At 42.9% G+C, this 144,179-nt stretch overlaps 2 protein-coding genes across 2 annotated transcripts; one reads left to right on the forward strand and one right to left on the reverse strand.

The window, feature by feature from the left end:
* The first annotated feature begins 1,235 nt into the window (after positions 1-1,235).
* XRN2 (5'-3' exoribonuclease 2) lies at positions 1,236-91,541 on the forward strand. Its single transcript, XM_065402100.1, has 30 exons — positions 1,236-1,385; positions 15,367-15,494; positions 15,578-15,689; positions 20,241-20,352; positions 21,857-21,915; positions 21,995-22,084; positions 23,269-23,341; positions 23,458-23,508; positions 23,884-24,041; positions 24,484-24,558; positions 24,653-24,786; positions 24,915-24,972; positions 25,068-25,175; positions 31,050-31,094; positions 32,512-32,649; positions 36,812-36,930; positions 39,627-39,762; positions 52,549-52,656; positions 52,738-52,827; positions 53,323-53,395; positions 56,873-56,956; positions 59,231-59,328; positions 59,418-59,497; positions 61,513-61,569; positions 66,016-66,084; positions 66,170-66,304; positions 67,819-67,952; positions 78,276-78,345; positions 84,924-85,068; positions 90,955-91,541. Exons 1-30 carry the CDS (start codon positions 1,311-1,313, stop codon positions 91,015-91,017), a joined length of 2,877 nt encoding a protein of 958 aa, XP_065258172.1. The 5' UTR covers positions 1,236-1,310; the 3' UTR covers positions 91,018-91,541.
* Positions 91,542-98,638: 7,097 nt separating this feature from the next.
* Positions 98,639-100,356, reverse strand: NKX2-4 (NK2 homeobox 4). Its single transcript, XM_065401908.1, has 3 exons — positions 99,972-100,356; positions 98,858-99,306; positions 98,639-98,779 (listed from the first exon to the last, which is right to left on the reverse strand). Exons 1-3 carry the CDS (start codon positions 100,354-100,356, stop codon positions 98,639-98,641), a joined length of 975 nt encoding a protein of 324 aa, XP_065257980.1.
* Between the last annotated feature and the right edge of the window lie 43,823 nt (positions 100,357-144,179).

Genomic DNA, 144,179 nt, shown 5'->3' on the forward strand with positions numbered 1-144,179 from the left:
GACACCTAGGAGCAGGTGTCAGGCTGCAACGGAAAAGCTAAAAGCAAAGAGCCCAGGTTAGTTGGTGGCTGGCTGGGGTCAGGAGTTGAAGAAGAGTGCTGTCTAGCAGCACCTTCCTGAGGGAAGGTAGGCAGGCCTGGGAAGACCATCTTGGTTGGTTGCCAATGCATGCCTTAGGTTGGCATGAGTCCAAGAGGGGTGGGAGTGTTTGTTTTCTTGGTCTGCTCTAGAGTGAGGAAGGGTGAAGGGGGTTTGCTTTTGTGTTTATTTGGGCTTTTAAGTACCCTGGAAGGGGTGGCACTTTTAGCAGACTTAGGGCCTGGTCTGCACCTCAAACTTAGGCTGACCAAGGGGTGTGTGTGTGTGAAATTCATGCCACAGATGGGTGTAGTCAAGCAGCCCTCAGCCCTGGTGTCGATCCTGCTAGCATCCTTCTGCCACCGCAAAGGTGTAATGTCACAAATTGCAACAGCCACAAGAGGTCACTGGAGGGGGCCTTATTTTGTACTGCCCGGTCAGGACTTGCTGCCTGGCCCCTGGGGGCAGCAGGGGTAACTTGTATGCCTTCTGCCCCTCGCTGTGGCTCTGTCTGGCAGGGCCTTAACCCAGTGGCCTACCCCCCACATCCTGATTCTGCCCCTGCCTCCCGTGCGATCAGCTCCCCCCTGCCCAACGCCAACCACGAGTCCCCCTTTGCAGGGAGCAGCTGTCTCACGCCCACCTGAGGGCAGCGGCTTCAGCAGATGCCACTGAGCATGCTCACTCCGTGCGAGCATGCGCAGTAGCAGCACAGCAGCCCGTTCTGTCAGGCCGTTGGGGCCAGGCTAAAGGGGGCGGACAGAGGCTGGCCCCGCGCGGGCGAGCCCCCAACGGCCCACGTCGGCTGGCGCCCCTGGGCTGCCTGCAGCCTCAGGCCCGCGTGTGGCCGCGGGAGCCGTGCGTGGGCGGGGGGGCGCTGTAGGGGCTATTGAGGGTGCCCGGGACTGAGGCGGGCGAGCCCGCCCCTCCGCTTCCCGACTCTGCTACCAACAGTGAAGCTCCGCCCTCAGCAGGGAACGGGGCTGGCCCCGCCCCTAGCCCCTCTGAGGGGAGGTCGAGAGCCCGCACTGCGCATGCCCGAATATGGCAGCCCGGAGCCGCTGTAGTCACGTGACTTACCCCCGTTCGCTGCCGCCGCCCCCTCCTCTGTCCCCCAGCACTTTTTTCCCCATCATGCCTCGCGCTGCCCCTTGCCCCGGAAGTCCAGTTGCCGCCGCCGTCTGGATTCCAATTCCAACTACGCGGCCGCTGCTGTATCCCCACGCGGGGCCATGGGAGTCCCGGCCTTCTTCCGTTGGCTCAGCCGCAAGTACCCCTCCATCATCGTCAACAGCGTGGAGGAGAAGGTGAGGCCGGCGCCGTCCCGGGGCTCCTCCCCTTCCCCCCCAGCAGCCCCCCGCACCTCCCTCCCGGGGCTCGGCCTCCATCCCCCTAGCAACCCTCCTGCCCGTCCTGGGGGTCGGCTCCCAGCAGCCACCATCTCCCCTCCAGGCCCTGGGCTCGGCCCCAGCGACCACCTGCTCCCTCCTCCCGGGCTCGTCCTCCTGCATTCTGGGGCCCGGCCCGCCATGAACCACAGACCCCCCCCACCCCCCGCGCCCCAGCTGCCGCTTGTTCCACTTGGACTCCGGTAGCTGCACCCGGGGCTGACTCTGTAGCTATTCCAACCCCTTGGTTGAGCTGGGAGCTCTGGCCCAGGCTGAGTGTGGGGATACAGCCACAAAATCTTTCAGCGTGGAGATCTGGCGGTCCCTTGACTGTATTGCACGGTGTGTGTGTGTGTGTGTGTGTTGTGGATGTGGCTCTCCCCCCCCCCCCCCATTATGTTAGGCACTGTACAAGTATGCAACAAACACACCATCTCTCCCCACTTGTGAACAAACCCAAAGGGCTGAAAAGCTCATTAGTACACTGCAGATGTGTGACCTTACCTGCTGTGTTAAAGTGCACAGTCAATTGTCTTTTGATACATTTTGGTGGATTGATTTATATCTAGTAAATGCTGACGTGTCTTATTTAGTGCTAACTAATCCTGTGGCACTGTGCAAGTAATAAATAATAGGGAAGAAGCTGAATAGTGGTGCCATGATAGTATCCAGCATCTGCCTGTTAGTTCTTTGAATGGAAGCTTGAAGTTTTCTTATTATGTGGCTGCTGCTGTTTCCAAATGTTCTGAAAACTGGACCTTTTATGTAACATTTCTTATTGTATTTTCTGCAAAACTGAAGAGAACTGAACTTTTTTGCTCCTAAGCTACGGTTAGTATCAAGTAATGGTTTTTGTGTTTCCCTCTCCCATACCCTCCTGGGATTGTAAGTCCTTGCTTGCTGTCTTTTCTACTTTCCCCTTCTGTTCATTTTGTGTGGCACAGAAGCTAGTACTTCTTATATTTGTTATAAGCGCTTTTAGTTCTATTTATGCCATCTTCTATTGGCACTATCATTAATGACAATTCAACTTTAGCTACCAGAAAATCATTATTGCTTAATGACTGACTGGATGAATTGCCGAAAGTGAATCTGAAGGTCTTTAGCACGTCTAGTCATTAATTGCCGTGAAATGTCTGACCTAGAGGTCACTGTTGCTGCTATTAAACTTTGGCAAAATGTGACAAATGTAAAGGAAAAAATACTGTTGAAAAGTTGAATGGCCTGATGCTATGGAGATAGTGTTCTGTTTAGAGTGCTGATTTCTTCTGGGCTGTTAGGCCTGTACAGGAAGTAACCAACAGAAAATATTCTATAAGATTTATAATTGTTAGCAAACTGCAGAGATGTGGAGAGATCACAAGGGTTTTTTTTAGCATGTACAAAACCAGTAACTAAGAACGCTTCTCAGCTGCAGAGTTTTAGGTTTTAAAGCAACAAACTTAAATGTAGTTTTACAATACTGATACAAAAATGTCAGTGTTTGGTCATAACCAATTACAAGTAAACTTGTGTAGGCTATGATATAAAAGTAACTATTGTACTTTTATATTTTTGGGGGAAGAAATGATTGGACACATTTTGTTCACTTAATCTTTTCTCCTATATAGACCTCAAACCACTTAATCGTGCTTATATGTTTTCTCTGAATTTCCTTCAATTTCTTCATAATTTTTTTGGTATTGAGAGGTATAACTGTGCTTTGACCTCTTGGAAGATTGTCAAATGTTTCAGGATCTTTTACCTATCCATTATATTCTTCTGATATTTAAGTGGATGATTCAATAGCTTGATAATATTGTCTAACAGTTTTGGGGTTTTTTCTGTCAACGGTGGGGTGGAGGAGGATTAACTTTTCCTTACAGCAGTTGCTTGAGTTGAGCTTAAGTAATAATTTCTAGATCGGGGTGGGCAAACTATGGCCCGGGGACCGCAGATGACCCTTCAGACATTTTAATCTGCCTCTTGAGCTCCAGCCGGGGAGTGGGGTCGGAGGCTTGCTCCACGCATGCCGGGGCTCCGCGCAGCTCCTGGAAGCGGCAGCATGCCCCCGCTACGCGCAGGGGCAGCCAGGGGGCTCTGCACACTGCCCCCGCCGCTCCCATTGGCCAGCAACTGCAGCCAATGGGAGCTGCAGGGGCAGTGCCTGCAGACGGAGCAGCGCGCAGAGCCACCTGGCCGTGCCGCTGCATAGGAGCCAGAGGGGGAGGGCATGCTGCTGCTTCCGGGAGCTGCTTGAGGTAAGCGCTGCCTGGAGCCTGCACCCCTGACCTCCTCCTGTGCCCCTGCCCCATCCCTGATCCTCCTCCCGCCCGCCTTCCGAACCCCTTGGTCCCAGCCCGGAGCACCCTCCTGCATCCCCAACCTCTCATCCCCAGATCCCACCCCCCCCAGCTGACGCCCTCACTCCCTCCTGCACCCCACCCCCCAATTTTGTGAGCATTTATGGTCCGCCGTACAATTTCCATACCCAGATGTGGCCCTCGGGCCAAAAGGTTTGCCCATCCCTGTTCTAGATGAAGGTCTAGAAACTGCAGCTTTTCTTGCTTCACCGTGAAAAATCAAGCAATTCTTTCATCTTCCTTTTTTCTTGGGTTGGAATAGGAGTCAGACACTTCTTTGTGCTCTCCATATATGATAAACGAAAAAGGGCAAGAACACAGATTGAAGATTGGTAGTTTTCAAAATTGTTTCACTTCTCTTTTCAAATGAGCTTCACAAAGATAACAATGACAATAAAATGCACGTTGAAGACATTTGTAAGTACTTTACTAGTTAAATAGCACTTACAGAAGAGGGAATTTTATTAAACTAAGGCAATTCAAAAGCAAAAACCTTGACTTAATGTTAAGGTTGCTCTCATAAATAAACTAAACCATAAAAAATTAGGAATTTAAGGATTAAAAAGGAGTAAAAGGCTGCAAAGTCAAGCACTCAAATTAGGAAATGCCAAAGTGAATGTTTCCTGTGCAACCTTAATTTGCCCCCCTTGTGCGTATGCGTCATGGTAGTCTTACATGAGCTCTCTTTTAAACCAAACAGGACTCCAAGGTCATTGAGTGGAGTAGGATGAATGTGCTGTGGGAGTGAATCCGTGTAGTTAAGAAGTCTGTTTTCTGTAGGTCCCTGTCTTTTTTTTTTTATTGTGGAATTTGAAGGTTTGTGATGAATGAAGCAGGGGATTGTAGGAATAAGGGGGATGGCCTTGTGGTTAGGGCAGTTGAATGCTGCCCTAGAGACTGGGGTTCTATCCCTGCCTCTATCACAGAGTTCCTGTGTGGTGCTGGGTAAGTCACTTACCCCCAGACTTTTCACAGGTAGTCACTTCTGCATCTAATGAAAGGCTGTATCATAATGCATACACACAAGGGAGTTAAATTAAGATTGCATGGGCAATGTTCATTCTGCTATTTCCTAGTGTGAAAGTTCCTGATTTTGCTATCTTTTTAATCCTTAATTTTTATTTTGTTTTTAGCTTACTGATGAGAGCAGCCTTTGTTTGTGTATAAATCATTGAAAAGCTATTTTCATTTGATCAGACATCTGTGTAAGGGTAAAATAAAAATACATAAAATCTTTCTTACTAAGGCCTGGTCTACACTACCCGCCTGAATCGGCGGGTAGAAATCGACCTCTCGGGGATCGATTTATCGCGTCCCGTCAGGACGCGACAATCGATCCCCAAATCGACGCTCTTACTCCACCAGCGAAGGTGGGAGTAAGAGCCGTCGACGGGAAGCCGCGGAGGTCGATTTTGCCGCCGTCCTCACAGCGGGGTAAGTCGGCTGCGATACGTCGAATTCAGCTACGCTATTCGCGTAGCTGAATTTGCGTATCTTAAATCGACCCCCCCCTGTAGTGTAGATGTAGCCTAAGATTGTGATCACTTTCCCATCTTTTGTAACTAAAATCTTCACATCCTGGACAGCTCTTTGAAGAGTTTAAAGTATAATTGTGAGAGTGACTAATGTTCGGGACCACACTAAGTTTTTTTTTTTTTAAGTAATTCTATTATGAGATTACATAGAATCCTGGGACTAGAAGGGACCTCAAGAGGTCATCTAGTCCAGTCCTTTGCACTCACGTCAGGAGTGATTATTATCTAGACCATCCCTGACAGGTGTTTGTCTAACCTGCTCTTAAAAAAAATCTCCAGTGATGGAGATTCCACAAACTCCTTAGGCAATTTATTCCAGTGCTTAACCATCATGACAGTTAGGAAAAACTTCCTAATGTCCAACCTAAACCTCCCTTGCTGCCAGGGTGGATAAAAATCAATGATTTAAAAAAAATTTTTTTTTAATTTAAATCAGATTTTTTTGGTAAAATGCTTTTTGAGGAAAAAACCTATCTAAAGATACATTATAGCTGAAAGATATCTCATCATGGAATAGGGATTATAAATTCTAATTCTATAGTATGAGACATTGTATTCATGTAATGTTTAAGAAAAAAATTGTAAATGAGTTCCAATAGTTCATGGATTAGGGACCCAATCTTATGGGGTTCCACACACTTCTGTATAGATTATGTAGGTTAATCTTTCTATCTACCCAGTGGGGCTCAGTCTAGAAGATACCATCAGAGATGCTTAGTTTTGCAGTTCTCAAACTGTGGATTTGTATCTCCAGAGGTAACATGCTTGTTAACAGCAAAAATGTTTTAAAATAAATAATTGGAGGTGAGAAATAACAGACCTCAACTCTATTGTCCCTCTGCAAATTTGTGTACACAGAGTCAATCCCTTACCTCTCTCTAAAAGTGCAAAGTTTCAAAAAGTTCAATGAATAGAAGATTGTTGGGGGCGGAATAGATCTGGACAAGGAGAAGAAGTCTGGAGATAAATGCGAGAAGCGAGGGACATATGCTTGTTTTGTTAAAATATTGTATGCTTGCTGTTGAAGAAAAAAAAAAGAATACTTAATGTTGTCGTTTTAGTTAAATAAAACAATTTAAATGTCTGGTGATGTTCTCCTCCTAATACAGCATGGCAAGAAAAGCCTCCAAATATTAATGATTAACCTGTTGAATTGGAGATAGTTCACTTCCCAATGACTTCATAAATATCTGCTTCAATTACCTGTGGTAAATGAAATAACCAAACAATCATTAATTTTCTGATATAGCTGTAAAACTAATCGGAAAAGTTTTTTCTAAATAAATCACTGTTTAAAAATGTATAGTGTGTTTACCTTCTAAAAATGAAACCTACATCTATCTCTGAGTTGTGAAGAATATGTATTAAGGTTATAACAACCAACAAGAATGCACTTTTATGTAGAAATCCATGATTAAATCGAGTCTTCCTGACTTGCGATTTAAATCAAATCCACCCTTCTTGCTGTAATTTAAGCCCATTGCTTCTTGGCCTATCCTCGGAGGGTAAGGATAACAGTTTTTCTCCCTCCTTCTTGTAACAACCTTTTATGTACTTGAAAACTGTTATCATTTTGTCTTCTCTTCTCCAGTTTGTCCACATTTCCTGGACACAGTACTCCAGTTGAAGTCTAATTAGCGTGTAGTAGAGCAGAAGAATTACTACTTGTGTCTTGCTTACAACATTCCTGCTAATACATCCCAGAATGTTCGCTTTTTTTTTTTCTTTCTGTTTTCTTCCCAACAGTGTTACACTGACTCTCTCATTTAGCTTGTGAACACTATCACCCCCAGATCCCTTTCCACAGTACTCCTTCCTAGACAGCCATTTCCCATTTTGTATGTGTGCAACTGATTTTCTTCCTAAGTGGAGTATTTTGCATTTGTTCTTATTGAATTTCATCCGATTTACTTAGACCATTTCTCCAGATTATCCAGATCATTTTGAATTTTAAACATCGTGTGGAAACAGTTTATGGCAAATTTAATTTGTCAGATCCTGATGGTCTTGCATTGAATAGTGACTTACTCCATGAGTAAATCCCATTTATATGGGACACTACATGGAATAAAGTATATTTGTGATTGTTGGTATCTAAATCCGGCCATAAATTTAAAAGTTTGAGTTGGATCTTGTGGAAGCTTGTCTCTTTTTGAAATATTAACAAGTCGATCCTTGCACTTTTACTTTACAAAGAGAGAGAAGTAAACTGGTTAATCTTAAATCAAGCAGGAAGAATAAGAGAAAGAGATTGAAGATACTACAAAATCCTGGGGAGAATATTAATCAAATTCACATACCCTAATAAAGCAACAGCTAGAGTGTCATATCTAGAGATCTATTTTCAATTGTTTGAACAATTTAGTTATGTCACAAGAGACATCATTCCCAGATACTTCAATCCATTACAAGACTATTTTTCATTGAAAATTTGATGGCGGGGTATTGGTTATATGAGCATATAAGGGTGAAGTTAAACCAAGCTGCTTTACAAAATCTTTAAAAAGAGCCTGAATATAAGCAAAATATAATCTTGAAGGTGAAGCAAAATATCACCAGAGGGCAATTTTATCATATAGTTCCATATCATATAGTTGTAAGCCTTTTATACCTGAATCAGTTAGCTATAGTGAGATGTTTGATTGAAAGAACAAACAGAAGTGAAGAGAAGACGGCTGTCTTGTCCCATTATATAAGTGAATCTCTCAGTTGACTAGAAAACTTCATAATATTAAATCTTTGTTCAAAGTTGGCGTAGAAAATAACTGGCTAACAGACCCTGTCAATGCATCTGATAAAATTTTTTGCTTAATTCTCCATATTACATAATGTTCTTATTTTATGATTAGTCAAATAGTCCGAGATGTACCTAAAGAAAATTAGCTTTAAAAAAGGCTGAAATTATCCTGATTATAAATCTTTCCATCTGATTTCTTTAATCTTGAGTATTTTTTTAAACATTGATTCTTGCTTCAAGAGAAAATACTTGCAGGATTCCTTGTTTTCATGAATATGGACTATCTGTAAGAGATGTGAAGCAAGACGTTATTTTTTGGCTTTTAAAACTGGAGTACAAGTTCTTCTGGACTTGGTGCATGATCTGTGATATTTTCTGCTTTCAGTTCTCTATTTGAATCTGGTAATACAAGGAATGTAAAGTCTTACCAAAAACATCCAGATCTGGGAAACTGATGATTTCATTTTAAGGATGCAGTCAGTGATGATAGTGCATAACAGTAACTCAGAAGAGATTTGATAAAGGTTCTTTCAGACTACTGAATGATGCCACATGAGTTCGAGAATCTATAGGATGACATCACTAACGACTGCCCTCATTTAGTCCCATGTTCATAATCTGAGCATAATAAAGTGAAGTTTGAACTATATTTGTAATTATTAGGGCTGTCGATTAATCGCAGCTAACTCATGCTAGTAACACAAAAAAATTAATCGTGACCGCACTTTTAAACAATAGAATACCAATTGAAATTTATTAACTATTTTTGGATGTTTTCTACATTTTCAAATATATTGATTTAAATTAAAACACAGAATACAAAGTGTACAGTGCTCACTTTATATTTATTTTTGATTACAAATATTTGTGCTGTAAAAAACAAAAGAAATAGTATTTTTCAATGTACCTCAAAGTACTGTAATGCAATCTTTGTCATGAAAATTGAACTTACAAATGTAGAATTATGTACAAAAAATAACTGCATTCAAAAATAAAACAATGTAAAATTTTAGAGCCTACAAGTCCACTCAGTCCTAGTTCTTGTTCAGCAAGTCACTCAGATAAAAAAGTTTATTTATATTTGCAGGAGATAATGCTGTCTGCTTCTTGTTTACAATGTCAACTGAAAGTGAGAACAGACATTCGCATGGCACTTTTGTAGCAGGCATTGCAAGGTATTTACATGCCAGATATGCAGGGCCGGCTCTAGGTTTTTTGCCGCCCCAAGCAAAAAAAATTTTGCCCTCCCCCCACCCCATTTTAACTTTTACACACGTTTGTGATGTTTTCTTTTTTTTTTTTTTGACTGTTTAAAATTTTTTAAAAAATGAAAACAGAGAATTTGTAGTTAGTGAAATAAAACAATTTCCTACTACTGTACTCATTTAATTTGAACGAAATCACAGTTACAAACAATTTGGGTTCAACTATACACTGTAATGAAAAATGTTAGTGTCTTCCGGTGCGCCCAGTTTCTCATAAATTAAAAGAATTTATATGAACTTAATTTTTCTGATTTTTATACTTGCATAGTCTTCTAATAGTTCTGTGAAATCTAAATTTTTTGCAATGGTACTTTCAATTGACAAACGATTTTGAGACATGGTGGACCTCAAATAATTTTTTAGTAATTTCAGTTTTGAGAAACTTCGCTCACCAGAAGCCACTGATACTGTTAATGTCGACTTTTTAAAAATACTTATTTGAAGTACGAGAGAGTTTTTCTAATTCTTTTTGCTGTTTCTCTCTTTGTTGCCGGTAGGCAGCACCGGAAAGTTGTTTTTGTTTTTGTCCCGGCATTTTAGCCCTATAACAACCACTGGCACCGATGCGACACAGAAATTGGCGCAAATGACACCGATAGGGCAGCACAATACACACAAATAATTGTGATTCCTGATTTAATTAATCAGTAACCGTTAACGTTTACACATTTACGCATGTTCACATTATGAGTGACCGTGTCACGATGTGACACGATATTTTTCACGTCATGCTCCTATCGCACTACTGGAGATTATTTTGATCTTCATGTATTTTTTTCCCCCCGTACATTGGTGGATTTTTCTGGGGGGAAAAAAGGATGGCCGGAATGCCGCCCCCGGAAATGTGCCGCCTCAGGCACGTGCTTGCTTTGCTGGTGCCTAGAGCCAGTCCTGCAGATATGCTAAACATTCGTATGCCCCTTCATGCTTTGGCTACCTTTCCAGAGGACATGCATCCATGCTGATGACTCTCGTTAAAAAAAATAATGCGTTCATTAAATTTGTGACTGAACTCTTTGGGGGAGAATAGTATGTCTCCTGCACTGTTTTACCCACATTCTGCCATGTATTTCATATTCTAGCAGTCTCGGATGATGACCCAGCACATGTTGTTCGTTTTAAGAACACTTTGACTGCAGATTTGACAAAACGCAAAGAAGGTACCAATGTGACATTTCTAAAGATAGCTACAGCATTTGACCCAAGGTTTAAGAATCTGAACTGCCTTCCAGAATCTGAGAGGGACGAGGTGTGGAACATGCTTTCAGAAATCCTAAAAGAGCAACACTCCGATGCGGAAACTGCAGAACCCGAAAAATCAACCTTCTGGTGGTGATATCTGACTCATGATGATGAAAGTGAACATGCATCAGTCTGCACTCCTTTGGATCGTTATTGAGCAGAACACATCATCAGCATGGATGCATGTCCTCTGGAATGGTGGTTGAAGATGAAGGGACATATGAATCTTTAGCCCTTCAGGCACATAAATATCTTGAAATGCCAGCTGAATGTCTGTTCTCACTTTCAGGTGACATTGTAAACAAGAAGCAGACAGCATTATCTCCTGCAAATATAAACAAACTTTTTTATCTGAGTGACTGGCTGAACAAGAAGTAGGACTGAGTGGACTTGTAGGCTCTAAAGTTTTACATTGTTTTGTTTTTGAGTGCAGTTATGTAACAAAAAGTATCTACATTTGTAAGTTGCACTTTCAAGATAAAGAGGTTGCATTATGGCACTTGTATGAGGTGAATTGAAAAAGCTATTTCTTTTGTTTTTTACAGCACAAATATTTGTAATAAAAAATAAATCTAAAGTGAGCACTGTACACTTTGTATTCTGTGTTGTAATTGAAATCAATATATTTGAAAATGTAGAAAATATCAAAAATATTTAAATAAATGGTATTCTGTTATTGTTTAACAGTGCCATTAATCGCAATTAATTTTTTTAATTGCTTGACAGCCCTAGTGATTGTATCAGGCCGTTTAAGAATATTCTCAACTTCTGCCTTGAGATGTAGTATATATTATATCTTAGAACTGAAAAGACTTTAAATCCCTTTCTCACTGCAACTTATTTTTGCTGAAAGTGTTTTTCTCAGCAGGTAAATGAAGGTGATGCCCTAAACTTGCTTCAAGGATAAAATATTAGGGTTTAATGCTCCATTATTACAGTCAAACTATAATTTCACTTGCTTAAGATGATGCTATGGGAATCTTAATATATACACACCAGTTGAGTGACCAGCACCATTATTGAGTTAACAGAAACATTCAGGAGCGTGAACTGAAAAGTTTCCAGTACTGAAACTTGTCCTGTTGAGTTAAACACTGTTTCTCAAGAAGGAAGTTAAGCAAAATCTTTAGCCTGCTATTCAATATCAGTTACTACACAAACTTCATTTTGAAGCGTTCCCGGTTGCTATGTCTGTAACGTATCTGACGTTCAGCTACAAAAAGCTAGGAAATGAAGTTATCACCTGACAAAACATACACTCCACTCTCCCACCCGCATGCAAACACCGTACTATTAACATAGCTATTATACACCAGGTTATTGCTTCCCCCTACAGCCTTCTTTCTTGTACGCACTCCTTCTCTACACTTCCCTCTCCCAGCAGTAGTAGCTAAAGATATTTGAAGTGGCTAAATGTGTTGTGTGGGGGTATTTTGGTAATGGAAGTTCTAGAAGGTAGGTATTCCTAGGGAAAGTGTCTCATTGATGGGCTTTGGATCAAGCCTCAAGACACAATTGTGCAGTGATCACTTAAAATGTGATTAACAACAGCTTTTGCAGAGTGGAAATAGCTTGCATCATTTACCAGGACTGGGAGAAATGGTCCATGTCAGCTGCCCAAGAGGGAATGAGTTCTTTGCATGAGGAGCATAGAGGCTGATTCCAACTTGGACTGTGATTGAATGCCTCTTTTGTATAAGAGCTGCTCGGATATGTGTATGGGTTTGTTTGTTTTTTAAAGTAGGATGACATTGCATTGTCCTTATCAAGGCTGAGGAGGCAGATCTCAATAGAAAAGGTGATTGGGTGTTGTAATATTTGTAGGCTGAGCATACAGATGGTCGTGGGGCTGTGCGCTCTTGGTGTATCGACTGTCTTTTTCTGGGTGGCATGCACTTAATATATGTCAGGCGCTACCACAATCTAAAAAACTAATGACAAATTGTAATTGATTATGGAACTGTAATTTGGCCCCCTTGTGCCTGTGCATTGAGTCTCTAATTACATGCTCCCATACATTTTTTTTCCAACAGAATCTCTGTCTCATTCAGTGCACAGGATGGATGGTGCTGAGGGAATAAAGCAGCTTTTCAATATATTTGTCCTTATCATTCAGTGTGTGGCCCCATGCCTGCCTTACTGCATTATTTAGTTCCCGCTACACTGAATACAGAATTATTAATTTCCTCAAGGGATTTTCTGTGGTGCTTGCTGCCATAATACCGGAGTCTCTCAAAGAAAAATCAGTTTGTCTTTGGAACACCTTTGTGAGGTGCAGGGATGGTTGCATGGGAAGATTAAGGTCAGAACTTGCAAAAGTCTCCACTAATTTTGGGCGCTTCAGAGATCAGGCCCTCAGGAGTATCCTCCTGCTAAGTTTCAAGACCCTATAGTATACTACGGAGGTGCCAGAGCTCTTCAAAAATGATTTGTAAAATTTTAATAATGGAGAGCATTAGGTGTCCTTAATAAAAGGACTGCTACTGCTCCCCTTATAAATAGTAAAGAGGCAGGACCAAAGCATGTGTGATTGTGAGACAGCGGAATGACCATCTCCAGAAGTTTGAAAATTCAGGGGTTTGCAGCCTGTAATCTGTTTGGCGTTCAGTACAATCTGTTCACCTGTTTGTTTTGGGTCTGTTCATTAGGTAAGGGCATTTTAAAGCGTGCCAGACTGGAAAGAAGAATTTGGGGAATGAAAGTTGGAAACTATTGTTTTGGCTAAGGGAAAGTAGAGTAATCGATTTTGTATGGTTATTGGTCACAAAAATATAGACATCAATCTGCTTTGGAGACACCTTCCTCAAACTGGAAGGTGATGGGTGGTGTCTGAGCATCCCAAAACATCTGGTAGCCAATGGGCAGAATGAGATGTCTTCCCTCCCTCCCCACAAAAGGGAAAGCTGACTACCGGGGGGGAAGAGGGTTGGCAGGATCACATCTGTCTGTGTACAGGGAGCAGGAGGAAGCTAGTCTTTCAAGGCCAGGCTTAAACTCGTCTCACACCTTGAACTATAAATAAAAGTAATGAAGACGGTTAACTCCAAAGCAATCTGCAAAGAGTTACAAAGGGATCTCACAAACATGGGTGGCTGGGCAACAAAATGGTAGATGAAAATCAGTGTTGATAAATGCAAAGTAATGCATATTGGAAAATATAATCCCAACTATACATACAAAATGATGGGGTCTAAATTAACTGTTACCACTCAAGAAAGAGAGCTTGGAGTCATCATGGATAGTTCTCTGAAAACATCCACGCGATGTGCAGCAGCAGTCAAAAAAAGCTAACAATGTTAGGAACCGTTAGGAAACAGATAAGACAGAAAATATGCTTCTGTATAAATGCATGGTACACCCACATCTTGAATACTGCGTGCAGATGTGGTCACCCCATCTTAAAAAAAAAAATCTAGTAGAATTGGAAAAGGTACAGAGAAGGGCAACAAAAATAGTTAGCGGTATGGAACAGCTTCCATATGAGGAGAAATTAAAAAGACGGACTTTTCAGCTTGGACAAGACATGACTAAGTGGGGGATACAATAGAGGTCTATAAAATCTTGACTGGTGTGGAAAAAGTAAATAAAGTGTTATTTATTCCTTCACATAACACCAGACCTACGGGTCATCCAATGAAATTAATAGGCAGCAGGTTAAAACAAACAAAAGGAAGCACTTTATACAATGCACAGTCAACGTGTGGAACTCTTTGCCAGGGGATCTTGTGAAGGCCAAGACTATAACAGGGTTTAAAAAAAGAATTAGATAATTTCATGGAGGATAGATCCATCAATGGCTATTAGCCAGGATGGGCAGGGATGCAACACCTGCTCTGAATGTCCCTAGCCTCTGTTTGCCAGAAGCTGGAAGTGGATGACGGGATGGATCATTTGATGATTTGCCTGTTCTGTTCACTCCCTCTGAAGCACCTGGCATTGGCCATGGTCGGAGGACAGGATACTGTGCTAGATGGACCTTTGGTCTGACCCAGTATGGCTGTTCTTAACTAATGTTTCCCAAAGTTAGAGGGAAAGCAGGTGCTTCTTTCCTGTCCCTTCACAGTTACCAGATGCTTAGCATAATGGGCATGAGTGCTTCTGCTGTGCCCCCAAATCTAATATAATAAAGATTGGTCATCTGTTCACCATGATTTTGACTCTTCTAAGAAGAGAGGGACAACCGAAAAGTAGTGGTGTCTTTTTGTTTGATCTGTGCTGTAAAGCTAAATATTTAATATTGGAGAAATAAATAGTGGCCCTCGTTTATCTAAACATGCCAGTCCAGCTCTTTTATAAAGTTTAAAGACTAAAGTAGGACTGATATTGTAAAACCTCCTACTGATTATAACTATAGACAGGCTCCTTGGTCAATCAAATTTACAGAAGCCATGTAAGGTCCTGCTGGCTCTACAACATTCTTTTTTGCAACATTATTCTTGCTTTTGTGGACAGGGGGAAAATATAAACATGTTAAAGAACAATGTTTTAACCCTGGCTAAAACTTGGTTATGTTACCTAATTGTAGTGGGAGTGTTTTGTTTTATTGTCTGCGTGGACATATAATGTTTGCCCAGAACCATTTTTAAAGAGAGCCTGTTTTGTAGTGTAGACATGGTCTATGTGTAATCATGTTGTGGGCTGACATGCAACTGTTCTTTGCTCCTTCGCCCTTTTTTTTTTTTAATCTCATTTGGGTCTGACGTATTTAAAGCCTCTCTGATAACAAAATTGTTGGAAATATGGCAGATACTGAAAGGCTTGTTATTACTGTGTTCACAGCCTAAAGAATGCAATGGCATCAAAATTCCAGTTGATACCAGCAAGCCTAATCCCAATGAGGTGGAGTTTGATAACCTGTATTTGGATATGAATGGTATTATCCATCCATGTACACATCCTGAGGACAAGTAAGTGACTCTTTTGTCACTTCATAAATAGCTTGTATTATCTATTATCTGAAACATTAACAGGATGTCTTGTTAAATTATAGACCAGCTCCCAAAAATGAAGATGAAATGATGGTTGCCATTTTTGAGTACATTGACAGACTTTTCAACATTGTCAGGCCAAGACGACTTCTCTACATGGCAATAGATGGAGTAGTAAGTACTGAAATGTTTGTCGTCTTTCCATGTAATGCCTAATTGCAATGCTAAGGTTGATGCTGTCTGCTTTCATGAACTTCATTAGGCAATAGTTTAGCTTTTCATTTAATGTGTATTGTTTCAGTTATAGCACCCGGTATTTGGCTAAAACTTCACCTTGACGTATGTCGAAGAAATGTTAGCAAAGAAAGCTTTCTTGTCTAGTGTATTATATCGGGGTGGAGGGTTGTGTGGGATAGCTTCTGCTTTGCTTCATCAGCGCACAAGTCCATTGTAAATAAGGGCCGGTCTAATGGTCCGTTCTGGCCTTAAATCCTATGAATCTATGAAATCAGTGGTAGTTTGTGCCGCAAGCAGGCTGTGAAAGATCAGAAAAGCCTACAAATGGACACTCAAAATTTAGCAACTAATTTAATTGTATTGTGAAAGATTTCAAGAACTCAGCTACATTTGTTGCTTGACTTCTTGCCTTGGCTGACTTGTATACAGTGCCCTGGGAAACGAGTTAATACAGGTGTTTTGGTTGAAGGAACAACCCAACAAAAAAGCATTATTCTAAGTATTCCATTTTTGATTATGTAACCCTGCCAGTTACACTAAAATTTGTTTCACGGACTCCGGATCTATTTTTCTCAGGATTCTGCCTGTGTGTATCTATTTGAAAGATTTCCTCCCTCTCCCCTCCCTCCCAAATTGTAGATCTTTAATATCATTTGTGGTGGTCTTATAAACGTTTGTATATGCACTCAGTTTGTTTTTAAGGATACAGCAACATAATTAACTTAAATAAAATGTTCTCTGCTAGAGATTTTAGGATCCTGTGGCCCCGTGTTACAGTTTATAGTATTATGCAGCAAAAAATGTCATTAGTAAACCTATTACTTGTGTGTTAAATTGTGTTAAAAGAAAGTTCATACAAAATTTCTCAGTTATACAGCACTTGTAAGTTTCATGTATGTTGCCAGGGAAATTTTAAATGCTTACACATGGTGCGTGGCTGGGACTTGGATGCTACTAGCACCCACTGCTGAGTTTTCTCACTGAGACAGGCACCTGGCAGCATTATAAAAGGCCTTTCTACCTTCAGTCATGTCTCTTAAGTTGCATCCTACCGCACTAGCAGATGCTATGTATCAAATCAACTTTGGTGATGATGTAGTGGCTAACTTCTTTGATCAATGCATTATTGAGCAGTAATTGGGGATGGATAAGGAAAATAAAGGGATGCATTGCAGCAGACTGCTGTACCTGTCTGCGCAGGACTCCTGTGATCAGTGTGAGCAGCAGCTTTCCTCATTACTATGAGTAATCGTCAGACGCTTCAGCCGACACACAAGCAGTTCTGGGTAACTCTAGTGTAGATTCAGATCTGGGCAGGCACTCATTCTGTCTTCTCCTTCCCATCCCCTGAAGCCACAGGGAGATGGCAAAGATCTAATGAGGAATATCCAACAGTAGAGGGTAAGACACGAGAGGAAAAGGAATTCCCAGCCTTCCTTTGTGACAACAGTCTTGGCTTGGAATCAAGGATCTTCTCAGACTGCTCACTTGATCCCTCCGCATATTCCCTCAAGGAAGTCCCTAAGAAGCATTATCTTGGGAGTACCTCCTCATCTTGATCAAGTTCACTGCTAACTAATGCTTTACCCTAGAACGGGGTCGGCAACGTTTGGCACGCGGCTCGCCAGGGTAAGCACCCTGGCGGGCCGGGCCAGTTTATTTACCTGCTGACGTGGCAGGTTCGGCCGATCGCGGCCCCCACTGGCCTCGGTTCGCCGTCCCGGGCCAATGGGGGCGGCGAGAAGCGGCGTGGGCGAGGGATGTGCTGGCCGCAGCTTCCCGCCGCCCCCATTGACCCGGGACGGCGAACCGCGGCCAGTGGGGGCCACGATCGGCCGAACCTGCCGCGTCAGCAGGTAAATAAACTGGCCCGGCCCGCCAGGGTGCTTACCCTGGCGAGCCGCGTGCCAAACGTTGCCGACCCCTACTCTAGAACATACTAACGTTTCCATTTGTTGGTATGTTTTTCCTCTGATTTCCAAGGATCTTTGTTGAACCTCTCATGTTCCTATGGCAAAGCACAATTTTTGCCTTGCCTGGGTTGGGACTAACAGAATCATGTGTTGCCGTGCTTTGTAGAAATCCCAAAACAACAGCGGTAAAGACAGCCCATCGACCTGGTAGAGCAGAAAATATTGAATGGGGAGCTTTGCCCATTTTTTGGGGTGGGGGGGCGTAGGGAGCACTTAGCATTATCTAGTTGTTAGTAGGTATTCTTGAAAGAACCAGGTGTGGGCAGTATTCAAAAAAGCATTTTGCTGAACTGCAAGGACTAGGATTAGTTAGAACACTAGTGTTCTTTGCCAGCCAAGTGAATGGTTTAAGGGAACAGCTGGGTTCGCCATCTCTGCATTGTGTTCTGACTTATTTTGTTGAGGACACAATGGTAGGTTTCAAAGTGGACTCTTCCATGTTTACCCTATTTCTGAAGAGCTTATGTTGGGGTGCTTCACAGAGAATGTGGAGACTAAGTCCTGATAAAACTAGAAATATAGGCATGAATACATGAATAAGCTACAGCTGAAGAGGAAACTGATGGGTAGGCACCCAGCCAAGCAGCTGGAAGTTTAGTGGAATCTGAGGCAAGGATGGAGGAAATGGGTGTCTGCTTCTTGAGTCAAGGGAATCCGTTGCTTTGGGATCATCTCTAGGTCTGAAATTGTAACTATAACAAGAGAGAACCTTATACTGGGAGTTCAGAGCCTGAACTTCAGGAATTTCCCTTATGCTTGCGCACATTTTCCATGTCTCCACAAGGCATCAGATCAAGAACTCAAACCAATCTTGAAGGAGAAGGGAGGAAATCTATTGTAAAGTTAACATGCAAAAACTTATTTTTGCTAGTCATAGAACAATCAGTACATAATTATCCAATCCTTGATTGTGTTTAGTCCACAAAGACCTTGAAAAATGAAACATCTAGATTGTAGCACTGTAATTCTTCAGTGGATATTATGCAAAATCATCTTTAGAAATTTGAGCTATGCACCTCCAATACTACTTTTCTTGGGAATGAGAAAGTAATGGCAGTAAAAACTTAATAGCAATATAAGCCCGTAGCATCCGGCCTACTGCTCCTGTCTGTAACAGGGGAGAGACTTTCTTTCTGATAGCTCTTATGAGAAGAATCCCTGGAAAGGGCTGAGGAAGTTGAAAGATACAAAATACGGCTTCAGAACAGGAGAGAGTGTTTTTTTGGGTGGATCTGCTACTTTCTGCTAATACAGCCTCCCAGTCCAAAAGGAGAAAAGGAAGGGCAGTTCCCAAAAGAATGGGAGTGGGACTCTGGATGTCAAGAGAAAATTGGGAGCAGAGTTCCCTAATTAAATACTGTTTAGGAGCTGGTGACTACTTAAGAGTTATGGGAGGCTGTTGGCTTTACTGGTTCCCCGGATGCTTCATGACCTGAGATGGATGTTTTTAAGGTTTCTAGGTGTGATACCTGAACAAGGCTATTGATACAGATGGGTGACTAAAAGGATGGCTGAAGTCTGAGTGGTCAGAAGCCTAAGGGCTTGTCTACACCGCTTTCGCATTGTTTTGAGGTGGAGCAATTGCGCTGATGGGATGGCAAAGTGCTTTCCCGTTGAAATAGTGTGTCTTCACCGGACATGCTACATCAATGCATGGTAGTGAAGACAAGCCCTTAGTCTCCTTTAATGTTCTAAGACTGGAGATACTAGGACTTTATTTTCAAAGTCTATAACTTTATCCTAGACCACATGAGACAGCCAGGAAATCCCGAGTCACTACTACTAGTTTGGGGTCACTGCAACACTGTGACACTTCAGAAGCTTCTTGGAGAGCATATTTAGTTTTCACCTGACTTTTATCAGCCAGTGATGGTGAAGGCCAAGTATCAACATTCTTTCCCCCTTCCCTTTTGAAAATTGCAGACAACTTGCCCAGAAGTTGGCTCAGCAAAAGGACACACCGTGATACTAGTGTTGGCTTCCTGTGGTCTTACAGCTATGTGAACTAATTTGGGGGAGGAGGGAACATGTAAAAGAAGGGAAGAGCCAGCTGGAAGATGGAAAACTTTTTACGTGATTGCTTCCACCGTGATGTATTGTCTAAATAACCCCATAAGGCTGTGTTGGGCGTTACCACGGGCTGGTCTACACTGGGGGGGGGGATCGATCCAAGATACGCAACTTCAGCTACGCATATAGCGTAGCTGAAGTCGAAGTATCTTGGATCGAATTACCTGGGGTCCACACAGTGCGGGATCGACGGCCGCGGCTCCCCCGTTGACTGCGCTACCGCTGCTTGCTCTGGTGGAGTTCCGGAGTCGACGGTGAGTGCGTTCGGGGATCGATATATCGCGTCTTAACGAGACGCGATATATCGATCCCGGATAAATCGATTGCTACCTGCCGATACGGCGGGTAGTGAAGACATACCCTTAGTCACAGAAAACAACTGAGCAGATAAGGGGGAAAAAAATCAAATACAATGTTGAGTAAAATACTATAACACATGTTTTAGGCTCCCCGTGCAAAAATGAATCAGCAGAGATCCAGGAGATTCAGAGCGTCAAAGGAAGGAGTGGAAGGTGCAGAAGAGAAGCAAAGAATAAGACAAGAAATTTTGGCAAAAGGTACAGATGTTTGCATCATATCTGATGCTACTCAGTAACGGATGGCTTTAAGAGTGAGAAATTGTTTTGAAATAGACATAGTTTTTAACTATAGCAGAGGCTAGATACTACAGAAAAACATAGGGCTCGGTGACTGTTTTTTCATTTATGTAGTGCCACAGGCATGCATAATATAGTAACTTATGAAAATATATCCTTACTCCAATGAACTTACAATCTACAGCAGGGCTTTGGAGCTGTGCTCCAGCTCCGCTCCAGCTCCAGGCAAAAACCTGCAGCTCTGGCTCCGCTCCAAAGCCCTGATCTAAAGTAAATTGCGCAAAAGAAAAATGTCCCTTCTTTCTCCCATGCACCTCTGGATTCGTTTTAATTTTTTAAAAGTTAGGTTAGGAGAGATGGGGTGGTTGTTGTAATGGAGAGCTAATCGAAAGTGTCCTGGAGGAAGAGTGAAGATGCTTGTTGCATTAAATGAGAGGCAGTGGTATAAGGCACAGTGGTGCAAGTAGGGAAAGGAGACATGGGGAGCAATACTGTTAAATGCAGAGCAGCTGGGCATGAGTAATGAGCTGTAGTGAAGTGTATTGTTTTGATGCTGAAAGTCACTTGAACTTGGTGTGGAAGTAGGGTGCCCCTGAAGGAGCTTAAGGATTGATGTGACATGATCTGAGTGAAAGTCAAAGGCTATTTATTTTAGCTGAAACATGCTGGCTGAATTGGAGAAGTGAGTTGGCAAGGTTGGGTGGCTACGGGCAGTCCATGTGAGACACTATGATGTGAACAGGTGTCCTCGCATTGGACTTGGAGAAGGAGGGGAAGACTTTAGAAATGTTAGAGGGAGAAGTGACTGGATTTGGTGAGAGCTTATATGTGAAGATAAAAGAATGGGAGGAGTCAAAAATGACCTCAAGGTTGTGAAGTTGAGTGACCAGATGGATAATTAGTGTTGCCAACAATGAAATGGGATAATGGAGAAGTTATAGGAGGAAAGTTCTTGGAAGCCAAGAACAGCTTTAGTTAGAGGAAGTCGCTTCCTAGCACATTCTGTCCAGTGTCTTGTAGCAGGGAGAGGAAGTTATCTTTGCAGCTACCTGCATGAACTATTTCATGTTTGCAGTGATGGTGTAGCAGTGTTGGTCCCAGGATAGTAGAGAGAGAGATGAGTGAGGTGATTTCTTTTATTAGACCACCTTTTGTTGTCAAAGAGACAAGCTTATGAGCTTACACATTTTTTTTTCTTCTCACCCACCTTGTTTGAACTACTTCATGACTATCATTAAGTCTTGTTCCTTGTTAATTCTCTGCTTATTTTGATTGAAGATAACGCAGTGGTAACAGCAGCTTGCTCTTGGGTTGGTGGGAACAAAAAATAGCTTTTATTAGAAGGGCTCGTGTTTTTTGTTCACTGTTTCAGATAAGCGATTCGTTTCTAGATAATCCTACAAAAGTGGCGTTAATTTCTTATGATTTATTTTTGATGTGTTTTTTGTTAAACCTTTTTCTCTAGGTGGCTTTCTTCCTCCAGAAGAAGTGAAAGAGAGATTTGACAGCAATTGTATTACACCAGTAAGTAGTCTTGTACTTTAACCAGCTACTGCTAACACCTAAATGATGGGTTAATTTATTTTCTTCTATCACCTTTTAGGGAACCGAGTTTATGGACAATCTTGCTAAATGCCTTCGCTATTACATTGCTGATCGTTTAAACAATGACCCAGGTTGGAAAAATTTGACAGTAAGTTTCACACTTTCCTACTTCAAAAAAATTAGGGTGGGTGTATTAGTCTGAACTATAGTATGATTGAACAGTGTAAATTTAAACAGTAGATTAGCCTTGTCTTCTGGCACTATGGTGTTATTGGAGATGGGGGTAACTTGCACATCAAGGATTTTCACCTAAGAGATACATTTCATCCTAATAACACCATCCAGTAGAGCCATTTGTTATGATTTTATATAAAAATGGGGTTTAAGGAGCACAATAATAGGATTTGATATTGGAAGCCAAGGTACATTGTCTCTAAAGACTGTATGAGTTAAGACTCTACCCGTACGTTTCCCCCCACATTCTTTACAGAATGTTTGGGGTTTTTTTTTCTTTCCTTTTTCTGTATTGGATTTTTAACTTGTGTTCTGCCTCTTGTAGGTCTCAGGCCTGAGTTCTTTCTCATTTATTGCAAGTGATTGGAGGATAACACAATACTAGGCAACCAAAATGATTCCTATCAATTTTATTATCTTGTCTTTCTGGCTTTCCTGTTTTTCCCATCAAGTCTTCCTGCTGACTGATAACATTGCATTTACCCTCTGTTGGGAGGGCAGAATATCAGCCTCTTCAGAGACTGATGACCATTTCATTTACCCTAGATGGGCTGTTAAAATGTGTTCTAATTTGGGGGGCATTTCCCTCCATAAGCAACTGAGTTTGTGAACTTCACTGTCGGTCTGTCTGGGTACTTGTATGGTCCCCATCACAGTGGTATCTGAGTGTCTGGGATTCCAGAGTTCTAAAGGAGGTCTGTGGGGGTCTCATGCATGTTTACATTGCTGGTTGTCCAGTGCAAGTTTTAGCTGACTTTTAAACTTGCTTAGAAAACATTGGATACGTTAGCTAACTGTCAGTCCTAATAACTTTATGTACTCTCTGATCAAGTTAATGTATTATTTTAATAGAATTGGTAGAAAATCTGTTTGAATAAAGTAATTTATACAAGTGTAAATAACAAGTGACTCTTAAATTGGGTGCAATGAGTGTATAATTCATATTGAAGTAAAGGCAATTTAGATGAAATTACTAAACATTTCAAGTGTTTGGCATTCATGTGGTCAAGACACTAAGATCTTAAACATTTACTCACTTCTTAATGTCAACAGCACAGTTAAAAAAAAAAAGTTTACATAGCTCTAAACGTTTTACAGGTTATTTTATCTGATGCTAGTGCTCCTGGTGAAGGGGAACACAAAATCATGGATTACATTAGAAGACAGAGAGGTAAGTTAACTAAAATGTGCATACTTCTACTGTATACTTGTAAGATGTGTTCAGAAGAATCAATGAAATCACCTATAATAGCTTGATTTGAACACACTTATTTTTCTTTTGTTTAGCTCAACCAAACCATGACCCAAACACTCATCATTGTTTGTGTGGGGCTGATGGTAAGTCCTCCTTCTTTGCTAGCAATACGTTTGTTGGTTAAGCTTTTTAACACTGGCAGTTTCCAGATGGTGAATAAGTTAAATGCTTAGGGTGATGGATGCATTCGAAGTATCCCATGGTTTGGTTAATGTATTTTTGGAAGCTCTATTTTACTTTTGGGGGCAAGATCCAGTATTATCCATAGCTGAAGAACTAATTTATACCTGTAGTATCAAACGACACTGATTTTTACAGTACAGTATTTCAAATTGTACTGAATGCACCCACGTGCCTTGCTCGCAGTTGTTTAAAATGGAATACACTTGGTTCTTTAACTCATATACAAGCCTTAATGTCTACTTTTCATTACTTTTCTTTCTTGCTCTGCTTGATAGCTGATCTGATCATGCTTGGACTAGCTACACATGAACCAAACTTCACTATAATCAGAGAAGAGTTTAAACCAAATAAACCCAAACCTTGTGGTCTTTGTAATCAGTTTGGCCATGAGGTTAAGGATTGTCAAGGTTTGCCAAGAGAGAAACAAGGAGAGGTAAGAGTTTTAACAGTTTGCAGTAGTTCTTTGATTGTTAGCTCAATTGTAGTAAAGTTTAGTGTCCACAGATGGTGGGTTTTGTTTTTTCGGGGGGTGGGGTGGGGGAGAGGAAGGGGTTTGCTGAAGTACAATAGCAGTAATATCAATGGAATGCCTGACTTTATTCTCTTTTTTACTTTAAAAAAAAAAAAGTTTGCACCACAATAAAGTGTCAGTACAGTGCTAATTTGAAACCTACTCTCTCTTTCGTTACTAGTTAAAGTTGATAGGCAATTTGTCAAAGTAAAACCAGAAGAAAAAAATAGTATAAAGACTTCAGGAATTTGACTTGTATCTCTATACTTAATTCCTTTTTGATTAAACCTTTAATATTAAGCCAAAAAGTTTTAAGGTGGGCCAGCGTGTGATTCATACTTTTCCATATTCTTTTGTATTGCAGCATGATCAGTTTGCAGATTGTCCTCCTGGCTCTGAACAAGAGTTTATCTTTATCCGATTAAGTGTGCTGCGAGAGGTATGCAAAATTGTTTTGTAAAGCTGCTTTATGTAAAGTCTATTTGTAGTAGCATCTGACAAGCTTCCCAATGTCTGGGTTTTTGTTGTTGCAGTATTTGGAAAAAGAACTAACTATGGCCAGTTTACCTTTTACTTTTGATATTGAGAGAAGCGTAGATGACTGGGTCTTCATGTGTTTCTTCGTGGGGAATGACTTTCTTCCTCATTTGCCATCTTTGGAGATCAGGTATGTAAAGCAACTGTATATACAAGAATAGATTTATTTACATTTGTTTGTATAGATATATCTAGCATAGCCGTAAACAAGAGTGGCGTATAGACTAGAATTGAACTATTTTTATTCTTTATTCACAGGGAGGGAGCAATTGATCGTCTGGTTGGCATATATAAAAATGTGGTGCACAAAACTGGGGTACATTTCAACTTTTTGTGTAGCTATTAAAAAAAAAATCTGGATTTTTCAGCAGAACCCCCTCCGCCACATGTATTAACTTGCTTATTTTGCAGGGGTACCTCACAGAGAGTGGTTATGTCAACCTACAGAGAGTACAGATGATCATGTTGGCTGTTGGAGAAGTTGAAGATAGCATTTTTAAAAAGAGGAAAGATGATGAGGTAAAGTATTTATGATTGTGGAGTTCAGCTTAGATGGCTTTTATGCAGTGTTTAGTAGAATTTAGAAACAGTTTTCCTTGAAACGTTGCTGTCAAGCTGTCTGGAGAGGCTCGCGAGCATGAGTGCCAACCTCGGGGCAGAGTGTCGCCAAACTGTTTGTTTGTTGTAGAACTAGATTTCACTAGCCAAGTAACAAGTGTGAACTCCTAAAGCACTGTAATATGGAGTCACAGACCAACCCCCTCGGGTACTCCGATCTGTCTTACCAGCCAGGTAAGCTTACCTTTGTGATAGATGGTCCCTTACACCAAGCGTCACGGCTATACTCGGGTTACTCCAAGTCCCAAAGGAGCAGTCAATTACCCCGGGTCAGCTGTACCTCAGATCTCAAACCAAAGACGATGCTTGTAGTCAATCCTATAATACTAACTAAAGATTTATTTACTAAGAAATGAGTTATTGACAAGATTAAAGCAGATCAACGTACAAAAAATGAGTCTTGGGTTCCAAAAGGTAATAGCTGCTATAATATGCTAGCTCTATATGTCCTTTAGGGCTGACCCAAGCCAAGTAGCTTGGGGATCCCTTGCTTATGCTTAGAAATTTTTGCCCTGTCTGAATTCCAAGCAACACAGTGATAACAATTCCTTCTTGACTAGGATTTTTATGCCCTTCCCCCCACGTTCAAATAGTGGTGGGACGAGAGCTTGGGCATGTACCCTCTTCGTGGGTGTTGGGGAAGCGGTCAGCCAAGTATCTTGTCCGCTGATGTTCCACAATGGCTTGTCTGGTGTCTATAAGACACATTTTGTGGGGGAGGTGATGACCCCTCCCTTGGTAAATTTAATATTTCACACTTGGTAATGCTTCTCTCCTGACTGGGGTTTTATGCATAAACTGTCAGTCCTTCATCAGTTAAGACTGAGCCGATCACAACACGTCTTCCAATCTTCTCTTGCTCTGGTCATCCTTCGCCATGTTTGTCCATTTCTCCTTGTTAAGAAATCATCCCACCTCTTTGGAGGCTGACCGCATGGCCGTTTCAGTTCTCACGGATACCACTCATATATAGCTGCAGTCCATCTGTTGTCACTGAGTCGGGCCACGTGTCTCGCCCACCGCATTTTGCTGAGCCTGCTTTCGACAACATCATCTTGGATTCCATACTGCTGCCTAATTATTTCATTGGGGATGTGATCGCGGAGCGAAATGCCCAAAAATGTTCGTTCCATTGCCCTCTGTGTGACAGACAGTTGATGTTCTTCAGTCTTCGTCAGCGACCATGTTTCGCTGCCATATAGCATCGCTGGAAGCACGGTCGAGTTAAAAAGATTCGCACAAGTTATTTTGCTGATCTTTCCTTGGAGGATGTCCCTGATGTCATTGAATGCGCACCATCCAGCTTTTTTTCTGCGCGACAGTTCGCCTTTCTGATCGTAGCGCATGTTGACTTCCTGGCCCAAATAAATGTATTTGTCAGCCTCTTGGATCTGCTCTCCTCCAAGAGTTATTTGGGTTCTTGGCAGAACATCCGATCTCATATATTTCGTTTTCGACTGGTTCATTTTTAATCCGACTTGACTACTTTTCGCGTTCAGTTCTTTAAGCATTCTCTCAAGCTGGACTGTATTTTCAGCTATCAGCACTATATCATCTGCGAACCTGAGATGGTTTAGCCGCTCAGCGTTGATATTAATCCCGCCTTTCAGGTCTGCTCATCGAAAGACCAATTCAAGACAGGCTGTGAATAATTTTGGTGAAACTGTATCTCCTTGTTTCACACCTTTCTCGATGGGGATTCGGAGGGGAGTATCGAACAGCGATATATCCGTGCTGCAGCCAGAGTTGGTTTCCTTTAATAATGTGATCTATTTTGCGCTGATGCCCTGTTCTGAAAGAGCTTCAAGAACGGCGTTAGTCTCCACGCTATCAAATGCCTTCTCGTAGTCCACGAAGGCAATGCACAAAGGGAACTTGTATTCCCTTGAACGCTCTAGTAGTTGGTTTAGAGTGAAGATGTGTCTGTCGTGCTGTAATTTCTTCGAAAACCGGCCTGCTCTTTAGGTTGCTGTTCATCCAGGTTTCGCGACAGTCTATTTGTTATTATTTTGGTGAACAATTTATAGACATGCAAAAGCAGGCAGATCGGGCGATAGTTCTTTAGATTTTCTCGATCGCCTTTCTTATGCAGCAAAATGGTATTGGACTCTTTCCAACTGGACGGTATCTTCTGGGTTTTCAGTTAACGGTTGAATCTTTGGGCGAGAGCTTTCCAGAGTTCCTGACCTCCTGCCTTAAGCACTTCTGCTGTCAGACCGTCCTTGCCTGGAGTCTTCCCCTCTTTCATTTGATGGACTGCGTGACGGACTTTGCTGATGAGAACCGGGAGTATGTGTTCATCGGTTTGTTGAAGTGATGGCATTGGGACGTCTATATGGGATGCAAAGAGCTGGGTATAGAAATCCCTGCAGATTGCCTCCATCTCTGTTCGATTGGTTACTGATTCTCCATCCTTGTTCTTCAAAGCCGATAATGATGACCTATACAACGCCAGTTCCCGTTTGCATTTTTTGAGACTTTTACAATCTTCAGCAGCCTTTAGGAGCTTTTCGGTTCGAAATTTCTCGAAGTCTTCCTTCAGCTTCATTTGTATGAGCTTGCAGAGAAGGGAGTACTCAAGCCTGTCACTGCCATTTCTTTTCATTTTCCTCCTCTTCTCCAATAAGGTCTTTGTATTCTCCGAGATTCTTCCACTAGCTCTTTTTGGTCTTTCACGCTCAGCTGATTTCACGCACCGTTCCAGTCTCTTGCTGAAGTTCTCATAATTGTTGTCGCAGTCATCCAGGAGGCTCCAGTCTTCCCTGGAAATGTTTTCCTTCAGGATTTCCTCATCGAAAGCTACTGGTTGGTGCCTTCTGTTCGCCATACACAGCGCCTTTTTCTCCACCTTCACAGTGAACGTGAGTCTGGCTCTCAGTAGGCGATGATCACTACCGATGTTAAATGATGGCACTACTGAAATATCCAGCACAATGCGTCTATCGATCAGAAAGTAATCTATTTCATTCTTTGTCTTCATGTTCGGTGCGATCCAAGTCCATCTCCTGTTGGCCTTCTTTCGGAACCAGGTGTTACCAATGAACATTCTCCTCGTCTCTGCCAATATAGCTAGTCGTTCTCACGTGTTTCGTTCTCCGATACCGTACCTTCCTATGAACTTTTCGCCTTCTCTCCCTCTTCCAACCTTGGCGTTAAAATCTCCCATCGCAATCGTATATGTGGAACTCTGAGTGAGGGTTTCCTCCAGCTTCTGATAGAATTCTTCCACATCATCATCTTCACATGCACTTGTGGGAGCGTAGATCTGGATGATTTTGAGGGTGCTGTTTCGGTTCAGTCGGAGGTAAGGCACCCCGATACGCGATGACTTCAAATGGCATGAGACGATTTTCGAAGACCATTCCTTGTTCGATTAATCCGACTCCTCCAATTATCCTCATGCCTTCTCCTTTCCCTAGAATGACCATGCTTTCATCCCTCCAGCTGACCTCCATCTCCTTCTTTCGTCGTGTTTCGCAAACACCCAGCACATCGCAGGCTGTTTTTGCCTTTTCCTCCATGAGATGGTTTATTGATTCCTCCTTCGTCAGTGTTCTGCAGTTATAAGTGCACACTGAGAGAGCTGTCCGGTTTCCTTTTGGCAACCTGGCACCTGAGATTCTTTTCAGCCTCTCGTTGATCGAATGCATCACTGCTTCCGGAGTCGGGATCGAGGGACGTGCAGAGAACTGAGACTTGGTTTTCCGTGTTGTTTTAGCCATTGTTTTAAGCCATCCGCTTAACCCCGCTGAGGTTTTATAGTTTTAGTAAATACTTTTGTAGCTGCAGAGAAAACACTTAAATATTACCTTATAATATGGGACACGTTATAAGCATCCTACATAAGGATGCAGCATCAGACAAGCATTTCATAAAGTCTAAACGTTAAACACTTTCTTAAAACTCTGTCAGTTTTAACAACATGAACACAGGCAAACCAGACCGGTTTCCAGCTGTGCATCTGTCAGTGTTTAGTGTGGCCCAGGAGCACTTGGCAAGAGCTGGCATCTGGTTTGCCAGCATCATCACAGTTACCCCTTTGAAGATGTTCATTGTATTGTACAATGATATAGGAAACACTGATAATGAAATAAGGCTAGTCTCTTCACACACAATTCCCTTTCCTATCTCCCCAGTCTCCACTTTGGGTCATCCTTCTGAGCGAATAATTCGATGGCCTTTCTTTGTCTCTGCCAATACCCAAGCAACACTGTCGTGAAACTGACGTGATTTTTTTTGTTAGTTTCACTGCTGCCCACAGTGTAGTGAATAGCACCTTTGAAAACAGACAAACCTGCTTAGTTTTCACTTTGCGGCAACATGGGAAAGTTCTGAGCTCCAACAGGCACTGGAATGGTCTAAAAGATAAGATTTCACTCCATTGGGTATTTTTTCAGTTCATATTTAGTTCTTTTCAACATAATGATTTGAAAATTCTTCTTTTAAAAAACAAGCTTTTTTTCTTGCCGATGGCCAGTAAGTGAGTGGATTTTCAAGCCCTCCATAATTAATTCATTACTTTAGTGCAGGGAATGAGGCTGGCATAGTACATAACACTACTGTAAAGACAGTCCTTGACTCAGAGCACGCACTTCTGTGTAAAAGCTGGCTAAAAGTGACCATGTGTTCACTTTTCTGCTTTGTGTCAAACCTGTTAGCTACACTGAAGGGTTCTTCAGAATTTAATATACCAATGACTATTTTCGTATTCTAAAAGCATTAACTATTAATGCTTTTTAGAATACAAAAATAATTGCACTTGTTCAGTCCTTTTGGCTGTATCACTTGTTTAAAGCTGCTTTACTTTTATGGCTTTTCAGTTACATTTTCTTCCAGCAGGTAGATTTTTGACAAATTTCCTGCTAAATGTGTTGATGGCAGCTTTGTGCGTTGTATTAAACTTAGTTAAGTTCTAGAGAAATTTATTATGTTTGTGTTGTAATCCGTAAATCTTACAATGCTGCTTTTTTTCAGAAGGGATCCTTCAGCTGTTTTAAGCAAATTCGACTTCTTGGTCAACAATAACAACTCACTACACTGCAGCATATTCCTAGCACATGGGTTATATTGCTAGAAAGTACTAAGCAAACAATCCTAAATAGCTTATTCATAAAAAGGAGAATAATAAAACCCTTCAATCAAGGGAGCAGAACTGCACTGAGTATCCAGTCAGAAAAACATTGTTTCAATGTTGGTAGGATGTACTGTATGTCATAACCATAATCTACAGTTCTCTCAATATCATATGCCAAACTACAGTACAAACTTAGCACTTGTAGAAGAACAGGCTTTGGAGCAAGATCCAGGATCTTAAAAAAAAAAAAGGGGGCAGGAATTTTTTGAGCCACTAGCAACTGTGGCAAGAAATGTGTATCTATGCTGAGTTACCCGTAGCACCTGGACTTCTGTAGTATCTTCACCCAGGTGGACAGACAGGCAAAACTCTGTTTTGGCATCTTCACGCATGTGCTTTAAAGGCCTTGTTGTCCCAATGCAATTTGCTGAGTATTGAGCCATATTGAAACACCCCTTCAGTTTTGGGGGGTGTTTTCCATAGGATGCTAGCGTAGCTTAGAAAAGCCATAGACCAGTAATCCTAGATGGGGCCAGGGAAGAGTTCAGTTCAGCAAGCCTCATAGGTCAGTAGCCATGACGCCTGCTCAGTCTTGCTACTTAATCTTTCTTTGTGTGGTGATTAATGGAGGGACTCGGGAAATATTTTTCTAAAAGACTTGTAAGACTGGGTTACTTTAATTGTCTTTACTCTTGTTTTAGGAGAACTTCAGAAGACGACAAAAAGAAAAGAGAAAAAGAATGAAGGTAAATTTAAGAGCTCATTTTTACAGGCATTTTTATATTGTGACAAACAGAAGTTTGGTCTAATTTCAGTAAATTAGATAAAACTACAGTAACAATTGCATAGTTTTTGCCTTACTCTGAACTGTCTTAGTGTTTTACAAAAAAACTTTTTTTTTTTTTTTTAAATTGCAGCATTGAATGGAAAAATCACATAATTAAATCTAAACCTATTTAAAACATGGGGGAAACGATTAAGTTGCTCAAGGATAACAATAAATTGGGGACTTTGGAATATAAGTACATCTGCATAATGTGACTACAGTATCAAATACTTTACAGTACCAGTTGCTCAGAGGGATTGTGCCATTGGGTTAGTGTGTCAGCAATCAGCAGAGAGGACACAAGATATGCCTCTTAATTGAGAGCCTGATTAAGAGTTTAGTAAACTGACTACAGAAAATTAAACAGTTAATGCTAAATCAAGCTTTAACCTTGAAACAGGCAAGTCAGAATTCCACAACAAGGTTTCCTCTGCAAGTGTAACTTGGTTACATTGTGACTAAAATATATGTGCAGATTTATTCACAGTAATACAAAATACCACTTATTCTCAACGGCAAAGTGTTGTTGTGACAGCCTTAACGTGTACTTGTGCATGTTAAACCCTTAAAATTGCCTTTAATTTACGTTTTTTGTACTAAATGTCCTTCCTAATTTTTTAGAATAGATTCTTGCATGTTCATTTGAATTTAGGCTTTGTATAATAAACATGTTACTTGATAGCTCATTCACAATGTGTAGCTTCTTTACAATGTAGCTTCTTTACAATGTGATCTAATGATCCAAAAAACCCAGCAGGGCCTCAGTACATTCAAGACAGTGTCTCTGTCCAGTGCTTCTAATATGTCAGATGTCCCCAGCCATTTCCCAGAGCTTGATGTCTCTTTGTATTTCCTTGAGGCACAAGGACTCTAGATATACAGTGGAGGTGTGTCATAGGATCATTGTCACTTCATTTAACCAACGTTTTTCAAACTTTATAGAGCCCCTTTTCATTGAGTGTTATGTGCATGTCAGGTCTAAGCTTTAAAACAAGGATCAGCTAAGTATTGCTATCAGAGTGCAAGAAAATGATTTATCATCTTTCTTGAAATGTAAATTCTATTTTTCACACTCTAATAGCTAGATGGAGTTTCTTCAGTTAAAAAAAATCATAGTTTCTTCTGTCGTCTCTGGAACTTCAGTACAAAAATATAACTTTTTGAGAGAGCGTTTAATAAAACCCTTGAAAATAGGAAGGTCTGAAATTGTAAGGGCCATCTTATCCAAGGGTATATTTTACATATATAAGATCTTGTTTAAACATACTTGTTCTAAGTTCTTGTAATCTCCAATATTAGATTTATATCACTGTGTGTATATTCACTTGCTTTTGTAGAGGGATCAGCCTTCTTTTATTCCTGGTGGCCAGTTTTCCCCTCAAGCTTTGGGAAGAGGAAATAGATCTAGTCCTCAGGCAATCAGTAACCCCAGGCAGACAGCCTATGAAATGAGAATGCAAGACAAACAGAACTCGGTGAGTGAATGTTTAGATTTTAGTTATAATTGTAAGAAGGAAAAAAGTAATGAATATACTAATGTTACTTCTAAGCACTTAATTACTCCATTTTCACTTTTTCTTGAAGAACAACTTAACTAGTCAAGTTTTTAATCAGTTTTCCAAGGCTACTTAAGTCAAGTTTTGTTCATTTTCATATTTCAAATATAATTGATTAAATATTTCTGAAAAGGTAAATATAATGCAAAGAATGCCCTTCTAATCAAAAATAAGCACTTTTAAGCAAACTTGAATCCTTACGCAAGATTATGGAGTTGAGGCTGTTGTGAGCATGGGATTTCAGAACTTGCCCTGTGTAGAAATGTAGGAAAAATAAAATCAAACTAAGCAACTGAATTGGGGTTAATATTTTTTAAAAATTATTCATTTTGCTAATCTTTTCATTTTTACTTCTGTCATCATATGTGACCTGTTGAATACCAGCTCAGTAGGGCTTTTCAATCTCTAATTAGAAATATAGTGTTGGTGGAATATGTTCACAACAGTTTCTTTCAGTTGTTTTTGAGGTTATAGAACAGTCAGTCTAAGTGCTTTAAAATCTGTTTGGTTAATCAGATTGCCAGGAGATTTGTTGCATCTCTTAGAGGCACAGGGTATGTCAGTGGCCCAAATTTGGGGCCCTTTGGCCAAGGGATTCCTGAGCCCCTGGAAAACAGCTCTTCTTAAAGCTGACAATTTCTAGCAACTCTCCCCCTCTCTCCTCCCCTCCCCCTTCCCCCACAGATAGCGATCAAACCAGAGCTCAGGTCATTGCACTAGGGTCTCAAATGCTTGAGGGTGATCTCTAATACAGTTGTGTGCTAAGCCTCACATGCGTGTTCAGGAGCCTGATGGATGACTGTGAGCATGTGCAGACAGGGGTTAACAGGATTTTTAGCCTTCAAAGTTTCACCCTAGCTGGATAGCTGAAGGTGATAAGCAGTGGTCCTTTTGAACCTGACCCATCCCACCTAGTGTCATTCTGAGTCCTACCTTGGGCAGGAATTTGAAAAAGGTTGAAAGGCATATTGCTAAAATCTGTCAGGGTTGTGTGTGTTGGACAGGTGACTGCTTGCTGGCAGTAGAGGAGGTGGGGATGAATCTGAGTGAGAGGGGCTTGGGGTTGCATCTAGGGCAGTGGGATAAATGGAATGGGTTGTAGGGCAGGAATGGTTTGTGATACAGATTTGGGGCTGTTTGAACAAGGGATGTGTGAGAGACAGCCCTGTGATCCATTACACTTGTGAAGTAGGTAGATGAGCCTTAGCCTACCTAACTGGAGAAGCAGATTCTTTTTCAAATAACATTTAAACTTGATTTCCCCCCGGCTCCCCAAGGGCTGGTGGGTGCCCTGCACTCTTTTGGGGTAACCCTCAAGAATTTGAGACACTGGTGCAATGATCTGAGCCCTGGCTTGATCTCTGTGTCTTAAAAACTGGCCTATTCTGGCCATATATTTAGATCACAGATAGTGATCAAACCAGGGCTCAGATCATTGCATCATGGTCTCCAGTGCTCGAGGGTTAGTACCAAAAAAATACATGCCACTCATTTGCCTTCTGGAGAAATCAAATTATAATGCTCTTAGGAAAAAGTATGCTTCTCCAGCATTTGAAGGTTCATGTGCCTCATGGATTACACCGCGCATGTGCAGTGAGAGTTCAAGAATGTTGCAAGGCACCTGAGCTCAAACAGGACCTCTGTAACTCTAAGGAAATGTTCTGGCCACTGAACCTGAGCAGCACACGGGTACTGAGTTCAAACCCACCCCAGGTTAGAAATATGAGATTTAAAAAAAACCCACAAACCCAGCTATCTCCCAAGACCAGTGAAACCCCAGTTTTACATAGTAGTAGGGTGTTTTTTTCTATTTTTAAATGAAAATATTTTTCATTGGCGTACATTAAATTTGGGTCAATGTATAATCTATTCTGTATAGGTTCTTACACTATGCTCATATTTTGTATGATGCTGGCTGATGCCAGAGCTAGTCATGTTAGCTTTAATTTTCTGTATCCTTTAGTGATTGCCAAAAAAATAATCACACTGTGCTGGTCCATGTAGTCTCTATTCTAGCCCAGGAATGGGTATAACATCCAACTTCCACTCCAGTGCAGGCAGGAAAACAGAAACCTCTTACAATCCCACCCCTGAGAAATGTCTGTCACAGCTGAATGTGCTCGGTTCTTTTCTTGTCTCCAACAGATGGAGATAGCATTCAGGCTGGCTGAAAAATTGGTAGTTATTGTCTCTTGGAACAATTCTGTAGACTGTCCTTTTTGTAGGATTATTTGGTTTAGAGTGGGATGTTCTCCAGTGGGGAGTATTTTAGTTTCTTTTCCCTTGTGCTCTGAGTGAATACACCTGTGAAGTTGTAGGGAAAATGGCAATTTAAATATCAAATGGTGTACCTTTCAACTTATTTTCAATCTTAGTGCAGTAGAGCAGGGGTTCTCAAACTGGGGGTGAGGACCCCTCAGGCAGTTGCGAGGTTATTACATGGGGGGTCATGAGCTGTCAGCCTCCACTCCAAACCCTGCTTTGCCTCCAGCATTTATAATCATGTTAAATATGTTAAAAAGTGTTTTTAATTTATAGGGGGGGGTCGCACTCAGAGGCTTGCTATCTGAAAGGGGTCACCAGTACAGAAGTTTGAGGACCACTGCAGTAGAGTGTATTAAAAAATACTCATCCAACTGTATTTTTTAGTATTGGTTGTTAGTGTTACGTACTGAATGACTCTTTGCACATACATAAGCTGTTTAGCTCTGCTTCATTCAGTGGACCTTAGAAGATGTCCACACTTAATATGCACCTAAGTCAGGCAGCTCTACATTATGTACAGAGTCTCCCTTTTGAGCACTGGTGGTAAGAAATACCTACTGTGTATGTGCAAATTGTTCTCCCCTGCCTAGTGCCTTGTAACTTAGCCAAGTTCCAACCAGTTTTTGCAAAGGCTAGCTTCACAATGGCCAGGTTTTAACTTTCCATTCTATGCATCCGAAGAAGTGGGATGTAGCCCACGAAAGCTTATGCTCAAATAAATTTGTTAGTCTCTAAGGTGCCACAAGTACTCCTGTTCTTATTTCAGCTATAGTGCTGTTCAAAAATCAATTTTCTATAATGCAGGGGAATATCTTCCCTGCTGCCCCCAATATATAAAAATAAAGACTGAACTGCTAATTATTTATACTTTCTAAAAAATTTATCTATTTAGTTAAAAAATTTCCCATACCTGCCTACGGGCAAACTTTTGGAAAGTTGAGTGACTGAAAACTAGAGGTGGTTGTTATGGAAACATTTTTAACCAGACTTGACTATAGAAAAGTCACTCGTATGCAATGTATAGTAAAGATTCCCCTTTGGCTCTATTTGCCCATCCAAACAGTAAATGTACATTTCAATACAAATTTCTCTATTGCTAATAAGTATTTTTTGTCTGGTAAGCGTGGGTAAATAAAATTTTGCCATTTTAATTTACTACTCGCTTTAATCCTGAAATTTTGTATTTTAAAGCAAAAGATGCATAAAAATTGTTTGAGGCTTTCATCAGAATTTTAACTTCCTAGCTCTTGTCAGTTTGTCACAATCTTCTGTGTTTACGTTTTATTTATCTTAAATATCTTCTAACTGTGATCTGCAGAAATGAGAGAGACTTCCTAAAACTCTGCTTTCTTCCATGTTAAGATACTTTCTATTTGAATAGAGGCTCACTTGCAATTTGCAGAAATATTCTAAATTTGGCTGTCAGTTCTGAATTCTAAGTCATCTTTATATTATAGTCTGCACATGTGACCTGTTTTGCTGCAGTCATAAAATAAACCTTGTATCCAATTGTTTTTTTATTCCTACTGTTAGACTGGACTATACCAAATGTTTTGTGCTTTGTCATAGAATTTCATGTTTCGTTATTGGTTTTTGTTTTTACATTCCAATGTTTGATTCCTATTATAAAGCCCTATTTTATGCTAGTGGACTTCCTAATATTTTAGGATTGTGTAGCATGTAGTTTTTTTTGTTTGTTTTAAGTAAAAATAACAAATTTTCTTAATTCTTCACACAAAACCATTAATTTGAATTTGAATATGAAATGCATAATAAAACCCTTTTTTCCTGTGTTTATATTTGATTATATCTCTAGACTCCTTCATCATCTCCTAATACTAGTTTCACTTCTGATGGCACCCCGTCCCCAGCAGGAGGAATTAAGCGCAAAGCAGAAGACAGTGACAGTGAACCTGAGCCAGAGGATAATATCAGGTGAAGCCATTTTTTGTAGCACTTTGTTAGCAAATTGCTGAAGTAGATGCAGCCTAATTAATGCCATTTAGCTTAGAGCAGCAGTGCCTTCAGATGCTTTCCTATGATCTTTTTATCCATGAGTAATTAATGTGGAGGGTTAGAATATTCAGTAAATTCCAGTGAGATGTGTAAGCTATAGCTGTTAAATCTAAGTATCTAGATTAGTATGCATACAGGTTTTTGTCCTCCAAGCCACTACTCCCTTTGAGACCAAGCGCTAAATTGGCTAGACATTCAGTGTTTAGCTTTGATTATGTGAGCTGAATGCCACTGTTTTGCAATTGAATTTTTGAGCTATTTAACCCATAGAGTTCAGTTATACTAGGTGTGTAGCTTTATTTATATGGATTACCGAAATACGTCTTTCTTTCTTTTTTTTTTAATATTGATTTTATACTGGGTATGTGTGTTAGCTATGAGCAAGATGCCCTTTGATTAAATAAATGAAGGGGTAGGAATAAGGTGAAAGCAAGTTTAGCCAACTCACTCATAACTCAAATACGGTTTGAGCCAAGGTCTCAAAAGGTGAAAGGCTAGAGAAGTCCACTGTCACTCCATTCCCTATTTAGAATAGCTTCATAAGAAATGTACCAATTGGGTGGGGGGGGTTTTTTTGGGGGGGGGGGGGGAGGAGACCTAGGTATAGAGAAGAAGAAAAGTTTATTTAAGTGTAGCATATTAAAATCTTAGTAGGGTGCAAAGTTTGGGTAACACATTCATCACTGCATCCTGCATTCCATATTTGATCAATGTCCTTTGATCTTACGCCAAACTATTCTTTCTTTTCTTTCCTGTGTGTTCACACTGAAGTATAAATCAGCAAGCAGGAAACCTTGATTTAATTTGTGATATTTTTGCATTTATACTTATTAATTTTCCTAAAGACAGGTTTATTCTCATTTGGTGCAAATAAACATGTTTTAATAGTTATATTGACCAAATATAGCCATTACACTAAATTGGTTTGCTTTTTGCTAACCAGGATGCACTGTCTATACATATTTATTTAAGCAAATACATAGCTCATCATACATTTATTCATGTTCTTAATTTTTACATTTTTATTATGTTAGAAAAATTTGAACCATCCATTTCTTATCTACTAGACTGTCATTTTACTTGTAATTTGTGCAAGCCACATTTGGATGGAAATCAGAATTCAATTAAAAATGCAAAAAAATTAACATTTTAGGATTGTTTTAGTTAACTAAAACAATATCTTTAAATATGCTGGATACATAAAGAAACAAAGAAGGTTTATCAAAACATGTTTTGCATTTAAAACTGATTTAATAAATGAAGTATTAACTATAGTTAGTGAACACACTGTGGGCCAGACTTTCAAAGATATTTAGGTATCTAAAGATGCAGATAGGTGCCTACTAGGTTTTTCAAAAGTTCCTAAGAAGCATATATGTTTAATTCTCATTTAAATCAGTGCAAATTAGGCTCCTAGCTGGTTTTTCAGTAGCACACATCTACATATTTAGATGTCTAAATACCTTTGAAAATTGCCCCCGTGTCCTTCAGGTTTTTAGAATTAGTAAATCTCATCCTCTCACCTGGTTTTTATTCATAGCCCGGAAGAGGGAAACAAGCTTGCTTGCTTTATCAGCTGCCAACTGGTTTTTCAACTTTGAACTAGTCCAAATGAAAATACAAACTGCTAGTTAAACTGAAACCAAAAGTAATTAAAGCAAAAGCTTTTCTGCACAACAAACTGGAAGTACTTGCATTTGGAAAAATAGCAGTGCTTCCTCCATTGTAAAGACTGAAAATAGTATAGATCAATGGTTCTCAACCTATTTACCATTGTGGGCTGCATATGCAGCTCTGTGTTATGTGGGCTGCATCCACACAATATGTATACTATCTGTATGGTCCCGAGAATGTCACATGGGCGGCTGCTGTGTGTTGATTGGGTTGCAAGGGGACCACTGGTATAGATAGATAATGCAGTACATGAGTTTGAGTTGACCTCAGAAGTTAGATGGTTTTCCCCTGATTCTGTATACAATTGGAAAAGGAGCTCCCTTTTTAAGTCCTTAGAACTTGAGGAGAGCTCTCTGATGCAGCATATCTTTGTTTAAATGCTTTTAATAGATTATAGTAAGTTTAGGTCTTAACATAGGTTGTGATAGCTTCAAATTTTAAACAGGTTTATTTACTTTTAAAAATAAAAATGTATTTCAATTTTTTTTTATTTTTTTAAAACAATCTTTACCTATTCAAGCTGGGTTCAGGGACAGCACCTTTTGTAGAAATCACAATGCTGTCGAGGCAGCAGAGAATAAGGACTAAACTACTTCTCAGGGTGTTACTCCTAAATTTTCAAGTTTGGCTTCCCCAATCATAACTTTCATCTCAGTCTCTGGCCAGTGTGTTTACTCCTCTGGCTCTTGGGTCTCTGTCAGTTCCCTGCCCACCCTCCCCAAGCCCAGGTTTAAATTAGTAGAAGACATTGTCAAACATCAAATGGTAATTTAGGGTGTAAGTGACTTTAAATTGATGTAGCTCTTGAGATGAGATACTCGTCATACCATTACCCTCATGTTAATACAACATTTGCCTTAGCTTTCATTGCAAAATGTGACACTTAAATATGTAATATGAAAACAATTATAGACTAAAATCTAATTGTGCTTCTTGTGTAGGTTATGGGAATCTGGTTGGAAACAGCGCTACTATAAGAACAAATTTGATGTTGATGTGTCTGATGAGAAATTCCGTCGTAAAGTTGTACAGTCTTATGTTGAAGGGCTTTGCTGGGTTCTCCGATACTATTATCAGGTACTTAAATTTTTATTCTATGAAATTTAATTTTCTTCCATGTCTGCAGCCCATCTGTCTTTCAGTAGATAGTGGCTGTAATCTGTCACGGATCCATAGGATTGGTGCTGCGCCCCCAGCTTTGGAACAGTACCTTGGAGGAACCCCTTCCATGAGCCAGACTCCCCCAAGGGGTCTCGCTCTTCCTTCAGGGTAGGCCTCACCGCCTCCTGAGACTGAATCTCTGGGCTGCAGCCCTTCTTCACACTGAGCTCTGTTCAGTCAGTCCAGCTGAGGGAAACCTCCAGGTAGAGACGTGTATTCTCTTCAGGGATTAATGCGCCTCTACCTAGTATTTACAATGACACTCTTAACAGCTTTTCAAAACAGCAGGGTTTATTAGTCAACTGGACACAGCATAGGAAGTCCTTAGGGTAGCATGGAGAAATGATGGCTAAAGCATAGTCCATTCTGGTTAACCCAGAGCCCCAGCCAAGCTGAAATGAAACTCCATTTTCAGGCTCTGTCGGATATTCTTAGTCAGTTCCCAGATGCAAGGGCCCCCCAGCTTCCTCCATAAGCCAACCCTTGTCCATCATACCTTCCAGTCCTTTTATTCTTGAGCTGAGGTCTTTGCTCAGCTTCCTTGCTGAGAGGCAGGGAAATCCATCTCCCCTGGGTCCTTTGGTATGTCAGTGTCCTGATGATTGGGTTTTCCACTGTCTTCTCGGGTTTTTTGTTGATATGGGGTTTGCCTTGGCCAGTCCTTTTTAATGACCCATTCAGGCTCTCACAGCCAGGAAACACCCCCCCCCTATGTCTAGTTAGCCTGTGCTAAGGGCAAACTTAATCCTTTTTCCCCACTGGCAAGCCATGCAAAATACATAGGGAACTGAGGCACATGTAGGATTCACAAAATATTACAGAAAATTAATGCTTAATCACAACATCAATAAGTCATTTTAATATTTTCTTACTAGCGGTAGTTGAACAACAGAGGATTGTTTCTAAGGGTGTAAAATCTGTTTGAGTAAATACTCATTTAAATGTCTTGCACTGTAAATATTTGAAGCTACCAAGCTTTTTCTTTGAATTGAAGAAGATAATAATTAACAAAACTAATTGCAAATGACCAAACGAGTGAACAAAGGGGAAAGAATGCAAAATGCTTGTAAGAATTTGAAAGGTACAGAATTGTCAGTCTTCTCTGTGGATTGTAGTGATGTTACATGAAGTGCATTATAATTGAAGGAATCTATATCTGATTTAAATCTTTTGATAATTGAGATGTCAGATTGGCAAGAGATTAGTTAGACATATTGGGGATTGTAGCAATGATGGTTAATAACTAGTTTCGTGCTCTGAGAACAAAACAAGCTGAAGTTTGTATGAACTGGGAATAGATAGTTTAAATAATATCAAGTAGCAAAAATAGTATGCAGTGGTGATTTTTTGTTTTTAGGGTGTGTTCCCTGTTTAATTTTTGTTAGTGCTATTTCAATATGAAAACATGATATGTAAGTGGGGTTATATTAACTAAATACAAAATTTATTACCAGTTTTTCTTGCTAATTAGATCAGTCTGCTAGGTCACTGATTTTAATTTGTATTTTAAAATGAAATACTCCATTTAGAGGTGGAGGATAGAGTGAACAGTGTTTTAGGTTTCAGGGAATCTTGAAAAGGCCTGGCATCTGGTGTAGCATTTTCCCTTTTATGTAGGTAACGAGGCAGGGTGCTTGCCATTCTTTAAATTTTGAGATTGCATGACAGCTAAGTATGAAGGTTAGAAAACATGTTTGCGAGTTGTAGGCCAGAAATTCCTATTCCCATAAAGATGCTATTTCTTGTGCAAACAAACATTGCTCATTTTAATAACCACAATCTTTTTTTTTTATCTGCAGTGGACTTGTGAGTAGGCTAATTGTTAACTCTATCTGGTTTATTTTTAAAGCATAGCTTCTAGAAACTTAAGCTGAGTAGATGAATTTGTCTTTGGTCTGACCCAGTAGGGCCGTTCTTATGAAAGTTCCATCTAGCCCAGTGTCCTGTCTTCTGACAGTGGCCAATGCCAAGTGCCCATGAGCGAATGAACAGAACAGGTAATTATCAAGTGATGTCCCCCATTCCCAGCTTCTAGCAAACAGAGGCTAGGGACAGCATCCCTGCCCATCCTAGCTAATAGCCATTGATGGACCTATCCTCCATGAACTTATCTAGTGTTTTTTTGTTTTTGTTTTTTAACTCTGTTAGTCTTGGCCTTCACAACATCCTCTGGCAAGGAGTTCCACAGGTTGACTGTGTGGTGTGTGGAAAAAAGACTTCCTTTTGTTTGTTTTAAACCTGCTGCCTATTAATTTCATTTGGTGACCCCTAGTTCTTGTGATATGAGAATAGTCTCAGGCAAAGAGCCCTCCTTTAGGATATGAAAAGGATCACTTTACACTTGAAGAAGAAATAATGCTCAGGGTGACAATAGTTTAAATGTCATGAAATTCACTGGCTTACCGATAAACTGCATCAGAGGAAGAATAAAAGCAGAAGCCTAGAAAAAATGGTGGTGTAAAACCATCTAACGGACAGCAATACAAAAACTTCCTGTGTCCATTTGCCTCAATTGTAAAGGAAGTCAAAAGTAGTACCACTGTTTCCATGACATAATTTGCAAATTCATGAGGGCAAAGCCATTCTGAAAAGTGAACAGAGTAACCAACCCAGCAGATCAAGTCTCGTTCACTTAACATGCTCTTGTCCTTCTTCCCTGTTTAAAATCCCATCAAATCAGAGATGGTCTCACTAGACCTATGGAAGACCATGAAGCTGAAGTTAGTTGCTTTTAAACCGATTAGGACTGTGGCATGCAACCTAGTGTCTCAGCATGTGTCCTGTGTCTGAAGCAGCAGCATACTGACAAGTGAATGGAGCAGTAGGAAAGAGAACCTGTGCTTGCTAGAAGGACTGAACAGTTTTAAGATTCAGCAGCTAGCCAAGCAGTCAGAATGACTTTTTCTGCAGCTAACTCTGCAAGGCGTACCACCTTCTTCAGGAATTTGTGAGACCACTTCCATTCTGTAAGTTTTATCACTTTCCATAGGATTTCACTCTGCGAATCTGCAGATTTCACTCTGAGTCTTCCTTTGATTATCAACAGCCTCACTGAAGTAATCTCTTCTATACCCAGCTTGTTAAGACCTGTTCAAAAGTAAGATTCTGTGTGCTGAAATGATCAAGAAATGTCAAGGTTTAACTGCTCCAAACTGTTCAATGTGACTATTGTTCAGGTTGACTGCAATCTCATTTTGAGTTTTATACCTAAAGAAGCAAAGGCATATGTACAGGCAAAGTAGAGTGATATACAATGCTCTGATCAAAGTTTAAAGTAGGAAACTTACTTGATTTCCAGAAATACCTGTTGTAAAACAGCTATCCATAATTACAGAAGGCAGCTGCTGTGTGTGCAAGTCCTTTTTGGAAATAGTTGTGTTTGTGAAGAGCGGCTTTCTATTTCTGAAGAAATCAAAATTCTCACTTGCCTTATAGATTCAGATTCAGTAACGTCTGACCAACTTCTATAAAACTGGATATTGGAAATGTAGCTCAGTAGTAGTACCTGTCTTTTTCTGTGCATACTTTTTTCCTCTGCAGCATTTGAGAGCATCTGCACCGGGGGTTTAATGTGCTTCAGATTCACACCTGAAGTTAATTTGGTTTAACATTCCTAAGTGTCCCTATGTAGACATGCCCTTAAATGCATAAGAGCTCTCATTAGCATTGCTTAATACCAGCCAGCAAAGAAAATGTAGACTTGCAGCAGGGGACCTAGTTTCTGCAAGGAATCGAGTGGACTTTTTGTGTGTGTGTGTGTGTGTGTGGTCTGCCTTTATTGCATGACCACAATCCACGGTGCTGTGGCATTACCCTCATTGGATGCAGTTAGTATATTGCTTCTGCACATGGACACGTGGCTCCTTGCATCAGAGCTGTGTGTATTCACCAGGAGTATTTGTTTTGATGCACAGTGTGGAGCACCATGGGTACATATCCCAGTGTGCAACTCGCAACCGTCCAGCGAAGTGTCTTTTTTGAGAAGTTTTGGCAATGTATGTGGGGCAGAAACAAGTTGTGCAGGGGTGACTGGGACTCTGGAGTCAAGTTCCCAACTTGCAGCTTTCTCCACTCCACAGTATCCCATAATTTTAGCTCCTATTTTGAAAATCCCATGGGATTTGTCACTGTCTACCATCTGACAGAAGCATGGAGCCTGAGCAGCTCTACATTATTGTCATGAGCGTTACAAGCACAGGACTCTCATTCCTTAGTATTTGCAGATCCTCAAGAAGAGCCACGGGGAACATGACAACTTCCTAGTGGGCAGATTGCTGTGGGACGTAGCAAGAACCAATTCAAGGCGGTTGGTGGTGGTCATGGAGTGCTGCTTCTGGGCCTGAGAAACTAGCACTGACTGGTGGGATAGCACTGTAATGCAGGCTTGGGATGATGAGCAGTGGCTGCAGAACTTTGGGATGGGCAAGGCCACATTCCTGGATCACTGCGCTGAGCTTACCCCAGTCCTCCAGTGCCGGGACACCAAAATGGGAGTTGCACTGACAGAGGAGAAGCAAGTGGCGATTGCCCTGTGGAAACTTGATACTGGATTGCAGCTGGTCAGTGGGAACTCATTTTGTATTTGGAAAATCCACCCTGGAGGCTGTGGGCATGCAAGTGTGCAGGGGCATTAATCATCTCCTGCTGCACAGGACTGTGACTCTTGGCAATGTTCAGAACATAATGGATGGATTTACAGCAGTGGGGTTCCCAAACTGCAGTAGAGCGATAGATGGCACGCACATCCCTATTTTTGGCACCAGACCACCTTGTCACTTCTATGTTGGTGGATCGCTGGGGACTCTTCAGACATCAGAGTGCATGATGGAAGGTGCATGATGCTCACATCTTTAAGAGCACAGGACTGTTCAGAAAGCGACAAGCAAGGACTTTTATTCCTGACTGGCAGATTACAAATGGCGATGTTGGAATGCCAGTAGTTTCCGGGGGGAACTATCCTACTCTTTGTTCCCCTGGCTTATGAAGCTGTACACTGGCCTCCTTGACAGCGCCAAGGAGAGATTCAACTACTGGCTCAGCAGGTGCAGAATGACTGTTGAATGTGCTTTCGGTAGGCTGAAGGGGTGCCAGCATTGTTCTCACTGAGATCCAATCTTGTGAGGAAACAGTATCCCAGTGGTTATAACCGCATAGTTGTGACCTATATAATATCTGTGAAGCAAAGGGGAAAAAGCTCCCGCCGGGGTGGAGAGCAGAGGTGGTGCTGAGTTTGAACAGTGAGACACAAAGGCTATCAGAAGAGCTCAACTAGGAGCTATATGGCTCAGGCAGGCTTTGAAAGAACACTTTTAAAGAGCAAGCTACAGTAATGCGTTGTGGTGTACTGTGCTCTACCTGGCCTTGCAGTTTGGAGGCCTTTAGTTGTGTGGTGCTTGGTGTACATCTATGATAATTATGCTGCTTGTCACTGATCCTATGAGTTGTCACAGTCTACAATAACAAGTGGGTGCTGTCACTGCTGGCAGGCATTCTGCAGCACCAGTTGGGAACTCATAAAGATGAATTATTTTCCAAACACTAGTGTTATTGAGTAATGAAAACTCTTTAAAAAATTCTGTGCAAGTTAAAAGCAAATACATTAAGTTCTGTTCCATCAACTTATTATGACTTTAAAGAAGGGGAAGGAACATTCATTTCCATTTTAGCTACACATGTCAACTGTGGCACACTCAGGTCAGTATGTGAAGCTGTGGCTGACCTTAATGTCCTCTGATGTGGAGTGATGTGGCCCCCTGATGCCACATGGAATGTTTGGGCTGGTGTGGAATTTGTGGGGTGCTACATTGGAATGCTCCATGGACTACAAAGGGAAGAAAGCCCATGACTGTTGAAGCTGTAGGTCCATAAGAATCTGCAGCGTCTGTGTTGGCGGCTGAAAAAAAATAAATTAATGGAGATATCCTATCTCCTAGAACTGGAAGGGACCTTGAAAGGTCATCGAGTCCAGCCCCCTGCCTTCACTAGCAGGACCAAGTACTGATTTTGCCCCAGATCCCTAAGTGGCCCCCTCAAGGATTGAACTCACAACCCTGGGTTTAGCAGGCCAATGCTCAAACCACTGAGCTATCCCTCCCCCCGTTATGTCCTGGTGCCTCTCCCTCTTCTTTTCTTGCACCTTTCTCCTGTCCGCTCTTTCCTTCTCCATGTGGTCTGCCATTTTAGTCCTCCTGACCCTGTTCATGGTCCAATGCAGCACTTGCAGGATCTCGCTGAACATGTCATCCCGAGTCCTCTTCTTTCTCCTCCTTATAACAAGACATGATTATTGATACCACTTCTTTAGAGTGCTTGTGTACGGTGTAATTCACAGCTCCAGCCATGGTCAGTATGGTCTGCCGGGGTGAGAGGAAATGAGGAGGGAATTGCTAGGTTGCATGAAACTGAGTATCCGACAATGGCACTGAATGCTGGCACCACCTTCCACAGGCAGTGGGGATTTTCGCTGGTATCTGACTCCTGAGGGTAACACAGGCAAAGAGAGCACAGCGGCTGCTGGTATCTTATATCCTATATGCCATGGCCTATATGCTGCTACCCTGTGTACTGTAGTAGTGCCTGACAAAGTAATTGCTGAGTGGCATGGGAAAGTGGCTTACTGTGGAGGAAGAAATAAGGCTGCCATCCCTAGAAATCTTTTGGGAGAGGATTACCAGGCACCTCCGTGCAAGTTTTTCATTGCGATCTCTCAGGAGGATTCAAGGGACATCCATGTATACATAAACTGCTCCGCATGGTCCCCTTTCCTAGCTCTACAGGGGAATGAAAAGCAGATAACACTACCTCTTTGTTGTACTGCTCTCTTTTCTAGTACGAGTAATCGAATGAAAAATTAAGAGCTCTGTCCTGTCCCCATCCTCTTCCTCGCTGTTCACACCAGTGGCCCATGAGTTAGGCTCTTCATAGCTATTGGCAGTGGTGTGCAGGGTGGTATTGCATGTAGCTCTTCGTAAAAGCAGCCAGTCTGCAGCTTGGCATCGGATCATCTGGTGCCTTCTGATATGCCTGCCACAGTTCCTTCACTTCCATGCAGCGCTGCTGATCCTTGTCATACCCCTTCTCCTGGATCCCCTGTACAATCTGCTTGTAAATGTCACTGTTTCTATGGCTGGCCAGTAGCTGTGCTTCCACAGTCTCTTCTCCCCACAGACAGGACATATTGGATCTCCTGGGCCTGCTCCGGGCCAGTGCACACCTGGAGCATGTAGCCGGCAGGATCAGCTGGGCAGTTGCACATAACAGTGGAGAGCTGCTAGGTGTGCTCGCCAAGCTGGACAATCGGGAAAATTCCTAGGGTGTTAAAGGGGGAGGAAGGAAGAGCAGGGGGCTGCTGGTGTCTGTGACCACTGGGTAGAGGAGTTCACAATTGTGACCAGAGTGGTCAGTGTTGGACACTGTGGGACAGCTAGCTGCTGGAGGACTGTTAGAGTTGACACAGGTAAAGTAGTGTCTGCCTTCACACTGCATCAACCTCAGCACATGGATCGTGGCTCAGTGCCACTCGGGAAGGTGGGGTCAGTATGTCAGTGTAATGGAGAGCTTACATCAGTGGGAGACCACAAGTGTAGACACTTGCACAACTAGGTCTGCACAAGGCAGCTTATGTGGACCTACCTCTGTAGTGTAGTCCAGGCCTGAGTTGCAGCTGCTGAGGACACGCTGTCTATTTTTTGTGTGTGAAGCTGTGTGGCTGATTTGCTGGAGAACTGAGTGGGGAGTGGAGCTCCACCCTCGCTTGTGGGGCCCTTCTTGAAGAGGGGGATTCTTTCACCTGAGTCCAAAACACTTCTCTCAGGACTGCCTTTAATTGTGCAGATCTCTGTGCTAAGCCCTGCTCCAAGCCAACTGCCTCTCTGTTTAGTATAGCAGTGTGGATTCTTAGAACTCTCTTAATGTCCATTTCTTTCCTCTTTACTTTTTTTTTAACGAATATGCAAATTAGGTGTGAATGGCTGGCCTACTGCCAGTGTGGCGTTCAGTATTGCTGTGATTGTGCAGCCCAGGCAAAGGGCAATGTGAATGATCAATGGAATGAAGAGATTTATAGGAGGAGATAGTGACAAAACTGAAATTAGATAGTCTTGAGAGAAGATTTAAGAGGTGACTGAAGTATTTACACCTAGCTAAGGGTTATAAAACTAAGTTTGCTGTATCTAAGGAGGTAAGGACTCCTAAGTTAATTCTTTTGGAGCAGTTTTCATGTTCTACTCCTGGGGGAGTTCTGCACCACTGCTCAATGTAGATTTTCATTTCTTCCCCGCCCTGGAGAATGAGTGCTGCAGAGCTGCTGGCCACCACTAGGGGCCACTGGCCCCAGCAGAGCCCAGCTGTCCAGCTTGCAAATACAGGATGCTGCCAAGGGGGAGGGAGGAGCTGGAGGGTTCTGGTAGCTGCAGTTCCCAGCATGTCCTGAAGGAAGAAGGGGGTGTGCAGGAAACTCCGTACAAGCCCAGGACCCAGCTGTTTCTCTTCTCTCTGGAGCCCTGGGTGTAGGAGGTGCAGGTGTCTGGGCTGGGGGGAGCACCCCACGGCTAGGCTCTGGATGGGTGGGAGTGCAAGGGGCTGGTAGAGGGGGTGTCGGTGTCTGGGCTGGGGGGGGGGGCGCTGCAGCTGGGTGTAAGGGTGTGGGTGTCTGAGACTGGAGGAGCAGTTTTCTCCCCCAAGATGTGCCCCGCTGGCACGTGTGACACACCCAGACTGAGGCACCCAACAAAAGCATAACAGAAAAACAGGAGCTGGATTGTCATAGGGGTTTCTTTAACTCTCTACTCCTGCGGGGAAATTTTGTTCTCTGTATTGTTAGGTGTACTTGCTGACAGGTATTTGAAATAAGTTACCAAAATAATTGAAACTGGTGTGATTATGTTGTGTTTTGACAAGTAACATTAAAAAAAATTGCAATTTTACTTGTCTCGGTGCAGAATTCCCCCAGGGCCATTGTTCAAAGTGCCATTGGCCTGGTCTACACACTATTGTACAGACACAACTAAAGGTGTGATTTTTACACCCGTTTAGACGGCTGCAGCTTGTCTGGGTGTGGACACTTTTTATATCAGTTAGGCTGGTACCTACCAACTTGCTGGTGCAAGTTTAAACCAAACTAACCAGTTTTAAACTGGTAAGAGTCCCCATACAAATTCCACTACTTTAACCAAACAGGATATAGAGCCTTGCTCTACACTGCACAGTTAGGTCGATGTAAGGCAGTTTGTCGACCTAATTATGTCCGTGCACACAATACAGCCTTGCTCCCGCCCATGTAAGTGCCCTACGACACTGACAAAACTCCCTACGCCTCTCAGGGAGGTGGCTTATGTCAGTGTAGTTAGGCAACTGTGTCAGTGTAGACACTGCATTACTTATATTGGCTGTTGGCTGTCTTTTTGGTCAATTTCATGGCTCCATGCTTAATATAAAGCATAAATATCTGACATTAAACAATATGAACATTGAGGGCCTGTGAGCTGCTTTTGATCCTACTTACCTATGTGGCAAATACATACTTGGGCTCTGGTGCTTTAAGCTTACTTGCATGTGGAGTCCCATTAACGTCACTTATGCTCATGTGGAGGTTGCAAGATTAGGGACGTAAATCTGTAGAGCTGAGGAGGGGTTCCAAATAAGATGTTTTTTTTTTTCAAAGCTGGCTATCAGAAGTGCAAGAGTTGCTTTCCATAATTACTTACCTCAGTATTTTGGCTGTTGACAGATAATGGGGAAAGACAGAAGAATATGTAATTAACCCTATTTCCTTAAACAAAAAAAACCCAGTTTAGTAGACCAGCATATAACATTCACTGTCTTTACAGACTCCACCTCCATTTCTAAAACTTGTATTACTAAAGTCCTATGAGTGATTGAATTTGAGAATTATAATCTCTGTACAGTTTTGTTCCCAAAATACCAATAACACGCTCACCAACATGTACTTAGGCATAGTTGGAAGTTAAAATAGTAGACTTTTGCTTCAAGTGGCACTACTAAGAAAAATAACCCAAGATTTGGGGGGAGGAAGGGAAGCTCTACACAGACTTTTTAGAGCCACGTTTCCTTTGTATGTTGTACCATATTCCTAGATGTTTGAGTTTCTCTTGTTATACTCTTCTATAGGACTACTGTGTTTCTCAACTGAGTGAATTCACTTGTAATCTCTCCCTTTGTTCCAGTGCCTTTAAGATAAGGAAAAATGTAATTTGAGGTACATGTAATACTTCTGTTGCACACAAAAGCAACACTGTTTTGAAGTTGCAGCAAAGGTGGTTTGTGCCTTCACACACTTGACATGGTGTGTGGCATTCCAGGCTTCTCTGGGCCCAAAACCCCAATATTAAGAGAATTTAACTTTTCTTTCTCAAAATAAGCCAAACTTTGTTGCCATGAAAATAACCTCTCTTCTGTTCCATCAGTCAAAGATCCTTTCCCAACATGGGATCTCAGGTTAGTGTTGTTCAGGTTGATGGAGACACCTTTTGAGTCCTTGAGTGTTGGATCTTTGTTCCATCTTTTGCCTTAAGAGAGCATTCTTCATCACATTTACACTTGTGAGGAGAGTGAGTTGTGAGCTTTGATTGACAAAGTTGTCCAATGACCACATACTAATTTCCTCTCCAAAGCTGTCAATTATGCTTTTAGCTCCTTCCCAGAGTATATCATGCATCCTGGGGAGACATGACTTCACACTGAAAGGTTATATGGAATTTTAAACTTTTTGTTTAAATGGGACCAAATGGGAGTGTTTGAAGTCACTCAGATCCCCAGATATACAGGGGGTCAGTGTTGAGGGAATACCGTTTCCACTTAATTTTATCCACTTAGAAAGACGTTATGTATTGAAATCTGCTACTACTTATATAATGTCTGAATACCTGTCTCTTATGGCTCATTTAACTAATACCAAGGCAGCATCCTTCTGCCTAAGTAATGTTTCCAAACTTGATATTTGCAGGATGCAACGCTGAGTTCTGTTCACACCTTTACAAACACTCTTTTTTTGACATGACCTCTCAAACGGATACCGTAAGAGGGCAGTTTAGCAATCACTATTTATCTAGAACACCTCAGCCTACCATCTTGGGGAAGGTATTGGATATGTAGAAGCCACCTTACATATACAAGAAGAGGTTACTTGTAACTGTAGTTCTTCAAGATAGTTGCCTACACGCATTCATACTTCTCTCCTGCCTTATCCTTTTCCTGAGATTTCCACTCTTCGATACTGTGGCAGTTGGGGCTGCATGCCCCTCCTATAACCGCAGCTACCAAACATTCAGTGCTGCAAGGAATGCTTGTGGCATGGCTTTTTAGAAGGTTCTGAAACTCTGTTGTTCCAGAAGCACATCGCTCCAGGGGAACATGCAGAAACTACGCTCAATAGTAACTACTTCCCGTAAAGTGACCTCTGTTCGGCTACGTCCTCACTACTAGGGGGGTGTCGATTTAAGATACGCAAATTCAGCTACGCAAATAGCGTAGCTGAATTCAACGTATCCGAGCCGACTTACCCCGCTGTGAGGATGGCGGCAAATCGACCTCCGCGGCTCCCCCGTCGACGGCGCTTACTCCCACCTGCGCTGGTGGAGTACAAGTGTCGATTCGGCGATTGATTGTCGCATCCCGATGAGACGCGATAATTCGATCCCCGAGAGATCGATTTCTACCCGCCGATTCAGGTGGGTAGTGTAGACGTAGCCTTCGTTTTAACACACAAACTGCAGACAAAGTATACACAACCAAGGATTAAGAACTAGGACTAGAACTACGTATGTGCTTGTGTATATTGTGAGGCGAGGGGGAGTATGCCTGTAATGTAGGAAAAGTCATACTTTCATGAGTAAGGTCGCTACTTTGGCAAGAGTGGCTGTTGGAATACTGTTCAGAGAACCTTTTCTGGATGTGTTTGTGGATGAAGCAGTTCTATCTCTGGTAACAGGCACAAAGGGATGTGTTGACATAAGACTTTGTCTCAAAAGTTCTTCAGGAAGTCCCTACGGTTTCCTTTACTACCCATTGAATTTAACCACATAGCCTTCTACTGAATTCTTGGGACACATCTGTTCAGCCTTGACCTGAACTCTGGTGGAGTAGCGCAATTCCAAAAGATATTTAGACCTAGCAACTCTTTCCTCAGTGAACCTGGGAGGTAACTTTCCTAGTTCTGTGACTAAGGATACGAGTCTGTCATGGATTCAGTGACTTTCCAGGACCTCTGTGACTTCTGGGGTAGGAGCAGCGGCTGGGGTTGGATCAGCAAACTTGGGGCTGGAGCAGCAGCGGTCAGCCCCTGCCACAGGAACAGCAGCAGGGCTGGTGCAGCTGCTGGCGATAAGCCCTGGTGCCACCGGAACAGCAGTCCCCGGACTGCCGGAGCAGCAGCGGAGGGCAGGAGCAGCTACAAGCCTCTGGCAGTGCTCTGTTTTGTCTGTTTTCCCCACCCCGGCATTTTTAGTAAAAGTCAGGGACAGGTCACGGGCTTCCGTGAATTTTTGTTTATTGCTGCAACCTGTCCCTGACTTTTACTAAAAATACCCTTGACAGAATCTTAACCTTATCCATGACACATGGCTATAACACTGGTGCTCACACTGGGTTAAGTTTAGTCATCGTTAGATAGCCACTAATAGTAAATGTGACTATTTATCTCCTCTGAGCTGTATCATTTATTAGTCTCTTGTCTTGCAAAACTAGGGTTGTGCTTCCTGGAAGTGGTACTATCCTTTCCATTATGCGCCATTTGCCTCTGACTTTGAAGGTATTGCAGACCTGCCCTCAGACTTTGAGAAGGGTACAAAACCGGTAAGAGACATTCATTTATTATTCTGTCTTTTAATAGGTTATTGGCAGTCACTCACATTTTTCCCTTTTTTGTTTTGGCAGTTCAGACCACTTGAACAACTCATGGGAGTATTTCCCGCTGCTAGTGGTAACTTTCTACCACCAACATGGCGGAAGCTCATGACTGATCCAGTAAGAATCCTCTCTTTCTGTTACTGGTTTGTTTTAAAGGAATAATACTGACCGGGGAAAGTAACAGTTTAACTTGTCTGGTCATACAGCTTTGTGAAACGTGATTCTTTTTGTTTCAAATGTTTGAATATATTAAATGACTTTTCCTGACCCTATTTCCATAGAGCCAAACCAAAATCTCCTCTGCTTCCAAGAACCCTGCAAATTATTTCAGGAGTGGAGGCCTAGCTCCAGTCTCCTGAACTCCCACAAAATCCTACCCTGCTTGTCTTGTTTAGTCAATCCTTGACTCTCTGTTGGGTTTGTGGGGTTCCCCTGCAGTCTTCTAGCTTGGATGGTATTTTATAATACAGTGTATTCCTTTTTCATTAGCCATATTAAACAGTTTTGTCTTAAGCAGGACAAAGAACAGAGAAGGTTCATCCAGCTCTATGCAGACTTGTGAATCCACTTCCTAATTGTTTTTAATGGTCTTCTGATTTTTCTCAAATGCAGGAATCAAGTATAATTGACTTCTACCCTGAAGATTTTGCTATTGATTTGAATGGGAAGAAATTTGCTTGGCAAGGTGAAATTTAAGATCTTTTTCTATTTGAACTTGAAACCTTAATCTTCGTATTGGGGGATGTCTGAAAAATGTGAACAAAATAGGAAAGGATTTTAATTAGATAATGATTAATGAGGTTTACTGTCATATTTGAATGCATTATTTAAGGAAGGAAAGAGCATTTTACAGCAGATCTAAAAAAATAAATAAATTCATGTGAAGAGCCAATTATGATTCAGTAACTGATCGAGGATTAGCAATGATTAATAGTAATTTTAGCAGTCATTCTGGACCAGTTAATTTTGGCCAGAAATAGATTAATCATTTTTCTATTCTTTATCAGCCTTACTATATAATTATGTCTTTTGTCTCCTTTGCATTTAATTAATGGATCGTATACTGTTCAATCAGTAGTTCATTAGTTCCTTGTGAACAATGCTGTAGGCAATAAAGAAACATTTCAGGTACATACAAACTAAGAATGAAGAAATAATGTATAGTACTTAATGTACTCTCTTTTGTCTTTAAAGTATCAGTTGTATTATTCTGTCAATATTTAAATGAGGAGTTTTGCCAGTTAAATACAACATTGCCCTCCCATGATACCGCTAGGCAATTACGTGCCCTCCGTCATTGTAGTGTCCTCCCAAGTGTCCAAAAATAGAAATAACAAAACATCCTTTTTTCCCCTAGTTAATCTAATTCGTATAGAATAACTCGGTTGGTTTAGTTGGTCTACTAATTCTGGATGCTGCTAATGATTTTGCTCTAGAAGAAATGGCTAGTAATGATTCCTGTGCATATTGCTTACATTAGACAATAGTGAGGAAAAAATACAAGTCCCCGTGGTGCAAACAGTTGTGCAGAGACCTTTCCCCATGCTCTGGAGTGTGTTACCCTCCAGATCTGAACCTAGATCTCCGCTGTCCTCTCCCTTTTCTCCTCCAGTGGGTTCATGCACTTTTTCTGACTCACCACCTTCCCATCTGTAGCCCCCTCCGAGTTTATGTGGGCATGGTAGGGCCTGGAGGAGGTGAGACCTGGTTGCTGTGTAATGGAGAGAGATGCTCAGGTTTGCAACAGAGATTGGAATGGTGTTTGTGATGGAAATTCAGGGTGTCTTGGTCAGGTAGTAGCAGTGTTCTAGATGCTGCTTGAATATGATGGATCTAGAGCTAGACTGAACTTATTCAAAGATGATGCCCAGATTACAGGTCTGAGAGACTGGGAAGATGATCATGTTGTCCATGGTGACAGATCATCAAGGGATGGGGCAGGACACAAGGAGCACAGTTTTGGGTAAAGACTTGGACAACCATGAGGAGATGTCAAAAAGACAGGCAGGGGGGACGTGGGTTTGAATGGAGAGTGAAGAGGTAGGTTTGAGAGTTATTTGTACAAAGTTGATAGTCAGTCATGCAAGTGAATAAGAGAGCCTGTGGGATAGTTACCAAAATTGATGGGAGATGAAAAAGAACCTTCCAAATGAAACACTGAAAGTGTTGTTAGAGAGGTGTATTTTATCATCATCCATCCTCTCCTCTTTATTAGGACATAGGGAATCTCCATTTATAGATCCTCCCCTAAGGGATGTCCAAACCATGTGCTCCTCTGCAGCTGTCGGCTTTCCCACAGCCCTTAGTTTAAAAACTGCTCTATAACCTTTTTAATTTTAAGCACCAGCAATCTGGTTCCATTTTGGTTTAGGTGGAGCCCATCCTTCCTGTATAGACTCCCCCTTTCCCAAAAGTTTCCCCAGTTCCTACTAAATCTAAACCCCTCCTCTCTACACCATCATCTCATCCATGCATTGAGACCCTGTAATTCTGCCTGTCTGTCTGGCCCTGCTTGGCTCATTCTAGCCGCTTTTCACAGTGGAGTGCAAAACAGTGGATCTTTGTTCAGCCATTCTACTAACTATAGGTGTAGAAATCCCCTTAACAATTAGTCTCTTGCAGTTTGTCCTCCTAGTTGTTACTCTTTGCACACATGCACCCTCCTCCTGGTTCTGATCCATTCACGGAAGTGGACTTGCTTGTTTTGGAGGGGCATGATGTGTTAACCTTGAGCTGAACTATGTAAAGGATGCTTATGTGGTAATGGGTACCTGGAACAGTGCAATGCCATGTGTTACTATAAATCAGAGTTTTAAGTCTTATTTCTGAAATTGTCCAGTTTTAAAAAAATTAATTCAGTTTAGCAAAGTAAATACTAAAGATTAAAGTTTTTAAATGAAATAATTACTTTAAAAAGTTAAGATTCCTGTATTAAGTATATAGCATTTCATTTCTGTCTTTCGTGGAGAATGGTTATAATCAGAAGTGACTAAAATTGGGATTCCATATATATTTTCTGACTTCTGTATACTACTTTATTAAAATAAAATTAAATGTCAGCATTGCAAACACAGCATGAAATCTGAAAATCAAGCTATTCTTGTATATAACATACAATGTTAACATGTAAAAATAGATGCAATATAAAAATCGTCCCTAGGATTGCTGCTCTCACAATTCAGGGATGCTGTATTCCCCCTCCCACCAAGGGCACCGCTTTTAGGCTCCTGAGCCATCACCTCTCTCAGGCAGAGACCTGTATCGCTGCCTTCTCACTGGGGTTTTTCCAGGCTGCCAGTCCCCTTCCTACAGGGATTTCTATAGAAAGTCAGACTGCCAGAGCAGTCCTGCCTTGCCTTCTCCTCAGAGGCGTTAAACAGTGTGATTAGCCATGGTTTTAAGTTACCACACAGCTTTTCCTAAGCAAGCACACTTACTCTGACGGTGAAAGCATTACAGAGAAAACATTAAAACAATCAAAGAACCTGCACGCATGTTAATAAGCTTATCAGAGATCACTCCTCCCACCCCCGTTTCCACAAGTGCTCTGAGCAGTGTCAGTCCTTCCAGCCCTTCCCTGAGGCTTGGGGCCTTCCCTTTGGATAGAAGCTCCTGTCCATTTGCTGGATCAGAAGGATGTCCCGGAGTCATTTTAAACTCAAGCTATTTATCTTTGTTGTCTTTGTGCTTTGGAGAATCCATTTTAAACTTGTATCGGCAAGTCTCCCTGGGAGGGTGGTACCTGTCTGGAGGTGTTACAACCTGAGTGAATTTGCCTAATCACCCCAAACCCCCTACTGTTCTTTATTCCTGGACGGGCTCCCCCATGGAATTATATGCAGTCCTTGGCCCACAATGATACAAACCTAATGTAGTAAGATACTGTAGAAAATTGCCATATTTGTCAAAGCTCCTTGTGTGGTGGTGGGTTGTTTTTTTTTTAACGCTTTTCCTGAAGTATTTGGAAAATTTTGGAACAAACTGGAATTAAAAAAAATTTCAGTGTTGACTGAATCCTTTTGACTATTGCTTGGGTTTTTTTCTCCCTTTCAGTGGAAAAATTCAATTTCAACTTTTGTTGTTAGATAAACAGGGTAACTTGGTGGCTAAGCTCAATGATTGTGAAAGTTGGGCATCAATACTAAGAGCTTGTTTTAATTAGGTGTTGCTCTGTTGCCATTCGTTGATGAGCGCCGTCTGAGAGCTGCTCTGGAAGAGGTTTACCCTGACCTCACTCCCGATGAAAGTAAGAATTATGATATTTCATTATGATGACTGTGATCGTTAAGGCTTTCATTATTAGTGTACTTATCTTTCATGCAGTATTAAAACTCAAATGAACAGGGTATAATAGATGGCTGCTATTGATTTCCTTATGTCAAACTGCAACCTTTGCTCCACAAATAATTCAGTGGCTGTAAATGGAGTGATCTTTGTTGTAAAAACAGAATTATCAGCCTTCACTTGCACTTATTAAAATTAAGCAGATCCATAGCAGAATTTTAACACTAAATCTAATTTTCAGGTTATTGTATGAAATGATTCAGCTGGTACGCCCTACCTGAATGAGTAATTGCTAGATGAACACATTTTAATCAAAAGAATGCACTCAATTATTTTCTGTGGTGAGACTGGTAAAACCGAATGGGGATACACCTGTCCTCTGTCCAGTTTGTGTCCAATCAGAATACAGGAATTTTCATGACCAGCTTCTAAGCTCCATGTAGGCGGATTCTTCCCAGGTGAGGTGCCAGCTCAAGGTGGCTTTTTCAGCCTGTTTCTGTTTTCAGGGTGGAAAGCCAGGATAAGAAGCTGAGAGGAGGAAAAAAGCCAGTCAGGAACTATAGACTCTGCCCTGGTGTCAGTGCCACCCTTCAGCTTCCTGTTGTGGACCCATTTATGAACAGAGTTAATCAGGTCCACATTGCTATAAGCTTCCCTGGTGGCTTCAATATGACTGGGAATGGGGCTGGTGCAGGTGCTCTCACAGCAGTTCAGGAAGCATACCTCCATAGGGCGGGACATCTCTCAGTTGGCCACCATGCTCGAGTACAGGAAGAGGAGGAAAGTAGTTTGGAGGAGTATGTCAAGATTACCTTTTCCCTCCCTAATCTCCTAGAGAGACTAAATCCAAGAGCCTTATTCTGACTCAGCCAAACTTGTGCAGTTTCCCTCCCGATGCTCCAAAGGGGGTAGGTGGGAGCTTTATCTTCCCTAGTCTAAAAATCTCCTCCATACAGCCTCCTCTTAGCTTGCTTTCTCGTCTGTCCCTCTTCCATCCTATGCTGGGACTCCTCTACCATAGGTGGCTGTTGTAACCTGTGTTTATCTCCCCCTTCTCCTCCAGGGGATGAATCGGCCAAAGAATGGGAAGGCTCTATCTCTTCCCTTTCCCAGTCTTATCCCCCTTTTAGAATTTACAGGTGGTCTCACTAGACGCATGGACCTATCCAGTGTCTCATGGCATTGACTCAAAATCTCTCCTATTAAGCAAAGGATCCACAAAGAAAACTAATTCAGAGTCCTTTCCATGCATCTCACTATCATCCAGATAGTAGTGAAAGACTGCTCTGTCCTGAACACAGCAGCTGCCATTCTTACATTTTCAAAAGAATTACAATCATAAGTAAACTTTTCATGCCCTCTTGGTTCTGCACCTGAAGGTGGATTTGGCAGCACATCTCACTCCAAGCCTCTTCCCTCTGGCACTCTTCTTGAACAGAGCTAAAAGCACTTGGGTGCAAACAATACCACAGAGGGGAAAAGTGTTGCCATCCTTGGAAAAAAATCCTGAAATTTGGGTCAGTCATCAGAGGCCCAGGGAAGCCTAACACGTGTTTGAGCCTACATAGGCACAATTCCATTCTCAGACCTTTCAGCAGTTCCTCTGCTTCTGGATGCCAGGGGAGAAGAACCTAGAAGCCTGCGTTCAGATCTTAGTCATGGTGAAGAAATTACTTTTATGGGCTAGTCGGGGAAAAGATCGCTTCCCTAGGACCTCTCCCTGCTTTCATATTGCTCTGCATTTCGGCCTATTGGGTGGAAAGTTACGGCATACTAACACACAGGTCTCTACAGGATAAGCGCAGACTAATCTATATTTTGCAGCTTTGCAAGTCATTAACCAAGGAGACTGCCTCCACAAAGCAGATAGTCAGAGCTAAGCATGAGCTCCTAATTCTGATAGGATATCTCCTTCCTGATGGACAGAGAATAGGGCCACATTGATTTGTTTGTACAAGTGTGGTCACACCATTGCAAATAATTAGCAGATAAGAAATATTTCCTTGATTTGAGACCCATATCCCCCTCAAAAGTGCAAGCCATAGAGAAGAATTTGGACTTATATCAATGGAGTGTGCATTATAGTCTCTCCATAACAGAAATGAAACTTTCAGTAGAGAATTAGTGAGCTACTGCAGTCACCTGTCAACAAAATGGTGCTGTCTTGGCATATATTGCTGCTTTAAATCTCCTTCATGCTGAATTATCATGCTATTTTCCCTTTCTCCTATTCTAGACAGAAGAAATAGTCTTGGTGGCGATATTATGTTTGTTGGGAAACATCACTTGCTTTGTGACTTTGTTTTAGAACTGTACAAATCCAGTAGCACAGAGGTATATTACATTTGTTCTAAGGTTATTGCATTTGTGGGAGGGAGTGGTGTGGTTGTCTGCTTCAGCTGAAAAATTATTTTTTTCTATAGCCAATGGATATACCCGCTGAACTGTGCCATGGAATCCAGGGAAAACTTACTCTGAATGAAAATGCAGTTCTTCCAGATCAGTGAGTATAGCTTTCAGTCTGAGTTGTTTGCTGCTGAAGGATACTTCCTTTAGCTGTGTCTAAACTAAAACAAAACTCCCCCACTCCCCAACAAAAACCCAGAAAAGTCTGACGTCTCTAAATACTTGTCTTTGGAATTAAGTACTGTTTCCATTAGAGTTCAAAGCAGGTTGCTTGCTATTATCCATATAAAACTTCAACTAGTGTTTATGGTTTTCCAGTCCCATTGCATTGCTTTGCTTTGGAAGGGTTTGGTTTAAGAGCTCTGGAAGGTAGTGGGCTTTAACATGCTCGAGAAAGTGTCTTCATTACTTATGAAATCAACAGAGGTCATCCTAATTTCATTATTTGCCTTCTGTGAGAGACTGGTCTTATGTATTTGATATGAAGAGAATACTGTGCACCACGTACTATATGATAAACTTTAACAGGTGAAGAGCTGGGGCTGGGGGGGAGAGATCATAAGTGGGCCTACTGTCTTCAATAATCTTGCGTTGTTTGGGTCTCTGATCATCTTTCAGTAGATTAGGGGAATCTTGTTCCAGTCTGATGTTGAGGCTGCAGCACTGTGTGCTTTATTGGATCATGCCCATCGAAATTTTATATCATTTGTCTTCATACTATTGTTGAATTCACTAGAGAATAACCCAGAGAAAAGCATGCTTAGTTTTCTGTCTAGGGCCTAGCAGTAAATTAGGAGCATACCCTTTTGATGTGTAATTTTTAAAACATTCATTAACACTTAGCTTTTTAAATGATGTATTAAGTTAGTTTGTGAAACCCATGTAAATAAGATACTGAAAGCTCTGATAAACTTTGATTAAACACAAGAGGGAAGCTCCTCTAAGAATAACTTCTTCCCAATCACCCTGATTTGTGTTGATCAACTAATGTAACTTAGGCAAGAGTGGCTAATATAGATTCCCACTCCCGGGTCATGTAAACATTGAGGAATTTTATCAAAATTTCCTGCAGATTTAAAGCTGCACCGGAGGGAGTGGTAGTGCAGGTGAGGCTCTGGAAGATTGAATGCTAAGCAGTTGTGGGACCTGTAGTGCACTCAAGGCACCGAGTTATGGAAGCACTGGCTACACGAGTCCTCTCATAAGTCTATCATTGGTGCAGCTGTAAATCAGTGGCAAGTTTTTGCTAAAATTTCCTAGCATACATGCAGCCCAGGAGAAGGGCTCTATTGCCATTTTATACTTAGAAGTATTCTCCTGGAATTCATTATTTTCTGAGGGTGGTAATACACACTTGCCTATGCGTTGGTTTACTGAAGCTGCAGTTTTTGGTCAAAAGGAACTAACAAGTAGATGGTGATCACCGTGCCCAACCAGGGGGTGCTTAGCACTTGTCGATGGCCTAAAGGTTGATCCAGTAAGCTATATAGTATTCTGAAATTGATCACAGGCAGGAATATGAAGCAGGGAGTGGGGCTTTTATTGCTGTCATCTTCAGAGAAGGCGCATACTTCTGATTAATAACAAAGGCAGTTTCCTTCTGCGTGTCAAGTTGTTGACTGCTTGGATTAAAGGGGCACAGTTTAGCTAGCTTATCGGGGAGAGGTGTGATAGAACTGTGCATCCAATGTAGTCTACTTTAATTAGAAAGGAAACTTGCATCTTTTGGAAACTGCTGTTAAAAAGTATCAGAGGGGTAGCCGTGTTAGTCTGAATCTGTAAAAAGCAACAGAGGGTCCTGTGGCACCTTTAAGACTAACAGTAGTATTGGAGCATAAGCTTTCGTGGGTGAATGCGTCTGATGAAGTGGGCATTCACCCATGAAAGCTTATGCTCCTATACTTCTGTTAGTCTTAAAGGTGCCACAGGACCCTCTGTTGCTGTTAAAAAGACATAAGAACAGCTAGCCATTGTTTACATTGTAAAGCGATACAATTCTTCAAAACTTCAGTTTGTGTGGGTTATAGACTGCTTTGTTCAGACAGGAACGTGTGAATTATAACAGTCTCAAATTAGGGAAAGTGAAGTTGGTAATTTTTTTCCTTTCATTAGGACAGTAGAGTCTCCTGTTCCATTGTTGCGTGATCTGACACAGAATTCTGCCATCAGGTGAGTTAATGTTGTGTGAATGTACTGGTGGTTGTGGGGTGTTTTGTTTTTCTGCTTACTGAAATGTATCAATCCAGGCCCAGTGTAATCTGGGGTTCTGTAGCTGTTGAACTTGCTACAGAATCAGCCCCTTGTCATAGATTGCTTCAGAATCTAATCTCTGATGCATGTGAAGAAAACATTAAAGTTAACCAAAGATACAAAATGTTGTTAACTTTACCTTGTGTTCTGACATGAAGCATGAACTTTGTCATGGTAGGTTGCTGAACCTGAGTTGTCCTTCAGACAGTATAAACAAGTAAAAATACATCCAACGTGTCATGTTAAAATCTTCATTTGCATTTTAAAAATATTGCAGGAAATACTCATGACATACTGCTTCTATGGTGCTCTATCAAACTGAATTGATTTTTGTAAGGGTAAAGATCAATAAAGTCAAATTGACAGTATCCCTTTTTAAAGTTAAACTGCAGTGTAATAGGTTGGCGTCTCGGTTCTTTGGTCTGTCCCTGATCTGTAAGAAACCCTTCCTACAACTTTTCCCAATAAGGTTGTCCTTAGGTTAAACTGAAGAGTAGTTCTAAGGGTTTGTTCTCCTTTTTACCTTAACCAGGGAATTTTCCTTCCTCTGTGACTCTAGGGCTCTTAAGTTTTACCTTAATAGGGTAGCTTTTTAGAAAGCCACCTACTGCTTGACCCTTTTTGTAGCACCATGTGCTATGCAAGGTCATCTGAAGTTAACATTTCTCAGTGAGTCAAACCCAGTGTCAGTCTGATGTGGTCTAAAATGTTTTCCTCTGTCTGGGATTCATTTCCTTCCATTCATTCACTTTCGACATTGTTGAGGGCTTAAGCAAACCAAAGGGCTTACATCTATGGAGTTATGGTATAACAGACTTTCTCCACTTGGGTTTCTTTGTCCACGTCTTTACTCTCCCCGTGGGGTCTGGTGGCAAAGTTTTATTGCTTTTTTATAAGAAGACCCTCCAAGAGACCAAAGCCCAGAAGACAAAATTAATTTCCCTGTCTTGGGGAAAGGCCCCCAGCCATCCCGGCCCCTTGACTACATGTTATTCTGCACCCTTCCCAGCAATCATATCCTAGCAGTTCCAAAGTGCTATGGGGATTTACCACCCACCCTACACTGGGTACACTGGTCTCAGGTCCTAAATAGAGGCAGCAGTCTTGAATTACTGCCCTCCCTAGAGCACTTCCTCTCCCCGAACACTCAAATTTCCAGTCCTATAACTGTATTCTTGGCAGAAAATGCTGGAATAAGGCACTGTCAGACCCACATGCTCCCCTGACAGGCCTTTAAAGGGCTGTTATACCACAGTACAGGCATCTTCTGAAAACTCCTTTGGTCACTGGATCCTAAAGGCCGTTTCCCTTGTTTTATTAAAAATAAAAACAGTAAATACATCATTGCTGGAAGCTCATTCTCTTTCCTGTATCTTTTCTTCTGTTCTGACTTAACGCCTTCATTTGATGATTAAAGGGAGTCTGTCTCCTCTTCTTAGTCTTCTATGCCTTTTGTGCTATGGCTTTCTCTGTCCCTGTAGTAGAACCATAGACTGACAGATGGATTCTCCACTTTTCATCTGTAAATTGGAGTCCTCACAGAGAATCCATCGGCTAATGCATGGCAGTCCTCCTGTATTCTGTCATTCCAGCTTTCTCTTTGAGGCTGGTGGCACCTGGTAGTGTTTATGGGCCTACTTTGAATGCATAGGGCTGCATCTATGTGTGCGGGGCCCGACCAGTGATGTTGGCACAGATTGACAGATGTCTTCTCAGAGAAGACCAAGTGACAGAAAAAACAAGTATCCCACTCATTGTGAAATCTTCACCTGTAGCCACATTTCTTTTGATTTGGCCTACTTTTTGTTGCAGCATATGTAGGAATAAATGTTGACTTTGCCTTAACCATGATGATCTTTATTCATCATGAAGTATACTATTGTCCTCCCAGAACCATACAAATCTTCCAAGGGTAAATCTTTAGTCACAAAAGATTGAATTACTCATGCACTTGACAGTAAATTGATTTAGAACCGGAATGCTGTAGGTCATTCTGATTTGCTTTAAGTTGGTGCATTACAATAGTGGGTGTCTAATGCTGCACCTGTAACCTTTCACTTCTGGAGATGTATAAAATATTTGGGATAGTGAAAATCAGTCATGGTCTGTATACTCCCTAGTCTCAAATGGGGTATAGCATGGCTCAGTTAGATAGGACTATCTGCTTGCAGGCAGTTCAAGACTGAAATATCCAGGATGCACCTGTTCACGATATTATTAAAAGGACAACATGCTCAAATGGGATTTCGGTCACTTTCTAGTAACAAGTTAAAAGTAGTTTCAGGTACTACACCTGCCTCTGAGCCCCCCCTGCCAGATTGTAGTAATCACATTTTTTCTGCTGTAAAGCCTTTCCTTCCTTGTTGCGGTGCTCCTATGAGATACCATATTCATCATGGCTTTGACCCTGGTTTGTATCAAGACCCATGGCACCATCCTGCAGTTCTTTCCAGCCACCAGATCATGTAGTCAGAATCCTTCTAGCCTCCAGCTCTATTTCCTTCTGACATGTTTTCCTTGTTGAAAACAAACATTTATTATCGTTAGAATAGATTTATTGCTGTTGCAAGGTTTCCCTCTTAGTTCTTCTTTTTCATTATTCCTCTCAGTGCGGTGGGTACTCTGCATTGTCATAGGGTAGCCAGTGAGATAACAGGTTTCAAATGATGCTCTCCATGTGATTCAACAATGTCTATGCTGGACCCACACATACATTGCCTCTGATGCCTGGGTGAGGCTAAGCTTCTCAGCAGGTACTCTGTATGTCACCAAGGGCCAGAAGAGATGGGAATCTAGGCTCTGGTCACTTCTCATGCAACAGCTCTACAGAGTGATTCAGAATGACTTGCATCAGTTGGCACCAGACCTTTCTTGGTTAAGGCCACGCCAGAGTGCCATATCCTCAGGTGTGCCAGAGCTGTGCCCAGCACACTTGGGGGGGAAGGGGTATACCTTTCCACCCCACCCTCCCCAATTCCACGGGCTGTTCCACTGGCCCAGGGTAGCAGAACAGTGTGCTCCCGTCACCTCGAACAGCTTACAGTACTGAGTCTACAGAATGCCACTGAAGCCAACTTACATATCCATGTATTGGAACGACAGGCAGCTCAGTTGGGAATTGGGGCTTCCTTCATCAAATGCAAGGGGAAACGGTACTATTCCATGGAAGAGAGTCCCACCAACCCTTTCGCTAGCTGGCCAGAAGATGCTTCCTCGAGTGCACTGTTGGCCCTTTCTTTCAGTGCTCCCTCCCACTCCCTTTCCAGAGGGAAAATATGCAGATACAAGAATATTAAATACTGATTAATAAAAAGACTTTCCTTTATTTACTCTCTATTTTTTTCTTGCTTCCTTTCCTTGTTTATTATTTGTATTCACATAGCACCTAGGAGCCCTAGTCAGGGACTAACACCCCATTTTGTTAGGTGCTGTACTAGCACAGAACAGACTGTCCCTGACCCAAGGAGCTTACAGTCTAAGTCTCTTTACCTCTCAGTCTGCCCACCAAGCAAGCATTACATAAGAATGTCCCTACTGGGTCAGACCAAAGGTCCATCTAGCCCAGTATCCTGTCTGCCGACAGTGGCCAGTGCCAGGTGCCCCAGAGGGAATGAACAGAGCAGGTAATCATCAAGTGATCCATCCCCTGTCGCTCATTCCCAGGTTCTGGCAAACAGAGGCTAGGGACACCATTCCTGCCCATCCTGGCTAATAGCCATTGATAGACCTATCCTCCATGAATTTATCTAGTTCTTTTTTGAACCATGTTATGGTCTTAGCCTTCACAGCATCCTCTGGCAAGGAGTTCCACAGGTTGACTGTGCACTGTTAACTTCTGCTAGAATGTGAAATACCGTGTGTGGGATCTTCAATCCCCTTCTTTTCCTCAGGTGCCTGTGTATGTGCTGCTGCACCATAGGATTGTTTTCACTCTATTGGTACATAGGATCCCCGAAGATGAGCTCTAAAACGAATGATCTTCTTAGCTAGAGCTTTGGTTTGGGCCTACCATGTTTAAGGGCTTGCAAGGTGCCCTTTCCCTATTGCATGTGGGACTAACAACTCCACATCCATTCCTGGGCTGACATCTAGTGCAGGGGGAAAGGCATCCCTGAAGTATATTGGGACCTGTTTGAGCCAGTATATCCCATATGCCCTTGCCTGCACTTTTTGCTGGAAGTTTGGGGATGATGGATAAACAGCACACCAATAACTTGGCTATTAGAAAAAATAATTCAGATTAGTACGCTGCATCACTTCTGTAAATAATGCAGCAAACTGCTATTTCATTAGGATAGTTTGATCTTACTTATCAGGCCAAATGTATATCCGGTATAACTATCTCAAATGTTGTTTTTCTCTTAGTATCAATTTCAAAGATCCACAATTTCAAGAAGACTTTGTTTTCAAGGCTGTAGTGTTACCTGGAGCAAAGTAAGTAATTGTCATCTTTTTCCTTCATTTTTATAATGATGCATAGAGAAACAAACTATTGTTCTCTCTTATTTTTAATATTCAGAAAACCTGCACCAGTTCTGAAGCCAGGTGACTGGGAAAAAACCAACAATAATGGCAGGCCTTGGAGGCCCCAGCTTGGTTTTAATCGAGACAGAAGGCCAGTTCATTTGGACCAGTCAGCATTCAGAACTTTAGGGTGAGTAGCAGTGAAAACACTTAGTGAAAGTAGCAGTCCTTAACTGCTTTGCTGAGATGCCTTCTGTCTTCCCTTTTTTAATAATAAAGGAATATACGTCTATGGTTAAAGTTGGTATTTATATGTAGGTCACTTAAACAATTATGTATTGAAAAATCAGTACTGATGAGTTACATTTTCAAAATGTTCTTAAATACTTGAATTTTATAGTAGGCTTACATTCTTCCGTTTGATATTTTTTCTGTAAAGTATTTCTAATTGGCTTTCCTGCTGTGTTTCTTCAACTTTTGCTTCTTCAGTACTCCTTTGAAGTACTGGAGATTACAAAGAGAATATTACACAGAAGTAATAGTTAAGATTGTGTAACTAGAACTGGGATGTCTTCCATGTTTTTGTTTTCTTAAATGACGTTTGTTCAAAGTTCATGTGGTCTGCCATAATCAATTTGATTTTGGTAGTACTTTGAACAAAGATGGAAGTCTGTTCACCAAGTTTAACTGGTGATCCAAAATTCCAAATGATTTTTCTGAGTATTTAGGAATTCTGCATAGTAATGCTGCAAGCAAAGGGATTGATCTGAAATTATACATCAGAAACTAATGGTTAGGTTTGTATTTTTCTAAGCTGAGATGCACAGGCAGGCATGTATAATTTTGAATCAGCTCATTGGGGAGAATGAGTAGAGCTAACAAGCCACTATTGAGTATTATCAGTGTAGAAGTACAGAAAATGCTTTAAAGGAGGTTAACATTAACATTACCAAACAGCCAGTTCAGACTGTCCCAGCCATTTGGACAGCTGGGCTTCAACCTCTTTCTCAAGGAGGAAGACAAAGGCACTAGAGATAGATAAGAGGTTTGGGGAAGGGAGAGAGATGGCGCTTGTAGAAAGCTAGGAAAGTGGGAGACTCTGTCCATTGAATTGTGGCCTGGAAGAAAGATGAGGAATGACAAGTTGCAAGCAACACTCTTCCTCCCATTCACACCCTGGGAAATAAAATTGTTTCACTGCAAGTGCACATGAATCCCCTTCCCTCTTGCCATGCTTTGCAGTCACAAAACGATAACTATGTTGAGAACATGTCTTATTAAAACATTAATTAAAAATTCAAAATCTTAGTGAAGGTACTTCTACACAGAAACAATGAAACAGCTCTTAAATGTATCTGCATTTTCATTTTTCTACAGAATATGTATGATAGTTACCTAAACTTTTACACTGTTCGTGCAAACCCCTCTTCTCCCCCCCCCCCCCCAAAAAAAAAACACCCCTTACTTTTCTTTGGCAAGCTGTGGTATAAGAGCATTTTCACAGTAACCAACTAGGTCATAAAATGTGAGCTTCATTCATGATGTGCATGGGACCCTTACAGGTGGTGAATTACTGCACTGTTCATGAGCATCTCCATCAGTATACTGGAGAAGCTGTAGTATTTGACTTGGTAGCAGCTGTTCTAGTAAGATGACATTGAGAAAATAACTTTTATACTACTTTCCATTTCTTTTACATTACAGCCATGCAATGTCAAGGGAAAGAGGACAGTCAGGAAGTGGAGTCTACAGTAATGCAGCACCACTTGGGGCTTATCAGGGAAACCCATACAGACCACTTCTAGGTGGCCAACCACAGATTCCTAAATTGTTGTCAAGTAAGGTTTTTTTTATTTTGTTTTTTTTCCCTCCTGCATTGTCAGATTTAATGAATTTTAAAATTGAACTGTCTGACTTTTATTTTGCTACAACTACATAGTATTCTTCATAATAAAATTAAAGGGCTATTTGGTTTAAGAGCACGTTCATGGGTTCTTTTTCTTGATAGGTTGCTGACTATAGGAAAGGCACTTAGTTAGAATGGTTAGGAGTTACAAGACTTGAGTAAAGTGAATTATGTTTCTGCTTCTTCATGGGTTCTGATATAGATTCCCCACTGTCCTGCTATGGAGAAGGGAACCATTTTATAAAACAAAAAGTGACAACTGCTGTAAATGTGCATTACAGCATGGGCCAGTGCCCCGTCTGTGATTATGGTGCAGACGGATGCCTTTTTTGTCATTCTCTCTCCTCCCCTCCTCTCTCCCTCCCTAACCCCCAATGTTACAGGTGCTGATGTTGGATGTTAGCTCAGTTGTATTCTTACATTGGGAGCCAGCCTGTTAAATCACTGCTGAGGAAAGCATTTTTAAAAATTCACTTCATGGTGTTTCTATTATATTGGCAGAAAACAACAAAATAGAAAACTAGTTGCCTGCCAATATAAAACAGAAAAGTAATCAATTTAATTTAAAAGAAAAGACTCTCTTCTCAATCTATGAATGAACATGCTTTGTCAGAAAGTAGACGTGCAACTACTAAAATCTAGCATCAGCATCATCTAAAATTGTCCCTCCAAGAGATTTAACTAGGAGGGGCTGGAGATAGTGACACAAGCATCTGTGCTACTAAGCACAGTTGGGGGGGTCCACTGGCCAACCTCTGCAATATTAATATTGTACTCTAGTATTGGAGCAGGTGCATTTGTGCATGTAGAGTTACCATAGATTCCAAGGCTACTGTGATCATGTAGTCTGACTTCCGATATAACACAGGACATAGAACTTCCCCGAAACAATTTATCTTTGAACTAGAGCATATCTTTTAGAAGAATGTCCAAACTTGATTTTATTGCCAATGATGGAGAATCCACCACAAAGCTTTGTAAATTGTTCCAATGGTTATTTACCTTAACTGTTAAAAATTCATGCCTTCTTTCCAATCTGAATTTGTCTAGCTTCAATTTCCAACCATTGTATCTTGTTGTACCTTTGTCTGCTAGATTGAAGAGACAATTATCAAATATTTGTTCCCCATGTAGGCACTTACAGACTCTGATCCAGTCACTCCTTAACCTTTTCTTTGTTAAGCTAAATAGATTGAGCGCTTTGAGTCTATCACTGTAAAGCGTGGCTTCAGTCCAAAAAGACCATTAGACATGTCTCAAGGCAACTATCATCAGATACAACCTTTAAAAAATTAGTTGCTTGCTTTGTCTTTGCCAAGAACTAGAATATTGAACAGATTTCACTTTTTTAGTCTCCTTAAATTGTTACCTCTGCACTGTGTGTTAGTGCTTTGAAAACTTTTCTCTCTATGAGGCAGAAAGAAAGGGTTTAAACTGTTGTATTGTGGGAATTTGAAACTTTATTCCTGTTCAAAGATCTGTCAGTTATTTAAGACCCTCATTACTCAAGGGGTTCTGAATTTTGAGCCCATTTCACTTTTAAAATAAGTGTGAAAGAAATGGCTTGAACTACTTGTGTTGATGTAAACTAAGTTGAGATGTTGCAAATCTCAATATTTAAACTGTTCTGTCCTGCACAGGAGGATTAAGAAACTTGACCATCTCCTTGTACTCAAAGGGGAAGGAAAAAACATGTTTTTCCTTTGTGCCTCTCTTTAGCACTACATAAGCATCAGCACTTTTTGAGGTAGCCATTCGAATGTCAACACTGAGGGTAGGTCTATACTACCCGCCACATCGGCGGGTAGAGTTCGATGTAACGGGGAATCGATTTATCGCGTCTCGTCTGGACACGATAAATCGATCCGCGAATCGACGCCCGTACTCCACCTCCGCAGGAGGAGTAAGTGGCGTCAATGGGGGAGCTGTGGCAGTCGACTCGCCGCCGTGAGGATGGCCAGGTAAGTCGAACTAAGATACTTCGACTTCAGCTACGCGAATAGTTGCGTATCTTAGTTCGAACCACGCCGCTAGTGTAGCCCTGGCCTGACATTTTGCATCAAAGATGTTTAACATAAGAGTTACACTGATGTTGATTGAACTGTCTCGATTGGAAAACTCTGCTCAGAGTAGCACCAAATACAGTGGAACCCTGTTTGTCCGATCTAATTGGGACCAGGGCCAGACTGGATAATAAAAAATTCAGCTTATCAGGAGAATGGGCAAAGAGTTTTCTCTGTTATTTTAAGATGCGGAGTTGCTTTTAAACTAGCTGACCCATCTTGGAAAAGCATTAAAACATTACCCCCTTTCTCATCTACTTACCTGCTTAACACAATATACAAACCCTTAGTTCTTGCAAATAATGTTTTGTTCATTTATTAACAAGAAAACCAATGAGAGTTTTTAACAAGTTGTACAGGTACTGATCATTTTTACACTCTAACCCTGAACATTATAGGGACTGTCTACAACAGTGTTTCTCAACCTTTCTATTGCAATTGCCTGGGGCCTCACACCACAGTGGCCCCTGCGAAGCTAAGTTATATGCGTCAGCCCTGGGTGGTGGGGGCCGGGGCTAAAGCATCAATTTTCCGTATTCCTGTGTGTGCCCGCTGGTGGTTTCAGTTAATGCAGAGAGCTGGAAAATGGAGGCTCAGGTAAATGGGGTTCTACTGTAGTCAAAATCCTATTAAAGGGAATATGGACACTTACAATCCTAGAAAATATTGAAAAACTTCCAAAAGGTCATCTTTAAAAAGTCCTCTTTACTTTAATCATTGGTTATTCACTGTATGATTGGAAAAAAGTGTCTGAGCTATGTGGCATAATAGATAAACTTCACTGACTCACCTTACACCTGGTTAAATATTAATAGTCATGATTTGAAATGAGTTTAGTCTCCTCCTACAAACCCTTCATTAACCTGACATGCCAATATGTTTGATGTGCCCACAATTGCTCAGTATTCATCTGTTTTAAAGGCCTAAGTCACTTTGGGTGTTTTCACTTCCAAATGATTGATCTTGTGTTGCTCTTTGTTGCACCGCTTTGATGCTATTCTGTATGGTGATAGTGTAGTAAAATGTTCTAAGATCTTTTCTGTAAAACTGCATTTGTACTACTTCAAGCAGGATTATTGTGTTGACTGTCAGCACACATCCCAATGTTAGAAACAGGATTGGGGGGGGAAACTTGGTGGGCTCTAAACATGTAGTGTGTTTAGACTTGAGTGGATAACCTCTCATGGACAACAGTGAAACCTACAGGCTTTGCCAGAATCCTGATCTCTGAAGCACCAGCAGAAAACATGTCAGATGGGGATTTTGTATCCTGGACAACAGAACAGAACAGCAAGAGAAGAGACTGAGCATGGGGAGTAAGACTTTCTTTCCTGTGTTCAGGCCCAGTTATCATTTAAAGTAGGCTTTTTTACCCTAAAATGGGTAATCATTCATATGTTGAAACTCTTAAGCTTTCCACCTTCCTTTCTCCCATTGTCAGACACTGCTACATGCTCAATCTGTTTACAGTGGGCAATAATGGTAGCAGATATATGGAGAGAACTGGGCCACAGAGAGGCAGGAGGAAAGTTAGGTGAACAGCCTGAAAAGGTACTAAAATGATGACTTTCATTTCTCTATTGAATTCTGGGGAAAACCCATTTTGGAAAAAAGATGAGTGACCAAGCTAGTTTTGAAGAGTTGGGACAAGCAGACAAGAGAGGGCAAAAAGCTGATGGGAAAATGTTATAAATTTGCGGTACTTTTAGCCAGCTTTCACGCATGCATGAGAGAGAGAGAGATCAAATTAATTGCAGAATGGAAGAGTGTCAAACTTTATTATATTTCAGTAATAACAGAAGTCCCAGGAAGTGGAAGTGAACAGTTGAGATAAAATAATGGTAGCCATTTTAAATTAAACGTATTGTCCGGTCCCAAAGTAGATGAGCTTTACTTAAGGACTACAGGATCAAACCTTTACATTTATGAGGTATCAAATTGTACATGCAGCCTTCCCAGCTGCTCTAACCAATGTGGAGTGGCTGTGGCTACTAAGAATAAGAACAGCCAGACTGGGTCAGAGCAAAGGTCCATCTAGCCCAGTATCCTGCCTTCCGACAGTGGCCAATGCCCAGGGGTTCAGAGGGAATGAACAGAACAGGGAATCATCAAACGATCCATCCCTTGTTGTCCATTCCCAGCTTCTGGCAAACAGAGGCCAAGGACACCAGCCCTAACTACTAACTTCGATTTTTTTTTAAGTGTTTATAGTAATCCGAAATAGAAGAGAATGTGTAATGGTGTGGAGAGAAGAATGTGATAATCAGAATAGAATATAATAATTAATGGAGATATCCCATCTCCTAGAACTGGAAGGGACCTTGAAAGGTCATCGAGTCCAGCCCCCTGCCTTCACTAGCAGGACCAAGTACAGATTTTGCCCCAGATCCCTAAGTGGCCCCCTCAAGGATTGAACTCACAACGCTGGGTTTAGCAGGCCAATGCTCAAACCACTGAGCGAATGAAAAGCATAGCTGTCTTTTGCCTTGGTCATAGGAAATACTTAGACTTCAAATCTTTGTGTTCATCTGAAGGGAGCAAAGGAAACAAATGTTGGGATTGAATAACCCATTTGGAGTACCATGAGTGTCTGGTACTGATTTCTGCATTTTTAAAGATCATGTCTTGGCACTTTGAGGGAGAACTCTCAAAGCAATCCTCTGAGCCTTAGATACATGGAGCTGATCTATTCATTTAGGTACTTGTGGCTTGCATCACCATAGCATCTGAGTGCATCTCGTTGTATAGAAGACACTCCAGATACAAATACCATCATTCCTTCAAATTGAGGAGGCTTGAATCCACTGATCAATGTGGAATTCTAGACCATCTGTTTTGCCTCAGGAACGATCTTGGGGTTTCCCCTATGTTTTCCCAAAGGAGCCCCATTCTACCAATTGGAAGAGTCAATAAAAGAGAAGATCGTTCCTTGAATGGGTCCTTGGATTTGGTTGGTTCTCAGATCCAACACTTGCCAAGACAAGAACATTTCGTATTCTCATTTGAGCATCTATCTCCAAGGATAATAGTTCAGCTTTTTTTTTGATGCTGTTGAAGTCTCCCCTTCTTTTGGTGTGGTCCTGCAAATCTAAAATCCAGTCTATTCCTAATGTTAGATTTTCCTTTTTTGTCATTATTACTTCCCTAGTGCCGGTTTCCCTACTCTTCTGTTGCATGAAGATTGATTCTTGTGCCCCTGGACTTTCCCACCCATGTAGGGAAAAGGGATGTCAAGTCAACAATCTTATGGGCAGTTCAGCTTTCCTTTAACATGTGGCATCCGTTGCCATCTTCAGTCCTCTTAAAGGCATCTTTCAAAAAGCAAGGAAGGTAAAAATTGTGTTGCCATTGTGTTTGCCATTTCCTAAGTATCCTGAACGGAGTTGAGAGACAGCCAGCTCTTGATACTATCTCCATTTAAGGAGATAAAATCTGAATTGGAGGAAGAGGAGGGACAGAAGACTGAGAAGTTTCCTTACTCTTCACCAGTTTCTGTGTTGCCTATACCCTTCTCTTCTGTTGATGATACTGAGACCTTCCAGGAGATATCTTTAGCTCAAGCCTTGAAAATCTAGTTTGACCTTCCTGCTACACTCAAGTTATTTCCTAACTGCTCTAAATTTGGTGGCAGTTCACTTGAGGCTTAGTATCCACCTCTTCCAATACTTCAGTGATTGGTTAGTGAGGGAGCAGATGCTGTAGAGTGTACAGTCTGGTTTGCCAAAGACTTACAAGGCGTAAGGATAAGCCAAGAGAAGACACACAGTTGATGGGCTTCTGTGGAGCTCTAGTCATACACATATTCAGGCTGAGAGCAATTTAGCTAGCGTTTGTGTCTTCCTTCAGTAGACAGTAGCCTTCTTACTGAACTGGAGCAAACATTCCATATGTGTTCCCTGCAATACGAATGGTTCCCAAGGCAATAAAAAAAGGATTGAGCTTTAATCCTACTGCTATCTGTAATTCTGGCTAAACAGGGTTTTTGGGTACTATGGGCTTCTGGATCTAGCTGTGGCAGCTTTCTTATACCTCTCTCTCTCTCTCTCTCAACTCAAGGACACATGCCTCACCGAAATCCAAAGGCTCTTCCACTGGTGTTTCAAATAAGCCCGAGGACAAAATCATCTTCTTTCAGGAGTTCTTGGAGATGATGTTGGAAAGTCAGAAGTCTTCAGCTAGGCAGTCCTACACTGCCAAATGGAAAAGATTTTCTAAATGAGACACACACAGATTATATCAAAATCAGATTTAATCATCTTCTTTCTGTATTACTATAAAACAACCACAGATGAGGCCAGAAGATAGGCCTTGATGAGTGGGAATAGTTGTATGTCAAGATAGTAATCTGACTAAAAAGCTCCCGGAAAACTCTCTCTCAATTTTTGTATAGTTTAAAATGTATTGGAAAAAGTAGAGATAATGTAGTTAAAACTGTGGGTTGAAGAAGCGGAATTTTATTTTAAGAGATCTGTATTTTATATATGATGAGGTAAAATGGGACTCTAGAAGGGCAATGTGGTCAATCAAACCACCACCTCTTTTTCAAGAGCCTGCTGTGGGTGTGTGTTACCGTTGTTCTCTGATTTGACTTTGATGTGCCAATTTTCAGTTGATGAATAATTGTCTGTGCTGATAACTTGGGGGAGTCAAGTGCAGTCTGGTGGTACTGTGTGAATGGCATATTTGGTTTCTGCAATCCAGAGTATGTGATTTATGACTTTCATCTCAGTCAGTAAACTTGTCAATTAGCTGCATTTGAAAAGTGATTTTGATTAGTGCAATCAGTAAACATGAAATCTTGTCTTTGATTGCTACACTGATTAGATAAATTGTTACTTGAGTTGCTGGAGAAGGCAGTTTATATGGCCTTATAGCTCTAGGAAATGCCTAATTTGTAAAGACCAAAGAAAATATTAACTGTCATTTTTTCCTCTCCTGCTTGTACCTTTTTGAAGTGCAATTCACTTTCAGGCTTTTTTTTCCTTCTTAAAGTGATCTTCTGTCAGAACCATGCAAAGAATGGTAATAAGTTTGTTTTAAACTCTGCTTCATTATTAAGATATTCCTGCTTGTGAATACTTAATCTGTGTGTTCCTCAGTGCTGTACAAGGAGATGTGATCAGAGCTACTTCCTGAAGGGGGCTATGTTCTAACTTTTCCGTTGGAGGGGAGGGTTACAGAGCTTGAAACACACATACACCAGGTGCTTGTGATTCGGGGGTCAATATGAAAGATGCACCCTACACCTCGTGGGGACTAACCTCCTCTCACTGGAGGGCTTTCCTTGGACTTTACTGAGGAGCAGAGGACATGGGGGTTTTATAAGTGAGTGTTGGATTAAATGTGTAGCCCTGAACTGCCAGGAACACGGGCAGCTTCTTTCATCTGCATGGCCTCCTGGCTGCTTGGAGTGCTCCCCTACTTTCTGGCTGCAAATAAAAGAGGGAGCACCCCTTCTCCATGCTGCTGGAAGTGTGAAGTGTCCCTCCCTTCTCCTTCCCCTCCACCCCACTCTCCATCTGTGTACTAGACAGGAAAGGGCAGTTTGACTCGCCTCCTTTTTTCCCACCCCCTAGACTCCCATACTGCTGCTGCTGTCCATCAGCAGTGACACAAGAATCTGATCGGTCTGTCTGAGTTCTTTTACTGGACCCATTACAGCTGTATCTGAGTGGCTCCCAACATTATAAAGCGTACACATAAAAAAAAAAAAAAAAAAAACTCTTCCCTATAGTCAGCAGGGACTGGACTTAATTTTTGTTCACTAGTTGGTTCTTTTTGCGGGGTGGCTGTGGGACAGCTAGATCAAAGGGAGTTTTTCATCCCATCCTCCTCCAGCAGAGAGTTCCAGGTTTGTGGGTCAGTTGCTGAAAGATCTGTCTCCTGAACACAACTCTGACTTGTGAAGCTCTTAGTTCTATTTCAGCGGCATGCATCTGTTGTGCCTAGGTCATGTTAGCACATCGTGAGGTGGTCCCTGAAGTAATTTGGGGAAGAGTCTCCTGGGGAGCCCTTAAAACGGGGCCCAAAACCATGAATTTGACCAGGCGTTCAATAGGGAGCCAGTTAAAGAGATTAGAGTGCTGGGGTGATGTTTCTGAGCATATGGAACAGCTGTCAGTTTAGGAACCCGGTGACCGTATTATTTAGGTACTGAGAACTAAGGAATCTAGCCTAGAGGTCTTGTATGGCTGGATCACCATGGTAGAGTCCAAGCCCAGGAATGGGGACAGTTTTCTTGACAGCTATGAATAGAAAAGTGGGGCCATTTGCCAGGACTATGAGACACCAAGTGGACAGCCTAATTAAAAGAATTATGGGCATACCTTTTGGGTTAAATATTTAATCCTGAAATGCGGATCTTTCATTTTGCATCTCTTTTCAAATGGAGTTGTTTAAAATGAAAGGTTTGAAACTATGGATCATGGAAGATTGAAATGGCCAGTATAATCAGTACTGTTCCCTACAATACATACTCAAGTGCTTTGGTACTATCCTAATTTGAATGATGAATCTACTTCTCTTAAAGTGTCCTATCCTCTATAATAGACCTCACTGTTTAAACTTTCTGATTAGTCTAATTTTTTCTTTTCCTAATTTGATCCCATAAATTCCCCAGCCACTCTGTGACCACCCTAAAACATTATTTTTATATATAATGCATTATCGTCAAATTAGCAATTAGTTACAAGTGAAATGAGTTTGGGGAATCCCAGTCTAGTCTCTAATGGGTATATTGTTCCCACTACAAGTAACTTTGTAATCTGGCCTATGTGAGCATGACTCATTCTGATCAAAGGAGGCCCAAGGCAGGAAGAGCAGAACTGTTGGAGATCAGAATTTATTTCCACCAGCAAAGCTGTTATCTTCAGTAGGACCTGCCCGCACTACACAGAGTTCTCTCAAGTGCTACCATAAAAGGTTTCTGTTCAGGTCAGACCATTAAAATGCCCAAGCAATCCAGTCTGAGTTCCTAGAAGAGAGGCTCAGATTTCCCTCTATCCATGCTTTTCTTAAAAGCTCAATTGAAAAAGTAAATGTAGAGTTCTATCAAATTATTGCTAAGCTTCAGTGTCCTTGAATATTGACAATTTAACAGGGTATTACTATCCTATCACAGCATATCCATTAGACAACTTCTGGAACCAGCTGTTATAATTAGGTCACACTTAAACACCATTGAAGATAATCAAAGATGTCACTGAAACTGAAGCTTTTGACTGATACACAATTTAAGTGTTGTGAACTGACCAGGGAGCTATTGATTAGATGTTTCTTTCATCCTGTTTACTGGTCAATTTATTTAGAAGAACAGCAGCCATTTAATTGCATGTCTTATTAAAGCAAAGTTGTTGCTGGTACATCTTTGTACAGAGTTAGAGCTTGACTACAAGAAAACAATTGAAAAGTGGGTGGTCCCTTTCATTACCGTTTCTTACTGCTGCAATGCCATGTGTCCTGAGCCAGATTTTACCAATTTTTTTCTGTCTGTATAATAACTATTCAAAAGGACCCATAGTAAATCATAATATTCTGATGGCCAGACAAAGTTGAAAATACAGTATTCTTAAATCATGTCTCCACCCTATCAGCTTTCAGATTGTATGGTGAATAATTTAGCCTAATAAAGAGGACAGAATTATTGGTTGATGCTTATAAAAATATTGCAATTCATTATCAATTTGCTTTCCCTCCCCAATTACAAAAATCACACATACTGGCATATTGGTGAATGTATTTGGTGGTAACGCTAAACGTTGTCTGAAAGAGGCTTTTCAAAAGTTGTGGTAGGAGTCGTATGATTTCTTTTGTTGTAAAAATTCCAGAAAATGTATACATTCAGAGGTTTAAAACATTAACCAGTGTATTGGTCCCAGTCATTATAATTTTTTCCTCTTGATTACCTGAAATTTAGCTTTCCATTGTGTATATTAAGAAGATACAAATGGAGAAATGTTGCTCTTTCACCGGTTTCAAGTCAGTTATTCCACTGAAGTCAGTGGAATTAATTTACAATTACACCAGCGTAGAGTAAAAATTTGGCCCAAAAGTATTTGGCAGCAAGTCCAATTTGGGGTTTTTCGTTAGTTCTCTGAAACTTTTAAAAATTTGTTTTTAACACGTATTTGACAATAAGTGATGTATGGAACTGTTTTTTGCATATTGTTTGACTTTTTTGTTTTATTATACAGATCTACGGCCCCAAGAATCATGGCGAGGTCCCACACCTCTGTTTCAACAGCCGCCCCAGAGATATGAAAGGTATGGCCACTTAAATTTTGTAAAAAGATTTAAAATACTTAGCTCCCTGATAGTCCACAATATGTTATTCGTTAGTCTTAAAACTAGGCTTTTTATTTTCTATTTAAATATATTGACTTTTAAAAACAAACCGTTACAAAATATTAAATCCATGATGTATTTTCATTGTGGGGTGCGAAATTCAGTATTTCTCTTTTAAAAAGATTGAGTTTCTGGCTAAGAAAGAAAGCGAAAAAGAAAAAAACATGTTCTATTAAAAACCAGAAACTTCAAAATTAACTTTACTGTTGATGCTTTGGTTACCATTCTTGGATCTTTGGCCTTTATCTTATTGAAGCTTTTGAGATACCATGAAATTCAACACAGAGAGCTTAAAACTGCATTAGATTTTTGTACAGGCTAAACAAATTTCTTTTTAGGAGGGTTGTGGAGCTTAATGAGGCATCACTAATGGTGTTCCACTTTTATCATTTCTGTGCTGGAACCACAGCATTAGTACAGACTAGCCATTGATTCTTGCTACAAACCTCTTGAAGTCCTAATCAGCTTCTTTGGTACAACTTTTTCAGGCCTGACAAGCCTATTGTAGGGCAGTGTCACTGTAGGTCAGTAGTTATTAGTTGCCACTGAAAACAGTTTCTTTAACTACTTAAGACTGAACTGAATTAAATGCAGAAGGGACTCAGAGGAGGATTATAGAATCTGCAGTCCAATAAGTACCATGGAATAGAAAGAATGTGACATGGTTTGATAATAAGGGATGTTTTACATGTGTTCCTTCATTGATAAGTTGTATTCCCTTAAGTCAGATGGACTTTACAAACTCCAGGATATCTGAATGCTATGAATAATTATATTAATATATATAGTGCAGTTTTATAATACAGCTTTAAAATGGACACTAACTTTGACATATGCTACGTTTACTTACAGCTGTTAATGCTGAGAAGAATCAGACTGGGGAAAAGTTGTTGGGCTGTTAACAAATATGCACACCTTCCATGGCAAGCATTTTTATCTCTCTCAAAATCAGTCCAATTTCCCTTTAATTTGCCATGTTTAATATGGAATCTTGCCTTATAAACTTTATTTTCAGGGTTATCTTCAGCAATGTAACAAACTGAAATACCCGATCTTAACTAAAAGTAGCTTCACAAATAGCTTTTCTTTTGTTTTTTTTTTAAGGAAACAGTACTGTGCGCTTTGGTAACTTGTAATGTTTTTTTACAATGCTAGGAATTTCATTCCATTCTAGAATGTCATTCTGTTGGGCTGCTAATTTTACTGACTCAGTATAATTGAACTAAAATTTCTGTTTGGGCTTCTGGATTTCCAACTTCCACTTCTTCAACCAATGCTGGCACGCGCGTGTGTGTATTAAAACTATAATAGTGAAGAGGTCTTGGTATGGGGGCACAGAACTTAGTTTCCTTTTCACATTGGAAAGATGCCTGTACTTAGGGTCCAGATATCTGTCTGTACAGCCTCACTAGTATAGTATATGGTGGCATCACTGGCTCCTTAACCTTACCCAATGTGCTTTCAGTATTGTAGGTGGTGGGATGTGTGAACGTTGTGCAGTGTGCTAGTAATGTTACAATGTGGAGATCGCCATTCATTTCTTAAACTTCCATTTTCAATCTTCCTCCAATTACTTTATGGGACTGAAGTTGTTCATGCCATGGCTTAGCCAAGAAGGGAATCTCTTTGGAAAGTTTGCAGAAAATCCTTCCAGCTTTGAAATGAAAATAAGGTGGTTTTTCATAATTCAAGATTTTTATTTTTATTTTTTTTCTGGTACTTTTTGTGTTCATACCTCTTTGATTTATAAAACCACTAGCTTGCCAGACTTAGCTCCCCAATGAGGACAAATACACCCACCATGTTCCTGAAGTTACTTGATTAGGAAGAAAAAAAAAAAGTTAAAATGTTTAAATGCACTAAGCATTGACATTAAATTACTTGCCTTACTGATTTAAGCATGCATCTAAAAGGCGATGGGCCTGAATATTTATTTGCATATTTGAACAGACTCTGCCAGTGCTTCTAAAGGACTTGAGATTGGGGGAGAGTTGGTTGTAATAGACCTGATACTCTTTTAGACATGGGACTCTTTTATTGGTTCTAATGCCCTATAGAGTAGTGGTTTTCAACTTGTGGATAGTTACCCAGCAGGAGGGAAGTTGCCAACAAGTTTTTGTGGCATTGTGAGGCTGCTGTTCACGTGCTGTTTCGCCACTGCCTGCTCCTGCTGATAGTTCCTCCTCTTGCTCTGCCTGGGTTGGGGCAAATCGGGAAGTGAATAGGCATTGAAATCATAACATGCAGGGGGAGCGACACAACCAGGAAGAAACTCTTCACCTAAAGGAGGCAGGACTGGGAGAATGGAACCTCCTCCACTTACAACAGCCAGCAGGGAATGTGGACGGAGTCCCATCCCTGCTAATGAATCTTTTGAGGAGCCAGTGAAGCAGGTTCAAAGATGTCTGGAAGGCTGGGTTGAAAGTGGTCAGATTTTTGGCTTGCTGGAGGGAAACTTGGTGCTTATAAAATGCTTCTCTCAGAATCAAAATGAGCATGTTGTCTGTACAGGAGTGTTTGTTTTTAGAGCCAGTGGTGTAACAGTCTCAAAGTATATGTAGGGGGAATAAATCATTAAAACCGCAGGAAGTTACTGATGAACAGAGCAGCTGCTGCATATTTGCAAACAAACAGTCTTACTGATCTGAGAAGTTCTGATACAGTCAATCTAAAATCTAAAGCATTTGAGACCTGATTAATACTGAATAAGCATGTGAGAACATAGGTGCTGGAACTAGAGATGCTGGGAGTGCTACTGCACCCACTGGCTTGAAGTGGTTTCCATTATATATAGAGTTGACAGTTTTGGTTCAATGGTTCTCCGCACCCCCACTATAAAAATTGTTCCAGCACCACTGTGTGAAAATGCTGTGTGTTCTAGGCTTGTTTTTTTCAATGGCCGTAGCTGGACTTAATTACTATATTTTAGAAGTTTTATATATTTAATGTTGTTTGTGGGCTTCGTTGATCATAACACTAGAAAGCTTGAGAGATCTGGGTTTGACCCTCGCTTCCTAGCATTTCAGGGAAGAGAACACGATCATTTCACTATGAGTGTTGATGGCATAACTTGAAAATCTAAACTAAGCTAGGATTGTTTTAGATCGTTTGAGGTCTGAAACGTATTAAAATTTTCTTATTATAGAACACCTTCCTAAAGCAACCATAACTGTCACTGACCATGTGTATTAGGGTTTCATTACACAATCATACAATACTTATCATGTTTTGTCCTAATTCAAATACAGCACAAAGGGCACTGCCCTTCTGTCTGTGACTCTGTATTACTGCATGTATATTAAGGGGTCAAGCTATATATTAAGACAGAGCCTAGATCTTATAGTAATACATATGCACAATAGCACAGAATTTATTCCTGTGGGAACTGTAACTTTTAATTTCCTGATTTGTCAGATTAAAATGTCAACTGTAATCTTGCATTAATACTGTTTTGTCATATAAATAAGGTGCATAACCCAATGAGTGAAGGACAGAATGGAAGTCTGGATGCTGGTTTTGTTACTTTTAATACTATGTAGTACTTGCACAGCATTTTGAAAATGTTAGATGCTATATTAATATTCAGTAACTTAACAGGTTTAGCTAAAATCTTCTGATGCTACTACATAGCTCTGTTTCATTTTTACAGTGGCTTGAAAACAATAGAAATATCTAACAAGCTTTTAAATCTATGAAACACTCATAGTACATTGTCAGTCCATCTTAGTAAACACTCCTAATATGCAGTTTACAAAATTACACTGCTAAAGTTAATGTACATTTTGCCTAATACAAAAATATATTGTGTAACTTTTGCCCTGTATGCAATAACTGTGAATTGCCAAAATCCTTTCTGAATAGTTGTTGCTGCACATGCGTATTGTCTTATTAAAAATCAACATATTGGCTATGTAATTACTGCTTGGGGTGGTTTGGAGGGAGTTAAATACTCCACATTCATGTTACGCACTTACTGCCTGAATAATTTAACTTGTTTAAGTTCACCTTGAGTTACAAAAGTAGAAATGCTTTTTAACCACAGTCCCTTGGTATTTGCATAGAATTTAAACATATTGATTTAAATGGAATCTGTTTTTAAAATTTTATTAGGAGAGACCTTACAGAAGCCTAAGCCTACATAGACTTTTGTGGCAAAGTGACTTTATAATGGCAATGTTGACCAACTTACTGAAATCAAATGATTGTTAGTTAATGAAAGACCAAAGTTCATGCTACTTAATGTACATAGTGTTTTGATGGAATTTTCTCCTGTCACCACTATGATTTATCTGACAAACTATCAAGACACATTTTGAATCCAGTGTTTTGCTTTAAGATGAGGATATTATTTCAGTGAAATATAAAATTATCAATGTTTTTAACATGTATTTAAACAAAAGGAATATCTCTGCACTAGTCTTAGGTGATCTTGAGTGCTTAATTCACCCTGCCATTGATTTTAAATAATTACAGTATTGGTCTGACTAGTAAATGTTTCAGATAACGTTTTATGAATGCATAGTCTGCTGTTTGAGACCGAAAATAGGTAAAAGGGGTGTATGATTCAGCAGTAATTAAGGTTTTGCTTCTGTGCAACGTTTAGTTCTGTTTCAGTAAATATCATTTTGCATATTGCTTGTAAGTGCCAACTATGCATCCAGCATGAAAGAGTCACACTTCATACTAGAAATCTTGTTTTTATCTCTGTGGACAGTAAGAGTTCTTATTGCCAAGGTTTGGGACATCATAACTGTTCTTAAAATCTGGCCAGATAAAATAAACGTAATGCAGTTTTTACAGTGTAAAACTAAAATGAATGGGAATAGGAATTTAAACATGAAAGCCCTCTTTAAATGTGTACTTTTCCCCCATCTTGTTATATTTACCTTTTTGTGTTTTGGGTTCTCAGAAACAACTTGCCGTGATCAGTGCACTGGCTTAACATAGACTTTGTCTCCATTCCTATCAGTGAAGTTCATATTAAACCACATTAAAATGTTCCCCACCCCCACCAATCCTTCCCTCAATAAGCCCCACACTGATCTTTCAGCTGTTGTACAGGCGGCTATGTGTAATATGCTTGTATAAACTTCAAGAAGGAGAATGTGATCACCTTATTAAAACCCTGAGTGCTTGCTTGAATAGAGTGGGTCAAATTCTGCCTCGGAGTCACTTCATTGACTTTGGTAGAGTTCTGGCAGGGATGACTTTAGTATCTTTAACCAAATGGATCCAGCCCCAGGTTTTCAAAGACAAGGAAGGTAATACTGACATTAGTGTCATTACAATCGATTTTTAAAATTAAATGGTTACCCTACACATCAGTTGTCCAACATTTTGATATTTTATGCTAATTACGTTCCTCCTTTTCTCAGAGATCATAATCAAATATCAATGTATACCTGTTGAACAGTAACCAAAACAGATTTAAATTTACAGGATTTGTATGTGAATAATATCTCATTTTCTAATTAATTCTCTTTCCCCTCAACACAATGTGGTATGTGTTCTCTGCAGAAAATGTGGATTTTGAATTCTCTAGCATTGGAGAGATCATGTCCTAAGCAGTACATGGCTATATCATTTTTGTGAATATTTGTAATAAAACAAAGATGTGATGTGCCTGTTTTATATTTGTAATTTTAGACTAGGTACTTGAAGGCAATTAAATATTTCTTGCTGCTAGTAATCTAGGATGAGAAACTAGGTTAAAATAGATGTTGAATTTGTGTTCCCATATAAACTGTACACCAAATGTCAGTCAGTCCATGCCAATTAGTGCTTATGTTGCTAGGTCACCATGGTCAATTGAAAACTGCATCAATAGAACTTGAAAAGGTTTCTTCCCGATCAGACCTTCTGACATATTGAGCAGAATAATGGATGGGAAAAAACAGCCAAGGCCCCTACCCTAGATTCAAAATACTCAGCAGTAAGAATTCATTTGCAACCTGCAATTAACTAGAAAGAATGGACTCCCAGAAAGAGTCTGGACATTTAGAAAATAAAGCTTCATTCTCCTGTGTTGCACATGTTTACTCTTTGGCTAGTGTGTTACATTTAGCTAACTCAGTGACGTTTTGTTTCAAATCTACATTGGCGGTCACTGCAAACAGACTGGCAAACCTGTCTCTAAAATACAGGATGAGCAAAATCCTTTTATGGTGTTCAAAAAATCCCTGACTCTGCAAAATTGAATTTGCATTCTTTCAAAAGCATCTGTTTCTTCACCTTGGTATGTCTGAGAGTGAAGCAGTGAGTAAACATGGTCTGATCGTTAAATTGTGCAGGGCTTCTTCCTTCCACAGTGTGAGCCAAAGCATTTAGAGGCACTTGTAGCTCCCATAGATTGTAATATGACTATGCAATTAACACAATAGATCTGTGCTTAAGCAAATCGAACCATTTATTATACATGTCTATAAAAGGTTGGGCTTTGTAATACGAAGTTATATATAAATTAATAACATGCTATAATACACATGTTCTTTACACAGAAATTCTGGGGCTGCCCCTCTTATATCTTGGAACCGCATGCTGCAGTCCCAGGGTGCAGCATTCCAGCAAAATCAGTACCAAGGACTAGGTGGACCAATGAATTACCCCCACAGACCGGATGATCGAATGGATAGGGGAAGACAGGTAATAAAGCACTGTGTGATTGTACGTTATTTTCTTCTGGGTCACTTGTGCAGTATCTGTGTTATGGGAAAAGGGAAAATACTCACCGCAAATATTTCGGCAAGTAAAATCTTCTGTTTCATTTTAAAGTTTAACGTGGTTCTGTTGTAGGGGTTTGTCTTTAACACATCCTCATAGGTGAATTGAAGGACATATCAAACCCCCAAATTTAAAGCATCTATTGTTAGAATTTTTTCTTTTTGCTGAAAGATACTGATTTGACTTAGACTGGAAACTATTGGGCTATTAGACTCTAATAGCCAAAGATGTACAGGTGTATGCATGTGTGTAGCTAGCTAGTCTTGGAAGGATTTGATTTTCATTGGTAACTGTTGGTAACGGTTGATTTCACTGTAGACACACAAACAGATGAATAAAATATTTCCATCAACGATGATCAAAACTTACAGCTAGGCAAAGAAAAAAATGCTGCTGGAGAACTTTTGGGAGTTTGATTTAAAGGATATTTACTTTGTATATTTTTGACATGTAGTGACGACAATTTATATTAACAGTTATAAAACTTTAATTTTTTTAATATAAAATCTGTCATTAAGTTGTCTGAGCCCCCCATAATTTCCTTCAACTGTGAAAATTTAAATTGATAAAAACGGGGTAAAAAGCTTAAATATCATCAGTATTATCTGTTGAAATTATAAAAAAGCAAATTGAATTCCGCCAAGCCTCTCTCCCCTACACACACACACATTACTTATTTAGATTTAAGTAAGCAAACATTAGAGAGTTCATATTCAAACCTTAGGTGGTGTTGCCATCATTTAAAAAGTACAATATAAATTTATTAAACAGCCAAAAACAACAGCATATTGTTCTCCCCACACATGCACACATTCTCCTCCATTTTCCCAATAAATAGGTAACCCATCAGGATGCACAGTTGTACTAGAAACCTTGGGTACAGAAACTGTGTGGCATAGCACAGTAGTAAAACGCACTAGTGATGTCCTGATTAGACTTTAGGCAGCTATTTGAGTATGAGGCAGATGCTGTTTTTTGGAAACCAGAGCTTGTAGTGCTGAACTGGCAGGCAGGCTACCAAGTAGCAGCTGGAGAAGTAGTAAGGGAAAATTATCTCCCTCTTACCTGCTGGCTACCCGTGTTGTTTTCCAACACGATGTGTAAGCAAAGGTGTGAGCCATTAATAAGAATGTAAGTATACCTTTGCCTTATTTTCGTAGGGCCTGGCCCAGAAAAACTACTAGCAGCTAGCTCCCAAGGAGGGGAACAGTTCTTCCCTTTTTGGTGTCTTCTGCTGCCCACCATGCACTAAAAATGCTGCGCGTGGCGCCCTTCCTGCTCCCCCTCCCAATGTGGCTGAAAGCCATAAAACCTGAAGATACTTTCCTCCTATTTTTGTTAGTTTTAAAGCAGTTTCTCATACTCCCCCTCTTCCCCGCTCCCAACTGTAGAAGGATATAGTTATTATCAGAAGGATAAGTTCTGGCCTGTAGCACACATGCTGGATAACTACCCAATCCTCTTGTTCTTCCCATTTTATAAATATAAAATAAAACCCATTTAATTGGGAACCTAATAGTGATGAATCAGTTGCATTAAATCTGCCTTCAGTTTTACTCTGTTGTAACTTCATTTAATTCAATGTTATGCCAGTGTAAAACGAGTAATACAATGATGAGTCAATATCCATATCTGCTTTGCTGAGGTAATTGCTTGAATACAAACTTACATTTCAGTGTCTAATGATAAAATTATGCACTTAATTCTGAAAATTCCATTTGTTTAGCCTACAAGCCTATTCAATATGCAGTATTGTTGTAGTCATGTCAATCCCAGGATATTAGAGAGACAAGGTGGGTGAGGTAATATATTTTATTGGATCAACTTCTATGTGCTAACCACTTACGCTCAACATTGGTTCAATCCTGTATTTAGCCGTGACACTCTAAGTACCTTCCCCAGACCTGAAGAAGAGCTCTGTAGCTCAAAAGTTTGTCTCTCACCAACAGAAGTTGGTCCAATAAAAGATATTATCTCACCCACCTTTTCTCTCTAATAAGCCTATTCAGAGCATTATACAGTTGTCATTTAGTGCTTGCTAGTGTGAATTTCCTGCTATGGCTTTTTCTCCACATCATGTTTCCCTTCTCTATTACAGTGGATCATTTTTACTTGAATGCTCTATAAATGAGTTGATGTCTTGTACTGTGGCTGTTTAAAGCAACTCAGAAACAAACACCCACACACACACCATAATATAGATTTGTGGGAGCCTGTGGTAGTCGTGTTTAAATGGCTCATTTAAATAGCCCCATTTCAAGAAGATGTGATTTATTTTTTTTAATGGACATTTCAAATGTGGCATCAACCAAAGTGTGTGACCACAATGAAGCTGCTTTGGCCATCTCTGCGCTAGGGAAACTCTTGATAAATTTCCCACCGTTACCAAGGCTGAATCAGTGATAGGAGCCCGGGGGAGGCAGCCTGCCAGCTGCCAACACCATTTCCATCCTCGCGTCTCTTAGTTTTGCAGGATTACGTGATGCTGAAACATCTGCAGCCAGCAGATGAGCTACCCTAGTGCTCCTAACTCGACACTTGTTCAGCTGAACCTGTATTAGCAACAGTGGGATCTTTCTGTGAACTAGGGACCTTTCTGAAAAAGCTTTGAAGATCAGTTTGGTAATGTCTTTAGCTCAAGCTGCTTCTCTGGTTTGGAGTATGGTAGGGAAGAAGTAGGCTTATCAGGTATAGGCCTGTTAGCAAAGTTTAAAATGCTCAGGTATGGCTTTGAAACTCTACTGTAGACAAGCCATGTTTTAACACTATTTGGCCTGTGTAGAGGAGATCAGATTCCGTGGGTTCTAGCCTGGGGCACTGACTGGGCTGTTGCATCTTTTAACATAGTGTGATTCTATCTACACTGGTTGGCTAAACCATACCAGAACCTTCTTAATCTACACCACACTTCTTAAGTATAGTGGCTGAACTTTGCTAAAAGATGTGTATTGACAGGGTCAGTTCTGGAAAGCTTTAATGGAATTACTTAAAATGCATCTTCACCAAGAAGCTTGAAAACAAAGAATAAATGCATAATTGCACCAGTCCACAATATGAGCTGTTGTGATGATAGATACAAAATGAATGAGGTATTCTCAGGGCTTGGGGGGGCAGAGAGCATTGAAATCAGACTGGAAAATTGGATACTCATCCTCCCTCTGCAATCCCAAACTCTGCTCCACAATCCTAGAATAACCAGATATTTCTGTTAAAGGGATCAGTGAGCACTGGAATAGTTCATTGTTGACATTAAAATTGTAGTCACTATGCATAAGGGTTAACAGTCCACCTAGATGGTGCTTCTCAGAAAAAAATGTTTGTATTGTAGACTCAAGAAGGGAGCCCTGCATCAGTTCACAAAGAAAACCTTCCATGTGTGATCTTAAGAGCTCAAAACAGGATATTTTATGAAAACTAGGTTTGCAGGATTGATGGAGCTAGCAATGAAGTCTGGCATGGTGCACTCTCACAGACCAAATTATTATAAGCCAATAAATTATTTAAATCTTTCCTTGTCCCCTCACAATTCTAGCAAATTGTTCCCCTCTTACATTACATAGAAGCCACATCAGATAGAAGACTTAATGAATTTCTGACATTCAAGTCTGGTGTCATAAATGCAGGACTTATCTTCTGCTTGATCCTGCAGTGAAGTTAAATCTAGGCAGTGACGACGTTCTTGGTCATATTCTAATATGTGATAGTGGGGGGGGGGGGGAACAGAAAACTTCTGGCCAAGAAGGCTTACTTTTTTAGAAGTGTCCTTATGTCAACTGCCCTTCTGTGTAACCCATTTTTAAGACGGTTGCTTTGTCTCTAATTTTAGTAATTAAGCCTTCTTTGATTTTTTTTTTTTTTTTTTTAAATGAGGTTTTAGTTCACATTATGGTCTTGGGGCAAGTAAATACTGATGTTACATTATAAACCTCGTTAGAGTTTTAGGAGTGCAAAACAGCATCTGAAACTAGTGTTATCTATAAATGTCAAGGCTTTAAAGCCCTGAAAAAGGCTTAAAATGAAAGTGGACACACTTTATAGTAGCATAAGTAATTATCAACTCCCTTCACCCTTAAATCTTTTGCTACCGCGTGGCCCGCAGGGGTTAATAAATATGCTGCTGTGGAGTGCTTACAGAATTGATGTAACTATCTTTGATGCGGATCACTGTTGTAGCAGACTTTTGTTGATATACCTTACAAACACACCGGAAATGAGAAGAATAAAATGCATTGTATTGCAGACATATTTAACTTAATATTTAGCCTATAATATAAGAATTGAACATAAGGAATAATTCTTTCCTGTGCAACTCTGTATCAGTGTCTAATTGTATGATTATATACAATGTTTTTTGGGGGAAAAAATACTCTTTGGTGCACCATTTTATTCTACTAAGAGACTTCTAAAGGAATGCACTCAACATGATTTTTGTTTAAATTGATTTTATTTAAAAAAAACAACTTTCTATTGGAGCACATTTTTAAAACAGTCATCAATCTCTTTTAAATGAAGGGATGGATGGGGTGGAGCTCTGTTTAGAAAGGGTTTTGGGGCTGCCCAAGAGTAACACCACCAAGCTTGCATGAGCCACTCCTTTTGCACTTGTTTGCCTACTGCCCTTTGGAGGCAGTTTAGCTGCTGCTCTTACTCCTAATCACCCTCTGGAAAAGCCTGGGGAAGGAGCTGTCACCATCCCTCCCAAAGAAGTGAAAGACCATATATACCCAGTGTGTCAAATCACCAGAGTAAACTGAAAATAAAGAGGAAAGTAACTTTCCTTTGACCTCTTATGGTAAAGTTTGGGATTATTGGTAACAATGGTAGGCACCAAATTTTCTGTTTGGAGGGAGATTCAAGTTGACTGTCTCTCTATATCCCCTCAGATAAGCTTATCACCATGAATCTGATGTATTGGGTGTGGCAACTAAATTAAATACAAATGTATATCTAAAGTGGTAACCACTTTACTTGAAGTCTTCTGTACTTTCAGTACTCAGTCTGTTGACATGCATTGATATCATGTCACCTAGTATTTAAAATGCTACTTAAAACGGAACTGATGCCTACAAGACGCCAGCACAACAGAAATGCATCTAACAAGAAAAGTCTCATGTAGCTGTAAAAGCATATGGTTTTGCTGTGGCAGAAGATCAGCTGTCTACAACTAAAATATACAGACTTGGACCTGTATTTCAATGAAATTGAAATAAAGACAAAACTTTGTATAAATTAACCATAATGGGAAGGTTAAGATGAATCCTAACTAGGGTAGAAGCATCCTAGGTGTCAAAGCATACCCTTGCTGTGCATACTGAAGGTATTCTACTTTCCACTATTAGTCTGTGTAAAATGTGCGCGCGCACGTGTGTCTCTATATATACATAATGGCAGAGCCATGTTTTCTTCATGGATTTACAAAGTTTGCTTTTCAAATCCTGTTCTTGTTTTCATTTTGCACCTTTTAAATTCTACTATTACTGAAAGCAAAAGGTTAGCAGTTACTTCTGCAGATCAAATCACCCTCAATGCTGCCTTTTGACTTTCTCATGTAGGGTTATTAAATCTTTTCCAACACACATGGAAGTGTGAGTTTGGTGTTGTACAGAACTCACTCCTTGTGTAGGAGCTGAAGTGTGTGTATCCAGGAGAGCATTTGTAAACACTATTAAGAGATATTTAGCTCTTTCTTTGGTAGCTTTCTGTGTAAAGGCTGTATTGTTTCAGTTTTGCATGGAGTCTGAGGCTAGGCTAACTTGTTTACTGTGACACTAATCCAGAAAATAAACCCTTGCTTTTGTTTGTTTGCAGGGATATGGCCCCGGGAGGCCCTACCCTTTGCCACCTCCCTCTGGACGATACAACTGGAATTAGACTCTTGAAGTCTTCCATCATCAAAACCTGTTTTTACAATAGCTGTGGAAAAATGAGGCATCTTTAAGAAACGTACTAGTAGTTTTTAAACTGCAATATGTGTTTTAACTGTGTATATTTCTTACTGATAAGATTTGATTTTTTTGGGGGGGAAGGGTTTTTGTTGCTTTGAAACAGTGTACTGGAGAAGACATGTAAAGCACTTACTAATGTGCTTGAGAGACATTTCATGAAGTAGGAGTACTGTTCTGCCTTTATTACTAGCTAAGCATCAATTGCATATGCCTGTCAATTGCAAATCAAAACATCCTTTAATTCACAACATAAGAGCCCAAAAATAGATACTGATTTTTAAAGAATGCCTAGAAATAGGGTTTTATTAGCTGTGAAGGTAGGCACAGCAGGCAGTCTAAGAAACACAATGTTTAAAGACACGCTTTTGTCTGTATTCTTTTTAACAACACTTCATTGATGTATTTGTCTCTCGAGTTTGATTTCTGGACTTCTAAGTAAAAATGTTTCAACTTTTACAACTTTTGTCTGGTGTGTTCTTGCTCTTTTATGCCTTTTACCTCGTAGAATATGAAATAAACAACAGATTTTACAGAAAATCACATTTTCAAACAAAGGTTAACAAACCGTTAGCTGGCTAGTAAATGGAATGTATTTTTTAGGTGTATTTTTTAGTAATTTTCAAAGGGTTTTGCATTCAGTATATTGAATATTGAAATATTCTCTTTTTACTTCACTGCCCTATGAAGTGGCTTTTGAAAATATGCACTGGTATTAAGTGGCTTATGACTCTTTCCTCTGGAATATTTGTGTAGTTTTTATCTAAATGCATATGCACACTTTTATTTGTTAGTTATTAATTAATAACTTGGAAAATCCTCCTATATAAACATCCATATTTTTAAAAGACTCTAAACCTTTTAGTTTGCCCATAAAAAGTAAACAGTTCTCTGCTCCTAACATACACCATGCATCAGGTTAAGTCAACTATTTAAAAATGGATGCAATATCTCTAAGTATCCCATTTTATATTTTTCTTTAATATGCACATGTATGTATGCATAATTGTAGCCTTTTTCTATGTAAGTATTTTTTAACTCTTACACGAGGTTATAAGAAATAGTCTCTCGTGGACCATCTGATATAGGTGTCCTCCTTCAAGGGCACAAATGTTAATATTCAAATATAAGGGGAAAGGACTAGACCAACCTAACCTTGAGAGGAAGAAATCCTGAACCTAGATTCATTTGCAAGTGATTGGGGATGGAGCAGAATACTTATTGTGATTCAAAGAGTAGTCACACTGTTAGAAACTGATGTATACCATCAGATTGCAATGGCCTATAGTGCATTACATTAAAATGTTGTGTGTATAAACATTTGCTATTGACCAGAACAGGAGCAGCAGTGAAACTCAATTTTCAGACATATAGGCATTCTCAAAGCACTCGCCTCATATATGGCTGTTTTTAATATCAAATCTAAAGAAAATGTTGTTCCGTTTATCCTTTTCAAATGTGACTGACAGCTAAAATGTTAGAGAATAAACATCCTGCAAATGGAAACTGAATGCACCTTTGTACCTGGGCTTTGCATCTTTCACAACTAGTGTACATGTCAGGAATTTCTGGTGTTTGTAGCAAATAGTTGCAATTGTGTGTACACTTACTGTCTGTTTTTGTTCTGTGCCTTGCAGCTTCTCTCTAACCCCTTCAGAAAAGTGTCATTGAATAATGATGCTTTACAGGAAACAAATACATAATTTGATGGTGCAATTGGAGTACTGGTGTGACTTTCAGGTCATTTTTTGGCACGGCCTTACAATTGCATGAACCCACGGGTGGGCGCAAATGGCCAGTTGTCCCCAAGCATCAAAATTGCAATTGCAGTAATTGTGTGTGCATAGTTAGACGTGCAATTGCACACAGGCTGGGTCTGGCAAAGGTTCCAGTCTGTAACAGTGCATTCTTTAATAAGGAGTTCAGGAGAGGGATGTAACTCAGACTTACTCCTGCCAAAATCAGTTTCATTTAGAGAAGAAGAATTCCCTCCATTGCAGGAATTACTGGCTGAAATTCTATAGACTGGCTGTGTAGTGCATGAGGTCCTAGCATCTGAATAGTCCCTTCTGCTCTAGCAACCTGCTAATGCACAGTCTGTTTAAAGAAATAGCCTAACAGGTTAGCAGGACAAACTCTGGTGAGGGAAGAGGGGTTTAGAGAGCTGGTTTTAGCACCATTTCAGGGCAGGAATCTTTCAGGATCTACTTGGCCCTGAGGGACTGTTTAGAACAGATAGGAACATGTTTACAAACCCTCCAACCAAAGCGACGCCACGGTCCGGCGTGTCTGTGGCTTAAAAAAAAAAAAATCCTTTCAAGGGGGAGGGACTTTCTCTGCAAGCGCCTGCTTACAATGGCTCATAACCCTGGGCCAGTCCTGACATTAAAATCGCACCTTTCTCCCTGCATGTAGCTGAGTTGGTCTCGTTTCTAACGTTTTGCTCCCATCCTGGGGACAGGGACACTAATGGCTGTGAGAGTGGGGAGAAAGGCTCGGGCTAGAATTTGATGGAGGTCCTGGGATGAATCTTGAGGGAGGAGAAATGAGAGGTCGAGGGGACTCAGGCGGGATGGGAGCAGGGAGACCTGAGAGCTGGGCTTTGGAGAAACGAAGGGCTGTTCGGTGCCACCTCGTTTGAACAGCCCCTTGGAGCTATAGTGGGGACGCTGGGGCATGGACCAGTATGGCCAAGGGCTGCCGGTCAACTCCCCTCCCTCACTGCTCCTCAGGCCCATTTCTCACCCCCCCCCTTCCATGAATGCACTGAAAAGGGGAGCAGGTCCATACCCGGCGGGATGAAAGGCAGACGACGCTTTTCTACCGATTTCTCACAAGATACGCACGGGGGGCAGCCCTCTGCAAAGCCGCCTTCAGAAAACACAGGGACCCCAGAGACTACTCCAGACCCACTGGGGTCAACGGGAAAAGCTCCCCTGCACTTCCAGCGGGGCAGGATCGGGCTAGCGTAAACCGGAGTTTTGGTTTAAACGGAGCTTGATCGTTCACACCGGGCGGGGAAAGGCTCCGCTGCGGGGCGCCCAGGACCTGCCTCGCTCCCTTCGTTCCTCTAAAAACAGCGTTTGCTGCCATTTAATTATTTCCGCAAATGACCTGTTCTGGGGGAAGCTCTCTGCGGGAGCAGCCTGGGGGCAATGCTCGCTGGGACCCCCCCAGTGAGCCAGCGCCGATCGCCCTTGCAGGATGAAAACTCCCGGTGCCGGCTGGAAATCGCATCCTCCCCTCGCCCAGCCCGAATGCAGCCAATGGGAGTCCTGCCACTGACCTCACAGGCCTCTGGCTTCCACCTGATGCCACGGTCAGGCGTGTCTGTGGCTAAAAAAAGTCCTTTAAAGTAGGGACTAGGCAGGACCAGTCCCTGGGGGCCGACAGTGGGGGTAAGGGGGGACTTTCCCTTTCTCTGCAGCCGGCTACTCGCGATCGATCATAACCCCTTGCCTGGCTGGGCACAGCACGTACCAACTACCCAACGTGTTGCCTCCGGGCACCCACGCGCGCTAGGACATACCGCGTGGGGGGTAAGGCCACAGCCGTGATGGACCCAAATCTCCCCGTGACTTCCTTACAGGAGGGCTAGCGAGCACAGGCCGTAAGAGCCGGCTGCGTCTCTCTGAAAGGAAAACAGAGACCTGGGGGGGATTAGCAATTGAGCGAAACGTCCGATCTCCAAATCCAGCGCTTGGCTTTCCCCTCTAGCCAGCTCCACCTGCGGCTTCTCTTGCTACCAAACCGAGCTGCATCTCGGCCCGCAGGCGAGCGCATGGCTGGGGATCGCCTCTCAAAAACCAGTGGTTGAAACACCCCAATCCGGCGCGAGGGGGGACTCACAGCAAAGAGCCGGGTATGGCGCTCTGCCCTGGCCCCAACCCTAGCAAAAAGGAGGGTGGGGTGGAACCACTGGTTTTTGTTTGTTCATTTCACGCGTACCTGCCCGCTCGCCTTCTTGGCCGCGTGAACTTCCAGGCTCTTTCCAGAGTTCAGCTGGAGCCGACGTTCGCTTCCAATGACCCGGTCTCTGAGCCGGCCGGAGCCCGCCAGCCCTGCGGGGGGGCCCAAGAAAGCCTTTGAGTCGCCGCTGGGCCACCCTAAACTTCCAGGGGGGCTTTGTTCCGCTTAGCCCCTTTCCCGCTTGGCTCTCTGTGAAGAGCCTTCGCCTCCTCTCCAGTTAATGAGCTGCACCCAGTCTGCGCGTTTGCACTCGGACTAAAGGCCTGGGAAGCCCCCATTGCAAAAGGGATCCCGGTGGCGACTGAGCAGAAAACGCAGCTCAACACCCGGGAAGGTTGAAGCTCTCCGTTCCCGACAAGGGGGGTGCTAACTTTTAGGCAGACGTGTTACCCGCACGTTACAAGGTGGGTGAGGTCATTCATCGGACCAACTTCTCTAGGCTCTGCAGAAGAGCCCTGTGTGAGCTCGAAAGCTTGTCTCTTCCGCCAACAGAAGTTGGGCCAATAAAAAAATATTACCTCGCCCCCCTTTGTCTCTGCTAGAAAGTACACACACACACACACCCACCCCTGATTCGATCGTATACATTTCAGGGATGATAGATAGATTGTGTAGACTATATAATCACCGGATCAGAATATGCTGTGTGTATGTATGTATATACACAAACCCATACGTGATTTTTGTACATAAACCTATTTCCCCTCTGTTACATGTAGAGAAAAGGTAATCGCTTTATATTTATATTTCCTGCTGATTTCACTGGAAGCCGCAAGCGAAACATAATGCGTAATCACCCCTATAGCATGGTGACAACAGATTGTTTCGTTCTGTCGTCTCTTTTCTCCGTTATAATAAAGTCCTGCCGTTTCTATTCTACCCGGGAAATGTTGTAAAAGGTCATATTCTCCTAAAGGTTTCAATCTGCTCCCTTTCTCCGCAGCATGTCTTTATGTAAACAAAGCTTTTTGTTCCAAGAGGGAAAAAATCAGGCTTGCAAAATGTACTGATTATATATCTGTATCTACCTAATCTATTTCCCCAGACATTTAAAAAAAATGCATCTTCCTTGTCAAATAAATCATGAGTATCTTACATTGAAATAGTACCATCAGATATTAAACAATAAATTCTGAAATTAATTTTCTGTCCCGGAAACGAATAGTACATTGATCAAAATAACAAGAATTTTCCATATCCCTGCACTGCATTCACAAGCATACACCTTTATATTATTTGCAAATCCTTCGTTGGTATCCAGTTGTATGTATATATTTTTTTCAGAGATCATTCTATGGGTCTATAGTACAGGCCATTTATTCCTCAGACAGTTTGATTTTTTGCGTACATCCAGAGGAATCCAAAAATTACTTCTTTTTGAAATATTCGCGATCAAATCACAAAATAACTTTTTCTAAATGTTTAAAAGTATCCGTTTGGCCGAACACTCATTTAGGATGTTATATCCAAATTATTTAAAGGGGGAGGAGGCGCGAAGCAGATTATAAAATCTCTTAGCTATAAATTTAGACCAAAAATATTTAAGGGAAAAAAGCACGATAAAAATTCAGTTAAAATATTAGATCAAAAATATGTAAGCCAAACCACCACCTCCCCTCCGCCCCCCAAAAAATCCAAGGCCGTATGGAAATCTTTCGATTAAAAATAGACCAAAAACATTCAGTAAAAACATCATAAGCTATAAAATCTCTCATGTTGAGGTTATATCTCTTTAGTGGAGAATAGATTTCACTTATTTGTTCTGATAATTTATAACGCACACCTTGTTACTGATATTCCATTTATTTGCATTAATTAAATAACACAAATTGTTCTGAGTATATTTAACTCCAGTCATGATTTATTTAATTAAATCATTCTGTAACTTGAGTTTTCATATCGAACACCCAAAACATACTAGTGTCTAAATAAATAAAAAATAAAATAAAACCCCTAAATAGACCTACATAACATAATGTAACAGAATCACCTTCACTTCTTAGAGAGAAAAAAATATTTATGGTTCTCTGAAGTGACAGTTAAAGATCAGTTTGGAACAAAAATTGCTAATATTAAGAGGCAAAAACGTCTTTTGTACAATTAAAACAGAATTGTTTTGTGAGCAACCGCCATTTCTTATATTATAAAAAATTGCTGAAAAAGTCTATGGTTTATTTAGTTTCTCTGTATTTTTTTTTTTTTTTGTATTCGGGAAGAGGCGTGAGGAAGAAAACACGTTGCTGTAATTTATTTTCCTTGTTATTTACCTTGATTTTTTAATTTTTTAAAGACCCAGCATAATATTTAGCATTCTACCTAACTGATGTCCATTTCAGGGTTTGACTGATGTCCATTTCAGGTTCTTGATCTTTTTAAATTTCCCCCTCGTTCATATCTGTAGCTATGCTGATAATTAAATGCTTTCTACTAACAATATTTAGCTTCGGGTAAAATTATCCTGGGATACCAAGAGCAGGTCACACATTTTGGAGGAATTTTTCTGAGTTTCTTTATTTCATCAGGTCTAATTTAACTTAACCAGCAATCTTTCATCGTTGGGACGGGTCACATTTTACAGTAGTGAGAGGGGTGGTTGGTTTGTCAACATACATCCAAGTCCTTACTAAATAATAATCATTAATAATAACAACAATAAAAACTTTTTTTTTTTAAATCGGAGCATCAAAGTTCAAAAGCTCTTCTGTAAAAATATCCTCAACGGGTATAATACAAGTCTTTTTTCTCGATCTGATTGCTACCGCTGCTTTTCTTTCCCTGTCACCTAAATGGCAAGAACTGTTCTCAGCTAACATTGCTGTATGCCTCATCGACCTTGAGTTACAATTCAATTTACTTTCAATCAAATAATAATGAAATTGCACTTAAGGGGCACCCTTACAAAATTAATTCTACCAGATAAGTTGCACTTCAAACGCTTTATTGTTCGCTTTCAATTGGTTTATAAGATAGAGACACCAACCAACGGGGTTTTTGTATTTTTTAACTAGCCTAAAAAAAAAAAAGAAGAAAGAAATCGTAGACTTTAGGGTGGTAAACACTAACTCTTGTCCATCTGTTGCGTCAGCTTTTAATTTGGTTACTCGTACATTACACTCGAGTCAAAGTCAGACGATCAGGAGGGAAGTCCTCACCTGTACCTGGCCAGTGGCCTCAGATCTCCTAAAGCAACGAGGGTTTTTTTTGTGGGTTTGTTTTGTTCTTTCTCCCCTTCCCTTTCCCTCCCCCCTGCCCCTACATGTGCAAGACTTTTTGATCAGCCTTTCAACTACACCGAAGAAGTCCATACTTCTGCTGCAGCTTTGGCAACTCGGAGTTATAGACTTGGTTGCAATTCAAGTCTTTAAAAAAGGAATAATAATAATAATAATTAATTAATAATTAATCATATAAAATAAAATCAACCACGACAACGAGAGAGGAGGAAGGCGCTCAGATCTTTCCCTCCAGGGACAGACTCACAGGGAAGAAAGCCGCAGGCGCCAGCACTGTTGGGGTGGGTGGTGGCGGGGGGTGCTTTTAGCCCGCTCCCCAGGCAGTCCCAGGCAGGCCCCCCCACCGCGTTACCACGTCCTGCTGTAGAGCAGGTTGGGGTTGACAAGGCTGCTGCTGTAATCGACGTTGGCTGTGTCCATCTGGGCCATGCCGCCGACCTGGCTGTGGAGGGACGGGGGGCTGGGCGACATCTCCTCCAGCTCCGGGGCCTGGCTCAGCGAGCTGACCTGCTGGCTCTGATGCTGGTGCGCGGCGCTGCCGGACGCCGGGAGCCCCCCGCTGGAGGCGCCCTGGGGCGCCGGCTGGTTGGGCGCCGCCGGGGTGCTGCTGGGGTTGCCCTGGCAGGGTTTCCCGTCCTTCACCAGCACCGGCACGGCCACCCGCCGCGGGGACGGCTGCTGCTGGCACAGGCTGGTCTCCTGCTGGAGCTGCTGCGTGGCCTTATCCTTCGCCTGCCGCTTCATCTTGTAGCGGTGGTTCTGGAACCAGATCTTGACCTGCGTCGGGGTGAGGTGGATCATGCTGGCCAGGTGCTCCCGCTCCGGCGCCGACAGGTACTTCTGCTGCTTAAAGCGCCTCTCCAGCTCGTACACCTGCGCCTGGGAGAAGAGCACCCTCCTCTTCCGCCGGGGCGCCGCGTGGAGAGGGGCCATGGTCTTGGCCGCCTCGGCGATCCCGCTCAGGGTGCCCATGCCAGCCATGTTCATCCCGGCCGAGGGGCCCATGAACCTAGAGACTGCGAGCAGAAGGGAGGCTGAGAGCTAGGCCGGCCCGACGGGAGCAAGTCAACGAAATGCAGGCGCACGGGCCTGGGGCAGGGCTCGGGGGTGGGGGGAGGACCTGCCCCCCGCCACCGGGTCTGAAACCTCGGCTGGATCGCAAGGGCGTGGGGTGCATCGGGGCAAGGGAAACAGCGGTATCTAATCCCCATACCGCGCTGTCTGTCTGTCCCACAGACCCCTGTCTGTCTAGCCCCACACACCTCTAATGATCGAAATATCTAGCTTCATCCATCCCATCCATCCATCCCTATATCTGTTTATCTATCTATCTATCTATCTATCTATCCCCACCCACTCCATCCATCCCCGTACACATCTATCGATCTATCTATCTATCCCCCCCACACTCCATCCATCCATCCCCATTCACATCTATCTATCTATCCCCCCCACACTCCATCCATCCATCCCCATTCACATCTATCGATCTATCCCCCGTTTCTCTAGGCAATGTCGACCGCGCCTGATTTGGGGTAAGGACCTGTGGCTTTCCCAAGCCAAGAAAGTCTCAGCCTGGGGGCTGTGGGGTACCCAGAGCCGCCAACCTTCGGCCCTTCCTCCCTCCCGGCAAAGCCCCCCCAGCCCAGTGTCCCCGGCTCGCCCGCTGCGCCCCACTTACTTGTGGAGTACCTGGGGTCCGGGTTGGCCCCGTACCAGCCGCTGGCGGCGGCGGCCGCGCTGTTCCGCATGCTGTCGGGGTAGGCGGGCAGCTCGCCCATGTTGGCGAGGCCCCCGTTGCAGTAGCCCCCCACGGCGCTGTGGGGGAACTGGGAGACGCCGTGCGGCATGTGGTAGGCGCCGGCCGCCGCCCCGTTGTGGCCGCCCATGGCGTGTTGCTGCATGGCCGGGGCCGCCTGCGCGCCCTGCGCCTGGCGATAAGCCCCCAGCGGGGAGCCCAGGTGCCCGGCGCCCTCCAGCGCCCCGAACTTCTTGTAGCTCTCCTCCATGGGGCTCAGGATGTCGGTGACGGAGAAGGGCGTCGTGTGCTTGGGGCTCAGCGACATGGCTCGGCCGCCGGGCAGCGGGGGAGCTCGGGGGGGCTCAGCCCGGGGCGGCTGCCGGCTCCCCTCCGGCCGGCTGGCTGCGCCAAGAGAGGGGGGCTCCGGAGCGCGCTGAGCGCTCGCCGCGCAGGAGGAAGGAGGAGGGAGGCGAGCCCTGAGCTCTCTTATCTCGGGTTTATTTTAGTCCGGCGCCAGGTTTACGACAGACACTGGGGGGCGGAGCGACAGCCCCAAGGAGCCAACAACCGGCCGTGCCCAGGGGCGGAAATCCAGTTCGCTCCCCACTGCGCCCCGCTCCGGCCCCTGCGCGCCCGGACAGGTCCCCGCGCAGCGCTGGGCTCTGGCGCGGCGGTCCGAGGGCGAGTGGGAACCCCCAGCCCGCTGCCTCCCCCGCCCCGGGAAAGAGCCCGTGGGTTGGTGTGTCCCCCCCCCCAGTCTTCCTCGCACAAGCACCAAAGGGAGCTTAGGAGACGAGGTTACGAGGACTCTCCTCTCCTATTGTAGATGCGCCTAATTTATGCGTCCTTGGGGCTCTTAAGCATCGTTTGGTGACAGCGGCGGGGCACTTCCAAATTAGCTCAAAGTATCAAAATCCAGAGGCGAGCGAGACTAAACCCCACCCCGAGACTCTCTCCTGTAAGTATCTTGCTTTTACTGGGGAGGGGAGGGGGGCGCATTTCTGCCTAGGGCCCCACCCCGTTTTCCTACTTTCCCGGAGCCCACGATCTGCGGGGGCCCGGGCGCTGTGGAAAAGGCTCCGTTTCACTTCTGCGCCGTCAGGCGTTATAACGGAGAGCCGGCCTTCTCCGAGGCGTGTAAACCCCACCCCTTCCTCTCTCCCCCGGCTTCCCGACCAGCGTCTCTCACCAAAGGGACTGAAGCATTTTGGTTTTGTTGAAGCCGTAAGAAAAGAAACACCCCGAAAGTCACTGAGAAGCCTCCAGGCGATGGATAATGAGCATCCAATTTGGGAACTCAACAAGCCCCAAACGCTCCTGGCTTAGAAATAACTCCCAGAAAAGCCGCAGAGATTAGATTTGAATCCAGTATTGTTTTTCTAGGAGATGAGTAAAAAATGCCGCGTGGAAATAAGCCTGCGGAGGAAAATAGAGACCGGAGACCTCACTCCCATCAGGGACAAGCCGTGATGTAAGTGTAGGAACAAGAAGGTATCAGATACTCCTCTGCCCACTCAACTTCCAGCTCTGGGAGGGATATTAAACCAGCAGCTCTCCATAGATTCACCCAGCGGGGTTTCCCTCCGGCTTGAGCCCGATGTCTGTCTGGATGCGTCTTGGTCTTGAAAAGAGAAAATCCCTCGAACCGACTAGATCATAAACACTTGAAAGATTCCAACGCTTTACCCAGGGTGCCCGCAGGTCCCAGGGGAAGCGGTCGCCAGGCGCGTTATAAAGACGAACATTGTTCGTTTCTCTCCGGGCTCAGATATGTCTTAGTGTTTCTTCCGTGTCTGTGTTACCTCCAAGTACACTTTGGTTTTACTCCAGAAAAGAGAGGCCAGCAAGGGCAGCCTCCTACCCGCAGCATCCCGTCTGAATATAGGGCTTCCCCATCCCCCCATGCCCCCGGCCTCGGGTACTTCCTCAGGTCCCAACGTGAGATTCCCCACGCCGTAAGCCCCCCAGCGTGTTTTACAACGAAACCTGCAGGGCGGGGGGTGGAAACAGGGACCCGGGGTCACTTTCCAGAACCCGACCGAGAATTAGCCCCTATGGAAACCGACAAGAATGCCCGCACTTTCAGTCCGCAGATGCTGCCAGATAAAGGTGCGGTGCGGGCTAATTCTGTGCCACCCCGGGCTAATTCTTTAATCAGCGAGTGACTTTCATCTCTGGGAGTTGAAAACTCGTAGGGGGGGGGGGGGTTGGTTTTCTGCAGGCGAAGCAATACCCCCCCCCCCACACACACACACACACTTAACGCGAACAGGACCAGGCCACCGGAAAAGTTTTTGCGTTGCGGACGAAATGAACTTTGGGACGGGAGCTGTCAGCTCAGCCCACGTGCCTGGCTTGAGGGTTTGCCCCTAGTCCTAACGCCACCCGCAGGAAGTTTAACCCCTGGCTAGGAATAAAACAACCCCCTAGCCCAGGCTGTTCGCCCCTGGATCAGGAGCCCCCCACACTCAGCAAGGAGCGGTTCTTACTTGGGGCCCGCTCAGCACTACAGGACTGGCGCTTGGAACAGCGCATCAGCTCGAACTTGCGTAGTTACCTTGTCAATGAACGCGCCGCGAACGGTTCGGAGAAGCCCTGTCACCCAAGGCCCTGGAATTCACTTGGTTAATTGTGTAATGCTCCCCGTGGGAAGGCTGCCCAGTGCATTCTGGAGAGCCAGACAAGCCTCCAAAAACTAGCCTCTAGGGTTCAGGGCTGACTGCGGCTAAAACAATCCCCAAATGGTTCTTAACGAATTGCCTAAATAGCAACCCCAGAAAGGGCAGCTTTTCTAACCCTCCCAGGCCAACGGAGACTTTCTGTCGTTTCTGTGTGGACACAGACAAATCCAGCACAGTACATGCGTCACACAGCGGTGCGATTGTCTGTATCTGTATCGCTGAAGAGCCTGTTTGTTGTGTATATGGGAATTATCCAATGGGATTTACACGGGAATTAGCCAGTGGGATTTACATGGATATGCACATAGAGAATATTGAGAGGTGATGTATAGAAAATGGATGTAATACTCTGTATATTGCCCACCCGTGTGTGTGTATAGTCTCTAGTAAATATATACATTTTCTATAAGGCACAAATCAGTGCTACCGGCCTGCCCCGGGGTTTTTGAAGCAGATCGATTATTTGAGACCGGTGTTTCCCCTCTTCACACCCAGTCTGCTGCCCGCTCCGCTCTGCAAAGAGCGTGCACCGGGCTCACGCACCGCACTGGCGCAATGCAGAGGCGGCCGTGGGGACTTGCACGCCACCCAGGGTCACCTTTGGCCCAGCTCACCCCGCGAGGCTGCGCTCCGTGCGGTTGCGGGCAGGAGTTTCTAGGCGCAAGAGAGCCAGGCGCCCAAGGGGTCATGCATTCATTCCCCACAGGAGCTTGTCGCTTGCCACCTCTGGTCATTAAGGTGACCCAAGACGTTCCCCAGGGTGTGCAGGCACGCGCCATATTTTGCAGGAGCAATCTGCAGTAGGTTTGCTGGCTGCAGGCAGGCCGCCTTCCCCAGACCTGTATCTGGGAGCCCTTATCCCCCGGCTAAAGCAGGATTCGTCCGGGTTCCTCTCCTCTTCCATTTGCTGAGCCCGCCGCTCCTTTCCCCTAAGCGGATCCTGGTCGTGTTCCCCCTGCCTTGGCAAAGTTCGCAGGGCCCGATCCTGCAGTCCTGCCCCCCACCCCAAACTCCCACAGTCTCCAAGTGGGGACTTCGTGTGCGAGAGGGAAGCGGGAGCTGGGGTCAGAGAAAGCCACTCATCTCCTTTCTTTGCGGGGAGCCGCAGAGAGAAGCTGCAGAGAAATCGGTGTGTGTGGGACGTCCGGTCGGGCCCAATTTGGCATTTAATGTCACTCAGGTACAAACCAGCAACGGAATAAAAAAAAAAAAATCAAGAGACAGAGACACAGGGAATGGGCTGGATCCTCCAGGTACAACTCCCACTGAGTAAAATGTGCAGGATCGGGCCCACGAGCTGGAGTTGGTTGTTCTCCACACCTGGTGTCTTGCCTCCAGTTCGTTCCCAGTTTCCTGCTGTTCTAAATGGCTTTCCCCTCTACAGATCTGTGTTTATTTTCCCACTAAAAAACGCTCCCCGGTTTCTTCCTTTTTTAACGAGATGCACCATTCGAGGAGGGATTCCAGCTAACTAGGAAACCAGGGCCTCCTAACTGTTGCTGGAAAGCAGGAAAGGGAACCGAGCTGATAGCAAGAGTTTGACTTTGCCGCAGAAGAACCTGAAGTCCACACGATGGGCTTCCCAGGCAGGACACACCCAATTGGTGCAATCAGGTCCCATTGGACTATGACAGCACAATTTCCCTTGGGCTGAGTGATCCTAATAGCCGGAACCTAACTACTGGGGAAAGGGGAGGGAAGAGTGCCACTGAAATCTGGAGTTAAAACCAAGGTCACGTTTTAAGCAGAGATCGGGGATGTTTTCGTTAATATCCTGCTAGGGCCATGTGTCCCAATGGCTGCCCATCACCCGTGTGGACGTGGGTAGCATCCAAGGTTCAGGAGTGGCTGGAACATTCCCTCTCCTAGCCAGCTGGGCGGACCAGGTGATGTCCGGCGGTTGGAGACAGACTGTCATAGTCCAATGGGACCTGATTGCACCAAATGCCCGATCTTAGGGCAGAGGCTGCAGGGTGAGCTCTGGGGTCAGTTCTGCGGAGGGAAAACAAGGCGGCGGGGGGGACCGGGCCCCATGGACTTCAATGGAGCCGGGCCCAGGTTCAAGCGTGCTTCGAAGTTACTGATAAACGAAGAGAAAAGTGTCACTAACAGGCAGCGAGGCTGGGTCCCTGATTTCCTGGTTTGAGCACTGGCCTGCTAAACCCAGGGTTGTGAGTTCAATCCTTGAGGGGGCCATTTAGGGAACTGGGGTAAAAATCTGTCCGGGGATAGGTCTTGCTTTGAGCAGGGGGCTGGACTAGATGACCTCCTGAGGTCCCTTCCAACCCTGAGATTCTTCTATGATTAATTTCTAGCCCAGTAGGCAGTTGTGGGGAGGATTTCACATCAAGCAGGTGCCTAGGGCCGGGGAGAGGTTCCAGAGCCTTACACGTCTTCAGCGCCCCCGCCTCGGCCGTCTGTCCCCTAAACCTACTAATAACCCCCCATTCTAGTCACAGCCTCCTAGCGCTCAGCTCCCTGCCCGGAAAAGCCAGCGAGCACGCTGCAGGGCTGACCTGCAAACACGCCCCACGTTAGACAGGTGGCTTCTCTCATTGGTCTTAACGGGGCTACTCCCTTGAGTAAAGTTACTTGTGTGGGCCTTGAGCCGGGCAAACGCTCTCCTGGGGAGTCCCATGGACTGCCACGCACACCTGTGTGTGCATTGCATGCCATTAGCTAACAGGACCTGCGCTGGCCGTGAAGTGAGTCAGATGCGTTGCAGGATCAGGCCCGTCAGGCAGCGTGTGACAGTATTTTCACAACCACCCTCCTCCCTTATTAGTCCCACATCCACCCCGAATGACTGTTCAGACTCCCCTCAGGAGGGGCTGTGCTTCTGTGGAGTAAAACAGATTCATTCTTGAATGCTGTTAGCTTATAAAGTGATTTAAAAACAATTCACATTATGAATTATATTAGTTACACTATGAACTTTTGGACTTTTGAAGGTCTTGGTCAGCTGGAGGACCTTAAGTGCCCGACCTATGACTAGATAATCATTGCCCAGAACCCTGTCTGGCAGGTGGTAACCCTAGATTTTTTCTTTAATATACTGCTGGTGCCATGTGTCCCTTTCTACCGGTGTGAACACGGGTAGAATCAAAGGTTCAGGGGTGGGTGGAACATTCCCTCTCATAGCTGAGTAGCTAGTTGGCTACTCCATTGGCTAGTTGGATAGTACGTTTCTCCAGACCGCATGGGTATGTACGGGGGACGTACATGGTCATTTGCCCTCACGCCCCTTGTGGATAAGTTTACCGGGCGAGGGATTAATGGTAGAGGCCACATGGTGAGCTTTATGGTCTGCAGAAAAAGTGATAAATAATTATCTTGTCTTGGCCCCTACTCGATGTCAACCGGGGTTTGATTTACCACCAAGGCAATGGAGCCTTCTGAACCGGTTTCTTACCGGAAATGGTGTGACCTTATCTGATTAAAATATGACCACATAGATCATTGTTGCAACCACTGTTATAGATTTTCAACAAATCTTGTATAAAATGTGGCATGTAAGATGTCTCTGAAAAGGTTATGATTTGCTGAGTGGGATTATGCTATCTGTATGCATGTATCACTTTTGTATTTGAAGTTATGAATATTGACTCTATACCTGGATTTCAAATGTTTGCTCCCGGGGTAACACCCACAAAGTAGTTAGCCAGCACATCTTGGAGGGACTATTCAAATTGAGTGGCCCATCAAAAGGACACTTAACTCACAGTGGACCATGGGAGATGCCCATCTACACTGAGTGGACTGTCCTGTAAACGTGTTGTCTGGAATATAGGTAATGGCTTCCTGCAATGACTGAGCAAAATTGGGCATGAGCATGTGACTTGCCCATGTGACTCCAAACACTATCTGGTCACCTATGAGTCTCCACTAGCTGGGCTGAGGTTTTTGTTTGAAACAATGGGTTTCCTGCCACACGGCAGAGGATATAAATGGCCCTGGAAACCCCTCCATTTTGCCTCTATCCTGCTCCAGACTCTATCCTGCTGTCTGGACTATGAACTATACTAACAGGAGCATTCTAACCAATGGACTAAGGGTCTCCCAATGATTTGGAAGCAGCCAGAGACTTGACTTAAGCCAGCAGTTTATTCCATCACTGCTACAAGCCTGAACCAAGAACTTTGCAATTACTGTATGTATTTGATTCCTTTAACCAATTTTAACTCTCACCTTTCTTTCGTTCTTTCTTTCATTCTTTCTTTCTTTCTTTCTTTCTTTGAATAAACCTTTAGATTTTAGATACTAAAGGACTGGCATCAGCATGATTTTTGGGTAAGATCTAAGTTATATATTGACCTGGGTGTGTGGCTGGTCCTTTGGGATCAGAAGAACCTTTTAGTTAATGAGACTGGTTGTAAAGAACCACTCACCTTTACATCCAGTGTTTTCGGTGGTAATACAAGGACTGGAATGCCAGAGGAAACTGCTTTTATGACTTCTTGTTAGCCAGTGTGGTGAAACAGAAGTTTACTTTTATTGCTGGTTTGGTATATCTTATGGGGGATTAGCCACCAGTCTTGGGGTGTATCTGCCTATTTCTCAGCAGTTCATCCTGAATTTGGCATCCTCAGTTGTGACCTACTGAGGCACGTTTACACATGGAATTTGTGCTGCAGCAGAATTTCAGAGACAGTCCACGTATGTCAATGTGGGCAGCCATAAACCATGACACAGATTGTGGAGGACTGCAAAATTACCCAACTTCCTGGAGGTCTTCGTGCCTTGAACATAGCTGATAAGAACGCTGTGGCTTGGCTTGGTCAGATTGCATGCACCAAATAAATAAATAAGATCTTGTTCATTGCAAGTTGTATTAGCATGGTAGTGCTAAAAAGAACTAGATAAGTTCATGTGCCCTAGCCACTAGCCCACACCGACTTGTGGTGCAGCTGGTTTTCATGAAGACAGGAAAAAGCCATCAAACATGTTTGGTTGAAGAGTTTGGATTGCCCTGAATTGCCCTGAATTGCTGAATCAGAGATGAAGGGGCTAGGTTAACAATATGATACGGGAGCGTCTTTGGAACCTTTTATTATCCGCTAAAAACAAAAACATCAAAATCAAAACCAACCAAATAAAATCTTTGAAAATATTTAATACTAGGCTTGTACCGGTGCAGACTGTAAGGGCTTGATCCAAAACCCTTTGAAGTTGACAGAAAGAGGCTCATTGTTTGCAACAGACTTTGGATCAGGCTCTGCAAAAGCTTGAGGAATTAGATATTATGTATGAAAATACATCTTGGAAAGTTAATTCCAGAGGGCCTGAGCTTTCAAGCTTTACTCAAGCAAAACCAGAGTGGATTTAAGTTGCAGGTTCCTTTTTAAAAAAAATAAAACAACAGCCCAAAATTGTACTGATGTATTTACATGAGTCACATGCTACACACAGTCTTGAAGAGTAGGTCATTTTAATAATAGAACTACAGAGATAACTACCCACAAATAAAATGTAAACCAGTGATTTCTACAGTATGTTATAGCCAAGGATATTTCCGAATATAAAAGTTTCCAGTTATAAATCACTTTAAAGACCATTTAGTCTTTTAGGATAAAAGGGGAAGTGTTAAATTAACAATTCTGCCAACTCAAAATCATCCTCAATCTCAGAGATTTTGTCATCTTGTCCATGATGACACAATTATTTTTGTATGATTAAAATCTAAAAATAAGTACTTCTGATCTTCTAAACCCCAATGCAGCAAAGCACTTAAGCAAATATATAACTTTAAATACCCCAAATGATCCTTCCGGCTTCAATGGGAAGGCTCACATGCTTCAAGTTTATTGTGGGCTTAAATTTTAGCAGGATTGGGGTATTAGCGAGCATTGAACTTTACCAGAAACAAATTGCAATCAAAGCACTTAATTTGCTTGTAATGTTTCAAAAACTTAAATTTAAGAACTTGTGCTTGCATCCGTCTTGCCCCCTAAAGAATTCTTAATGTCAATTTCCTTTGAAAGATCCCTTTCCCCCCTTTGATAGAGTCTATTTTTAAACCTGCCATCACCAATAGGTTGCAAAGCATGTCGAAAGGGCATGATTCAATTTCTTTCCCATTGGCTATAAACACTTGCCAGAGCTCAGGCACCTGGAAGGTGATATGGATGCACATCAGGGACTGGCAGAGCAAAGATATGGTCCAATATTTCTCCCAAAAGACTTGGCGTCCCGTTCTGCCAGCTGTAAAGTGAATAATATCTAATAGAATGGCACGTGTAGTCAGGTACCGGTTGTGAGTAAGGGTCATATGGCTGAGCCCTTGGTGAAGAACTACCCATGTTCATACACTCTAAAGCCATCAGCCTTGCAGACTGACAGTTCTAGATTTAGTCCCTCACATTGTTTGTAGGATACATAGGAGGCCCGAGCGAACTTTCATTGCAGTCAGAGGGTGTCTCATTTCATCAAATTTTTTTGGGTGGGGATTAAACTGTATAAAGTAGCTAAGGTATTTCCCCCATGCTCTGGATTTAAACCAGTGTTGTACTTATACTTGTCACTAGCTGGAGACAGAGCCTTCAGAGGACACACCAATATTTTAGGCCACTTTCTTATCTCCTAGCCGCTCCGCTTTTTGCTGGCGATGCTTCGCTGGCAAGCTGCGCTTTTTAGGCACGTTCGATTGCACAGGAGAAGTAAAGTTATTTAGCAACATGGAAACCACAAAACAGAAACGCACCCTCAGATGTTGACATATGCAATGAATATCTAAGCTAGTCAGGCTATGGGCCTGATCCAAAGCCCATCAAAGTCAATGGAAAGACTCTTTTACTTCAGTGACCTTGGGATGCTGTATCCCCACGAATCACAACCCAGCTTTGGTTTGGCCTCGTTAGAGTCCCTTCCTAAAAAGTGCACGGCCTCCTCTGAATGCTCATGGTTCCCACTGACATCGGTGCTCAGCACCGAGACGAAAATCCGGCCATTGGCTCAGTGGTCTCTGGTGTAGCCCCACCAGCTGTGATGTTGTCTCCGAAGGCTGTGCTCTCTTTTAGGTTAGGCTGTTGGTGTGCAGAGACCACCGCCTGCCATGTGGACCAATGACGTCTCATGGTGTGCTTGTACTCCCTCTTCTGTCTATCCATTGTCTCTTAAATTTTGACTGTAATCCCCTGGGGGCGGAGACTGTCTTTTTGTTCTGTGTATGTACAGCGCCTAGCACAATGAAGTCCCGGCCCATGACTGGGGTTCCTAAGTACTATGGTACTATACATAATAATTAAAAACAATAATAATAGCTCCTAGTAGTGACATCCTCAGAAGAAGGCAAGACCTGAGGCCATGGATGGCAAGCGCTATGGCATGGCAGCTTTCAGTGAGAATTGTGTCCATAGACTGCTGGGCTGGGCCTACATTATATGGTCAATATAGCCAGGCAATAGCATTTGAATGGAGTGGAGAGAAGAGTTGCACATCAGCCACAGTTTAACTGTGTTATAAATGAGTGACATTCTGTAGGTGAAAGCGCTCAACGGGTGATTGAAAAGAAGCATTTGTAAAGCCTTTGAACAAGTGTGGCATTGAAAACGACTTGCAAGTTAGTGACTATAAAAAAATACAATGGGCCCGGTGTCGCTCAGCACGACTGCCTGGGGGTCTGTGCTGCTTTACTCCAGATGAGACCAGGCAAAGGCCCAGGGCCCGTTTTCCTCTTACAGAAGCTGCTCCTACTTACAGGGTAACAAGAACTTCACACTGCCTTGCCACGCGGCAACAGCGTATTGTGCTGGGAAGTATCAAGGCCTAAGAAATGTTTGACGTCTTCAGAGGGTCCATGAGTGTGCTATCCCCGACCACCGAGTTCTGAACAGCCTGGGTCAAGTTCATCGGTGGAAGAACATGGCTGGAACCAGTGGCGATGCCGTTGATACCACGTGAATATTAATGATTTGTTTGTATTACAGAGCTGCCCAGAGCCCTTGCCCAAGATCAGAGCTCCGTTGTGCTCAGCATGGTGCAAACACAAAGAGACACATGCCCTGCTCTGAAGCAGGGGGGCAACCAGAATTTTCCTAAGGAAACCCAGAGCTGGGCCACCCCTGCAGTGCCCCCAGCCCCACACATTTTCTCCTTCATGCTCCCGTTCTGCTGACTCTGCACCCAGCCCTGCAATCTCACATACACTGTCCGCCTGCTGCCCCCTACCGAGCCCCAAGCTCTTACCTGGAGAGGTGGTCAGGCTGAAGGGCAGTGTCCCCAGCAGGGGCCAGGCAGTGCTGGGAGCCTCAGACCCCATCCTCCCTCTGCATCCCCAGGAAGCAGAGCCAGTCTGCCCACTGCCTGGGTACTGGGGGTTCCAGCTTCGCTTTTCCCAGGAAGCTGAGGGTGGCCGGTGCCCATGGACACTGGAAGGACTGCCAAGGTGGTGGTGGGGTGCCAAGCAGTCACATGGGGTCGGAATGCTGCTCAAATTTTGGCTCAGCCGCCCTTCCGTCATGACAGAGGGGCCACCGGGCCAAATTTGAATGAGTGGCATTGCCACCTTGCACACGGGGTTGCAGGGCCACTTAAGGCAGGATGAAAAACTTCAGTTGCCGCAGAATTCAGCAACCCTCTTACAAAGTAGCATATTTAGGCCGGGGCACATAACCCCAGTGCTCCGGGATCTGCGCTGGCTGCTTATCTGGGTGGAAGTTAAGGTGTCTTTTTGTTTACTTGGAAAAGAATCCTGCGAGAGGTAGCTGCCCAACTGCCATTCATTTTCAATGGGAGATGGGTGCCTAGCTCCTTTGGGACCTCCCAGCCCAAATGACCTAGGACCTGCCTACTTGAGAGACTACCTCTCTCCTTGGGCCACACCACTGCTGTGATCAGTGGGGATCCTAGATCTGGTGCCCCCACAATTTTAAAAAAGTGGGGGCTGGCAATAGAGTAGACCTGGGAGGGACTCTGAGCTTTGGAATTCCCTTCCTTGCTTGGCCATTTGTTGAATCTTCAGGGCAAGGTGCAAAGCCTAAGTGCTTAGGCTTACATTTTTGATCGTGGGGGCATAAAATTAGGCTCCTGCAACCATCTTCAGGCATCTAAATAAAAGGGCCATAACAGTTAATGGGACTGGCATGTGCTAAGCATCTTTATAAAGCAGGCCGCTTGACTTTAGATGCCTAAAGATGGATGCAGCTTTGAGCACCCCGGTTTGAACTTGGGCGCCGGGGAGGGAAGAGGCTTGTGGGGGAGAGGCGTTCTGCTAGGGGTGTCAGACTCGTCTACATGGCAACTTACAGGACTGCAAGCCGGAGTGTGAGACTACAGTGCACCAGCTTGCTGTGAACCAAGGTCCCACGGGGACACTGCTGGATGCAGCTTAGCATATTACTGCTTCCAAGTGCCTGGCACCAAGCTGCATTCTGGGATGGTCACTGTGCCATGGTGGGGGCCACATGGGACATTACTGTGTGGTAAGCGGGTGCACTGTAGATTCACAGGAACTTGCTGTGGAGACAAGCCCTTAGTTTTATAGAAGTGGGTTAGCTGCTGTTTTTTGCTTGACGAAGTGCATTTTTCATTTGTGTCCAAGTTAATTGGCGTATTAGATAGGCACTGTGTGATACAAACCCCACACTGGGATGGAAGGGGTTAAAGGGCAGTACAGGGCCCAGCTAGCCCCGCCCCTCCATCCCTGCAGAGCATGCTCCAGCTGGTCACAGGATTGAAAAGGGAGCAACCCAGCTCAGAAGGGGGAAGGCTGGAGAGGACAGACTTCCCCTGCAAGCTCCTGCCAAAAGGGGTGAGGGGTGCCTCCCTGAAGTACCAGGACTGTATGCTGAGCCCGGCTGTGGCTGATGGCTTGGTTTCCTTTTTCCTTTTCTGGGACCTGAAGTGGAGGGAGTGACCCACGGAGGGTAACTCAGAGGGTCTGACTCCTTCTCCCACCAGGGGTCAACACTGCTGACCCTCCTAGGGCCCTGGGTCGTTGCCCGGTGGAGTGGGCAGGCCTGGGCTCCTTTACCACTACCCCTCGACTGAGTGGATGCCAACCATTTGGCCACCCAACCCACCGAGGATCCTACTACACACCTTTTGGTAGGTATTAATATAAATCCAAAGAACTGAATAAAAATTAGAGCTGGTCAGAAAATGGAAATTCTGTCCAGTGGGAAATCCCAAAATCTTGAAATGTTGTTTAATCCAGAATTGAGATGGAATATTTTTACAACATTTCCTTGATTTTTCATCTTGGCCTTTTTTGATAAGGTCAACACAATGTGTTTGGCTAAGATTGAAAGGCTTCATTTCAACTAAGATATAATACAAATGACAGTCAAAATGAAGCCTTTCAAGTTTATCAGAATGAATATTTTTGATAATTTTTCATCAACCATTTAGACAAAATCAATACATTCCCATGAAATAGTTCAATTTTTAGTCAAATCAACATTTTCTGAGGAAAAACAACATTTTGTCTGAAAATTTTGACCTGCTCTAATAAAAATCATTTGACTAGTATGGCAGAAGTTTCATAGAAAATCTAAAAATCATTCTCATAATCAGAATTTATAAGGTAATTTATCTTAATCAGACATTAAATGCACCCAAATGGATTGTTTCTTTTGAAGTTTGTAAGGACTGCATTGTGAAATGTGATTCCAAAGAATAGGAACACTAAACAACCAACCAACCAACCAAACAGCAAGAAGTCAACTATTAGATTTGAATTCTCTGAATTATCATTGAATCTTTAAGCATTGCACATGTCATGTGAAAGATCACCTTGAATTAAAGATATGTTTGGGAGCATAATGTGTATTTCACCCATCAGCTTGGCCTTCTGACCACAATGGCGGATTATGGTTGTTTTCATACATAGGTTGCTGTTGCTATTTTTGCCAGTGTCTATTACAGTGAAGATACTGACCTTGCAAGCTGCAATTGACATATGGATGAAGGCTGAATTCTTTTTTAAATATTCCAGTATATATGATAATTTCTTCCTGTGGCAATGCTCTGAAAAGCGACAGTTTCTTCTAAATAATCAGCAATAGTCCTTATTGTTGAGTTACAGTGTTATGATCTGTTTGCCTCGATTCAGCTGTTACCAACAATTTGCAGAGATTGAAAGAGGCTTTGAAATGGAGGCTTAGGAATTGCTTTCAAAAGACATCAGTAGATTGAAAAGAAACCTGGGGTTTTCGTGCTTGCTGAAATCATTTTCACACAAAACCCAGATTTAGTAGTTACAAGTGTTGCTTAATGACCTTGTTCATGAAAGACAAAAAATGTTGTCATAAAGACATTCCTCTTTTGGGTCACAGATATTTAATGTGTATTGCGTGCCCATATCAAAAGGAGAAATCAAGTACTTATCAGCAGGCAGGTATTTATTGATTGCACATTTGCTCTAGGAAATCATATACCACCCAAAGAAAGGCCTTTCTATGCTGACAGGAAAGCATTCTTAGATTCACAAATGGAATTACCCTTTTCTTGCTTTAATGAAGTGGCAGTAGCTTTCCTTTGGTGGACCCACCAGAGAAACTATCCGCTGCTTTTTTAAGGCCTGATACAAAACCCACTAAAGTAAATTTACCACATCTTCTGGGAAGTGTGAACACCAGAGCCAGTATTCCAGCAGCTGTCTCACTACTGCTATATACAGAGGCAATATTACCGCCTTATTCCTGCTTGCTCTTGGTTATACATCCCAGGCTCACATTAGCCCTCTTAGCCACAGCAAGATCCTGGGAGCGCATGGTCACTTGGTTATCCACTATGACACCTAAGTCCTTTTCAAAGCACTTTCCAGGATGCAGTCCCCCATCTTACAAGCATGACCTATAGTCTTTATCACTAGAAGTAGAGATCTAGTATATGGCTTCATGAAAATACATGTTCGAATGAGCCCACCTTACCAAGCCATCCAGAGCACTCTGTATAATTGACCTGTCCTTGTAATTATTTACCATTTGACCAATTTTTGTGCCATCTCAAAGCATGACCAGCAATGATTTTATATTTCCTCCCACATCATCAGTAAAGATATTGGATAGTACTGGGCCAAGAACAACTCCCTCTGGAACCCCACTAGAAACAAGCTTTGGGCTGATGACTCCTCCTTTGCAATTACTTGTTGAGATCAATTTTTAATCCATTTACTATAGGTTACATTGACTTTGGATCATAGTAGTTTTTTAGTCAGAATGCCATGCCTATGTACACTGTTCCCTTTATTAAACAAATTATAATCTCATTGTGCAACATCAAGTTTGTTTGACCAGACTAATTTCCAAGAAAGCCATGTTAATTGGCATTCATTATGCTATCCTCTTTTACTTCTTTATTAATTGCATCCCCCATCAGCCTTTCTATGGGTTTGATGTCCGACTGAGGCCATTCTGTTTACAGTTTTTAAACATTGGCAGAACTTTGGATTGTTTCTCAGTAATCTGGAACTTCCCCACTGTTTCAAGGTTTGCTAAAAAGGCCCCACCAATGGTTTAGAGAGCAACTTAGCCACTCCTGGGTGCAAGTTACCTGGTCCTGCTGATTTAAAAATGTTTAACTTTAATAGTTGCTGTTTTAGCATCCTCCCTGGTTACTGCCAAAATAATAAAAAAAAAATCCCAAGGTAGAATACCTCATTCAGTGTCTTTGTAAATATACAACACAAATATTTATTAAGCACGTCTGCCTTTTACTTGTTTTCTGCATCTTTATTGAAGATTATACCATCCATATCTAGCAATAGACCTATCCCATTGTAAGAATTCCTTTTTACTGTCTATGACAGGGTGGACTAGGTCCGTAGGTGCCCTGCTGGAGGCCTCACAGCCCTGCGTCACTCTGCCCCAGAATAGAGCAGCTAGGAGTCCTCCAGGCAGCCTAGAGTGGCTGCAGAGGAGCAGCCAATCAGAGGGACTGCTGGAGTGGCCAATAAGGGGCCAGGAGGGCCAGATAAAAGGCAAGCAGCAGAGCAGGGCCTTCAGTTGCTGTGTGTATGTGATGAGGGAGGATCTGGTGCCTGGCTGGCTAGATGACCATCAGGACCATGGACAGCTCACTGCAGAGAGCTCACCAGGCAGAGCAGAGCCCAGCCCATGGAAGGCTGACATAGACCAGGTGCCTGGCTGGCTGGATAGAATAGCAGCAGGACCATGAAAAGGTCAGCGTGGGTAGAGTGAGCCTGGGGGGACTAAGCACAGAACCTGGCCAGACCAGATGAGGTTACTGAGATGGGCCCTGCTGGTCTGGTTACAGACTGAGCCCAGGGAGGGGTGCTGAAAAGGACACCAGTTGAGGGTACCGAGATGGGCCCTGGCTGGGTGGTTGAAAAAGGCAGTGCCTCTGGGAAGCCTAAGAGCTATGGCCCCATACCAGGGCAGTGATAAGAATTCAGGACTGTATACCCTGGAAGGGGAGACTGCGTATGTAGCTTGGCCGGAGGGCTGAGTTGCTGAAGACCCACCAAGAGAGCCATCGGGTGCTCATGAGAGGTGGGTGCCACCCTGAGATAAGAACTAAAATGAAAAGCAAGCTCACACCGAACCAACCAAAGGAGGCCAGCTGCGAGAGGTGGGTGAAGCCCCTGAAAAGAACTGTGATTGCATGTACATCGCCCAAAGAAAGGGGGCGCTCACAAGAGGTGGGTGCCAACTCCATTACACTGTCCTTAACCTTACTGGCTGGAGATTTTACCTTGAGACCTTCAGCTTCTCTTATCAATTGTCTATCTCTTCACTCTTAATTTATGGTCATTGCTATTAACTTACCTTTCTTCCATTTGTTATATATTGTTCTTTTACTTTTTTAAATTGCAGCTTTCATTTCCATTCTTGATCAGGATGGTATTTTTGAATGAAGAAGTCATCTTTCATGATTATGGAATTGTGAGTTTTTTTCTGGGCATCTAATAAAGTTTTCTTAAACAACTTCCAATTATCATTCAGATGTTTTTTGTTTAAAATTTTCTACCCAACCAACTAATTTTGCTCATAATTGTTTTCAGCTTTTGAAAATTGGTCCCTTTGTATGCATGCGCATGGGCACACACACACACACACACACACACACTGATCTGAACTGCATTCTGTTTGCACATAATGAAAGTAATTCGCTCTCAATCACTTGTACTGCGGCAGCCACTAAAACTTAGTTCAGTGATCAATTCATCTTTTCAGAAAGAGGTCTAAATTAGAATTACTCTGAGTTGGGTGTAATACTTTTTGTGTTTAAAAATTATCATCTATAATCTTCCAAGGATGCTTTACTAGTGGCAACATGAGGATCCTCAAACATATGCCCCCCAGATTGAAATCTCCCATGATCATGCAATTTTTCTTTCTACACATTCTAGATAGATGCTTAAGGAGCAGTTCTTCCTGCTCTCTTGTTTGAGTCGGTGTCTATAACAGACGCCACCTGTAACCCATCTTGTGATTTAACTGTCACAACACTGATCCATAATCATTCCAGGTCCTGTGCTTCTGAACTGTCAAACTCCAAAGCAGGTAATGGCATGCCTGATGCAGGCATGCCAACTCTGATCCTTCTACCCACTCTGTCTTTAACAAATAGGGCTGTATCCAGAAGTTTAAACATTCCATCCACGAGCTAGTGAAAAGGATCAGCAACCGGAGGAGTTTTGTGAGGGAGTTCTCCAGGTGGAGGAGGAGCGACTACATGACCCTTTGGGTGAGTCTGTCTGCTAGTTTGTTCATTGCTTGCTTGCTCTGTGCTTGCTGGATTAAAGATGATCACTTGGTCTATTTGGGGGGGCTGTGTGCTGAGCCTAGCGGCCCACTAGGCCAGGCTGAGAGCTTCCCAACGAGGTTCTAGCCTGCCATCCTTCAGTCCCTGACCCCTTTAAGAGCCCTTGACAAGGGGGCAGGGCTAACCCAGGGAGAACAGGGGATTAAAAAGGCAGTTTCTAAGCGACCAGAGGAGCTAGCGACCGGGGGAGTTTTGCGAGGGAGTTTAGAGAGGGCACATGAGAAGCAGATACACCTAACAAACATACTCTAAACTTAAGCCAACAACCCTCCTCACAAAAAACCAAACCCACACCTTGCAAGAATGCAGCCAGAAGTCCAGCAGCAGAGTGGGGACTATCCAGTTTATTGCACTGAATGCAGCATGTATGATTATCTGCCTTGGGGGCAGGTGGCATATGTGTGCATTTGGTGCAAGCAACTCATGGCCTGCAGAGACACAGTACAGGCTTTGGAGACCAGAGTGGCTGAACTAGATGAGCTAAGGTGGGGACGGAGAGGTATATAGATGAGACTTTCAGGGACACGGTAGAGTGGTCCCACCCCCAGTCTGACAGCCTCGGTGCTGTTGAGGAGGATAAAAGTCTCCGGGAAGGAGAACATCAGGCTGGAGTGGAGGGAAAAGACCCCATAGTTGGGATCCTCCTTCCAGATGTCATGGCACCCTCCTGCCAGCCTGGGGAAAGGAACTCAAACAAAAATGTGCTGTAGCATAGATGGCCATAAAGCAGAGGGAAGAAAGGAATGGGGGGAAAGACACTTTCATACTCCATTCATATCAGATTCACTCACTTAATAACACCACACAATTAGTTTTATAGACTACAGAAAGCTCCCATAAAGTATAACACCCACAAAGCTCCAGACACTGCTGTCATAGGTTAGGAAACTACTCACCCAATCACCAGAGACCAGAGCTGGGTGAATAACCAGTTTTTCAGTTCACTGTCAATTCTGGGAAAAAATTGTCTCGGGTTGACCCTTATATGAAATTTTCTGAAAGTTTTGGCAAATGGAAAAGTTAAAAACAATTCATTTTATGTTGAACTAATGTTCTTGTTCAACCTGAAACTAAATATTTTGTTTCAGTTTGGGGCTTTTTAAAAAATGTTTGTTTATTTTGAAATAAAATTGAAGACCATTTTGAAACAAAAAATCAAAAAATTTCATTTAGGAAATGTCAAAATGAAATGATTCAACTTTTTCTGATTTCTCCTCCCCATCCCCCAATGCAAACAATTTGGTGAATCAGACACAAATTTGCTAAACGTTTTGGTGTCTGTGTTTTTTGTTGGAAAGTGTTGTGGATGAAAATTTTCCTCAGTTCTATCAGAGACGCAGGGAAATCTAGAAGTGTTCACATGTACAACTCTGATAGGACTGAAAGCATCACATGTTCTTTGAGGAAAAACAAAAAACGCAGAAAAGAATTCCGAGTTAATGATCGCTACCGATTTCCTTTATCGTACCAATGTCAGTATGCGGTCAAGGTGACGCTTTGGTTCAGGTTTAGATACAGTATCGAAGAGGATATCCTAAAATAGATTAGTTGAAGAATCCTTGTCTTTGGCTTTAAACTCAGAATAATATTCTATATAAAATTAAAAGTAACCATAGTTACTTGGATCTTGAGCTCAGAGGCCAAATGGAATGAGGCCCCAACAGAAGGGGGAAGGAAGAGAAGCTGAAAAGGGAATTGGAAGTGAGTGGGAGAATTGAGTATCTTTAACATTACAGTAGTTAGGGACTTTGGAACGGAAGTACAGACCGGGGCATGAGTGGCGTTAATGGACTGTTTTCATGAGAGGTGACAACATTGCTTGTGCTGACTAGTAAAATCAGATGCTGGCAGGGTGTGAGTGATTTGCCGAGGGCTGGATAGACACTGATGAGACAGAAGGATGGCTTGTGGTTCTGGCACTGGAGTGAGGCTCAGTAGGCCCACGTGTTATTCCTGGCTGACCCGCTGATGGCCTTGGACAAGTTACTTCATCTGGGTGAAATTTTGTGCCCTGTGTTATGCAGCAGGTCAGACCAGACGATCGTAAGCCAGCACGCAGGGGCACCCTCGGAATTGTTTCACATGGGACGCACCACGCACGGGGCCTCTGGGGGCTCCAGTCCCAAGTTTTCTTCTCTAACAAAACTCCAGCCCAGAGCAAGGAAACAAAATGGAATCACCCACCGCCAAGCCCTAAGCGGCTGCCTTCCCGAGCTCTGCCCCTGCTGGTGGTACGTGCCATATGGAATGTGCATATGGTGTCGAGTGCTATTGCCTGCATGGGCCAGGGGAGGGGCATGGAGAGAGAAGTGGGGAAATTCACCCATTTACTCTGCTTCTGGAGCAAGTGGGTGAGAGGGAAATAGGCAGAGCTGTGTCTCCACTTCCCCTGGGGCCTGGCCAGAGCTCGGCAGGGGTATTGGAATTTCCTGTTCTAGGCCAGTACGGGAGCAGGGAGAAAGCAGGGGAGGAACTGGGACTCGTAGGGTTGTCTGTGGTCAGAGGGCCTCCCTGGGCCACTTCAGGTGGGGCAGCTTACTCCTCACTCCTTGCTGAGGGCTGTGCTTACAGTCAGTCTAGTCAAAAGAGTTTATGGGTGTGTCTACAGTGGAGCCACAAGGTGTAAATTCCAGCCCAAGTAGACATACCCCTGCTAGCTCTAACTGAGTCTGCCTGCTAAAAATAGAAGTGTAGCCAGCTGCAGGAGAGGCTAACCACCCTGAGAAGGTATCTAGGGGTTTGGACGAGATTGTACGTGGTGTGGCTCGTCCCTCCCAGCCCTCCCACTGCAGCCTCTACCCTTCTATTTTTAGTGCACTAGCTTGATCCGAGCTAGCATGGGTCTGTCTCCGACAGCAGGAAATGACCCCTTCAAGCTCCGCCCCAGACACGCCCTTTGACATCTCAGTCAGCCCCTGCAAGCCTATGGGCTGTGTCGTGATCCCAGCCACAAACCAGAAACATTTGCTCACTATGTAGCTAGTAGTTATGTTCTGTTTCTAAAAAAGGCTGTAAGTAGAAATACACAAGTACAGCGCTACCGTAAAACCCCATTGCTAACCTTATTCATAGGACGGGTCTGTGCATGTACATGCAAATTGGATGCAGTTTCTTTATGCAGCAAAAGTACCTATATACGTCCATAAGGAGACCTTATGGCTTAGGAGATATGCCATTGAACTGGACTGTCTCCACTGAGGGAAGAGACCATCACCAGAAGAAGCATCATCAGCCAGGAGGTGAAATGAGCACCATTAATGTTAAAGCAGCCCAATGTGGAAGGTGTGTGATGTTCCTCTTTCTGTAAGAAGGCTGGGAAGGCTACTTGCATGCAATGCATTCTTGGCAAGACTGACTGAGATGGAAGAACATCTGATGTTGCTGCAGGACACCAGGATCTAAGTACAGAACTTGCAGCCAATTTGGGGGTTGTGTCCTGTTACCTAACAGTCTGCCCTGAAGTTGGTACTCATGGTCTGGAGCCACTGCAGGACAGCTTGACAGTGGAGTAACAGGTGAGCTCCCCATCCTAAAGCTAGCACCTATGTACAGGACTTTGGGATCCTAACTCTAGAAGGATCCTTTCATTGCATGGACCTCCTGTTTGCACCAGCAGAGAGGCTGGCTCATGCTGAATAGTATCACTTCATTTTTCTGCATCTTTTGTTAAGGAGGGGTCAAGGTCCCTGAGATGAATCTCTGATACTCTTATGTGTAGTCTTTCCCATGGAGTAATCACTGTGCATGAGACTAGTAGACTTAAGAGCTGCAGGTAAAAATAGATGGTAGTGGCTTGGTTTCATGACAACTCAGATATCAGTGCCTGGAGCTTGCTGGTCTTCCCCTGCATCAGGAAGACGGACTCATTTCCATACATGGGTTTTGTGTAGATAGGGTGGTATTTTCAAAGGAGTTCAGTGTTGGCCTAACTCTGCCAAGTCAATGGCGTGACACCGATTTGCACTAAGAATCTGGCCCACTAGGTACATACTCACGCTTGTGTATTATCACTCATATGTCTAGGTGCCTGCTCAGTCGAGGAAAAGGTGTGTGACACAGTAATCGGTAACAACGGTTAGCAAAAATCTACAAGTTAATTCAATAGGTTATGACAATTTCTAGACATATGTATTGAAACAGAATTTATTTCAGAACATCTCTAAGAATACAAATGGGATTTTCAAAAGCCGATAAGTAATTTAGGCCCATTAATCCCATGGAAAAATCAATGGGAGTTGTTCCCAAGTCACTTAAGGCCAAATTTACAAAGACATTTAGTTGCCTAACGATGCAGATAGGTGCCTAGTCACTGTCAAAAGTCCCCTGGGGCTTAACTCCCCCCCCCCCCCCCCGAGGCACCTAGGCCCATTTGAAAAATCCCACTGTCTCATTCTCATTAATAGCATAAGTGCTTTGAAGTCTGGATGGTGCAATTACTTCATGCATAAACTATTAATCTCAGAGTCTAGATCTGGGATCAAATGTGGTTTAGGTTTCAAGTGAAATAAAAGGGGGTATCACACTATTAATCTAGTCCCTCATGGATTTTAATCTAGATAATTAATGTATCCTATAATGTGACATCCGGGCAATCTCTGCTCAAGAGAAAAGATTGGCGTAGTATGGGCAATGCAAATCAGGAATAATAGGGACCGGTTCTAATCTCAATGACATCAGCACAAGTCAGAAGTAATTTCATTGATTTCAGTGAGTTACATTGGGTGGGAAACTGGTATAAAATAAATCAATACCCGGCTTAATCTGGGTGGCAAGAGCAGCGGGAGGCTGGAGCAGGAGCACAGGGCCAGCTGGGGCAGAAGCACAGGTGTGATCAGAACAAGCCAACGTCAGTGCTCCCAGCCAGGTTGCGACATTAAGCAGACTGAAGAGACTGTCCTGAGGAGCCTATATACCTGCCTTGGGATCCCCTGGGTGGGTCCTGACCTGTGGATTGGCTGAACCCTGGTTGAATGGTGTGGGGCCTATAACAAGACTAGCTGGTAATTGCCTCTGACTCCTCACTCTCTCTGGCTCTGGGATGACTCATCGGGCTAAGCAGGTTCAGGCTCAGAAGTAACTCAGGGATGAGAGAAACACTTGCACGGCACCTCACATAGTAGTATATCAACCATAGATGCTTGCACAGACAAACTACACTCAACTCTAGACGCAGTGGCCCAGATCCTCTGAGGTATTTTAGGTGTCTGTGATGGGAATTACTCATCCCTGCAGTGCCTCCTTCTGGCTGTCCCGGGGACTAGCTCTGCTAGCCAGTGCCCCCTCTTCTGGTGGTGTCTCACCGTCATCACTCCCACTCCAGGACCCACATCCCTCCCATGACCACAGCTTCCTCTTCATGACACAGGCCTCCAGCTATAGCGTGCTCTGTTCTCCCTTCTTCTGGGAGAACTGCAGTCCGCTATCCAGCCACTTCCCTCACTGGCAACTGCAGCCAACTGTCTGGCCACTTCCTCAGTGGCAAGGGGGGTGGGACCCGGGTGCGCCCACTACTCCAGGTCCCAGCCCCGGGACCCTGTAGATGGCTGCCACTTGCTGCATCCCCTCTGACTCCTCTGTTCATTTCCCTTGGCCACTTCCCCATGGCCCCGAGCAACCTCTTCACCCTTGCCTCAGGACCTCAGCCTGCAAATCCCTGCAGCCAACAAGGAGCCATCTTTAGCTTTCTGGTGCACCTCCGGTAATTGCTTGCAGCACTGCTCTGTCCAGGGTGCTAGTTCCCTTCTGCCTGGCCAGGAGCCTGACCTTCCCTCATCGAGCTCCAGTCAGCTACTGGACTTGCTCTCCCTGCTGCTCTTCTTATATGCGCCTGCCTGGCCCTGACTGGCTGCTCCTTGCAGCTCCTTTCCTATTGGCTGCTTTTTGTGCAGCCTCCCAAGGGCTCTATTAACTCCTAACAGGCAAGTGTGGGGCAGTGTCTAACTCCAATTGAACTCAGAGGTAGGTGTAGGGCAGGGGTTCCCAAACTTGGTTCGTGGCTTGTTCAGGGTAAGGCCCTGGCAGGCCGTGAGACACTTTGTTTACCTAAGTGTCCGTAGGTACAGCTGCTCGCAGCTCCCAGGGGCCGCGGTTCACCGTTCCTGGTCAATGGGAGCTGTGGGAAGTGGTAGCCTGGCCCGTGCCACTTCCCACAACTCCCCTTGGCCGGGAACGGCGAACCGCGGCCACTGGGAGCTGTGAGCGGCAGTACCTGTAGACGCTCAGGGAAACAAAGCATCTTGCGGCCAGCCAGGGCCTTACCCTGAACAAGCTGCGAACCAAGTTTGGGAACCACTGGTGTAGGGTGACCATATTTCCTAAAGTAAAAATGAGATGGCCTGGGGCTCACCAGAACTACCCTCCCACACTGCCCAGGGATGAGGTTGACCGCCCTGAGCTCCATGCTGCCTGGGGCTGGCGCTGACCCCCCGAGCCTCAGTGCACAGCACTTCACATCGCTGCCCCCCCACAACGTTCCTCTGACTCACTTTGGTAAACTGGGCATTTGTTCATTTGCTCTTCCCAACTGATCAGTTGGGAAGCGCAAACAGGACAAATGCCTGTTTTTTGTGTCCCCCTCACCCCCCAAAAAAGGTCAGGATGTCCGGGACAGAGCTTAAAAAGGGGACTGTCCTGGCCAAAGTGGGACATATGGTCACCCTAGTTAGGTGCCTAAGTATCTTTTAAGATCTGGGCCAGAGAGCTTCACACTTTGCCAAGGTCTACAAATATTTATTAGAAATGGCACCCTAAAATGTAACTGAAACCCATAAAAAGTGAAAAGCCCCAAGAACAATGAGGAACGCTACTGAGTGCCAAAGGGTAGTTCTAACAAGCCAAGCCAACAAGCTTATTTGTTGTGGGTTTTGTTTTGTTTACTGAGGAAGCTCTTCAGAATGTGTCAATAGCATGCAACAATTCACAGGATGCAAAGCCTTGAACAAACATGAAGGTCATTTAAAAAAAAATGCCATTATTCGGTCCAGTGGCACTTATGCAGGTTTAAAATATGTGGGGTTTTTTGAAGTTTCATCAAAACAACAATCAGATGGCTAAGAGGTCCAGGCCTCTTCTGGCTGGTGTTAAAAGACTTCATAAGATAAGTTTCATTCTTTAAAAAAACTGAGCACCTTTACTTCTCTGGTATTTATTTTTTCCCATATTCAAGGCTTTTTTCTCTCTCCTGGATTTGATCGTGCTAATGAACTGAGTTCTTTCTGCTCCAATGTGCACGTGGGGATGAATCTGACACAGAAGTGTTACAAGGTTTCTCAGCTCGGTCATCACCATGGAAGTGCTTTCTGCAAAGTTATCTCCGCATTGCGGGGGGGGGAGGGGGGAATTGTTACCTTGAGCTAGGAGAAGGAAAATAGAACAAACCACAACAAAGACGCAATGGGACCAGACAGTGCAGGGATCAATGAGATATAGAGTCTTTTACCTCTAGGAGCCTGATGTAGATCAGATACACAGTGCCAGATCTTAGCTATGCTGAACACATTCTTGACACAGCTGAAGAAGGGGAGCACGGAAGGGGAAGTTGCTCTAGACCATCTTGTTGTTTCCTTGAGTCTAAGGCTGCTGGGAGCCAAAAAAAGGGCTTCTCTAGGCCCTTATTCAGCCAAGAACTTAAGCATGGGCTAAACTTTAAGCATTGACTTCAGTGGGACAATTTGTATTTTCAGAGTTAAGTGTTTTTGCTGGATCAGGGTCTAAAAATTCCTGTCTTCCACAGTTCCATGGGGCAAGTTGCCGTCATGCAATTTGCTCCTGTCAACTTGCATGCTATGGGCTATAATGTGGTATAAATTAGCATAGGTCCATTCAGCTCAATGAAGCTGTGCCATTTTCCACCAGCTGAGACCCTGGCCCTATATTTGAATGGTGGGTGCATAGCTGAGTATTTGCAGCTGCTTCATAGACAGCCAATCACCGAGTTAGAGGAACAAGAACGCCGATTGGCACCCGCACAGTTTAGTATTTTATGGACACAAATTGGAGAGAGGCCAAGCCACTGTTTAGAGGGAAATTGAGGGTCCTATCCCAGCAGGAATAAATCAGTGAGGCTTCATTGAAGTCAGTGGGCCAGATTCCCAGTGCATGGAACTCAACATTTCTCCATTCAGTGGAGCTGGGCCAATTTCTACGAGCTGGGGAGCTGACCTATTGGCCATAACGTTTAGCTTTAAAACTAACGTGGGAAATTATTTGGGCTTCTGAGCCCTTTTTCATGAATCTTACCTAACATATGGATGATATTCAATGTTTTGGGGCCTCGCTCTGCAGTCTAGACACACACAGTCCCATAACCTCAATGGTATTTAGAGGTCTAAATACCTCTGAGGATCTGGGACTAAATCCCTCCTGACATCTATGAGTATTTTGGGTTTTTTTTACCCTGCAGAATCAGGTCTAGTGGTGGGTAGACATGCTTCTGTTGCTTGAATATTGATAGGACCTTTATTGTGTTCATTCTAGCATTACACTTCTAATTAATTATGACATTTTATATTAGTCATTTTTGACTGCGAAGCTGTAAAACCTGGCAAGCAGTTAATTAGCTCTCACTATGCAAAGGATAGCAAGGAAAATATTTCTCAAGGAATCCTCATTCTGTTTGTTCAGAAAGGTCTTACCTGTGAGCTGGTTTAAGCCTTGCTAGATTTGTACTTTGAAAGATGCTTTTGTCAAAGGGCAACCCCTTGGAAGAGAGGTTTGAGGGGAAAAGGTTATTTTAGTGACATTGTTGAGAGAATCCAAGGGAAATCAAGTATCTAAACAACTCCCATCCTGGAAGGATTTTTTCCTTCTGTTTTTAAATATGTACTCCCCTTTGTCTTCATAAATCTTTCTCCAGCACTGACATACACCACCAACAAATTGTGGATTAGAGGATGCAATTAGTCATCTTCCATACTTGGTATCCCAATCAGATGGGAAAGAGTTTTGTTAGTGTATATTTTGATTTAAAGATAGAAGATTTCTGAGATTGGGACTTGTTAATTGGTCTTCATTATTGCCGTATTGATTGTTTTTATCCACCTATTGCCTCTTTTCATAAACTTAGATCATGATTCACTTTAAACACGTCAGTAGTTCCCTTGGCTTCAATCGGAGTAGCCATGTGCTTCAAGTTACTGATATTCATAAGTATTTGCAGGCTCAAGGCCTTAGATTATAAGCTCTGTGGGGCATGGACCACCTTTTCCATCTAGATGTGTACTGCCCTTAGCATCGTGGGGCTCTGATCGCTTCAAGAGGGGACTCCAAGCACTAACATAATGGAAATGATAAATACTACTACTCATAGCTCTCTGGGGCAAGGGATGTTTCTTCTTTCTTTATGTGTAAGGTGCTAGGACATTTTGGGTCACTAGTCAAATAAAATAATAACACAAAAGAGGATAAGCAGACACTTTCTTCAGCAGACAGACCCCTTGCTCCCATGGGTTAATTTGCCATAAGCAAGGTTTTTCAAATCTGTTGTTAAAAAATTGTTACAAATGAAACATATTAAGGTTCCAGAGCTGGCATTACAGTAATAGAGGTGACACACATACAATAGCGTTGACATTTTATTGAAAAAAAAAACTAAGAAAAAGAGGGAGGGTTTTTTTTTTATTTCCCTTTCATCAGTAACACTAAGGCACAGAAGCTTTGAATAGCCATTGAGATCATCAATGTAATAAAACTTCATACAACTACAGAAGCTCAAGGAAAGTTAGTGGGAGTGAAGAAAAGCTTTTTGTAGCTTGAAAACAAGTCTCTCTCACCAACAGAAGTTGATCCAATAAAAGATATTATGTTATTCTCTCTGGGGGGAAAAAATCAGTCCGCTAGAGACTTGAACTTTGTTGAGAAATCAAGGTAATAGCTTGTTGAACAGTACATTCAGAACATAACATTTAATCAGTCCTTGGCCATGGCATATTATTGACCATTATATGCAGAGTCTTGGCTTCTAGTTCTGGTTGGATGCTTTTAGCAATAAAGCCAGGATAGGGAGTGCTTTCATACAGGACAATACACCATTTACTAATCCATGTATAGATGCTCTTCGCCAACTTTTGCCCTCCAGTTCTACATGTGAAATTGCATTGTCTTGTGTTGAATAGGCTCTGGCAAAAGCAAAGAACCATTTTGACACATAATTCACTAATAAGGAAGAGAATTTTAGCATCGAGGGGAAAAGCAAACCAATGTGATCATAGGAAAAAGGAAATTAAAATGTCAATATTCCCTTGAACGAAACAACCTCCTGATCACAACAGACAGAGAAAAGAATCAAAAGAAGCGCAATCACCGTCATTCTTTTGAGCATACGGGAGATTTTTCCTAAAACCTTTAGTGGGGCCATGTTCTCAACTGATGTAAATCAGCATGGCTGCACTGTAGTCAATAGAGAGATACCGATTAACACCACCTCAGATGCATGTCATTCAAACTCAGGTTCAGCTAATCGTAGACCATTTGAGCTTCGGCTGTGGCCCCCGGAGCGGTGGGGCTTGGGCAGGCTCAGGTTTTGGTCCTCCCTCCAAGAGTTGTGTAGGAATTTTTGTTGTCAGAAGGGGGTTGTGGAGCAATGAAGTTTGCAAACCCCTGTTCTAGGAAAACCTACCATGGGTCCTGCAAGCATGATTGGTTAGGGAATGCCTAGTTGGAGGAACCTGACAGGGCTTAGGCATGAGCGAAGTGCTGGGTAGCGGCACTTGGGTGGCTTTGCAATTTAGGCATCACAGGGACTTTACCAGCAGAAACATAGGCACCCGCATGGTTGGAAAGCACCCGAGTGGGGGTTTTAAGCAGGGCTTAATTTGTGCCAGGGCTTGCCAAGGCTGAGCCCCGGCACCTCTACACTTGGCAGTTCCTAGCCCTGGCACTTCTCGGCTGGCTGCACCAATTATGAATGTAAAAAATTGCTTGAGCCTTGGCACCTCTTTCATTACAAATTAAGCACTGGTTTTAAGATCTAAATTTTGGATTTAGGTGCCAAAAGTGGAAGCAAGGTGCTTGAATCCCTTTGTGGATCTAGCCCAGAAAGACTAAGGGTCATATTTTTAAAGATTTCTAAAGATGCAGCTAGGCACCTAGTGGCATTTTCAAAAGTTCCTAGGTGCCTAACTCCCATTAGGAACTTAGAGCTAAGTCCTTAGAGGCATTCAGGTTTCTAATTCCCATTGGAATCAGTGGAAGTTAGGTGCCTAAATAGTTTTTGAGCCCTAGGCAAGTCTGAAAATTCCACTAGGCACCTCTCTGCATCCATAAGTGCCTAAATTCCTTCAAAAATCTGGTCCAAAATCATACAAGAAACTCCGTGGCAGAGCTGGGAAACGAAGCCCTGTTTTCCAAGCTAATGTCCCAACCACTGGACCATCTCATTGCTCTGGGTCTTTGGTTCAGTCATACTGGAGTAAGTGGGGTGCTTGTGCACTCCAGAACAGATGGGCAGGGAGGGGGTGGGAACCATGGCTTCCCTCCTACACTCATTGGCTAGTGTAGGGGTGGGACCGGAATGTAGCAATTTAGTGCTGGTATATGGCAGCCATAAATTACTGTCTCCTTGGGAACAAGGGAGGAGCAGGGAAGGAGCTGAGGCTCCCAGAGTCACACTGCCTTCATTGGGTACTGCTACATACTTCCCCTTACTGTGGGCTGTTTCCTGTGATGCAGTCTAGTCCCAAGTCCCATCTGTCTTCTCAGCTGCTATTCTGACCACCTCCTGCGTCAGAAGTTTATGGCCTGTTTGTAAACATGAAAGTTACAGGTCCAGTGCGAAGCGTTACTTTGACTGTAGAGAGGTAACACAGCTGAAAAAGGAATCATGGCCACACGCAAAGCGAAATGTAAATGCATTTAACTGAGCTGACAAATTGAAAGTTATTCCATATTAAGAAACTATGAATTCAAAGCAATTAAGTGCAACTGAGTAAATGTTTTCATCTGAAATATCGTCCAAAAATGTCATTTTAATAATGCTGGACAGCATGTTTCATATGGAGCCTTTTGCAGAAATCCTTTATAAATGCACCAATCTAGGATTCAAATAGATAGGACCAGGTTCTCTGTTGCTGTGGAGCTCCACCAGTTTCCATCAGCAGAGGCGCTGGATCAGGCAGTTTCATCAGTGTCAAGCTGAGGACTGAGTTGGAACCTTTCAAGCCGTCCTGAGATGCACGTAGCTGAGATGCTCCAGGAACAGAGCAAGGACCAAGTTGTGCCTCAGCAGCAATGAAACAGGTGAACTGATAAACTTGTCCCCTAGTTAAGGAATCACTTGATGCCTTGAAGAGAATTTCTGTATCAAGGTAGAAAAAACTTGGTGTTTAGCAGTAGGAGAAAAAAGTGAGAGCAGCTGTGTCCCTGCTTTGTCTTGTCACTGCTTTATCTTTTGATGCTCCCAGTGTTAGCACTGAAACTCATGTTCACTGCATGCATCAAGGTACCGGCTGACACTCTGCATACCCTCATTACATTGTACTTTTATTGCTTTTTAACGTCTGCTCTCTCTTTTGCTCTGGGTTGACACTACTGCAATTTCCATCACCAATGAGAGGCAAGGATTTTCTCTACCATCAATATTCCTTATCTGATTGCTTTCTCGCTGTGTTTTTTGACCTCTCTTCTGTGGCTTTCCTTGAGTGCACAGTAGATGGAGCTGATAAAGAGTCATGTGCCCCCCTCTCTCTTCGGTGCGAAGTGTGTGTGGGTTTTGAATTTAGAATCGAGATGTTTTATATTTCTTTTGGTAATAACTAACCTGGCTGCCTGTCATTGCAGAAGAACAGACTTACCAAAAAGGCTTATGCCTTGACCCTGCAATCACGTCCGTGGCGGTGGACCGGGTGCTCGTGTAGAACCCTGTTGACATCAGTAGGGCTCGGAATGGATGCAGGGGTCTGCTCGCGCATGGCTCATTGCAGAATCAGAGCTGTGGTTACTATGGTGATTGTCTTTGTTCTTTGTACAGCGCCTGACGCAGTGGGGTCGTGGTCCATGACTGGGGTTCCTCGGTATTACAACAATAACAGCAGCAGTAATAATAATAATAATTATATAATAACACAGTGCTTTTTGAACTGAATACATTTTAAAAAAGACTACGGCTATGTCCTCCTTTCTTGACTGGTTTCTCCTAGTCTAATGGCTTGCCTACACAGTAGGGTAATGTGCTCTATAGGGGTGTCATGTCTAAAATGCACTAACTAATGTGTTGTGCATTAATTGGTCTGTGTAGACCTTACTAAGGCACATGATGTAGAGCGCATTACCCAACTGTGTAGACAAGTCTTTAGATAACAAAAGAATTGTTCGAGGAAATAAATGAGGATCTCAGCATCTGAAATGCTTCTCAGACCTAATGATGATAAAAAAAGTTACAAGCCCCTTATTGGTTTCTTTCCTTCTTCTTATCTCCTTTAATGTAAATAGCACATCCTCTTTCTTCTTATGATAACTTAGGCTGGTACAGCCCATTGACATTTATATTTCTAATGTAATGCTCAAATGCTAAAATATAGAGATTACATTTTGGATCAACACATTCAGTTCTTAAACCCTGAAAGTAATTATCTTTGGTGCACGATGAAATGAAAATATTATCATATTAACAGTTAGCAAATCTATCGTGTGAATGCTAGGCTGTGTCATCACTTCTAACCTTATCGGCTGTTTTCAGGAATTTAGATCATGACTCTAAAAATTCCCTCTAGCCAGAAACTTCTAGGGAAATCTCAGATGACCCTTCTCTTAGTACTGATGCTTTTCATTTGTTTCAGCTGTTTGATTTACAAGGATATTGCAAAAAGCAAAGGGCTAGATTCTACTTTCAGGTACATGTTTGCAACCACAAGTGGGTTTGACCCAATAAGGTTTGTTTAACAGGATCAATGAGCGGTGACATGGATGAGGTGTGACATGAGACTCCTGCCAGTCTAGAAGTGCAATTTCCCAGTAAGACCAGGTCATACCAGAATTGTAAAACCTTTTACATAACTTGTAAATTGCAGTAGCATGTTGGAGTGCTTTCTCCCGGCAGAATTTAATGTGCATTGGGGATTCACCATTGGCAGAGGGCAAGGGGGTGTTTGCACTATCATTGTCCTTCCTGACTTCCACCAGAGGGAGAGCATCTTGAAGTAGGAGTCCTGCTGAGAAGATGTGCTGAATCAATGTATCCCTCCATGTGTCCTGGCCAGGGCCCATCTCTGGCCAATGATACCCACTTTCGGGGCTGTCTTGCCTCGCTGCATGCCCCACCCCATGGACATAGGCACTACTCCGTGGGTGCTCCGGGGCTGGAGCACCCATGGGGAAAAATTAGTGGGTGCTCTGCACCCGCCAGCAGCCAAGCTCCCCTCCCCCCCATCTCCTAAGCGCGCTTCGTCCCTGCTCCTTCACCTACTTCCAAGCATTTCCCGCCCGGCTGCCACCAAACAGTTGTTTGCACACTCCGGGAGTGGGGGGAGGAGCGGGAACATGGTGCGCTCAGGGGAGGAGGCGGGGAAGAGGCGGGGCCGGGGCGGGGATTTGGGGAAGGAGTCGGAATGGGGGCAGGGAGGGGGCGGAGTTGGGGCGGGGACTTTGGGGAAGGGGTGGGAAGAGGTGGGGCGGGGTGGGGCCTCATGGAAGGGGTGGAGTGGGGGGTGGGGTCAGGGGCAGAGCAGGGGTCGAGCACCCACGGAAAACTGGAGAAGTCGGTGCCTATGTCCATGGAGGGGAAATTGCATAAGCTATAGTATTGGAGGGACTAGTACATCTTTCAGGAAACGGTGTCGATAGCCTTTCAGATGGTGCTACACAGCAAGCGAAAATGACCGACCCTGTCGAGATTTCACATCAACCAACTGTTGAGTATGGCTGCGTTGCTTCAGGGCATACGCGCCCAGCAAGAGGGGAGGTTGCGACGAAAAGGAAAAAGCTCTATTGAAACTCAGGATCAGCACTGCAATCAGCGTGCTTTAGGGCCAGATGTTCAAAAGTGCTCTGCATGCAGTTGTTGCCCTTGGCCACTTAATTTTGTTGCCTAAGTGGGAGCTGCGCTCTTTTGGAAACCGAGACTGAAGCTTGTTGATTGTAATGCAATGTTGAACACATGTTTCAATGGGGGGGGGGGCTTGCTTTTCGGGTTTGTGGCATGGGCAAATGGGATCAACGGAACCTGCTGGTTGCTGAGTACTTTTGAGTATCCAGCTATTTTATTTAGGTGCTTTTTTTGAAAATCTAACCATTGGTCTTGCAACGGAGGGAAAAGAATTCCAGATCTGATAGACAGTACAATCCCTTCCTGCAGTGGGTCAGGAAAGGGTTTCCTCCCGCAAAGTATTGTTTTGTTTTGATGTTTCCTCCTTCCTTTGCAGCACTAGAGATGACCACAGCTGGAGATTGGACGCTGGGCAGGGTGGACTGGTGCTCTGAGGTGATACTGAGAATTTTCTGTCCCATGGCTGGGGCCTTGCTCACATGTTCAGGGTCTAACTGATTGCCATATGTGGTATCAGGAAGGAACTTTCCCCCAGGGCATTTTTGTGTGTGTTTTGTTTTGCCTTTTTCTGTGGTATGGGGAACAGGTTGCTTGGTGAGCTCACCTGGGAATATCTCACTTAATCAGTTCCCTGCCAGTGCAGAGGCCTTGAGCATTGGTGTATCTCAAGCCTGCCTATTCTTTGCCTGTGGCACATAATAGTCTAGTCTCCTGTGAACTGTAATACTTTGGTCTAATTTCAGTGGTTGGGTTTAGTGGGTGGTGGTATACAGGAGGTCAGAGTAGGTGATCTAGTGGTCCCATCTGGCCTTAAACTCTATGATGAGTGGATGTTTTATTAGACCAAGAAGAATTTTTGCAACATTTATAGCTGTTAAATAATGAGGAGTTCATGTCTGTTTACACACAGACTAAGCCATTGGATCTTTCCATCTGAGTATGGGATAGCTCAGTGGTTTGAGCATTGGTCTGCTAAACCCAGGGTTGTAAGTTCAATCCTTGAGGAGGCCATTTAGGAAACTGGGGTAAAAATCTGTCGGGGATTGGTCCTGCTTTGAGTAGGGGGTTGGACTAGATGACCTCCTGAGGTCCCTTCCAATTCTATGATTTGTAGGCACTCAGCAAAGCCAGGTCTGCTATTTTCATAGTGACACTCAAGGAAACAGTGGAACCCCCCAAAATATTTTCACTCTGCAGAGTTGGCTGAGGTGCTGTCAGAAGCCAAACGTGCTTTTTCTGAACCGGGTTCTCTTGTAGCTAGAAAGATCCTAGCCTTTACAAAGAGAAAATGTGGACCAGCACTTGTTTCACATATGTAGCAAAGTGCCTTTGTGTCTGCAAAGCCATTCATGCAAGACACTGAACTACCAGAAAGTGATGATTTCACTCAAGTATAATGAAGAGTTCATTCCTGATGATCCTCTTCAAGACTCCATGGTCAAATGTGTAACTGAGGTCTACTTAACTGATCCCAGACATCTAATTTATGAAAAAAATTTCAGAACTATGCAATTAAACTAAATCATTGAGATACCTCAAGGTTTCCAGAGTGAGACTTGATCTCAACCATGACCTTTCTTGACCCACCAAATTCAAAACCCCAGTCAAGAGAAGTCATAAAACTTTTCAAGAGGTTCTTGGAAATTCATGTAAAGTTTGAAAATAAGTCAATTTGTTTTTGTGAAGATGAATTTGAGCTGTTCTGATCTGAGCACTGCTGTGTTACTCGTCTGCATTTGGTTTCATTTATTCACTGATTTATCAGATCACAAGGAGCTGTCTCATGTAGCTTTTGGGTGTTGATAGAGCTCAGGTACATGTGATCTTTCAGTACCATGAACACTAACAAGATAGTTTTACACGTAACTTAGGGAAGCAGTAAGCTCCCAGAATGTTGTGTGAAGCCAGTGGGGTCTGCGGATAACCAGTACCAATCTAGATCAGGGTCTTAAACCGCACTACCATGTAATCAGAGAGGGAAGAGAAGAGTTTAGGTTCATCAAGTTTGTGACATTAAGAGTGCCATTTCCAAATTGTTTTGCCAGTTTTCATGCACAAACCGGAATGCAGCATTTTATGCACAAAACAGGTATTTGTGTATCCCACTGGTGAGCATGTGTTCCAGGTCTCCACTGTGCTGGATCCACAGAAGATATGTCTGTCCCACCACAGTTGGAGAGCCGTGACTCTTTAGCTCAAGCTCATGTTTTTAGCTCTGGGGGGTTGTCTCAGCTAAGACAGTGGCTGTTATATTTGCACCTATTAATGGTGTTTTAGAGACTTCAGGACCTGATCCAAAGCCCATTGAAGTCTATGGAAAGACTCCGATTGGCTCCAAATGACCATTTGCATGTGTTTATAACCAGCTTGCACTGACAATCACAACATTATGCACACAGATGGAGGCATGCAATTATGGGCACAATTCTATGCATTCAAGTGTGTATTTAAAAAAAATGTGATCTGTAAATTCAGCCAGCATTATGCACGATTCTTGTTACTGACTGTTCAAAATTGTTATGAACTGATAAATGATACAGTAATTTTTTAAATAAAGCTACTTGATATTAAAACAGACCAGAGGTCTTTATATAACTTGCACAATTGTATTGGTTAAAAAAGCCATTTTTCACTGACATTAGTGTAAAAAAGAGCCATTTGTCACTTTGAATCCAGTAGGATTATTTGTGTGTGTTTGCGGGAGTTCTTTTGGTGTTCTTACAACACAGGTTGCCCAAATCTAGTTATTTTTCAACTTTGCCAAAAAGTGCTCTCTCTTTTCAGATCATAGATGTTGTTTTTTCAACCAATGGGAATTGTCATAGAGTTGTAATTCCCAGAAAATGAGTGTTTTGTAGCAGAAATCTTGGAAGACCCTACCCAACGATCTCTCTATTGATATGATGTATACACTCAACAATTAGACAATGTCGTAACATGAAATACTGTTTTAAAAATGTAACACCGGGATCAATGAAAGCTTTAATAAAACGAGTGTATTAACCTAAAGCTACAGGAAAATAGTCCAAACCACAACATTGTCCTGTGTCATATTTTTTGTCAACTTGTGGTGATTCAAACATCAGACATTCTTGCCCTTTAGCAAAATGTTTCTATTATCTTTTAAGAGACCTGAATACAATTATGAATCCTTGTTCAGTGTCTGCTGTGCTAACAAATAATCACGCATACCTCTTGGCTAGTGAATCAAGACTCAGTATTTGATTGAATGGTGCTATTCTGAATCCAGGTGTCATTCATTATACAGACGTGATATGTATTTGCCATGTAAAAAGACTGCCATAAGATCAGGGTCAAAAGACAGGAATAATGGGGGTCTATGTCAAACGAGTGATCAGCCAGTCATTAATGTCCAGCTCACATTTCTGGAAAAGGCTGATATTAATCATTCTTTGCTATCTGGGCAGCTCCACTTGTGGAGCTGGTTGTATGTTGTCCTCTTTTACAGCTACGGCATGAAATAAATTAGATAAAGGACAGCTTCAGTCTATTTAGGAGAAAAATGGCATTTGCATGGTGCTAACTGCAAATTCTTTGTAGGTAACATGTCATTCACAGGAATACACGGGTTTTTATCCAGACAGAGGCAAATGACTACCCTCATTATTATTTTTTTCTTTTTAAAGCCATCTGTCCGTGGCTGAAATTTCTGGTAAAATGTTATGGGCTCGATTGTGACGTTGGGCACAGGGCTGCAGAAGTTGCTCTGTCACACCCCAAGAGGCCAGGTGACTTGGGCATACCACTGAGGTACAGCCCCTTCCCGGCTTCCCCTTTGTTTCCAGGGGAGTGGAGAAGTGAGGGGTAGGTGGCAATTTTTGGGTAACAGTAGATTACAACAGCTCCAGCCCCAGGCTGCACAGGCTAGCTAATAGGGGTGTGTGGAGCCAAGATTTCCTGCCTTCTCCTCACCCACCGGCTCCACGGAAGGAGGAAGTGGCTACACAGAATCTGTTTACTCCTGTGAACCTATGTCCTGTGCAGGGGTGAGAAGGAGGTTCTTATTCCCCTGTGAGGATGTGCAGCTCAAATCGCAATCTAGCCCATAATGCCCAGAGGTTGCATTAGCCGTTGTTCCAGGCATATCAGGCAAAGTTCACCCTCAGGGCCGCCTTTGCACTAGGCCTGCCATGATGGAATTCAATGGAACATCAACAGAACGTGACTGGCAGCCCAGCTGCAGGCATAGAGAAGCCAGTGGCCGAGGGGTTAATCCATGCCCAGTTTTCTTGTTCAATGTATCTGCAGGGGGAAAAAAACACCTTAGCCTGATGCAGCTTCCACCAATCAGAAGAGTCCCCTTCTGTTAGGCTTTGTCTATGCAGGCCCGTTTTGTGCTTGTTGACAAAGATATTTCTGTTTGGAACATAGGTCAGAGCCAGCCACAGCTTCTGCAAATAATGAACCTGCTTCTTCTTTAGAAAGCATCTGTATATACATCTATATAGGTAGAAAATGCTAAGAAATCCTAGCTATAAAACTTTATCTTTTAGCATTGAATGTAGCAAATTCTTAAGAACCTGGTAGTATTGTTCCTCCCCTGCCCTGCTTCTAGGCCATGTGCTTTATGTTCAGCTTTATAATCACAAACACAATCAGGCATTTGACAATAAACCCAGAAAAAAATTATCAGGAAGGTCTTTGGGATCAAATGAGGTCAACAGAAATTTTTCTGGTGGCCCTGGTAACTGGAATTATAACTAGGACAGGCTGGAGCAACAGCATGTACATTGAATCCACCAGTGACAATCGAGACCTGCTAAAGGTCTCCTTGACTAAGGCACTGACTCAGCAAGGTACTTAAGCGTGGGCCTAACTTTAAGTATGCAAGTAATCCTATTGAAGTCAAAGGGACTTAAATTTAGCCCCTTGCTGAAGTGCCTTCCTGAATAGGGACCTATGTCTGCTTGGGCTGGTCTACACTGGGGGGGGAGGATCGATCTAAGATACGCAACTTCAGCTACGTGAATAGCGTAGCTGAAGTCGAAGTATCTTAGATCGATTTACCTTGGGTCCTCACGGCGCGGGATCGACGGCCGCGGCTCCCCCGTCAACTCCGCTACCGCAGCTCACGCCGGTGGAGTTCTGGAGTGGACGGGGAGCACGTTCGGGGATCGATATATCGTGTCTTAATGAGATGCGATATATCGATCCCCGATAAATCGATCGCTACCCGCCGATACAGCGGGTAGTCTGGACGAACCCCTTCGGTTAGACAGGGGGAACAAGAGAGATTAACTCTATAACCAGTGCTTAGAGCACTCATCTGGGGTGTAGAAGATGCAAGTTCTTGCTCCAATGACTATTTATTTTCTACAGAGTGGAACTACTGCAACAGGAAAGACTGAGAGATACCCACCCCCTTTCCCCAGAGGACCCTATAGTCCAGTGGTCATAATAATGGGAGACTTGGGTTTGAATCCCTGCTCCACATCCTGGATGAATTCTCTAGCCACAGAAAGTTATAACGGCGGGTGGGAAGAATCGCCTCAATATTTCTTGAAAAATGGCTGACCTGGCTTAAGTACCCAACTCCAGGAGAGGAACCCTGGCTGGGAATCCTGAGCAGAGTTAAGCTCCTCCCTCCAGCCTGGAGTTAGACACCATAGTCCCTTTGAGGGGCGGAGCTTAAGCCAACACGCATCTCCTTGGCATTTCCTAGTAGCCAGTTTAAGTGGCTCCCCGTTCAGGTTGCTGGCTTTTGTGAATCCCATTCTTAGTCTTCCCATGTATTGGGCAGGGAGCCTGAGCGCCTAATTCAGGGGTGTGAATTCCACTGGGTGCAGGGCTCTGAGTCCAAGTCCCCCTCCCCACCCTGTGAAACCCAACCCAAGTGCCCAGGTCACTTTTGACATTGAGACTTAGGCTCCTTGGTCAGTTAGGCCTTGGAACGCTGAGTGACGCAACTCCTAAAAGCCCTTTAAAAATGTGGGCCTTAGGCTCTTTTGAAAATATTACCGCAAGCCATGCTTCACTCCCCACTAAAACACACACATTTGATTTTTATTTTAGGAGCTCTTTTGAATCCACCCAGTGTAGAAACATTAATTGCGGGGCAGCTCAGAGGCTTGCCTTTCATAATTCCACCCCCCCCCCCCAAAGTTAGTGGAAGAAACCTTCCGAGCTTTGAAGGATCTCCTTGTTATGACAGATGTCTACATCTACGTAAATAGAGAAGGTGCCAGCAGATGGTGCTCAAAAGTACATAGGATAGTTTCTGGGGCTTTGTAGGACCAATAAAACTCGTTGTGCATAGCAAATGGCTTCCTTTGTGCATGTCTTTACATCCGCTCTTAACAACATGCACATGTGCTCTTTGTTGGAGCGAGGCCTTTAGCAGGTACAATATCTAATTGTATTTCCATATCCTACTAAAGATCTGGGGGCATTTAGAAGATTGGGAAAAGGGAAAGGCTCTAGTTTTCACTACAGGCCTGATCTGGTAAGAGTGTCCTCAATGCCCACTGAACTTAGCTCAGCCCCTCTCAGAACCCCTTACAGTAACAGGCCCTTATGATTAGTTATATTACAGTAACAGATACATGCCCCCGATGAAGATCGGTGTGCCAATGTGCTAGGTTCTGTACATATTCCCCACTCCCCAAAGAATATCAACTCTGAACGAAGTGGTGGGGAGAACAGAAATGGAGTGTTAATAGCTCCATTTAACAGATTGGAAATTTAGGGACAAAGATAGGGTTAAGTAACTTGACCAAGGTCACACGGGAAGTCTAGGCAGAGCCAAGAAGGGCTCAGGGCTACCGAGTCCCACTCTAGTGCTTCAACCACAAGACCCGTCTGCCTCTCAGCTTCAGGGAAAATACTGCATTAGGACAAATCTCATGATGAAAAGCAGCATTTAAATTACAGCAGGTGTTAAGTGGAAAACTGGGGCTTCCCCATATTAAATAGATGGGAAAGGCCAGTGTAGAGATAATTTCTATTGTATTGTGTTTCCCAAGAGTGCAGAAAACCAGTTAATGGGCATTTAAATTGTATGGCTTGGCACGCTGGGATTTCAGCCTGGTTAGAGAGCTGCCTGTCAATTATTTACAAGGTGAAGTGTAACTCTGCCACTTAAGAAGAGTGGGGGGAAAAAGGCCTTAAAGGAATTTCTGTGTCGTCTAATAGAAAAATGTATCATTGGAAACCTGCCCATCAAGCACTGTCCAGCACTTTGGTCATGCGCCTCTCCACTCAAGTCTCTATGAAACAGTGATGTGATCAAGGCCCACCAAGTATCCTTCAGAAAACATTTGATGCGGGGAAATGGTGCGAGTTGATAAAGACGTCGATAGCGGTGTGTCTGAAGTGGAACTTAAACGAAGTGCTAAAAGACTTTGAAAAGCACTGACCACAATTAAGCACTTAATCAGGAAGCAGCTGCAATTTTCTGAGGCTCAAAGAACGAAATCAAGAAGTGCAGATCCAGAGATATGAAGGCAAAAATGCCTCTGTGGCAATTAAGATCCATTCTGCTCAAAGATCGACAGTGGCATTGTGGAACTCCTTTTGTTGCACAGGTGATGTGCTGAATTATCTAATATGTAAACCATTGTGCCCAAAATGCCGCTCAATAAATAAAACAACTTCTCCCGTTCACCTATTAGCCATCTCTGGGAGTCAGTTTCTGATATTATCTATTTTAATCACTACAGGTTTTAAATATTGTTTTTCCCCCCAGCATATGGAAATAAGGCAGAAGTATTTACACAACACAACAGCGAATGAATGATATTCACGGGGACATAGGAATTGTCAGGCTGGATCAGACCAGTGGACTCCTCTAGTTCAGTAGCCTGTCTCCAAAAGTGGCTTGTGCCAGGTGCCTCGGAGAAAGGTTTCAGAAACAGGAGTAGGCAGTTATGGGGTTCCCTGCCCCAGCCCTTTGCTTAACCGCCTTCAGTTAGAGACTGGTTTCTGACATATACACTATAATCTATAATTAAACATTCTGCATGAAATGTTGAAGGAGCTAAAGTGTACATTTGTATTTCCATTCAGGGCCGGCTCTGGCTTTTTGGCCGCCCCAAGCAAAAAAAAAGACAAAACAAAAAACGTGCGGCACGGCCGGAGCGCGGGTGCAGGGGGACTCCCTGCGCTGCAGATGTGCCCCGGCTAGCGGGTGGGAGTGGGAGGGAGAGAGAGAAGGGGGGTGGCCAGGGCTACAGCAGGGTGCTACCACGCGGCCCCGCTGCCTGCCGGGAGGGCTCTGCGCCGCTCCGGTCGGTGGGGAAGGAAGGACGCGGGCTGCCCTGCCGGGCTTGCTGCAGGGCGCTCCCGTCCTCCACGCCGCCGCCCCATACAGGGTGGCCAGAGCGGGGGGGAAAAAAAAAAAAAAAAAAAAAAAAAGCGGCCGTGCTGCCCTAGGATTGGGCCGAATGCCGCCTCGTTCCATCTGCTGCCCCAAGCACCAGCTTGCTCGGCTGGTGCCTGGAGCCGGCCCTGTTTCCATTGCAATGCTCTGTTGTCCTTACACGGGAGGGACAAGCTTGTAAGAAATTCACAATCCAAGCTCCAGAATGTCATTTTGCTTCTGAAGCACCAGATCAGTGCCACATGCAAGAGGTGTTAGCAGCTAATGCTGGGCCAATTTTTTTTCAGCGGAACAGCTTTCTGTCAAAAACGGCAATTTTGTTGAAATCAAAACATTTCCCAGGAACGTGTCGATTTTGCTGAAACTTTTTATGGGAAAAAGTTGACGCAAACTGTGTCTCATTTTGGTTTGATGATGTCAATGTTTCATTCCAGTGAGGTAAAAATATTGTTTTGACTTTGTCATTTTGATTAATTTAGTCATTCACAGTATATTAAATATTCTCTATGTTCATATAATGTAATGTAATGTAAAACTGAAAGGAATTGAAATGATAAAATCAAAATGACATGTTTTACCTTCTCAAAACGAAACAAGATGAGGATAGTGTTCTATGTTCTTATGTTCTTATGTTCTAGTGGCGGTGGTTTGGAATGTTCATTTCACGGGAAATTTTGAAATTTCAGCTTTTCATTCTGATTCAGAACACACCCCCAAATTAGAAAGTGGGCATTTCCCGCAGAACGGAAATCTCTGTTTCCAAGTAGCTGTCAGAGCAGGTCCTGCTGGTGCAGGATAGGGGAGTAAATCATCATTATCATGATAATGATAGAATGGATTAGGAAAATGAATTCACTGGGCTGCTCATTGAGGACATTGTCTGAAGAAGAAACAAATTCACCAGACTACCCCATTTTTGCTGTCTGCGGGGAGTTGACCCATAAGTCCACCTTAGAAGATGCTTGAGGGAAGAGAAGACCAGACTGTTGCTAATGATGATAGAATGCTAAAGATACAGGAAGATGACTACATCCAACAGGCCTTCAAAGTTTTACAGAAGACCTGCCACAGCAGGTAGGAAACAGTGGAATGATAATAGTGGGCGGGGAGGGGTATGGTGGCCAGGTTGGAAAGTTGCTATATGACTCTTAGCTGTTCATTATTTACTATCCCCAAACATTATCAATATGCAGAAAGGAGCACTTCTAAAGGGCACTGTGGTAAAATCGGCCAAGCCCGCCCCATTCACCTACTGTGGAAACTGGGATTGAGCTGATGCTAAAAATAGCAATATGTGGAAAATGGCACGATAAAGATTGGACAAAGAAGGTGACTTCACAGATATAGAGTTCCCCACTGCTAAGACTTCTCCCCCAGGCTCAAGAGAGTCATGTGTATCATGAATAACTTCTTGGACATGCTCAATGGAGGATCTCTTTCAGTCCACCTGACTGTGCTGTTTAATTCAATGGTCACTCTCGGTCAGAATTTGGGATGGGGCACAATTTAGCTGTAACTATACATATTTGGGAGGCTGCTCCTGTGAGGTGCTGCCCACCCTCACTCACGTTGGCGTCAAGTAGCTTCATTAAAGACACCTTTGAACCTCCCCCCTCCCGCCTCTCGTTCTGTACCGGGAATGCCAGGTTTTAGAATCCTGTATTGGGATGTGCCCATTTAGGGTATATGGAGCCTTCCAACGGAAGAGCTGTCCTGCTATAAGAAATGAACACTGAATGGCAAATGAGATTGGGATGAAGGTACATCTATTTTACTCTGATTTTGTTTTCTCTTTTTTCCGTGTGGGGCAGTGCCCCGACTGTCCCAAAGGTTGAATCATCACAGATCTAACAATATTGTCCAATATAACTCTGTTCTTGTCCCTTTCCACCCTAACTCATTGATGTAGCTATATAATAAGTGCCACTGGAAGTACTCTGTGCTACAGCTGTTGTTTGCTCCACTTGATTTTATATCATGTTGTTATGTTCTATTGTTGAGTTTACCCTTATGACTTGAGAGAATAACTGGTTACATCGCCAATGAATGTAAAAATACAGTGCTGTCTATAGAACTAATCTATAGCTTCATACTTATCAGTTCACTGGTTGTATCATGTCTTTTAATTAGGACCCGTTTCAATGTCCATTGATGTCCTTGGGAATCTTTCCACTGATTTCAGTGAATACGGAATCAAGATCTTCAGGGCTGCATACAAAATCTAGCACAGTAGGTCCTTTGCCCTGGTTGGGACCTCTAGGCTTACTGCAATAACAATACATAATAAGTCATCCTAAATTAATGTTGGTGAAACCTTTATGCCACACTACACCAACAGGTATTTTGTATTTGCCATGTGTGTAACTCACAATCTATGTTAGGAGTATTTTAGAGAAGTTTGTTTAATGTTTTTAATTGGAATTACATTTATATTCATCTCTTTGTGAAACCTGGCAGCTTAGCCCTGCTTCAGCTACGTAGTTAAGTATGTGTGTACCTTAAAGTATGTTAATAGTCCCATTGACTTCAGTGAGATTATGCACATTCGTTAATTTACACACATGTTTAAGTACTTAACAAAATCAGGGTCAAAATTCCCATTTCTAGCTCTGCGTGAACACAAAACATTAGACTTTAAAGCTGTAACATTTTTACATCTAGAAAAGCTATGATTAAGGCTATGCTTTAGCCGGGTATTTTTAGTAAAAGTCATGGACAGGTCACAGGCAGCAAACAAAAATGAATGGCCCATGACCTGTCCATGACTTTTACTATATACCCGTAACTAACACTTGGGCTGGGGGGCTGCAGGTGCTCTGGGCTGGGGGGCAGTCCGGGGGCACTGCGAGTCCTGGGGGGGTGGCCCAGGACCCCCACTGGTGCTCCCTACCCGGCTTCCACTGGCATGTCACCACAGCTCCTAGGGGGAGGGGAGTCCAGGGGGCCTCCACGTGCTGCTCCCACCACAGGCGGAGCTCCCATTGGCCAGGAACCGCAGCCAATGGGAGTTGTAGAGGTGGCGCCTGTGGGTGCGGGCAGTGGGTGGAGCCCCCGGTCACTCCTCCCCCTAGGAGCTGTGGGGACATGCCAGTGGGAGCTGGGGACCCCCCAGGTAAGCTCTCCACTGCACCCCAATCCCCTGCCCTAGCCCTGAGCCCCCCTCCCACACCCAAACTGCTGCTGCTGGCCCAGGGGCTTCCTGGCTCTGGCAGCCCCTGAGCCAGCACCAGCCGTTGCAGAAGTCACGGAGGTCACAGAAAGTCACAGAATCCATGACTTCCGTGACCTCCAAGACAGACACGCAGCTTTAGCTATGATTGATCCAGGAATGAATTTTACCTCTCCTTGGTACTAATTTATGAGTGTGAGTTTGAGAGAAAAAAATTCCACATTTAGGGGGAAGAGGAGGTGTGGTTTGAAGATTG

The sequence above is a fragment of the Emys orbicularis genome, chromosome 3 (genome assembly GCF_028017835.1).
Source record: "Emys orbicularis isolate rEmyOrb1 chromosome 3, rEmyOrb1.hap1, whole genome shotgun sequence".
Classification (NCBI taxonomy): domain Eukaryota; kingdom Metazoa; phylum Chordata; order Testudines; family Emydidae; genus Emys; species Emys orbicularis.

Bases quoted from the DNA above. Each gene is read 5' to 3' on its own strand.
- XRN2 (XM_065402100.1), top strand. From the start codon at position 1,311: ATGGGAGTCCCGGCCTTCTTCCGTTGGCTCAGCCGCAAGTACCCCTCC. The intron at 24,559-24,652 runs GTATGCAAAATT...TTGTTGTTGCAG, and splicing joins GATTAAGTGTGCTGCGAGAG to TATTTGGAAAAAGAACTAAC. The intron at 67,953-78,275 runs GTAAGGTTTTTT...TTTATTATACAG, and splicing joins GATTCCTAAATTGTTGTCAA to ATCTACGGCCCCAAGAATCA.
- NKX2-4 (XM_065401908.1), bottom strand. From the start codon at position 100,356: ATGTCGCTGAGCCCCAAGCACACGACGCCCTTCTCCGTCACCGACATC. The intron at 99,307-99,971 runs GTAAGTGGGGCG...TTCTGCTCGCAG, and splicing joins GGACCCCAGGTACTCCACAA to TCTCTAGGTTCATGGGCCCC. The intron at 98,780-98,857 runs GCCTCCAGCGGG...TCGCTGAGCCAG, and splicing joins ACCAGCCGGCGCCCCAGGGC to GCCCCGGAGCTGGAGGAGAT.